Here is a 144,179-nt window from a genome sequence, read left to right as displayed (position 1 = left end):
CGGCCCAGTGTTTCTTTGGTTCGAATCCTGGGCACGGACATGGCACTGCTCATCAAACCACACTGAGGCAGCGTCCCACAGGCCACAACTAGAAGGACCCACAACGAAGAATATACAACTATGTACTGGGGGGCTTTGGGGAGAAAAAGGAATAAAATAAAAAATCTTTAAAAAAAAAGAAATTAATGACAAAAAAGCCCACAAGAAACAAAATATCAAACTTTTACACAAAGATGGGAACTTGCCCTGAATTTCAACGACCCCGCCTCACTTGCCTCACCCTAATACCAGCCTTGACCCTGAGTCTTCTTCTAGGAATCTGCGCTCACTAGTAAGGTGCCATTGACCAAATCACTTAACTCCTTGATCTTTTAGCTGCCTCATTACAAAGTGAATATTAATAATAGTATTTTCCTTAAAGTTCACTGTATGTTTGAACAAAATAAATGAGATGCTTTCAAAGACCTTGGCACAACATCCAGAACATAGAGAGTGCTAGATAAATGTTAGTTATTAGAATAATTAGTTCAAGTTTAGCATTTCTTGCATATTTTTAAATTCAACACTGTGTTAAAACAACTTTGATGCACTAGACTCATGACTGGCCCCTGGAAGTACAGTCTAAGTCAAACATATGTGGTCCCTGGCCTTAGAGAATTCAGAGGCAGATATCATTTAAATATTTATGAAAATTAATTTAAAAATAATGGTGACTCCTCTGTAATTCCTCAAAATGTGATGCTTGCTTGTTTTTTAACATCGAAGAAAATGTCTTTTAATAATCATCTCTGATAAACATAAATTGATCATTTATTGTGTTTCATTTGACCACTGTTCAAACACGTTTCACTTGACCACTGTTAAAACATTTAGAAAATTTGACATTTCGGCATCTGCTAATTTTAGCAAGTATGAATTAATTAATCCACATAATTAAAAATCCAGAATTTATAATTTTTATTATGAATTAATGACATATCACCTACACACATATTGGGCTTATAACCCTTGCTGCATCTGTTTTTCTCTCAGATCAATCTTCTGATTTTAGTCCATCTAGCTCTGTCTTCTGTATGTGTCCCTGCTGTTTCCTAGGTGGGTCTCTGCCCTGATTACCTGTACGTCTTGTTCCAGATCTCTTAGGGTCTGCTCTCTAGCTAAATATGAAAGCTGGTTACTTTCCTGCTTAAAATGTTTTAATGAATATCTAATACCAACAAAATTAATTCCCACTCCTTAAGGTGGCCTAAAAGATTTTATGATTTGGCAGTCTCCTACTTTTCGGCCTTATCTCTGCCTTTCTCCCTCATTTTTTTTTTTTTTTTTTAGGAAGATTAGCCACGAGCTAACTGCTGCCAATCCTCCTCTTTTTGCTGAGGAAGGCTGGGCCTGAGCTAACATCCGTGCCTATCTCCCTTTACTTTATACGTGGGACGCCTACCACTTCATGGCTTGTCAAGCGGTGCCGTGTCCGCACCTGGGATACAAACCAGCGAACCCTGGGCCTCCGAAGCAGAACGTGCGCACTTAACCTCTGCTCCACAGGGCCGGCCCTGCCTCTTTTTTTTTATTGCTATATAATTCACATACCACAAGATCATCCCTTTGAAATGTACAGTTCAGTAGTTTTCACACAGTCCCAGAGTTGTGCATTTAATTCCAATCCCCAAATATTTTACCAATCCCCAAATATTTTACAACCCATGACTTGTCGGCAGTCACTCCCAATTTCTTCCCCACTCCCTTAGCCCCTGGCAACCACTAATCTACTTTGTATCCCTATGGCTTTACATAATCGGCACATATAACATTAATAGAATCCTACAATATGTGGCCTTTTATGCCTGGCTTCTTTCATTTAGAATGCTTTCAAGGTTCATCCATGTCGTAGCATGTATTAATACTTCATCCCTTTGTATAGCTGCATATACTTCATTTAGTGATTTTCACATTTTATTTAACCATTCATCAGCTGATGAACATTTAGGTTGTTTCCATCTTTAAGCTGTTATGAATAATGTTGCTATCAACATTCAGGTACAAGTTTTTGCATAAACACATGTTTTCAATTGTCTTCAGTGTACACTTACAATTGGAACCACTAAACTTTTTTGAGGAATGACCAAATTGTTTTTCACAGTGACTGCACCATTTTCTGTTCTCACCAGCAATATAGGAGGGTTCCAATTTCTCCACATCTTGGCCGACACTTGTTCTTTTCTGTTGGTTGGATTTTTTTGGTTTTTGTGTTTTATAATTATTGCTATTTTAATGAGTGGGAAGTGATATCTCATTGTGGTCTTGCTTTGTATTTCCCTAATGACTAATGACGTTGAGCACCCTGTCATGTGCTTATTTAATGTATGTATATCTGCTTTGGAGAAACGTTTATTCAAATCCTTTGCCCAGTTTCTGATTGGGTTATTTGTTTTTTAATTGTTGAGTTGTAAGTGTTCTTTATATATTGTAGATACTACACTCTTACTGGATATAATGTAAATTTTTCTCTGATTCTGTGGGTTGTCTTTTCATGTTTTTGATAGCATTCATTGACACATAAATCATTTTTAATTTTAATTTATCTGCATTTACATCTAAGTTTTCTTCATATACTTTTGTAGTCTTATTTCTTATTTTTAGGTCTTTGATCCACTTTGAGTTAATTTTTGCATAATGGTGTGTGGTAAGTTTTCAAATTCCTCATTTTGCATGTATATCCAGTTATCCCAGCACTATTTATTGAAAAGGCTATTCTTTCCCCATTGAATGGTCTTGGAACACTTATCAAAAATTAATTAACAATAACTGTATGAGTTTATTTCTGGACTCTCAAATCAATCTCATTGATCCATATGTGTCTCTTTATGACTGTACAACATTGTCTTGATTACTGTAGCTTTGTAGTATATTTTTAAATTGATAAATGTGGTTCTTCCATCTTTGTATTTTTTTTCAAGATGTTTTTGTTTATTCTTATTCACTTGAATTTCCATATCAATTTTAGGATTAGTTTGTCCATCTCCACAAACAAGGAAGAGGGGATTTTCGTAGGGATTGAAACAAATCTGCAGATCAATTAGGGAATTACTGTCATCCTAACAATACTGAGTCTTCCAATTCGTTAGGATAGATGACTTTCCATTTACTCAGGCAGTCTTTTCTAACATCTTTGAACACTATTTTATAATTTTCAGTATATAAGTCTAGTACCTCTCTGGTTAAAATTATTTCTAAATATTTTGTTCTTTTTGATGCTATTATAAAAAGAAATATTTTCTTAATTTCATTTTTGGGGTGTTTGTTGCTAACGTATAGAAATGCAATTGATCCTTATGTATTGATCTTGTATGCTACAGCCTTGCTGAGCTCTTTCGTTAGCTCTAATAGTTTGAGTGTGTGAGTATGTGTGAATTCTTCAGTATTTTTTTCTAGATTATATCATCTGCAAATAGTTTTACTTCTTTCTTTCCAATCTAGTTATCTTTTCTTTTATTTTCTTGACTAATTATTCTGACCAGAACATTCAGTAAAATGTTGCATAAAAATGGTAAGAGTAAAGATTCTTGTCTTGTTACTAATCTTAGGGCAGAAATTTTAATCTTTCACCATTAAGTACAAGAGTGGCTACACGGTTTTCTTACATGCCCTCAAACACGCTGAGAAACTTTCCTTCTATTCCTAGTTTCCTAGTTTGTAGGGTGTTTTTATCATGAAAGGATATTAGATTTTGTCAAATGCTTTTTCTGTATCTATCGAGATGCCATGTGTGGTTTTTCCTCCCCTTTATTTTATTAATATGGTATGTTACATTGATTGATTTTTATATGTTGAACCAGCCTTGCCTTCCTGGAATAAATATCATTAGATTATGGTATATAATCTTTTTAATATGCAGTTGGTTTTGGTTTGCTAGTATTTGATTAAGGATTTTTACATCTATAATCATAAGAGATATTGGTCTGTAGTTTTCTTTTCTTGTGATGTCTTTGGTATCAGAGGTCATAGGATGAGTTAGGAAATGATCTTTCCTCTTCTATTTAATGGAACATTTTGTCAAAGATTGATGTTAATTCTTCTGTAAATGTTTGGTAGAATTCATTAGTGTAGCCGTCTGGTCCTGGCGGCTTTGTGTGTGTGTCTGTGTGAAATGATTTTGATGACTTTAACTCAGTTTTCACTTGTAATACATCTACAATATTTTTCTTTATTTCTTCTTGGGTAAATTTTAGTCTATGTCTTCCTAGGAATTTGTCAATTTCATCTAGGTTATCTAATTTGTAAGCACACAATTCATCATATTATTCCTTTAATTTTTAAAACACTTCTGCAAAGTTGCTAGTAATATTCTCTCTTTCCTTCTAGATTTTAATAATTGCATTTTCTTTCTTTTTTGAGTCGTCAGTCTGAATATAATTTGTCAATTTTGTTGATCTTTTCAAAGAACTAATTTTGGGTTTTGTTGATTTTCTATTCCTTTTTAAATTTATTTTCCCTTTAATGTTTACTATTTGCTTTTTCTTGCTATAGATTTAGTTTACTCTTCCTTTTATAGTTTCTTAGGATGCAAAGTTAAGTTACTGCTTTGAGATATTTCTTCTTCTATAATATGGGTATTTACACTCTGAAATTCCCTCTGAGGATAATTTTAACTGAATTTCGTTAGTGTTGATATGTTGTGTTTTCCTTTTCATACATCTCAAAGTAAGTTTTTAAATTTTCCATTGTGATCTCTTCTTTGACCCATTGATTATTTCAGTGTGTTGTTTAATTATACATATGTGTGAAGTGTGTGAAGTTCTCAAATTTCTTTCTGCTGTTGATATCCAATTTCATTCCATTGTAGTCAAAGAACATACTTTGTGTGTTTTAACTTTGTTGAGGTTTGTTTTATGATCTAACATATGGCCTATTATTAAAAATATCCCATGTATTCTTGGGAAGAATATGTATTCTGCTATTGTTAGTGGAATGTTCTATTGATATCTGTCATGTCTAGCTCTTTTATACTGCTGTCAAATCTTTTATTTCCATCCTGATCTTCTGCCTAGCTAACTAGCCCATTACTGAGAGTGGGAAATTAAAGTTCCAAACAATTATTGTTAAGTTATCTTTTTCTCCCCTTTGCATTTTGTTTTATGTCAGCATTTGCATTTTGCATTTTGTCAGCTTTTGCATTTTGAGGCTCCCTCAGTCAATGCATATAAATTTATATTGCTATATCTTATTGATGGGTTGAGTCTTTCATCATTATAAAATGTTCTTCTTTATCTGTAGTATCAATTTTTCTTAAAGTGTATTTTGTCTGATATAGGTAGAGACACTCCAGCTCTCTTTTGGTGGCTGTTTTCATGGTATATGTTTTTCTGTCCTTATACTTTTAGTCTTTTTTTGTCTTTATATTTAAAATGACTTTCTTATATACAGCATATAGTTTCATCATGGTTTTTTATCCATTCTCCCAATCACTGCCTTGTAGTTAGAGTTTAATCTATTTACATTTAATGTAATTATTAATAAGGCATATGTATTAGTTTGCTAGGGCTCCTACAACAGGTTACCACAAACCAAGCCTTAAAACAACAGAAATGTATTCTCTCACAATACTGGAGACCAGATGTCCAAAATCAAGGTGTTGGGAGGGTTGATGCACTCTTGAGGCTCTCTGAGGGAGAATCCATTCCATACCTCTCTCCTGGCTTCTGGTGGCTATACGCAGTCCTTGGCATTCCTTGGCTTCTGGCAGCATAATTTCAGTTTCCTACTCTGTCTTTACATTAGCCTTCCTCCCTTTGTCTCTGTGTGTCTTCTTTCTTTCTCTTATAAGGACATCACCCGTCATTGGATTTCGGGCCCATCTTAATGCAGGATGAGCTCGTTTAGGGATTCTTACCTTAATTACATCTGCAAAGACCTTTATTCCAAGTAAGGTTACACTTTGACCTTCCATGTGGCCATATCTTTGGGAGACACTATTCAACCCGCTACAGTAGAACTTAATTACGTCTACATTTATTTACATTTTGCTCTTTTTTATGTCTTATGCCTTTTTTGTTTCTTGATTCTTCCATTACTACCTTCTTTTGTGTTAAATATTTTCTAGCATACCATTTTAATTCCCTTTTGTTTCCTTTATTATATGTCTTTGAGTTGCTTTCTTAGTGGTTGCCTTAGGGATTACCACTAGCACCTTAATTTACAGCAATTTAGCGCATATTAATATTAACTTACTTTCAACAGTATATACAATCCTACTCCTAAATAGTGCTATTTTCTACTCTCCTCTAAGCTGTTGTCACAACTTATAACTTTATGCTTTAAATTTCCATCAACATAGGTTTATAGTTACTGCTTAGTGGTTGTATTTTAAATCAGATAAGGGAAAAATTACTATGAACAAAAACAAAAAACATATATTTATTGTCTTTTAAATTTTTCTACTTTATCATCCTTATTATTGCTCTTTATTGCTTCATTTGAATTACTGCCTAGTGTCCTTTCATTTCAACCCTTTAGTTTTTCTTGTAGAGCTGATTTGCTAGTGGCAAACCATCAGATTTTAATTATCTGCTAATGAGTTGCGTCTCTTTCATTTGTGAAAGATAGTTTTGCTGATATACTGTTTCTGGTTGAAAAGATCAATGATTTTTTGGATGTGGCACCTAAAGCACAAGCAACAAAATCAAAAGTAAACAAGTGATACTACATCAAACTAAAAAGCTTCTGCAAGACAAAAGAAATTATCAACAAAATGAAAAGGCAACCTACAGAATGGGAGAAAATATTCGCAAACCACATGTCTGATAAGAGTTTAATATAAAAAATATATAAGAACTCATACAACTCAATAGCATAAAAAAAAGAAACCCTAATAATCCAGTTTAAAAATGGGCAAAGGACATGAATAGAAATTTTTCCAAAGAAGACATTCAAATGGTCAACAGGTACTTGAAAAGGTGCTCAATATCACTAATTATTAGGAAAATACAAATTGGAATCACAATATGATATCACCTCATATCTTTTAGGATGACTATTGTCAAAAAGACAAGAGAGAGCAAATGCTGGTGAGCATGTGGAGAAGAGGGAATCCTTGTACACTGTTGGTGAGAATGCAAATTGGTACAGCCACTGTGGCAAACATTGTGAAGATTCTTCAAAGAATTAAAAATAGAGCTACCATGTGATCCAGCAATTCCATTTCTGAGGGAAATGAAACTATTATCCTAAAGAGATATCGGCACCCGCATGATCATTGCAGCACTATTTACAATAGCTAAGACAACAACCTCAGTGTCCATCAATGAATGAATGGATAAAGAAGATGTGATATATATATAGTGTATGATCTCATTTATATGTGGAATCTAAAAAAAACCAAACTTATAAAAACAGAGATCAAATTTGTGATTTCCAGAGCCTAGGAGTGGGAGGAGGGAGAATTGGGTGGAGTTGGTCAAAAGGTATAGTCTTCCAGTTCTAAGATAAATAAGTACTAGGGATGTAATGTATTACATGATAACTATAGTTAACAATACTCTATTGCATATTTGAAAATTGCTAAGAGGGTAGACTTTAAAAGTTCTCATAACAAGGAATATTGGTCATTATATGAGGTGATGGATGTTAACTAAAGTTATTACAGTAATTATTTTACAATATATACATATATCAAATCATTATGTTGTACACCTTAAACTTATATAATGTTATATGTCATATCTCAATAAAATTGGAAAAAAATTGGGTAGAAACAACAAAAAACACTTTAATATGTCATCCCATTGCCTTTTGACCTTCATGAATTTCGACAAGAAAATGTCTGTTATTCTAATTAAGGATCCTTTTAATATAATGAGTTCCTTCTCTTTTGCTATTTTCAAGAGTCTTGTTTTGGTTTTGCCACTTGATAATTTGATTATGATATTTCTAGTCATTGTTCTCTTTTATTTTATCCTCTTGAAGTTCATTGAGTTTCCTGGGTGGGTTGATTAATATTTTTCATCAAATTAGGAAGGTTTGGGCCCATTAGTTCCTCAAATATTCTCGCTGACCTTTTCTCTCTCATCTCCTCAGATGTCCATTACGTGTGTGTTGATATGCTAAGGGCTGTTCCACAGGTCTCTGGGGCTCTGTTCATTTTTCTGTGTCCTTTTTTCTGTGTGTTCCTTAGACTAGATAACCTCAATTGATCAATTTTCAAGTTCAAAGATTCTTTCTTCTTCATATTCAAATCTGCTGTTGAGCCTTCTAGTGAATTATTCATTTCTGTAATTGTACTTTCAACTCCCGAATTTCTATTTGGATCTTTTTCATAATTTCTATCTCTTTATTGATATTTTCTTTGGTGATACGTTGTTCTCATACTACCTTTTAATCCTTTACATATGATTTTATTTAGTTTTTTAATGTGTTTAAAATAGCTGATATAATGTCTTTTCTAGTAAGTCCAACTTCTAGACTTCTTCAAAGACACTTTCCATTGACTTCTTCTTTTCCACTTTCTTGTTTTTGCATGCCTTATAAATTTTTATTGAAAACTGGGCACTTAAAAGAATATAATGTGACGGCTGTGAAAATGAGATCTCCCTCCGCTAAGCAGAATTTGCTCTTGTTGCTGCTTGTGGTAGTTGTCATTTGTTTGCTCAGTGACTTTTCTGAACTAATTCTGTAAAATCTGTTTTCTTTGTCATTTGTGGCTACAGAAGTCTCTACGCTGCTTAGTTAGTTTAGTTAGCTTAGTTGTTGAACTGGATAGAGATTTCTTTAGATCCTTCCTTAAATAAATCTCTGATTCTTTGCTGAAGGGACTGTGCACATGCATTGGACCATTTTTTCAGTACTCAGCCAGACAGTTTAAAACTCTGCCTCTGCCTTTCCTTTCTGGTTGCATGGAGTCTGAAGTTCAGTCAGAGATGAGAGCTTAGAGCCTTTTCAAGTCTTTCCTGAGCATCCACACAGCTAATACATGTGCATGGCCTTCTATATTCTGAGCTTTTCAAAGGCCCTATGGACATCTTTTTCCTCAATTTTTATTTTTAAGCTTTTGGGCTAGTCTATTTCGGGCCTCAATTGTTATCCATTTCCTCAGGCAGTTGGGGCATTAAAATATTTATCTGTTAAATTCTCCCTGGCAAAAGGTTTTAAGTCCTGGATGCAGGTCAAATAAAGACAAATCTTTTTAGTGGGATCTTTCAGTGAAGAGCTATAGGTCAAATAAGAATAATTCTTTGGGATTAAGGCCCCATTCTGCTTCCTCCAATGCCAGGAATATGCACTATTTTTCAAGGCTCCACTGAGCTGGGGAGAAGGAGATGGGACTCGAACAAATTGAGATGCCACAAAGCTCATTGTTATTAATGAAAATCAGCCTTTTTTCTTGAATAAATGCTCAAGGATTTTGGCAAGACTTTAGTTGATTTTTGGAGTTCAGAAAAAATTGATTCTGACAATTTTTATCAGGTTTTTAAAATTGTTTTTATGGAGGTACAGCTTTTCAGAGGTCTTTACTCTGCCATTTTTGCTGACATCACCCCAGTCTTACCTCTTTACTGTGGTTACAAACTTCCTTCACCTCATCCCTGTCATACTTGAATGTTACGCCCCAACCACATGAAATTACTTACATTTTCTAAATTGTTCTGTGGGTTTTCAAATAGCATCAGCCTTCATCCTGCCTCTACTATTGGAAGGCCTTTTTAATGTTCTTCTCTTCAGCTTTCTAGTCAATCTTACTTATCATTAAAGGTTCCACTCAGATTTCACCTTCTTTCTTAGGTATTTCTTAAAATTTCTCTTACTTCAAGGTAAAATGAAAACTACCCTCATATTATCCTCACTGTTTTACACAGGCTTTGGTCATAATGCCTGTAACACTTGATTTATCTGGTCAGTGCCTAGTTTGTTCACATTTTGCATCCTTTGCACTAGTCATTCTCTCTGACTGGAACGGTCAACTTCTTGATAATTTGTGAGGCTGGCTTCTTCATAACCATCTGGGTCACCTCATCAGAGACACCATCTCTGGCCATGCAATCAAAAGTAGCCATTCATCACTCCTTATTACTTTATGCTATTTTATTCCTTTACTTAGTACTTGTCATTATTTGACATTTTCTTGTGTATTTATTTATTCTGTATCCTTCTACTAGTATTTAATCTCCTAAAAAAACAAAAACAAAATTCTACTTTGTTGTCTTCTCTGTCAGCTGTACCTAGATAAGTAATAAACAGAAATAGAATAGATAGAAAGCAGTAGAAGAAAATGCTGCATGAATTGAGTGAATCATCACATATCTTCACTTAACAATGTAGAGTTTCATTAATCCTGCAAATTAATTAGGGGTATATATCTGAAAAATCCATTATGATTCCCCATCCTTTACTCACTCTAACTTCTCCATCTTTAACTGTACCACCTGTTATCACTACTATCCTTTATTTACAACTTCTGGTAGTGGAACACCAGCATGAGGTCTAGCTCAGCCTTGAGCAACAAGTGCACGAGTGGGCAAATTTTTGGAAATGTCTCCTCACATCACACTCTCATTTGAGTACAATGGGAAAAATGCCCCACAAGGAATAACAATAATAATATGGATATTATTTAATAAATAATTACTAAAGACTTTAGTGATTTACATAGGCTATTTCTAATCCACATAACAATATAGAAAGCTAGGTATTACTAACCTCAATTTTCCAAATGAAGAAATTGAGGTTGAGAACGGTTAGGAACTTTCTTATGGGTTATAGGCTAGTTTTGTACAGAGACAGTGTTAAAATGCAGTATTGCATGGGTACATAAATTTTAAAGTGATGAACCTTTTAGAACTGGTACAACACAGATATTGGCACTGAGAATAGACCTGTGTGCACAGGCAGAAAAATCAGTCCTCAATATTCATCTAGATAAAATAATTGCAGTAGAAATAACAAGATGGCAAATTTAGCAAAAAGACAATTTATTGGATCAGAGTTAAATGCATCTATAATTAAATATATATGTTCATGTATATATATATCTATACATGTTCTTAATATGTACAAACATGTAGAATAAATACAGAGGTGTGTGTGTGGTAGAATTATGAATTGTCTTTATTTTCTTCTTTATGTACATTTTACAGTAAAATGCATTGCTTTTATAAACAAAAGAAAAAACAATAAACACAAAGCAATTTCAGTCCTCCAATTTAAGCAAGTAGTAGAAATAGAATTTTATAAACACAGCAATGGTTTAGTTCATGGAATATTTCTTAACATTTCACAGGGAAAATAAAACATTTAAATTATACATACATTTTATCTTCTAAGAAATTTCCATTTTAAAACAAAGAAACTAAAACTCCCTAAAGAAAATAGAATACCCAGAGTCACACAGTTAGACAAAGGCCTAGAGGTGTTAATTTTCCACTTACTCAGCTCCAAAATTTAAGCTCTTTCTATTAGATCCTATTGATATAAAAATTCTTAGTATATTATAAGTTTAGCCACAGGTATTCAATGAAAGTTACTGCATCCTTCCAATGCAGCTTTTCCTTTAAACTGTCTAGTAAGGAAGATAGCACAGAGACTTAAAAGTCTTTATTTACGACATGTAGGGTAATAAATGAGACTTAAAGTTTGGATTTAAAGAAAATTTTTACAAGAGAAATGATAGATAATGAATTGTACTGCAATAACATGGTAGAAAGAACATTTTCCTTAGAGCCAGAAGATCTCAGGTTTCGTAAATATGGCATTAATACATTATTTTAAAGTAAACCCATGTAAGTGATCACTACCTATCTTCTACTGTTCATGTTAAAAAGCCAACTGTTAATCTTTGAAACCGGTTTGCCTTTATTTATTTGTGCTTTTAAAATATTCTCTTTGCCTTTTGTTTCTAGACTTTTGCTATTATGTAAATAGATTTAGTTTTTGTTTTGTATTTGTTCTACTTGAGGCTCATAGAGTTTCTTGAACCTGTGGCTTCATATTATCAGTTTTTGAAAATATCTGAGGGGGACGGCCACATGGTCTAGTGGTTAAGTTCGGTGTACTCTGCTTTGGTGTCCCTGGTTCGGTTCCCAGGTGTGGACCTAAATCACTCATTGGTGGCCATGCTGTGGTGGCCCCCATACAAGATAGAGGACGACTGGCACAGCTGTTAGCCCAGGGCGAATCTTCCCCAAGCAAAAAGAGAGAGATTGGCAACAGATGTTAGCTCAGGGAGAATCTTCCTCAGCCAAAAAAAAAAAAAAAGAAAGAAAGTATCTCAGCCATTATCACTTCAAATATTGGTTCTTCTATACTTAATCTTTTCTCTTCCTTGGATTCCAATTATGCTTCTGATTTTCCTTGTCAGCATGTTCCTAATATAGCTTACCCTTGTAATTTTCCATCAATTTACCTCTCTGCTTTGATCAGGCAGTTTTCTTCTGACCTATATTATAGTTCAACAATTTTTCCATTAGCTATTTCTTATATGCTGTTAAACCCTTTAATTCTTTTTTTTCTTTTTTTGAGGAAGATTAGCCCTGAGCTAACATCTGCTGCCAATCTTCCTCTTTTTGCTGAGGAAGGCTGGCCCTGAGCTAACATCCGTGCCCATGTTCCTCTACTTTATATGTGGGACACTTGCCACAGCATGGCTTGCCAAGCAGTGCCATGTCTGCACCCAGGATCCGAACTGGCGAACCCCGGGCCGCCAAAGCAGAACATGCGCACTTAACTGCTACGCCACAGGGCTGGCCCCAAAACCTTTAATTCTTAATTTCAGTTATTGTATTTCTTAGCTTTAGTATTTCCATATAATTCTTTTTCATATTTTCTAGTCATCTGCCATTTTTAATCTTATCATTAATCACACATTTTTAGAAGTCATTATCTGATTGCTCTAATATCTGAATCTATTGTAGGTCTGTTTTTGTTGTCTCTTTTTCTTTTTCTATTGATATTTGATCAGTCCTTGCTTTCTTGTATGCCTCATTACTATATTTTTAAATTGAATGATGGACATCAGAGTTGAAATAATGTAGAGAAAACTGGATTCTTTAGATGATGTTACTTCCTCCAAAAGTGTTTATCTTTTCTTCCTATAAGATAAACAGGCTGGAATTGAGTCACATTAATACAATCAGGGACTGCACAAACTCAAAGGATGGCCTCCTTATTCCTAGGATTTTGCCTAAAGGGTTCTATCCAAAGGCCTAGAACTTTTTTATCAGGGCCTTTCCTCCTTATCGAGTCTTTCATTCCAACCTTTTCTACTGCCTGGTGAAACTGTCAAAGTTCTTCTTAACTTAGCCTTTTAACCGCACTATCAACTGGCAAATTCCATGGGTAAAAAATGATGTCAAATATCAGGCTCAGTTCCTGTGTTTTTCGTCTCTTAGAGTCTTAGACCCCCACAGATTCTTGCTGCCTTGGTAGTTTGACAATGCTTTTAAACAGACTTTGAAAAATATTTTTCCAGATTTTCTGGTTGTTCTCAATGGAAGATTTGATTGAGAGCAATTACTGTGCCATTGCTGGAAGCTGTTTTGCTGTTGTTATTGTATTTGAATATATAGAAGAGATACACCTTCATTCACCGACTTATGCATTGGGGCTTCACGTAAATATGTAACTTTTCTAAAGTCATTTGAGTTTATTATCCTTGAAAGAGCAAAATCATGAAATTAAATATGTTGGACACTTAAATGTAGCTTTGTGAAATAGCTGTACAAAAACTAATCCTGGGAGCAAGAAGAAAATAAAAGAAGGCATGCAGAAGCTGTACGCTATGACGGCTATGTTGTGATTTTAAAGTTTCTTCTTAAGGAAAAATGGCTTTTATAGATCATATATAAGGCAGGCATTTTCATGGTAAGGACATGGGCACTTCTTAGGAGGAAAACCTGGGGCTTCTCACCAGCATGCAAGGAATGAATCAGATATGGGGATCAGAAAGTCTCAAGCCATGGTGGGCAATGTCAGATATGATTCTGAAAACCATAAATAACCAGGGAACCAGGGATGAGCAGAGAAGAGAAGCTGAATATTTCAAGCAATAGTTGACATTGAGAGTCAAGTGGACTGTGGCAGAAAGAGTAACTCTTCTGGGATACAGGGTAGGAAGAACAGCCATAGTGAACAGGGCTGAGAGAAACTAGGTCAAATGCTGGAAATTTATTTAAGATTGAGTATTTAGGTAGGTAACATCAGTGCTTCTGACATAGAGGATTTAAGAGACGGGAGAGACAGTGAAAGAATTGAGTCTGAACATTAACAACCAGTATTTTAAGATAAAGTAAAACCTAATAAAAGCCCTAGAAAGGTGGTAATTTACCCCGGCCTGAAGCAGAGTAAAGTGGAAAAATGTGTAAAGCTGGCTAGCCAAGCATTAGGTAAACATGTTGTTGACATAAAGAAGTCGCTGCTTGACAGAGAAACTGCTGGGAAAGGGCAGGGACAAAGACTAGGAATCTAACATCCAGATTCCAGGGTGACAGGAGCTGCTCTATCTTGGATGGTTACATAGCTTTTAGCTTCTTTCTCTATGTCTTCACTATCCAGTCACATTTTAAACTCTATCTGTGTCATGTTCACATCACACTCTTATTAACATGCCTTCAGGAACCTTTATGGTCCATAACTAAAACCAGTCTTCAAATACGACAATGCTCCGGCCCATCTCACTTCCACTTTCCTACTTCTTCTACAGTCCACTTTGTGCTGTAGATTGTCTTATCCTTAACAGAAGGAAGCAACCCTGTCTTCTTCATTTCGAGATACCCACATCTCCTTTCACAGCACTGAGTACAGGGGCAGTGCTCAAGAACTGTTTATGAATAAGCAATTCAGTTGTGGGTATCAATTCACCTGTGGGCAGGCTTAAATAGATCTCTAACCCAAGATGGAACAAGAGCAATAAGACAGACCATTACTCCAAACACAACTTAAATGTAGCAATAAATTATGAGCTTCTAAAGAAGAAAAACACTGTTCTATGTATACTCTTGTCCATGGAATGATCCTCTTCTGGTGAGAACAATTCTTCTTGGGGGCCAGCCCTGTGGCTGAGCAGTTAAGTTCGCGCACTCTGCTTCAGCTGTCCACTGTTTCGCCAGTTCCGATCCTGGTGCAGACATGGCACCGCTCATCAGGCCATGCTGAGGTGGCCCCCACATAGCACAGCCAGAGGCACTCACAACTACAATATACAGCTATGTACTGAGGGGCTCTGGGGAGAAGAAGAAGAAAGAAAGAAAAAAAGAAAAAAAAGAAGATTGGCAACAGATGTTAGCTCGGGTGCCAATCTTTAAAAAAAAAGGCCAAGTACATTAAAGTAAGTGTTTAAAAAAAAATTCTTCTTTACCCCACCTAGCAAACGAACACTGGCGATCAACGGGCAACAGATGTTGCAGCCAGATGGCCAATAACTTGGAAGTTGTTAACTTGTACTCAGGTGGTTATATTTCTTTAAAAGTGTTCTATAGTCAGTCCCTTTCTTGTTTTACTCCATAGTGAGTGGGCAGTTAAATACTTTATGCTATTATTTTAATTAAGGATGTACTTTAATGAAAAATAAAGAGATAAATGATTGGATTTCTAATGCCTTGGTGTAATTAAAACAACTTGGTCCAAGCCTTCAAACCTTAAATCCTATTGCTGACCTTGCAAAACCAAATTTACTAAGAAATAGTAAATATTGATTACTGAGTATCTCAGCAAAATACTTTTATTTGATACCAGAAAAAGTTTAACGTTGAAATGCACAGGTAAATTTGGGGATGAAAGTTTCAAGGTTATGTGAAAAAGAGATTGCAGTGATATTAAGAGTGGATGCTGCTGCAATATAAACCCTCCAAGGTTACTTTCCCAACGTGTTTCTTGCTTTCCCTGTGTCTTTTCCATAAGACACTTAGAAGTAACACTTCTAGAGCACCCTCAAGCACTTTTTCAGCAAACAACATCATCAGTAGAGAAGAAGCAATAGCAGGCCAAAAGTATAGTAATTGGAGATGGTCTCTCATTTTGAAGAAACAGTAGGCTGAACCTAAGGCTGAAAGGAAAGGCAGCCCTACTGGCTACAGCTACCAACTTTTTGTACCTTTTATTGAAATAACTGCCACTCACGCTTCGGTACAATCATCTATATTTCAAACATGTGAGGTAATGCCTCAAACAATGGCACCTGTGAATACATTCTGTGGGTGTATCAATCTATAAAGTAATCTCTATGGAGTTTTATAAAAATTCAGTCCTCAAAGACATCATGTTATTATCACTTCAAAGAAATATAAATTCAATAAATAGTTCCCAAAGGATAGCAGGCTTATTTCATTTTTGATTACTTTATTTGGCCAAGTCTTAGCTTTACCTCTGCAAAAATATAAACAGTAGCACAGTGGTATGGTAGAAGAGCAATGGCCTTCAAATTAAGATTCCAGACAAGCTTCTGCAATTATCAACCAGGTAATATTATGCCTATTTTATAAGTGAGGAGAAAGGATTCTGATGCCCTTTTCTGAAAAGAAGAAAAATGATGGTCTGACCCAGTGGTGTAGTGGTTAGGTTTGCTCTCTCCACTTTGGCATCCTGGGATTCACGAGTTTGGATCCTGAATGCAGATCTACATGCCACTTGTGAAGCCAAGTTATGGCAGCATCCCACATACAAAATAGAGGGAGATTGGCACAGATGTTAGCTCAATGATAATCTTCCTCAAGTAAAAAGAGGAAGATTGGCAACAGATGTTAGCTCAGGGCCAATTTCCTCACCAAAAAAAAAAAGGAAAAGAAAGAAAGAAAGAAAAGAAGAGAAAAGAAAAACGAGCACGAGGTAGGTGGAAAGGAGATGATCTTTGAATTTCTGGGTCTTTTTGATTGCCTCACATTACTCACTTGTATATATCCCCTGACGTAAACACAAAAGATCCTGCACACCCTGGCTTTCTCACCTACCAAACCAAATCAACCATTCTTGCCAAGATCACAGACAAGCTCTTTGCTACTAAACTAAATTGATCCACTTAGTCCTTATTTTACATAAACTTCTAGTTTCTTCTTCACTTTCAATTCTTTACTAATTTTTTTAAAAATTATCTTCTGGCAAAATTTTTCTGACACCTCACATTATTGATTTTTTTTCCTTTTACCCCTAACTGCTTCTTTTTAGGCAAATTGCTGTGTGGTTATCAATATAGGCTTCACCGAGAAGATGAAATTTGAGCAAAGCCATCAATAAGGTAAGGATGCTAGCTAAGCAGGTATTTGTAGGGAAAAGATTTCAAGAAGAAGAAATAATTAGAGCAAAGTCTGTAAGAAAGTAGTACATCTATATTTTCTAGGAATATCAAATATATAAGTGTTGTTGATAGTGAGTCAAGGAGGGGAAGAATTGTAGAAGATGGTCCTAGGGTTACCATATTATGTACAACTTTGCTATGTAAGTTCTTTGACTTTACTCTGAGTCAAATAAGAAGCCATTGAAGAATTCTGATCAGAGGAGTTTCATGACTGACTTAATTTTCTGAAAGGTTTATTTTGGCTTCTTCCTTAAGAAGAGGTTTTACAGGGACAGAGTAAAAGTAGAGATTACAGTCGGGTTGCCATTGCAAAAATGCAGATAAGAGATGAAGATCTTCCCACTATAAATGTAGCAGTAGAGAGGGTAAGAAATAACAGGATTCTAGAAATCCCCTGGAGATAGAACTAATGGGATTTCCTGATGACTTGGATGTGAGATATGAGAGCCAGAAAAGATTTAAGAATGACTTCAAGGTTTTTAGTCTGAGCCACTGGGAAATTTAATTGACATCAACTGAGATGGGGAAGGCTGTAGCTGAAGCAGATTGAAGTGGTAGTGGGTGGTTGAGAAAAGGGAAGAGTAGGAATTACATTTTGAATATTTTGAATAAAAAATATCTATTAAACATCCATGTGGAGACATTAAGGAGGCAGTTGAATATGTGTCTGGATTTCAGAAAAGGAGTTTGGATTAGAGATATTAATTGGGAATAAATTGCATATGAATGAGACTTCAAGCCAGGAGCCTAGATGAAGTAATCAGGAATGTGAATATAAATTGAGAAAAGGATAAAAAAAAACAGAGCTTTGAGCAACACCAGCATTAGGAGGTGGAAAAGAGAAGAAACCAATAAAAGAGATGAGAGAGTAATCAACGAGATGAGAGAAAACCAAGAGAACATAGGTTCCTGGAATCCAAATGGCGAAGTATTGCTGAAATAGAAGCATTAAGCTACGTCATATGCTGTTGATGGGCCAAGGCAAATGAAGACTGAGACTTGACCATTGAATTCAGCAACTTGGAAATCATTAATCCCATTGGTGAGCATAGTTTCAGTAGTGTTGTTTCATGAAAATTTGATTAGATGGTTTAAGGTAGAACGGGAGAAGAGGAATTGAGACAGAAAGCATAGATAATTCACTTCAGGATTTTGCTGCAAAGGGGAGCAGTGAAAAGTGGTAGCTGTTTAGGGAATTTGTGTTTAGAATTTCACTGTTTGTTTGCAGTGTGAAAGAGATTGCGTGAAACAATCTTGTCATATTAATTCCCAAGCTTCCCCTACCTCCATTATTTTGTCTTTGCCTACCTCCTCACCATTTTACAGATTCTATCAGTTACTAAACCTTACTGTTTCTACCTCCTTAATACAATGCAAGTCAAAAGATTTCTCTCGAACTCCCTAGTCCACTACGTTTTCTTTTTCCTGGAATTACTCTAACACTATGAATATAATATAATATATATATAATATAATACAATATAAACTTCCAGTTCAATCTCCAAACCACCCCTGAGTAAAATTGTTTCATTGCAATACAAATCTGCTTATGTTGTTCTCCTGTTTAAAATATTTTAATGACTGTTTATGACCTATAAGATAGGTACAAGATTTCATCTTTCTCTACGGAAAGTCTAATTATGTTACTCCTTGCTTAAAAGCCTACAACACTATTCATATCTGTTGATCAGATCTAATCCCTTCAATTCAGCATGATAGGCCTTTTAAAATCTGGCTCCTGTTTATGCTCAGTTCACCCTCTACTTACTCTTATAAGCAATTTGAGGGCAGAGATTTTTCTGCTTTGTTCCGGGTGGTATTTTGAGAACGTCAAACAATGTCTGGTTTGAACTAATTAACTTGAAGATACCTAACCGGATATCTCGATGAATGAACTCTATCTCTTTGCTTTTGACAATGTCTAACACACATATGCAATTGTGGCTGACTTTATGAAATGGAAAGGACTCTTTCTCATATGCCCGTGTTCTTCAGTTTTCTGCTGGAATTCAGAAAGCATTAAGGGCACTAGTTTTTTTCTCTCTCAATTCCACATCTCCTCCAATACCGCCGACACACTGAGGGATTGTATTTGTGTTCCCTTTATTGGATGTGTGATCTAAATTGGTCAATAGAAAATTATTTAAGGAAGAAATAGAAATGAGTTGTAGTGTCTTTGCCTCCTATGCCCTTGGCTGTAAGTATGAATATGCGCTGCCTATGTACTGTTACACATTGAAGACAAGGTCAGGTTTATTGGCTCTAAACCTTTGAAATCATGTCATGAGTTAATCCATACAATAAAAATCAGAACAGAGATTCACCTCAGTTTCATACTCAATTAAACAGTTTATGGTAGCACAAACCTTCATTATCACCATATTTTTTTCATCAACTCTATATTTTACTGGGTGCAAAGTTTTGTATGGTATGATATTCAAATGAATATCATTATTAAGGAAAGGACAATTATGAAGAAAGGAGCAGGTGTTGCCGTCACACTTAATGCCTAAGGAGTTACAGGTCTGCTGGTAGGGAAAGGGGCCTGGGGCTCAAATACTCTGTGTGTCTGAGAGTAGTTGTCTGCTTCCACAAATGAGTCAGTCTGCTGAAGTATGCACACTGCTTTAACTAACATGTAAGATAGAAATGGTGGATTTGAAAAGCAGGCTCATTCTTTACTTAATAAATACAACCTATTACTTTCCAAAATGTGTTTACGTAGTCACACAGCATTCTCTAAACCACCACAGCTTGTTTTCTTCTCAAATAATACAGTCCTTTGTTAAGGGACAATGACAAAAAACTTCTCAATAGATTTCAGGGCCCTGAGGATAGAAATGTATAGTTACTACAACAATATATTAATATGGATTGTAAATGGTACTTTATAATAACATTCTTAGTGGCCAATTGTGAAAATCAATCCCCCAAAAGAAATACAAATCCTTTCTTGTACAACTTAAGAATTAATCACTTGTGCTTTACATGGCATACGGTTGTAACCCACAACCAGAGCAAATGGTTCCATTTAATTTTCAGAGCAGTGGTGGTTCAGCCGGCTGCCAGGGCAGAAGCTCAGCAGGCAATTAATTGACATCCCAGGAAATTGGAAAACTTGTGCTTTCATAGCATTAAAATCTAGTAATATAAAGTATAAGAAGTACAGAATATTTTATTGAATAAAACTTGTTTATGAAGATGCAGGCCTGCAGAGACAAATGCATGCAAATAATATATTTGTCGTTTAAAGGAAATGAGACACGTGGAGTAAACAAAAGGTAAAAATTGTAGAAACTGTTTACCTAAACAGTTGATACAGCTTCCATCATTTACATTTCTTTGCTTTGGCATTGAAATTTTGGCATATTTTCAGCCTTTTTTTTCTTGAAAGAAAAACAAGGTAAGAAAAGAAGACCGTGTTTTGCAAATAAAGTTGGGTGAATGTAAAAAAATAAAGTAGTAGTCTGAAATTTCAAGTTTTGTAAAGATTCAAATTTGTGATAAAAATATTGATACATTAAGACTGTAATTTGTGTGTGTGGTGGGGGATGATATGTGAGGAAGATTGTCCCTGAGCTAACATCTGTGCCAGTCTTCCTGTATTTTGTATGTGGGATGCTGCCACAGCATGGCTTGATGAGCAGTGAATAGGTCTGTGCTCAGGATCCAAACCTGCAAACCCCAGGCCACTGAACTGGAGCACGCCAGCTTAACCATTATGCCACCAGCCCAGCTCTAAGACCATAACTTTTGATTCAGATATGCCAAAAAGAGGAATGCGTACAAATATTGTGTTCTTGTGGAATTATTTTTGGTTTTGAATGCCTTCTTACTGGACAAGGAGTTACACATGAGCTAGTGCCTTATTTTCTCAGTATCTCCATAACTTAATATTGTACATGTCAATAAATATCTATTGGATGGATGGATATAAGAGAAATAAACTCTCTAATAAAATTTTAGGTATTCTGAGAATAAATATTACAGAATGCAAAATTGTTCAAATACTCAGTGTTCCCAACATCTCCATCTTTTATAGTGGCCATTAATTGAAGGCATTTTTTTTTTAATTTTTCCCGTTTCTCCCCAAAGTCCCCCAGTACATAGTTGTATATTTTTATTTGTGGGTCCTTCTCGCTGCGGCATGTGGGACGCTGCCTTAGCATGGCTTGATGAGCGGCGCCATGTCCACGCCCAGGATCCAAACTGGCAAAACCCTGGGCCGCCGAAGTGGAGCACACGAATTTAACCACTCTACCACAAGGCCAGCCCCAATTGAAGGCATTTTTTACTGAAGCGTTAATTCATCATTTTAAATTACTATAAATCTCACTTTGGCAAGTTATCATCATAACTGTCATTGTCAGGCCCACTTTAAAATCCTTGAGTTTTATGCTATTGTTAGTTTCTATAAAATCATTGCCTTTGCTTTGTCCTTTCAATATATACTTCACCAGTATTTCTCAAGAGATCACAGGCATATTAAGTGTACTTAGAAAAATGTTTATTTTGCTATATTACTGACAAACTAAAAATCCCACTTAAATGAGTAATGTCCAAGAATACCTAATATAAAGTTTACATGGGCTTTTCTCATTGTAACATGAACTTGGTGGAGGAACGCCATTCCCAGGGCATACACAGCTTAACCTCAGCTTGATTTGGCCCCACCCCATCTCCTGTTATTAGCACCCTCACTTTTGGGCAACTAGAATGACAAATTCTGCACTCTCTTTCTCTCTTTTCTTATGTTGTCTGCATCTCCATGATGACTTTTGACCTCTGGACATTCTCTGAGTCACTGATTTTATGACACTTATGTCTCCCAAGTAGCCCCAATAAATTTCTATCTTGCAATAATAATGATTGCCCTTCTAAATGGCCTTGCTGACTGTGTAGATATGTTTAACTATCAGCTCATGTAAGTTAGTATTTTATCTTAATTTGCTGAATATGTCATGTTATTATGTAAAATAATATATGTAATATAACGTTGCAAGTATTATGTACTGTACTATGTACTTATATCACACATACGTATTTTATTCTAGTAATTTTATAATAAGATGAAATACTTGTGTAGACTTTTATGGTTTATAAAGTTTTATTATGTATCAAAATGTCTTATTTTCCAACACTTTAAAGTATTGAGGGCACAGATTATCACCATCTGAAGAACTGAGATTCAAACTGGCTTTATAATTATCTGATTTATCAAAACTACGTAAGCAGTAGATTTAAAGTTTTAACTTACTGTTTCTGGAAGGTGTATCTCACTTATTTTCCACTGCTATAGTATACCACGCTATAGTATCTTTGATGGTTGAAGAATGACAGGAGGTGAGGGCCATGGTATAGACTAGTGTTAAATTTTGCTTACTTCATTAATGATGGTGCAAAACCCAGATTCAAATAAAATTTTATTGTCAGATGAAAGAGTGTTAAGATTTTCTCCCCTGGAAAATATTTTAGTACTCCTGGATATATTAGGTATGAGAGACTAGTTGGAAAATTAGTCGCATTACCTTATAATTAATTGTATTTTTCATCATTGTCATATCTTCTGTTCTGATTAAAAACAAGATGTTAAATTTGACTATTATTATTTTTATTGTTCTTAAACGTAATCTAGGTAAAGCCTCTTTAACGCAAATTGTGACAAACAGAAGGGGTTAAGAAAAATATCACTATTATTAAATATTAAATTGAAGAGTTTTAAAACCAAGGTTACTTAAATAGCTTATTTTATGTAGTTATTGAGTGCTTTCTCAGTGTCAGGACATGGACAATGAACAAAAAGAAAACAGAAGCAGGCTACAGAGTGCTGGTGGGGGGAGAGAGGTAGATTAAATAGGAATTTCATGGAAAGCCTCACTGAGATGGTGATATTTGAGACAAAAAATTGAAAAAGGATTAAGAAAATGTTATATTCCCTGACACATTTAATTGTAGTATAATATAATGATTTATACATATCTGCAATTAAATATTAACTAGCATAAAGAAAGAATATATACCTCTAAGTTTAAATGAAATTATAGAAAAATACACAGTAGAGATTTATTCTTATTTTGACTTGCTCTTTCTATTCTCAATCTTAAGATGGTAGAGTAGTAGTAATAATATCCACACATTCATGAATGTCTACTATACCAGGCAGAGTTCTTGGGTTTCAAGCTGTAGGGACTGACAAACAAAAAACTTTAAAGTATACCAAGGCTCACATAGTTTTTCTTCTCTTTTATAGCACCAATCACTGACATGTTACATGTGTATTTAGCTCCATATTATGTTTCTGGTCCAGTAGAAGGTATGAGCTTGGAGACAAGAATTCTCCTGTCTTGCTCAGTGCTTCACCTCCTGTCTCCACAACTGTGCCTGAGGCATGTAGGCACTCAATATATATTTATTTAACAAATACACCAATAGACAAAACTAACAGAAGGCTGGATAATCACACTTGACAATGGATAAGAATCCAGTGGTTCTGGAAGCTGGGAAGATGGAATAGTCTGGTCACGGCATCACCAAAGGAAGGAACATTTTCCCAAATGTTTATAGATTCCATGTCCCTCTAGTCAACCTTCAAATTCAAAGAAGAAAGAATCCAGTGTGGATGGCTGTATGAGGAGACTGGCAGATCCTTTCTCCAGTAAGACAACCATTTAACTGATCAAATTTATTAAAAAAAAAATGACTATTTGAACCATCTGGAAATTTGCCTAAGGGTAGACAGCAAATCAAGAAGCATTTATTAAGAATATATACTAAATATCCATAAGAACAGTGGAAGTCTGAGGCATTTGAAACAGAATCTGCTGTCACCAAGCCCCTCAACCTTGATTCCGTGTTTCAGAAACTGTACTCTGATGGGGCACAGCCAAGAAAATGGAGGCTCCCTTTCCCCAAAGTTGATAGTTTTAGGGCTATAGTTTCACCTCAGGAAGGTCAGGCTGCTGGGTTTTCAATTCAAACCCTTCCATATAGCACTATGTTCTGGATGCTTTATTTGGGGCAAGTGTGTTTGAAAAGACTGGTGCTCCTCTCCTCCCCTCAGCTCCCACTCATAAGGCATCATCAACAACTCCTGGTGGGCAAAGGGGACAGGGGATCAGAATCCAGCATTGCTACAAAATGCTATCGAAAAGGTCCAGTTTTCAATAAAAAATTATGAAATAGACAAAGAAACAGGATAACATGTAACTTATACAGGAAAAAATAAAACCTAGAAATAAAAACTGCCTTTGAGGGGACCCAGATGTTAGACTTAGCAGGCAAAGACTTCAAAGCATCTATTATTATCATAAGGCACAGTCTCTACCCAAGAGTGTCCAAGAATACCGGGTTCCTGATCGCTCTCATTCCCCAGTAACCACTAGTGGGACAGAGATTCTATGCTGGGAGAGGCAAGCTGAGAAGTTAGGGGCTACAATCCTTCCTCAGCTCCTGGTTACAGGGTGGAAGGATTACTCGAGGAGAAACTAGCTACCACCCTCACCTCCAGGGCAATAGTGCAGAGGTTCTGCCCAGCTAAGAAGTAAGACAGGACTGGAAGCTCTCCAACTCTACTGAGGTGGACAACTTTATTTGGAACAGAGTATGGAGGATACATACCTTAAGGCAGAACAACCAATAGAAATCTGAGTAGTGAGCAATTAAGAGAAGGCTAATAGCTTCATGAAACTAATCGTAACAGAAAAATAACACATAACCACAGCCTCTGACCAATCATTGGATGAATGTTAAGCTATGCTGATTCAAGATGCTTTCTAGGCAGCCAAGCTTAAAAGTAAAAATTAGGGGGAAAAGAAAAGTAGTGGCATCTGAGGCTTTATATTACAAAGGAAATAGACTTCATAGAAGCCAGCTCCCGTGGTCTAATGATTAAGATTCAAAGTTTTCACTGCTGTGGCCCAGGTTTGTTTCCTGCTCAGGGAACCACACCACCGTCTGTTGGTTGTCATACTGAGGCAGCTGCATGTTGCTGTGATGGTGAAAGCTATGCCACCAGTAATAAAATACCAGCAGAGTCACCCATGGTGGACAGGCTTCAGCAGAGTTTCCAGAATAAGAGACACTAGGAAGAAGGACCTGGCCTCCCACTTCCAAAAAAACAGGCCATATAAACCCTGTGAATAGCACTGGAGATTGTGTGATGATAGTGCCAGAAGGTAAGAGGATGGCACAAAAAGACCGGGAAAGGTTCTGCTCTGCTGTACACAGGGCTGCTAGGAGTTGGAATCAACTCTATGGCACTAACAACAAAGATTTCATAGAATTAGTCCTGCCAAGTCACTAAACAAATTAAGACAAAATAGCAACATCAAGAACTCTTGCTGGGCAGAGGGGAAAGGGGATCAGAATCCAGCATTGCTACAAAATGCTTACCTAAAAGGTCCAGTTTTCAACAAAAAAATTATGAAATAGACAAAGAAACAGGATAACATGTACTTTATACAGGAAAAAATAAAACCTAGAAATAAAAAGTGCCTTTGGGGGGACCCAGATGTTAGACTTAGCAGGCAAAGACTTCAAAGCATTGATTATAAATATCTTCAAAGAACTAAAGGGAATTGTATCTTAAAAAGTGAAGAAAAATATGATGGCAGTGACTTCTCAAATCGAGATTATCAATAAAGAGGTGGAAATAAAAAATTGAACCACATGAATATTCTAGAGTTCAAATTACAAAAACGAAAATGGAGAGTTCACTGAAAGGGCAAATTTGAGCTGGCAGAAGAAAGAATAAGCAAACTTGAAGATAGATTATCAGAAGGTATGCAATGAGGAACTGAAAGAATAACAAAGAATTCAGGAAAACGAGTAGAACCTAAGAGACCCTTAGGACACCATGGAGAATATCAAAATATGCCCAATGGGAATACCAGAAGGAAAGGAGAAAGAGAAAGAAGCATAAAAATTATCAAAAAATAATGGCTGACAACCTCTCAAATATAACGAAAAACATTAATCTTTACATCCATGAAGCTCAACAAATTCCAAGTAGGAGAAATTTTAAAAGATCCATACCTAGACATATCATAGTCAAAATATTGAAAGCTGGTGACAGAGAAAATCTTAAAAGCAGCAAGAGAAAAACAATTCATCATGTACGAGGGAATACCAATAATATTAATCATTGATTTTCATCAGAAACAATAAGGCCAGAAGGCAGTGGGATGACATATTCAAGGTGCTTAAAGAAAAAAGCTGTCAATCAAGAATCCTATGTGCAGCAAAACTGTCCCAAAATGAAGGCAAAATGAAATGGACTGAAAGAATTTGTTGCTGGTAGACGAGCCTTATAAGAAATACTAAAGGAAGTTATTCAGGCCAAAAGGGAGGGTCACCGGACAGTAATTCTAATTGATATAAAGACTACCAATAAAGGTAATTATATAGTAACTATAAAAGATAGTATAATTACATATTTCTTCTCCTTTCCTATCAATTTTTAAAAATAATATCATAAACTATATGAAATTGAGTTATTAGTCCAATAGCATATAGAGATATATCATCTTTGACAATAACAGCACAAAGGAGGGAAGTGGGGAATAAACTATAGTGAATTTTCCATCAGACATTAACTCTACTCCACAGGAAAAAGTGAAGAGTGCCAGAAACGGTAAATAAGAAGGGACATTAAAAAAAAACGGCTATAAATATGTTTTTCTCTTTTCTTCTCTTAGTTTCTTTAAGAGGCCTAAAATTATACAAAGCAAGGATTATAACACTGTAATGTTGGATTAGTAACATATAGACATAATATATTTGACAACAATGATAAAAGAAGGAAGGGAGTGAAGGAAACTATAGTGAAGCAAGTTATCTATACCTCACTGCAATTGTTTTTATAAATCTGAAGCGATTTTAATAAATTGAGATGTTGACTGTAATCCATAGATCAACCACTAAGAAAATAACTCCAAAAACATATAGTTAAAAACAAGATAGTATCTGCTTGGCCAACATTGGTTCGAGGGCTGACATTTGACCTAGGGTATGGCTCAATGACTTCTGCTAACATGACTAGTGATCCACTAAAATTCTTTTTCCATTATCACAGAATATAAAATTATAGCTGTGAAATGGATAACTAGCTGAGGACTCTATTTTTCAGCTTCCCTTTGCTATTAGATGTGACCATATGACTAGTTTTTGTCAATGGACTGTAAGCAGAAAGGCTTAGTATCTTAAGAAGTAGACATAATTTCTCCATGTTCTATTTACCCTTCTGCTGGCTGAATACAGATTTCCATCAAGCTTTAGGAGTTGATAGCATCACACAATGGGAAATATCATGAATCTCCAGACCACTCTTTAGAGGAGGACTTGCTCCCATCCTGTACACCTACCCTTGGTTCACATGTGAGTTACAAGTAACACTTCTTCTGTGTTGGAGCTATTAATAGTTTCGTGTTTATTTATTTATTTTTTTTATTAATGTTATGATAGATTACAACCTTGTGAGATTTCAGTTGTACATTTTTGTTAGTCATGTTGTGGGTACACCACTTCCCCCTTTGTACCCTCCCCCCACCCCCCCTTTTCCCTGGTAACCACCGATCGGATCTCCTTATCAATATACTAACTTCCACCTATGAGTGGAGTCATATAGAGTTCGTCTTTCTCTGACTGGCTTATTTCGCTTAACATAATACCCTCGAGGTCCATCCACGTTGCTGTGAGTGGGCCAATTTTGTCTTTTTTTATGGCTGAGTAGTATTCCATTGTGTACATATACCACATCTTCTTTATCCTATCATCAGTTTCTGGGCATGTAGGCTGGTTCCACGTCTTGGCTATTGTAAATAATGCTGCGATGAACATAGGGGTGCAACGGACTCTTGAGATTTCTGATTTCAGGTTCTTAGGATAGATACCCAGTAATGGGATGGCTGGGTCATAGGGTATTTCTATTTTTAACTTTTTGAGAAATCTCCATACTGTTTTCCATAGTGGCTGTACCAGTTTGCATTCCCACCAACAGTGTATGAGGGTTCCTTTTTCTCCACCACCTCTCCAACATTTGTCACTCTTGGTTTTGGATGTTTTTGCCAATCTAACGGGTGTAAGGTGATATCTTAGTGTAGTTTTGATTTGCATTTCCCTGATGATTAGCAATGATGAACATCTTTTCATGTGTCTCTTGGCCATATTCATATCTTCTTTTGAGAAATGTCTGTTCATGTCCTCTGCCCATTTTTTGATCAGGTTGTTTGTTTTTTTGTTGTTAAGCAGCGTGAGTTCTTTGTATATTATGGAGATTAACCCTTTGTCGGATAAGTGGCTTGTAAATATTTTTTCCCAATTAGTGAGCTGTTTTTTTGTTTCAATCCTGTTTTCCCTTGCCTTGAAGAAGCTCTTTAGTCTGATGAAGTCCCATTTGTTTATTCTTTCTATTGTTTCCCTCAACTGAGGAGTTATAGTGTCCGAAAATATTCTTTTGAAACTGATGTCAAAGAGTGTACTGCCTATATTCTCTTCCAAAAGACTTATTGTCTCAGGCCTGATCTTTAGGTCTTTGATCCATTGTGAGCTTATTTTGGTGTGTGGTGAAAAAGACTGGTCAATTTTCAATCTTTTGCATGTGGCTGTCCAGTTTTCCCAGCACCATTTGTTGAAGAGACTTTCTTTTCTCCATTGTAGGCCCTCTGCTCCTTTGTCGAAGATTAGCTGTCCATAGATGTGTGGTTTTATCTCTGGGCTTTTAATTCTGTTCCATTGATCTGTGGACCTGTTTTTGTACCAGTACCATGCTGTTTTGATCACTGTAGCTTTGTAGTATGTTTTGAAATTGGGGATTGTGATTCCACCGGCTTTGTTTTTCTTGCTCAGGATTGCTTTAGCAATTCGCGGTCTTTTGTTGCCCCATATGAATTTTAGGATTGTTTGTTCAATTTCTGTGAAGAATGTTCCTGGGATTCTGATTGGGATAGCATTGAATCTGTAGATTGCTTTAGGTAGTATGGACATTTTAACTATGTTTATTCTTCCAATCCATGTGCATGGAATGTCTTTCCATCTCTTTATGTCATCGTCAATTTCTTTCAAGAAAGTCTTGTAGTTTTCATTGTATAGATCCTTCACTTCCTTGGTTAAGTTTATCCCAAGGTATTTTATTCTTTTCGTTGCGATTGTGAATGGGATTGAGTTCTTGAGTTCTTTTTCTGTTAGTTCATTGTTAGTGTATAGAAATGCTACTGATTTATGCACGTTAATTTTATATCCTGCAACTTTGCTGTAGTTGTTGATCATTTCTAATAGTTTTTCTATGGATTCTTTGGGGTTTTCTATATATAAGATCATGTCGTCTGCAAACAGCGAGAGTTTTACTTCTTCGTTACCTATTTGGATTCCTTTTATTTCTTTTTCCTGCCGAATTGCTCTGGCCAGCACCTCCAGTACTATGTTGAATAGGAGTGGTGAAAGTGGGCACCCTTGTCTTGTCCCTGTCCTCAGAGGGATGGCTTTCAGTTTTTGTCCATTGAGTATGATGTTGGCTGTGGGTCTGTCATATATGGCCTTTATTATGTTGAGGTACTTTCCTTCTATACCCATTTTATTGAGGGTTTTTATCATAAATGGGTGTTGGATCCATAGTTTCGTGTTTATTTCTTACAGCAGTTTAGTCAGCCCTAACTGACATAGTTTCTGACTATGGTCTCAGCAGATTGTATTCAATGGCAAACAGGTTTTCTTTCCAAAAGAAAATCAGAATTTAATTTTATAAGGAAAAGTAGTGCTGGCTGTGGGAGTGTCCACATTCTAGATATTAAGTTCTGTGCTAAGTAATTTATATATATCTTACACATAATTACAATCAATTTTATTGAAATTATTTGCATACATCATCATATATCAAATTCTCTAAAGCGATTATCATCTCATTTGTTGAGAAGAAGCTAAAAGTAGTTAAATACATTAAATATTTGAGTTTTCACTAAAATCTTTCTAGCTCTAAAAACACTTTTTAACCACTACTTTATCCACTATGAACTGAATTGACTTTGATAATCTTAAGCTTCTGGTTTTAGTATTAACTGACTTTTAAAGTTAGTACTTGTTTTGACATTTTATTTCACACATTCTATACAATACGTTCCAAAAGACAATTTTCATTATATTAAAATAGACTAAAACTTCACTCTCGTGGCAAGCAATTCACTTTTTCCCAATACATTTAATTCTTTCTCTAAAACCTATGCATTTCATTAAAAACCAACCATTAAGACTAACAAAAGAAAAAAATCTGGGATAATATTTTCTTTAAATTTGCCTGGCAGAATTTCATTCAATATGAGCTATCAGAAACTATACTTTGTACCAAGTTATATGAGAAGATATTCGTCCCCCTAAGCTTTTCATTGCAGGTTTATTAATAGTCTGTGATCCCAGAAATGTAATGCTGCGACATGGGCTGGACCAAATCACGAGAAGGAGAACGAATGACTGCCCAACCTAAGTTAGTACCAACATGTCTGTCTTTTAAATATAGTTACGTTATGTCGTAACGGAAAAAGAAAACTTTACGGGGCATCTGTGACTCCTCGCTTCCTCTCATCCCCCACATACAACCCACGTGGAAATCCTGTTGGCTCTGCTTTCAGAATCAAATCCGAACATGACTGCTGTCCCCTCACTGCACTGCGAGCGCCCTGCCCTCGTGGGAGCCGCTTTCTTCCCTCACTCTGGCCAAAGCAGCAGCCTCTCACTGCACTGCCTCTCCCCACTCCCGTCCCCATCCTGTGTAGTCTTCACACGGCGGTCAGAGCGGTGCTTTTAAAATATGAACCCAAACAATTCAGTTTCCTCCACAAATAACGTCTACGGCTCTTGCTAATTCACTCCCAGTATAAACAGAAGTTCTTAAAATAGCTTTATTGGCCCTACATAAGTAGCCCCGCTGTCTCATCTCCTACTGTTCTCCTGCCTGCTTCCGGAAAACCATGCTAATCAACCGTTTGAAGTACACCCCTTAGGGCCGCAGGGCCTTCATAGTGTTACTGCCTCTGCGTCAAATACACGCCCCCCACTTACTCACAGGGCTTGCCTTCTCAGCTTCAAGTCTGCGCTCAACTGTTACAGGCTCACTAAGGCCTACCCTACTAATTTATGTAAAATTCCAAAATTCCACTCCTGTTCGAGGGACGCCCCCCGCTGCTGATCACCTAACTCTGCCTTGCGTTTTCTTTGTTTCTATAGCACTTCCTCCTGTTGTATAATTCACTTTCTCTTCTTTTTCTTTTTATTGCCTCTCCTCACGCTCTAAAATACTAGCTTCACAAGGACAGGGGTATTTGTTTCCTTTATTTTTGACAAGAATACTACCTAAAACAGAATTGACTTTCAACGTCTATTTGATAAAAAGTGGGTCTGGTCATTTCATTAAATAACAAGTGTCTGCTCTCAAGTGGTATGGTAAGGCTTAATGTCATTCTTGTAATAGCTTTTGATGTGTTTGAAGAAGGCTCAAAAACAGCATTTTAATATAATAGCATCTTATTCGAACACAACTGGGTGAAAGTGTTGCCCATATATTCATCACTTTGAGTGATTAATCAAAGTAACTCAGTCTAGACATTCATGGTCTTGAAAATTTTCAGTGTTTCATGAAAAAAAGAGAAATTAACTATCAAATGCTTTAAATTTACTGTAGTTGAATGCTAAACACTTCTATGTATATTGTTTCTTTCTTAAAAAGTTTGTAATATAGATTTTTTAAATTAATTTTTGAATGCAATTTACTCAAGGACACATAACTGAAGTCTTCATGAAGCTTCTATGATTTTAAATTCTATGCTTCTCCCAAAAGTCCTTCATGTAAGAAAAAAGTAAAGTAAAAATCCCATATAAAGTAAATGCATCAGACTTCTATGGAATAAAATAAGTATGAAGAAAATTTTGGAATGGGATAGTAATGATACTATAGTATTATATTTTAGATATATAAAAAAGATGAATATTCACAAAATAAGAAACCTCACAAACTACTTTAGAAACCAAGTTAGTTAAAATGTTCAGGTCGCATTCTCATTTCTTTTTGCAATATCTGGCCTCACCAGGATATCCTCTACAACAGAGTGAGCTTTGAAGTTCACAAAATTTGATTCAACACTGGCATATCAACCTGACTTCAAAGCGATTTACACAGCAGAAGAATTTCACTGAGTTCAAGAAAGAAAGGAGAATCTCAACTTCCTGTGAAATCTAACTTCTGAGTCCCGGTACCTTCAACAAAATTAGGTACATCTGGGTATCAGAAACAGAGATTTGAAAGTACAGTTCAATTCACACAGAACATTTCTTTTTAATTTCCTATTTTGTGAATATTCATTGTGATGTGACAATAGAAAACTAAAAGTTGGAAGTTTAGCAGTTTGGAGATAAGGCTTGGCTGAAACACACATTTAATTCTAGGTAAGAAATAACATTGGTGCAAACTCACTTTTTCCTGCCCTTTCATATATGCAGCACTGGTTTAGCAATCTCATTTTTACTTTCCCCGAAAAGGTTTTCCCTAAGACTCCACTTATTTTTCATAATCATGAGTTTGGGAATTTCATTTCATTTCATTTAACACTTCAATTTTCCAGCCTGACAATTACATTCAGAAGTTTCCTTCTGGGTGTCTTGTACTTTTAGTTTTCATTTTGTTGTGGTCGTGGCGTCCTCCCCCTCTCCACTGCCTCTTCCTTCCTCCACCTCACTCCATTAGGGCATTGTCAAAATTAATAGTTATGGAAGTGCTACTTATCGTGAAAGACCTACTCAATTTTCCACTATTTTGCAGGGTTCCTTGTGATTTCCAAGTTTATATATTTGTGACATCTAAACATTCACCTGAATAAGTGAAAGATGATAATTCACTTGCATCTCCCAATTAACCCTTGCCTCTGATTCTAATGAAGAAAAAAAATATATTTAATTGAGTCAAACGGTAAGATTGGATCATTCCAAAACCTTTCCCATCATATGCAACATATATCTGAGATAAGCAGAAAGTGATAACTAAATTTATAATTACTAAGTAAGGCCATTTTCTTGAGGGGTAAATACTCTGCAATTAAAAACAACGCATATACTTTATTTTATACAGAATCATTTTCGTATGCATTATCTCCTTTAACTCATAACAATTCTATGGATTTTCAGATTTTACATAAATGAGGTATTTAAAAAAGCATTACTTTATGAGAAGTTTGAGAGATTGATATCCAGTAATAGAAATTTTAATAACTAAATTTTCTTCAGCTATTTTTATAGTTAAGGCAGTATGCTAACTTCTAAGGAATGTGCTATTATTAGCCCCATTTTGTTAATGAGGACATTAAGATCTAGAGAGATTGACTCACTCACCCGTGCTCACAGAGTCAGAGCCAATCTTCAAATTCAGGTCTTCTCTCTTCACAGCAAAAGCTCTTAACTACTACACTTGTTAGAATTTAGACTGAAAGCTACCTTAGAAATCATTTAGTCCAAACTTCTCATCCCACAGATGAAGAAATTGCGATAAAGAGTTTTCTGCCCAAATTCACAAAGTTCCTAGAGAAAATCCATCCTTCAAGCCTCTGTAGGTTACCTTTACCCCCTCAGCTGCAATGGCTACTCCGCACCGTCACTCCCAGGAGAAGTCACTAATCTACACCTCCTTCAGAAGTCGGAGGCTGCTGGGGGCTAATTCCTGGCAGCTCACTCACTCACCTTCACTGGGAGTCCAGATCCCCTTTTGACTCTAGAAAGGGAGGGTAAAGGTGAAGTCTTAGAAACAGTGAGTTTACTCTTAATCCCCATTTGGAACGGAACAAACCTACTGGGTATGTTGATTCCTCCTTCACCTCTGCTAATGAAGTTTATAAGTTTTAGTGAAGCCTTTTGGAACTCCCGAGAGCTGACACTTCACACCAAGGATGGATGTATTAGTCAGGGTTTTCTAAAGCAACAGGACCTATAGGCTGAATATATGTATATATATGTGGAGAGAGAGAGAGAGATAGATAGATAGATAGATAGACAGAGAGATAGACAGATAGATAAACTTATTCTAAGAATCAGCTCACATGATCATGGAAGCCAATAAATCCCATGATCTACCATCTCTAAGCTGGGGAACCATGAAAGCCAATAGTGAGTAATTCAGTCTGAGTCTGAAGACCTGAGAACCAGGAGCTCCGCTGTCCCCAGGCAAGAGAAGATGGATGTCCCAGATCAAAAATAGAGAGAAAATTGCCCTCTGTCTGCCTTTTTGTTTGATGCAGGCCCTCAGAGGATGGATGATGCCCACCCACATTGAGGAGGGGAATCTGCTTTACTCAGTTTGTCAATTCAAATTCTAGTCTCTTCTGGAAAAATCCACAGATACACCCAGAAATAATGTTTTACCACCTCTCTGGGCATCCCTCAGCCCAGTTAAACTGACACATAAAATTAAGCACAACAATGGGGTATGAGACCTGGGGGAGGTAGTATATTAACTCTGGTGCTGGGTTCAGACTTTGGGGAAAGAACAAATTTCCTAGAAGTGTACTTACAGTCCTTTTGTCTTCCATATTGTTTCTGAGACTGTCCCTAATTTTAACCTGCTCACTTTCTTAAAAAAATACTTTTTAAAGCACAATCTTGACACTGTTCAATAAAATGTAGAAACGAGGAGATTTAAAACATTTGCTTCATTTGAGGTCATTTTTTTTTTTTAACAATTTAAATAGTTTTACTGTGCACTTTTTGATGCTAAGTATATATAAGATAAAGAAGATATAATCCCTGCCCAGAATGGCTGAAGCTTCAGTGGGAAAGATAAATATGTAAAGAGAATATTTCAATATAATATGGTCACTTGACACTAAAAAGTTATTTCACCTTGGAATAAAAACAAGATGAAATTAATTATGCATAGCACTTTATTTTTAAGTAAAATATTGACTTATAAGTCAATTGATTAAAAAATTAAATAAGTTGGATATGTTTTTTAAAAAAAGAAAAACCAAAGCAACAAGGCTAATTAAGCAGCTTAATTTAGAGATTTTAGACACCAAAATGTTTCTTTAGACTTTTTAATAAAGCTAGCAGTAGAAGGATATAGCTGATTACCAATCATGTTTCTTTTCCTATGGAGAACATAGCTAGACTAAATTTTTCTGCCTTTCTCTGTTAGACTTTCCAGCAATTGAGTTCTCACCAATAGAATGTGAGTGGAAATAACGAGCACCGCTTCAAGACTGGACCATAAAAACTTCTCATGTCTAAATCCTATGAGTTCTTTCTCCTCTGAGTTTGACACAGATGAGTATAGTGATGGGAGGAATAGGGGAACCATAGACGGGACAGCTGGTTCCCTAAGTCACTGAGTGGGGGAGAATCTCTCAATAATCAGGGACATCTTTTTTATGGCTTTTAAGTGAGCAAGAAATAAGCTTCAATAAAGGTTGCACTCTCATAATTTGGAGATTACTTCATACATCAGATAGCACTATCCTAATATGCCAGATCTTATTTTTTTTAACTGAAATATAGGCACACCCTAGCTTTTTTTGTCATACCAGGATTAATTGAGCATGATTTATGGGATCACAGAATTTTAAAGCACAGATTGTGGAGAATATTAACCATAGGACATTAGACACAATGTAGTCCAACGGCCTCATTTTAAAGATGAGAAAATTGATATAAACTACGAAGAGTAATTCCAACCCCTTCTCTTTGTTCCCTCAGCTCTATGGTTGATAACTGCTTCCACACTTGCTACCTTTCTTTTATTTTTTTACACTTTTATTTACCTCATTAGCAATTCTATATCTTTATACAACTCTTTTTTACTATTTTTATACAACTCTTTATATTGAATTTCCATTGTTCAAATAACTGGTGTGGCCTCCACTTTCTTTCTGGACCCTGGTATGGACACAGGAGGGCTTCTTCCTTTGATGGTGACTGAATTAAACAAGGATATGAAGGAAATGATGACTTGTCCTGATAGTCTCTTCTGAAATCGGCTAGGAGGGGTGGCTATATATTTCAGTGGTCCCAAATGCTTTTTTCCATATGGTAGGATATATTCAGCACAGGGGCCATTCCAGAATGGCTTTGACTCTCTTAATTAGCTTGGTTTATGTCAAGACATACATGGGTGCTTTGGTGTAGTTGAGAGTGACTGGCTCATGCTATAGTCATTATATGATTCATTTAAACAAATAGGTTTTCAAAAATAGTCAATTAAAACCTGAAATTCTTATATTCTTCTATCTTTGATTTCCTCCTCCTAGGAATTGTTTAAAACTTTTAGCAGGGCAAACTTAAATAATTTATTTATTTACAAAATCTTAATTTCTCATTTATGTTGTCTACATATTCTAGGTCTCTTTTTTTCATTCTACTATTGTTCTCTTCTCGGGAAGTGAGGTAAGAATATCTATGCATCATGATTCTTCTACTAAACTAAAAGTTCTTAACTCCCTTTAAACGTTTGTTCAAAATAGAGTCAGACTATTTATTACTTGTGTTTTCAGAGAGATTCATTCACCCCACATCCACTATGAGATGTACTGCCCATTTCATTTTATTCAGACATGACCTTTCTCCCTGTATGCTTGACTCTGAAGATTCATTGTATGTCAATGTTCCCCATGGAGCTGATTTTTCTTCCCACAGTGGTGACAACAAAAATCTTACCCCACTTCCTTTGTGATTGGAAGAGTATCTCTAACTGGTTCAGAAAGTCAAACTCTTTCTCCACATTACAGAAAACATAGACAATATCCCATTTTTTAAGTAAAATAATCAAGCATATGCCTTTGCTATAAGCCCTCAGGAGTTGTACTGTTTAACTCTTCAATTTCCAGGAGCTGTCTTCCCCTTCCAGTAGACTTATCCATTTCATGCTTGACACACGACTGAACGCATTCTGAAGGAGACTTCAGGAGAGTGATGGCCAACATGCTTGCCTCTCAGAGTTCTCCCTCCTGTGTAACTCGGTCTAACTGTCACAGAACTCCAAGATTATCTTCTGATGTCCCACCTATTTCCTTCTTTCTCTAGAAAATTCCTAGGAATTTTTAAAGATCACTTTGCCTTTTATATCAGCTATAGCTAATTGCCCTAATGCTAAGATTTATTTCACAAGTTAGGAAGAATGAGTCACTCTTTGCAGCCCAGCAGATGTCATCAGGGGCTCAGGCTTATCAAAGCAAGGTTTGCTAAGAGCTCCACCCAATATGAGGTGCCTTTTAATCCCAATGTCAATTAGTAGCACTAAACAAAACTGAAATTTGAGTCCCTTTGAAAGCAAAGTTTTCTCAGTCTGGCAGCAGAAGAGGAAGTCAGAGAGGTTCCAAGTATGAGAAGGACTCAATGAGCTATTGCTACTTTGAAGATGGAAGGGGTGCGTGAGTCGAAATGGAAGTGCTTTGAGGAGAGAGAGTGTACCTGGCTGACAGCTAACAAGGGAGTAGGATCTCAGTTCTACAACAACAAGGAAATGAATCCTGCCAACAATCTGTGTGAGCTTAGAAGCAGATTCTTCACCTGGGCCTCCAGATAAGCGCCCAGCCCAGTGGACACTGATTTCAGTCTTACAACATGCACAACAGAGTCCACTTGGACTTCTGACAAAGAGAACTATGTGGTAATAAATTAGTGTTGTTTCAGACTGCTAAGTTTTGGTAACTTGTTACATAACTTTAGAAAAATGATACAGTATTCTTACCTGAATTTCTCTATTTGTATGAAAAGAATTAAGAAATGAGATTTCTTATCCTTATGTTTATATTTGACATATATTTATTTTTTGGAAAGAATCATTAACTTTTTCTTGAAACCTAGTATTTCAACTGTAATAGTTCCATTTTTTCCTTATAAATGCACTATTTTTCACTTGAAAATTAATTTTATATGATTGACATTTCTTTCTATTTTATGTTTTGGTGATTTTCTTCCATAATTCGGCTTACAATAATGATAATGACAATAAACTCGGTAGATGTGACATATCTTATAGTTTCCGATTGCTAAAATACGTAGCATATATCTACACTATGAAATATTACTCAGCAATAAAAAATAATAAACTACTGATGCACAATACAAGTTGGATGAATCTCAAGGGGATTATGCTGAGTACATTTTTTTTAAAAAGTTACGTACTGTACTATTTAATTTATATACTCTTGAAGTGACAAAATTATAGAAATGGAAAATTGATCAATGGTTGCTAGGGCTTTGGACAGGCAAACAGAGAAAGGTAGGAGGTATGTGAGGTATAAAAGAGCAACAGGTGTCCTTTTGGCACCAGAGTTGTTCTGTATTTTGCCTGGATTGGTAGGTATATCAACCTACACATGAAATAAAATTGTATAAAAGCAAATAGACACACACATAATGACATTCTCAGATGAATAGAATACAGGATACTGAAAAACAATGAGTCAGCCTTGAAAATATATACTAGATAAAATATAAATCAAGAAATGAATTAAAATAAGAAACTTAAGAATGCTGTATGAATGGCTTGATTTAGAGTGATAAATTTATTTAATGTAATGAGTCTAACCAAAACTTAAAAATACATTAAGACATTGAAAGAAAAACTACCTAGTGTAAAAATATTTCTACGAGTATAAAGGGCCAAGTCATGACATCCAGAGCCAGTAAAATTCATAGATTGATGAATGCAAGCATAAATCCACCAATGTTCCCATTATTTAGAGAACGTACTCAGTAGAGTCACCTTTATGGTGAAGGACAAACCCAAGAATAGTCAAACAAGACTCAGAGAATAGAAGAGAACTCCTTATAATAGTTAGTGGAAAAATTATTGTTCACCTTGGTTAAAACAGTTTCAGTTTAATGACTGGGACTTGAGATGGGAGTAGGAGTCTTAGGGAGACAGATGATTGTTTTCAGTTGAAGATGGAGTTGGAGGTGAGAAGTGATGACAGTAAATGGGAACTGTATTTGAGAATGTTTCCTATTAGCAGTAGAAAAAAGGGCCATGCAGGATCTAAGGAGGTAAATTTTAAACGTAGGAGTGACTGAAACAATTATACATTGATTATGGGGAAGTGGCTATAAATGAAGAGAAATTATGACTATGAGAGAGAGAGAAGCAAAATTACAATGGAGCATGGCTCTGTCCCTAAACACGTAAAAGTGAATGTGATCCAATTTATAATTTTACATATGCTTTTATTTCTGGAAATGGAATTAAAAGATATACTGCTGACTTTAATTCACTTTTTCAGTGTCCTGTGATGCATATAAGACTTCAGAATTGAAATGTAGTTCAAATAAAATAATTCAAAATAATTACACAATTGATGGGATTAATGGGCTGTGACTACAGCGCAGCATAATTTATTTAGCTCAACACATTTAAACCTTGTCATTGATGTGACAGCATATACTTGTTCTTTCCAAATAATATTTGATTAAGGCATTTTACAATCCCCCTCACCATCACTGTGTGACATTCCATGGCCAGGAGTGTGTTATACTGTATTAATTCACACATATATGCATTGATGGCACTTAGCCTTCAACGTGAATGGATATTGCACATTTCATGCTCTGTCATGTCTCATTGCATTAATAGCCATATGTGTGACGAGGTCTGTAATCTATGGCTCTTTCACAGCACTTTGAAATGCACTTGTCACAAATGGAGTAGCCAAGTACTTCATTAAGCAATGCTGTTTCCAGAAAGCATGTGTCTCCAGAAGCAGGTCGGCATTTGAAATAATAGAAGTTGCTTTTATCTGCGTAAGGTTGAAAAGGCTCATGTAATTTTAGTACCTCTTGACTTACATCACATCTTTCCTTCAGAAGTCAAATAGTGTTCTGACAAGGCCTCTCATTTACCATTGTCAGTTTTCTTTCTACTGGGTGAATATGCTTATCTCTACCACCAGCTATTTGTAACCTTAGGGCTAGCACTTACTTCCTGCAAGCTTCCATTTCACGTCTGTAAAATAAACCTACATGGTAGGCTTACTACGAATCTGACATTAGATAAGATAATTCATATGAAGCCCCTAGAACCTGGAAAATAATACACTTTGAAACCTATATTATATTTCCATATTTTAAATGAGAAGTAGGATAGTGGTAGTGTTTTGAAACCACAAGGAACTGGATACAAAACTCTAAATAGTCTACTTATCCTAGGCATAAATATCTAGGTATTCTGGGCTCCTATTTGAACATGTATTATATTTTCTTTGGACCGCGATTTTAGAGAGATGTGTGGAAAGCTGTCAAGGTTTTAGAGATTCCTGTTTTATTCATGATTGAATTTACTAAGGAGTTCTTCCTAAACCCGTGGTTACAACAGTGCCTAGAACATGTGATGAAGAGGGTAACGCACAGCAACAGCCCTGACAATGGATACTCTCTGTCTATCTTTTCTCAGTGGCTTTGAAACTTTTTTCTAAGGATATGAAGCTACATGATTGCTAAAATTTCATGTGAGAAATCACTTTATTAAGAGAATCCAAAGTGTTCTTGTTATACTTGCTCTAAAGCAAAAATTTTAAAGCTTTAAAATGCCTAGTATTGGAGACATAAGGAACCAACTTCTGGATTCTTCAGGCAGATGTATTTTTGAATGAGGCCAGGAATTCTGTATAGTCCCAACACAGAGAACAAGAGAATTGGCACTAAACTTTCTCCTTCAGAAACTGGCCAAGTAATAGAGAACAAGACCCAGAATACAGTGTCAACACTAAGGTGTGAAGAACAGGAAACATTTGAGCTATAGAAAATCTTAGCAGAGACTAGAAACTTGCTAGGAAAAAGTTGATACCAGTTTCCACAGAGTGGGCTTGCTCTCACTGTGCCCCAAAAGATGAAGGGCAGACTTTTCCTGCCCTTCAGGCCTGATGAGTTCAGGGGATCAAAGCATAAGAAGACTTTCTCCAGGTGCTTTGTCAGGTCACTGACAGCCTCCTTGTTTGTATAACGTAAATTCCCTAGATAGAATCCCCTTACCCTTCTTCTATCTGAGGGATTTTTTTTTACTTAATATTCCAATAACTACCCTCAAGTCAATTAAATCAAAACAGCAACAAATATGACAGCTCTTCCAAGGCACCCAAGTAGCTAGCTCAAGGAAAGGTTGGCAAAACAATAACACACATCCACTGAACAGTTGAAGACCTGGCTATCAAAATAAGAGAGTTTAAGGATATTCAAGTGCATCACACACACATATGCACACACACACACACACATAGAGAGATTTAGTGATTAAAGAACCCATGATTTTTTCACTTAAAATCTCAGCAGATAAATTGAAGGCAAGGATAGTCACTGTTGAGACATGGATTAGCAGCCTAGAAAATCCAGTGCAAGAAGTATCTCCAAGCACAGTACAAAAATAGAGAAATCTAAGACAAAAATACAGAGATTTGAGGATAGAGTCAGGAGATGTAATACATGAACTATAAGCTTCCAAAGGAGAATAAATGAAAAAAAGACGAGTAAAAGTGAGGCAATAATTAACCAAGTAACAGAAGTAAAACTATCAACCGAAGAAACATTAAAGATTGAAAAGGCTCCCTGGGTTCCAGGCTGGATACACAACAATGCAAATCCTTATAAAATGTGTTAGGTGGAAGAGAAAATATCACAGTCTTCTAGTCGGAAAAAACAACTTACCTAGGAAGGAAATATAGAAAGATATTTGAGGGCTTGAAAGAATTCTGAACATACATATCACTATCATTCTCCAAGTTTGAGAAAAATCTTTAAAAAAAGATTCTAATCAAACATCAAATGAAAATAATAAAGATTTCAAGATGAGGAAATAAGAAGAAAAGACAGGGGCTGGCCTGGTGGCGCAGCAGTTAAGTGCACATGTTCTGCTTCAGAGGCCCAGGGTTCGCTGGTTCAGATCCTCGGTGTGGACATGGCACCGCTTGGCAAGCCATCCTGTGGTAGGCGTCCCACGTATAAAGTAGAAGAAGATGGGCGCGGATGTTAGCTCAGGGCCAGTCTTCCTCAGCAAAAAGAGGAGGATTGGCAGCAGATGTTAGCTCAGGGCTAATCTTCCTCAAAAAAAAAAAAAAAAAGAAAAGAAAGGACAGAAGTGAGCAAGGAACCTTGCAAGATATCCTATAGATAAGGAGAGACTGCATAGAAATGGGGAAGACAAAAGCTCAAAAAGAAATTTTGAAATAAGAGGGCACTATGGTAAGGGAAATTCCAGTGAGTATTAGACTATCTCCATAACAGCAAAATATTGAGAGTGAATGAAGAGAGGGAGAGAAATAAAATAATTATGACAGTATCTCCAGAACGGAGAAAGGGAGTGGTAAAAACAAAAGAGAGGGGATGAGAGTACTGGAAATAGGACTATTGGAAAGATCTATCTTGTTTGTGTTCACAGAAATAGAGGGGAATTTGAGCATCTTCATGGACACATGATTGGTACGTAATGCCTGACTACAAGATCAGAGAAAGAAAACGTAACCATTAAAAGATGGAAATTGACAGTAAAAATTCCTTATTAGCAAGGGAAAGAAACTGGAATAAAGAACACCTTGAACAAAGAAGCAAAGACAAATGAAGTGAAAATGAGGAAACAATACAGCAAAATAAGTAATACACATGAAATAAAATGAAATAAAATTTAGCATGTCATTCTTTACATAGAATATTAAAAGACTAAATTTTTTCATTAAAATATGGAAACAGATCAAGGTTAAAAAAAATAGCCTAGATGATGTTTACAATAAACAATCCCTAGGCCTGGTGAAAATTAAAGTTTAAAATTAAGAGATGAACAAATAGATGGCGGGCAATGCAAAAAAAAAAAAAAAGCAAGAGTGGCAATATTAATATTACACAAGATGGAGTTTAAGATTAACAGCGATAAACAGGATAAAGGAGGACAGTGGGTAATAAAAAGGCATGCTTATGAAGGAGATATGAGTCATAACCTTATACACACAAAATGAAATAGCAGATAAAAACCAAAATATTGTAATTACAAAAGAATGAACTTGATAAAAGTACAGTTATATTGGGAATCATCACTATAACTCTTTCAAGTTGGATAGATCTAATAATGACGTAGATGATTATAAATCAGTTCTAGAACTCAGATGTTACTTATTTTCAAGAGGAGGTCAAATAAAACAAAGAAAGATCAAGCACAATTAACTCAAGAAAATTCCTGTGATTTGATTCTGTTTATAGTCTTGCATTATATTACTGCAGAAAGGTTAACTTTAGTCTACTTTGAAACTTACAATTATTAAATTTAGAAAATATTTGTTCCAGAAGCAATCTTGAGATGTTTTCCCGCTTATCTTTCTTGCTTATATTTAAGCAAGCCATGAACCAAGAAAAAGCAAACAATAAGAATTGGTCTATCATAATTACATATTTACCATATTCATGTCACTGATTTAGTATTAAAGACAAAGTGTACTATAAGAAGGGCACAGTGTAGCCATATTCTTTAATGAAAGAAACTAAGAGAAGAGAGTTAGAAAGTTGTTTACTGCTCTTTCGACTTTGCCTTTAGTTTGTAGAGGATGTATTTCCCCTGTTGAGAGAAAACTTGCAAAAGCTCCAGTGTTTTGATGTATGGTATCTGCACTCCAAAGAGAATGTAATCTTTGTAGCAAGCGATCCAAAAGAAGTCCTCATGGAATTTGAGCAAGCTCTGAAAAAGATAACCACAGCTGTGGGATGCTTCTCCAGAAATGAAACGCTTCTAAGAACAAACAGTAAACAGTGCAGTCCTAGTGTATTCAGCTCTCATGCCTAGTGTGCACTAATAATTTCTATATTTCTGACAACCTCAGGATGATCAGAGTAATTTCCTCCCCAAAATACGTAAAAACACAATTAGACAAATGTTTAACTCCAACTCCTGGAGTCAAATTATCTCCTTTACATATTTGAATTTATGAAATCTAACACCTAAGGGATTTTTATCATTTCTGTATTAGAAAAACTCAGAATTGTCACTTCAGAAAAAACTATACTTAGTATAAAGATACATACACACTATTTTAATATCTAGCAAAAAATTACAATAATAATACTAACATAGCTGTTAAATTAATATACTTGAATATAATGTTCTATTTCAAATTTCTTCTAGTGGTGTTCCTTAAAGGAAGTGAGTATTAATAGACAAGAGATTTAAAATAACAGATATTTAGATATAACATGAAATATTCAGTATATTCAAAGCTATACTCAATTATTTACACCTTTGATGACTAGAAATTAAATGCCTGATTAATTGACAGAAGTTTTAGTTTTATATGACTTCATGTGGTCCTATTAAAAAACCGAAAAACACTGACAAGGAAATACTGATTCAGTTTTCTTCTAATAAATCAATTATCTTAATTCAACTCAAATACAAAAGATCAAATATCAAAGATAATTCAACCAGGTGAAAAATTCATTATGCACCATCCAGAAATTTGTGTAAATTTTGAAACAATTTATATTTTCACAGCAGATTACGTCATCTTAGGTTGAATTCCCTCAGAAGCCGACCTTGAGATATGGATTTGAGTCCACATAGTTTATGTGGAAGATGATCTGGGCCCAGGAAGTACCAGCGGGACAATGGGAAAATCAACAGGGATAGAAAGAAAGGCAATAAAGAGTATGCTAACTAATGTTAATGAGTGAATTGTCACTCCTATCTGGGGCTCAGGTCTCTTGGTGACCTCGAGAGATTACAAAGATCATCCTTTACTGTTTTCACACTTGAAAGGGAAAATATGCAGTGGCTGATGGCTGCTCCCAGGGAAACTAACTCTTCAGAACTGCCCTGGGTAAGGACCTATCTGCCAGAGAAAGTCCTCAGGCAATGAACAGGTCACTGGAGCTTGCAATAGGAAGGTGCTGAGTTGGCCTGCATGAGACAGGATATGGGTGGGGCTCCCACACGCTTCTGTACATTTTTAGGACATAATGAAGTCTGCAATATCTGTTTGTTTTCTACTAGAGATAATGTGGAAAATGGTAAAATAAAATTACAAGATTATGTCAGCTGACTAAAGATAAGTTTTTATGTTTATGACTAAAGATAAGTTTTACCCAAACTATTACCATAAATGTTTGTGTAATATAGTGAAAAGAACATGGGTTTTATCTTTTACCAGATCTAAGTTAGAAATCCAGTTCCACACATACACTCTTATAGCTGTGTGACTTTCAGAAAGTTTCTTGGTCTTTCTAAACATCAGTTTCCTCAGTGAGGGACAAAAGGCTGTGTCACATGAATTATATTACAATGAAACAAGATTAAATTATTTAAAATAGCCAAAGAGGACTTGGCCTGTGGTCTAGTGGTTAAAGTTCCGTGTGCTCCACTTCAGTGGCCCTGGGTTTCCTGGTTCAGATCCCAGGCACAGACCTACTCCACTGATCAGCCATCCTGTGGAGGCATCCCACATACAAAATAGAGGAAGACTGGCATGGATGTTAGCTCAGGGCAAATCTTCTTCACCATAAATAAATAAATAAATAAAAATAAAAAATCCAAAAAGCCTGATTTAGACCAGGTATACCTCAGGTACTCAAAAAATTAATTTTCTTTCTAGTGAGATCTGAAATTCTGGCTGAAGTTAAACTACTCTTTTATTATATGTTATTGTAGGTCCCAGTTTTAGATAAAGAATGATTCTCTAAAGCAAAACCTTAGTATTTGCCTAGATTATTCTCCTTTAGGCATTTATTTTATACCGGGTCCTGTTCCATCTATCCCTCTATCTGGAAAGCAATTTGTTATATTCTTAACTATGAATCCATGTGGTATGTATTACTGTTATTATTATTGTAGGTATTATTATGATTCTCATTTTATAGATAGAAAAATTGAGACACTGAGTAGTTGAATAGGTGATGGTCTGGAGTCTTAAGCCAGAAAGCACAAGTAACACAAAAAGATAAAAATTTGTGATAATATCTACTTATAAGCTAAGTAAGATGAAAAATAATCATAACTGAGTGTCATAAGAAGACAACAGGATGAGCTGAAAGTAGAAGTATTAAAAGGAGCTAAATTAAATAAGAAAAAAACCCCAAAATGATTAGTAGACTAAAATTCACCTTGAAGACATTGAAGACAGTAAGGAACAGAATTTTTGGTGTGAAAAGTAGAAATGGTAATAGGAAAGAAAACAGAGAAACTTTCCCAGAAGACAATAGAAGGATGCAATACAAAAAATTATGAAAAGTGAATAAAAATATGAAAAATAAAAAAGAAATTTAAATTTATAATTAAGCCCTAAGGAGAGATACAGAAAAGTAGATAAAGAATCAGTAATTCCATTTTATATATTGCATTTTATCTCACAATAATCATATGAACAGTAAACAAGCATACTTACATTTTGATGTCAAATTGATGACTCTCTAGGGAGAGTCAGCTCAGCCAGGCTGTGATTTAACGGGAAGAGTCAAGCAAGCATGGACCATGTAATCTGCCACATCAAGACTGATGTCAAAATGCTAAATCTTACATATCTACACAAAGACATGCACATAAATGTTCTTACTAGCATTGTTCATAAGTCAAAAATTGGAAACCACCTAAATGTCCATCAACTGGTGAATTGATATATCAATGGGATCTCCTCACAATGGAATACTATTCAGTGGCAAAAAAGAATGAACTATTGATGTATGTTAAGTGAAAGAAGCCAGATGAAAGAGATGAAAAGAGACCACAGATTTCATGATTCCAATTTGTATGAAATAGCCAGAAATGGCAAATCTATAAACAGAAAGTAGTTTAGTGATTGTCTACGGTAGGGGGTGATGGGCAGCGGGGTGAGATTGGCAGTTAATGGACGTTAGGGATCTTACTGGAGTAATGAAAACATTCTAATATCGATTCCTGGTGATGTTTGTACAAGTTGGTAAATTTATTTAAAAAACTATTGACTTGTACATAATATAACATGTAAAATATGCTTCAATAAAGTTATAAAAATATTAAATTTTATACAAAATAATTTAAAAAATACTAAAGCTCCACAGGATAAAAGTGAGCAAAAGCTATGTACAGACAAAGCAACAAAGAGGAAATTCGGATACATTTGAACATTTGAAAAATATATGTGTTTTTAAAATATATTAATAATGAGAAATGCAGATTAAAATCACTTACAGAAGATTGCCTTCCAATCCTCCAGGGGCCGTATTAGGAAAGAAAAAGCTCCTGAGTCAAAGAAGAGAGGAAAGAATCACTGATTTTCATTAGTCCAGGCAAGATATATGACATCCAGCTGGCTGAGAAGGAGCCAAGCTGTCCTCTCTTGGCCAGAGGGATAGCAGCTCTATCTGTAGACAGCAGCATCTATTTGCCTCAGGATTCTAGGGAGAATGAGAATGAGAATGACTCTCTAGGGAGAGTCAGCTCAGCCAGGCTGTGATTTAACGGGAAGAGTCAAGCAAGCATGGACCATGTAATCTGCCACATCAAGACTGAGAAGGTGCTGTCGTGATTGATCTACTGCAACATTTCAAGGGTAAGAAGACATTTTAAAACAAATAACTATAGCTGAAAGTTATGACATCTTCACATTTTAGACATAGTTCTCACGCCTAAATTTGGCCATCTACTTTATAGCTAAGTTGCATGAGCTGTTTTATATCTAAGACATAGAGGCTTAAATCACGCTGGAAGAGTGCCTGCTGACAAAAGAAGGACAACTTTACATAAAATGATTTATGCATAAAAGTGCCTTAGCCCCAGGCTGAGTATTATCGCAGGCACCTCTCTTGCTATGGAAAGACGTCCTGAACATATTCTTATTATAGCACTTAAAAGTTGATCATGAAATGTGCTGTTTGTGTATCTGTCTTGAGCATTAAACTCACTACACTATAAGATCAGTCCTTGAGGACAGCTGTGTCTTATTCAATTTTGTCATTCCAGCAACTAGCACAGTGACATAGTAGGTGTTCAGTAAATATTTGTTAAAACTAACTAATCCTTAACTAACTAGTGTAGGTATCAACCACCAAACTTTACTGTGAATGTGCATCTCGGGTTTGGAGTGTGTTGATAAACAGCCTGAACTCCTTTTTGTGTTTTTTTTCCTTGCAGGATTATCTGTCCTTTCCAGATATCCAATTACCAGTAATAATGGAGCACGGTTACACAGCTTGCTTCCAGGCAAATATTTGTTTGCTAAATCTGTGAACCAGACGATATTTAGCCCCTGCCAGCATGTGATCAGTCTTTTAAACAAGGAAAACATAAATGTGCTTGGATATTTTCACCACACATTTATAAATTTGGTCCATCCAGATAAAGTCAGTCATCAATTTATAAAGGTAAGATCATCTGTTTTGCACTCAGATTTTTGTACATTTATAAGACGTTGTACCCATTATATGTTTTTCTTGAGCTAGTCCATGGTCAACGTTTTTTTGAAAATTTTCAAGGTACTACAAGAGGTTTCCCTTATCATAAGTAGAAGTTACCCATTTATTCATTGACAATTTAGTATGAAAGTAAACACATTTTATTGATATCAAAGTTTAAGTTAAATTTTGTACTTTGGCTAATCAAAGTTAAAAATTTTTCCTAATATAATATTGTAAAAGTTGGGTAGACCAAAAGTAACTAATATCACAATCTTACTTTTATATGATACAAAATAATTGTCATTTTGCCCCATTTATGATGTATTATTTAAATTTTTGAAAAGTTTTGTTAATCCTAGAAGTAAATAAATTAATGTGAAAGCTTTGATATTTCAAATTTCTTATATTTTTAAGAATTTTTTTTGATATTTTGAGATGTCAAATAAAGAGATTTAAATGGCTTATAATTTTCACAGCAATAGTAATATTTTCAGTGATGCTCTTTGCATTTTTATACATTGTTCAAAAACGATGCGATAATGTTAAGCACTGGAACATGAAAACTGAAACAGGAGGCTGATTTAAGTTGTGAAGTAAAAGAGGGAGAGTAAAAGCGAGATGACAGCGCTTTGCAGAAAATGGGGAGAGGAAATATAGACTTTAAAAACTGTGTAAAAATGAAGTGAAGAAGAATGATGAAGGTATGACATGAGGAGGAGGAGGCAGCGTGGAGACAGGTATTTTAGGTTAAAGGACAGGAGAGCTAGTGTAAATGAAACCCCTGATGGCAATGAGCACACATAGTACCCACACGCTGGATTTTAAATATCACCATCCACTAAAAGGAATGAAGGCTCCTTAGAGAAATGGCACAATTCAAGGAGAGAGCAAGGAGATTGCAAGATGTCCCTGGGACAGTCACTGTGCCAGAAAGCAAGGAAGTGCTTAAAGAATGGAGACATGTCAAAACGGCAAAGCAGCCAGTGAAGGGGCTCTCTCTCACTGGCCAACTCTGAGATAATGTCAGCATCAAAATAAAAATGAAAAGTAGATCATTATACATTGAATAAAATGAGGCTACAGGCATCCACACTGAAATAAATAAATATATTGAGTTAATGCGTAATGAATTATTTCAAAGTACCTCTCCACAAAATACATTATAATTACAAAGGCCAAAAGAATACTTTCTCAATGGAGAAAGCCACCGTACTGTTAATGAAAGGATCAGAGTAAATGGCATGGTAATAAGAAGATAACCTGAACCTATATACAACTGATAGGATTCAATGAGAAAAATATACATCACTTGCCCAATATTCCTGCCAACGAAGCATAATTTAAATCTAGTTATGAGAAAAATGAGACAAATCAAATTGAGAGACATCATACAAAATAACTGATCTGTGTCTTCAAATTTCGAAGTCATAGAAGTCAAAGTAAGACTGAAGAACCATTTCTCCCTGAAATATAAAGACCTGTTAACTAAATAGCATGATTCTCAACTCTATCCTTTTGCTATAAAGAACATTATTGGGGTAATTGACAAAATTTGAGCGAGGTCTGAAGGTTAGATGTAGTAATGTATTAGGGTTAATTTTCTGATTTTGATAGTTGTAGTGTGATTTTGTAAGAAAAAAATCTTGCTTTTAGGAATTACTCATAACTTATTCAGGGTGGTGGGGCATCTGTTCGGCAGCTTATTTTCAAATGGTTTAGGAAAGAAAGTTATTTGTACTATACTTGCAACTTTTCTATAAGTTTAAAATTGTTTCAAAAATTATATTAAAAATGAAAACGGACATGAGGGAATTTTATGCGACCACGGAGCTTCTATATATCTTGATTGTGTACACGTTTGTCAAAATTCAATGAACTGTACATTTAAAGATGGGTACGTTTCATAGTACACAAACTACACCTGTACAAAAAATACTATTGTTTAAAAGAATACATAGCTGTGCTTGAAAATAAGGAAGAAACATTTTGATTGAAAATAAAAGTGAAACTCACTATGGTAAGAAGGCCTGGGTTCTGTGATTTGATGTGAGACATATGGCATAAGAACTCAATGGCCAGCTGAGGACAGAAGACAAACATCTTGAATTTGTCAGGAAATTATAATCGACATCCACTCATGAAGTCTAACGCTGGAATTGTGCAGTCCTTATACAAAGGGTGACTCAAAGAGCTTCAGTGAGCTGTCCAAGTTGTGAGCATATGGCACCAAAATCTAAAAGTGTACCACGCACAGCCACAGTCAAAGCTTCCCACTAAAGACCTACACACCCAGCAGGACCAGGGTTTAGGCAAACAGCATATCACCATACAGGGGGGACTTGCTCAGGAGATTAGATTTTAAACACAAAATAGTAAACTTGAAAGAACATCCACTTTCATGAAAGGCATTCAACAGGTTGAACAAAATGTCAAAAAAGAGAGAAGATAATAGAGCAATGTGAAAAAGACTATAAAGTAACTCTGTAATCCTTACATAGATAAAGACAGAAATAATGTTCATGAAAAACAAGAATTTATTAAACACTGAAGGGAAGTTATGAAACTATAAACAAGACAAATTTCTATTGGAACTTTGGAAATTTAAAAATACAGTAAAAATGCCAACATAGGGGATAAACTTGATACAACTAAAAGAGAATTTAACAACTGCAGATAGGTGAAAAAGAATTCATTGATACAATATAGTGGAGAACATCTTTAAGAATGCATTACAGAAAGGTTAAACAATGAATGGTAATTAAGAGAAACTAAGAAACGTGGAAGATAAAGCAAGAAGTTCCAACATATTATAATAAAGAGGCCAAGACAAGTGATACTTGATGAGATAAGGACAGTGTGTGTGTGTAATGTCTGTGCCTTTCCCAGAATCTACCAGGAAAATTTCACATGTTGAAAAATTTCATGAATTGAAAAATTCACAGAACATAGAGCAGATTTTTTTCCAATTAGTATCTAGACACATCATAGAGACATTGTCGAATATGAAGAAAATACCCCAAATTACCAGAAAATAAAGGTAGATGCCATGAGAAAATTGCTGAGAGAATACAACTATAAATACAAAATTATATGTACTACAAAATTATCTTTAAGAGTACACGCAAAGTAAAGACATTTAAAGACATTCAGACTCAGAAATCATCCCGTCAACAAGAAAAATGAAGCCAGAAGGAAGAAATGGTATTCAAGAATCAACAGTGAGAAAATAATTTATTAAAACATGGTGAAGAACAAAATAATAGGGTCAAATCAAGCATTAAGTTGAGCAAAGAATAAACATAGATTTTGAAAAGATGGATAAATTGGCAAACTACTTACAAGACTAAAATTAAGCAGACAGAGAGAAATGCTTAACGAAGCAATATTATTAATGGAAAAAGATGTATCAACAGATATAGTTGCATTTAAAATATAATAGTTATATAAGTTTAAGCATTTTAAACTATAGATTAAAGAGAAGTTTTTGCTCAAAAAGTAAACAATATCACAATATACACAAGAAGAAATAGTAAATCTGGATAGGTTAAAAATCATTAAAGAAACCGCAGCAGTATTAAAATGTATCTCACCAAATAAGGCACCAGAATTAGACTTTTATTCAACTCCTCACCGATTATCAATTACATTGTGTTCCCTTTTCCTCTAGTGAATGTGAGAAAAGGTATTGGGAAAATGTGTCCTTAACTTACAAAATGAGAGAGGTAAAACCTATGTCTTGTTTTCCTTTTGAATCTTTAAATATACTCCAATTATTAGAAATTTAAAATGTCAGTTAGCTGAAGCAAAAGTAAAAATAGTTTTTGAAATGACACTTATAATTAGATTCATAAGGGAAAATTATTAGTCTCTACCTGAAGTTCAAAATTAAGCTCTATTCTAGTGTACCAGAAATAATTTGTGTGCTTTATCATTCATGAATAAATAACTATTCTCCTTGGGAAATCGTTCAGTTCATCAATCAATATTTGGTTTCATCTAATATTTTTCTGGAAAAAAAGAGAAAATTGGTAACTATTTACTTGCACATAAAAAACAAAATGTAACTCACAAGCAAAGATTTACATTTTAAAGTATAGATTTACGTTTTAAAAAATATAGATTTATGTTTTAAAAACTTTTTACACTTTTTCAAGTATGCTTTTCATACAAAAACACAAACCTTTAGGATTACGTGTTTAATATAGTTAATCTGACCTATAATTTTAAAATGCATTGACTTTCAAAGATTTCAATTATTAAATGTATTTCATAAAATGGTGTTCTAAACATCTGGAAAAAATTAACAAATAAAACTTGGTATTTTATTTTGTACTTATGTTTCATATCTTCCTCCTTAAACATGTTTCTAATGGCACTACAGTTGCTGGGTTATTTTTGATAGTAGATGTAAGCATAACTCTCTTCTTTAGTCCAAAAAGAAGCATCTAGTCCAGTTCGGACAGATTGATTGTGTGCTTATCTCAGGCTTGTCTCTAATCTAGTGCTTTGTGGAATTGAGTACCGATTTCATCTTCTAACTGGAATTTCTCTTTCCTCTCAAAATAAAAAGCCTCTTCAGGCCACAAGTTCCAATGGTCTTCCGTGGACTGTGGTTTTGATGTCCCTTTAGTGTTCAAAGTCTTTGAGGGACTATTTGAGTCTCTCTGACAGGGGCTCGACCTTTGGCCAGTCCAAGGCCTGTTAGTCCAGTTCTCCAGGTCTTTGATATTCTAATGAGGGCCAGATCTAGGCACTTGCAGCCCAGGAGTGAGCCCAGGAGTCATACACAACCATGTGGGGTCTGCTTTCCCCAAGCAACCCTCTCTCTACAATCTCTCCAGTACTTTCTGGTTTTCTAGGGCTCCCTGTTTCATTATTCCAGTCATAAAGATGGAGCTTTAGGACCCCACTCAGCCATACTGTTGCATGACTGCATTTGCATTTCGGACCAAGCAGCAGGAGGCGGAGAAGAGAAGCACTAACACCCTTTGGGGCCACAGTTCCACTAATCAGAGAGGCAGTTTCCCTCCCTCAGAATTTTGGCTCCTCAGGACTCCTGTTGACAGGCTTGCCACTGCCACCACGGGATAAGAGAGTTGAGAAAAGGAGAGAATGAAAAAGTGCTCCTCCAGCCAGAATCAGAGTGCTTCTCTGGCTCTCCCTGTCTATGCCCTAGTGGCCACCTCTGTGCTTTGGTCTGCACTGAGTCTAGGCTGGAAGATACCAAAGTAAAATAAAAGCAAAGGTATACTTACCTCAGGTTTCAAATTTTGATATTCTTCTCCAATTTACCTGCTACTTTTACTTTTCAGATTCTCAAATTGCTGCTCCGTGCCTTTTGTCCAGGTTTTGTAGCTGTGGTCAGTAGTAGAGCCAGGTGACGTGGGCTTTCTCCATCTTACCCAGGAGAACTGCTGGAGGAAACTTAGAAAAGTAAGTAGAACAAACAATGGCTCCCACCACTGTAACTGGTCTCAAGGCCACAAATAACATTCATCATCTTCCTCCTGTAACACCCAGTCCAGATATCCCTCATCCTCAGCACCCTCCTGGTCTCAGTTGTCTTTCTGCTGGCCTGACATGAGGAATGTGAGCACTTTGTCCCCAAGCTCTTTTCACACTGCAGTTGCTACGCTTGTTCATTTCCCATCCAAAGAAGGCAAATGGAAGCCAAGAAGTGCCCACATGGATTACGAGGATGCCAAACAAATTTCTCCCTTATCCTAAAGTGTAACAGTAGCTCTAACTCCTCTACATGATGAGGTTCAACTACACCTGTCAAGATGTTACTGATTTTGTTTGAGGATGTTATTTTGAGGGACAGTTACTCCTTTATCAGCAATTCAGAAAAAGAAGACAATATTGTAATAATTGGGGGAATGTGCTTGCTGATCAGAAAGGCCAATGTTCAGTAAGTTACTGGTTTGTCCCTTTTAGAAAGTTTTTAGCCTATCTGACCTCAGTTGTACCATCTGTAAACTGGTAATAAGAATAGAATCTAATTATATGAGATGGACATTTGGATTATGCGATAAGACCTTTGGAAAATACTTACTGCAGGACCTGACTCATACATGCTCTTGTACCATGTTTTCTATTATTATTTTCCGTGATACTTCATTAGGATGTCCATAGGTCCCAGTTTTCCTCAGGACACAAAGTTTATCTGTGTTTACCCAGTATAATTAAGAATAGTGGCCTCTTTCATTTTGAAAATTATCCCAGTCCTCACACCAATATTCTATGCTTCCATTTGTTGTTATTGCCCTTTGTTGGCCTCCTGTACACTTGAGTCTACTTCCTTAACAATTCTAAAATCCATCACCTTCTCTCTATCCTCCTTTTCTTTGCTTCTGTAAAATTTCTCAGGATTTTTTGCATAGATTACTGCTAGAGCATTTTAGCTAGTCCGATTGCCTCCAGTATCACCCCTTTGGTCCTGTTTCAACACTGACAGCACAATTAACTTTCTAAGTTCAAATAAATTCATATCACTAAGGTTGTTCAAAAGACTTTCCAGAGCCATCTCTATAGAATTTTTTTATCCTGGTAGATACAATTCATTATGATCTAAAATCTTCCTCCATCTTCTCTCAACAAGCCACTAACTTGGAGCTCTGTGTTCTGGGCTTGATGAAGTAAAGGCATTGTCTTTTTCAAGTAACAACAGTAATCCTTTTCCCTAAATTAGACAATGTATGAAAATGCCAACTGGAACCCCATTTCCCAATGGAAAAAATATATATATCAAGGTTTTCTTATCAAGCTAAAACCTCTAACCGGTTTCCGAAAAATATAATTAAAACAGATTTAAAAGCTTAGGTTCATAATAATTGATAGTGTTAAGATGCTCAATGCTTAAAATACCTCTATCCCGTCTCTAAACAACAAGTCTGTTAACAAACAGTTGAATTTTATGCAGTAACATATACTGTTTGTAGTTCAGGCCATAAATGTTAACATTTGAAATATAACAGGGAAAATACAAACACAAATGCATAAATTTTATTAGATCAAAGTACATTAAAAATGTTCAACAAAAAAGCAAAGTGATCCCACAAAAAGGACTTTTACTCCCAAGTGAGAAAGAGAATTGAAGTCTAAAAAGAAATTGAAGAAGGATAAGGGAGTTTTCCTGAAGTGGGCACAGTTTGCCACTAGTGGAAGTTTATGGTACTAGTTTTGTATCAATATATGTTTTCAATTATCCCGGGTATACTATTTCTATAGGTGGAGTTGCAAGGTCATGTGGTAACTCTTCACCTTTTTGAGGAGCTACCAAACTGTTTTCCACAGTGGCTGTGCCATTTTATACTCCCACCAGCAGTGTGTGAGTGTTCCAATTTCTCCCCATCCTTGTTAAAACTTGTTAATTTCCTTTTGTTCTTTCTTCTTCTTCTATTTTTCTTTTTTGACCTAGCCATCCTAGTAGATATAAAGCGGTATTTCATTGTGGTTTTAATGTGCATTTACCTGATAACTAATGATGTTGAATATCTTTTCATGTGTTTGTTGGCTATTTGTAGATCTTCTTTGGAGAAATGTATGTTTAAGTCCTTTGCTCATTTTTAAATTTGGTTATTTGTCTTCTTGTTGTTGAGCTATAAGAATTGTTTATGTACTCTGGATAATAGACCATTATCAATGATATGATTTGCAAATATTATCTTTCCTTCTGTGGACTACCATTTCACTTTTTTTGATGGTGTCCTTTGAGGCAGAAAGTTTTAATTTCAACAAAATCCAACGTATCTATATTTTCTTTTGTTGCTTGTGCTTTTGATAATATATTTAAGAAACTCTTGTCTAATCCAAGGTCATGAAGATTTATACCTATTTTTCCTTCTAAGAGTTTTCTAGTTTTAGTTCTTACATTTGGGTCTTTGATCCATTTTGAGTTAATTTTTACATTTTGTGTGAGGTACAAGTCCAAATTCATTATGTTGAATGTGAATATACAGTTGCCTCATCACCATTTGCAGAAAAGGCTATTCTTTCGCCATTGTATAGTCTTGGCACCCTTGTCAAAAATTGACCACAGATATATAGACTTATAACAGCATTATTCACAATAGCCAAAAGGTGGAAACAACCCAAATGTTCATGAACCAATGAATGGATAAAGTAAATGTGGTATATCCATACAATGGGATATTATATAGACATGAAATATTATTCAGCCTGAGAAAAGAAGAAAGTTCTGACATTTGTGACAACGTAGACGAAACTGGAGGACATAATGCTAAGTGAAATAAGCCTGACACAGAAAGACAAATATTGCATGATTTAATTTTTATGTGGAATGTGAAATAGTCAAACTCATTGAAGCAAATAATAGAATGGTACTTGTCAGGTGCTGGGAAAATGGAGAAGTAAGGAGATGTTCAAAGAATACAAAGTTCAGTTATGCAAGAGAAGTTTTGGAGATCTAATGTGTAGCATGTAAATATAGCTAACAGTACTATATTGTATACTTGAAATTTGCTAAAAGGGTAAAGCTTAAGTGCTCTCAACACACAGACACAAAGAAAATGGTAATAACGCGAGGTGATGGATATGTTAATTGGCTTGATTGTGGGGATCATTTCATAACGTACACATATATCAAAACATCAAATTGTACACGTCAAATATATACAATTTTTATTTGTCAATTATTCCTCAATAAAGATGGAAAAAATCTATGTAAAGAACTTAGACCTGACATTGGCACATAATACAAGCTCAATAAGCATTTGCTTTTTGTTTTTCTGCTAAAAGTCAATTCATGCAATGAGAAGTTTGCTGCAAATCCTCTTTTGCCCATTTTCAAGTTGCAATGCACTATGATGCCGTTGGGTCCTTTCTCAGAATAACATTTTTAACTACGTAAAATTAAACTCATGAAATAAGTCAGACACAAAAGGTCACACACATTGTATGATTCTATTTTTATGAAATATCCAGAATAGGCAAATCCATCGAGACAGAAAGCAAATTCATGGTTTTCAGGGACTGTAGGGGGAGGGCATGGGGAGTGACTGCTTAATGGGTTTTCATTTAGGGTGATGAAAAAGTTCTGGAGCTAGATAGTTGCACAATATTGTGAATGTACTTAATGCCACTGAGTTGTACACTTTAAAATGGTTAAATTAGGGGCCGACCCGGCGGCGCAGCAGTTAAGTGCGCACATTCCTTCAGCCACCTGGAGTTCACCAGTTCGGATCCCGTATGTGGACATGGCACCACTTGGCAAGCCATGCTGTGGTAAGCATCCCACATGTAAAGTAGAGGAAGATAAGCGTGGATGTTAGCTCAGGGCCAGCCTTCCTCAGCAAAAAGAGGAGGATTGGCAGCAGTTAGCTCAGGGCTAATCTTTCTCACATAAATAAATAAATAAATAAATAAAATGGTTAAAATGCTGCATCTTATGTGTGTTTTACCACAAAAAATGATTAAATTCATTGGATTCCCATGGAAATCAATTTTATTGAAACAGTTATGAGATCACTAAAAATAAAACAAATTTTTGATAGGAAAAAAAGGAATGCAGTACTAATGAGTGCTAAAACATGTGTGAGACTTGAAAACATTACGCTAAGTAAAAGAATCCAGTCACAAAGGACCACATATCTCATGATTCCATTTATATGAAATGTCTAGAAGAGGCAAATCTACAGAGACAGAAAGTAAATTAGTGGTTGCCTAGGGTGGGGGAGATGAGGTCTTAGGGGTTGGGGGCTAAATGATATGGATTCTTTGGGGGGTAATAAAATTGCTCAAAAATTGTGGTGATAGACGCACATCTCTGTGAACATTCTAAAAATAATTCCATTGTACAGTATAAAAGGGTTAATTGTATGATATGTGAATTAAAATTCGATAAAGTTTTAAAAAATGTTTATGGCGCTGGATAGATGTGTTGAAGGGAAAATTTCAGGCCAATTAGCAGACTCAGAGGAACAGATAGTTTTCATCATTTGGGTGCATCTGCAATGACTCTATGACAAGAAGGATTGGTAAGTCTTCAGAGCAGGTGCTCGATGCTCCGGCATAAAAGAATTGTCAGATGGCACTCTGCTCATATCCCTGTTAGTCGTTTTCCTTGTGTGATGCTGTAGTGCTTCCATTGGAATTCCTTTCATCATGCCCCTTGCAGCCTTCTTTATGAATGTTCTTTCAACATTTTTGTCCTAAATTTGTGTGACTCATTACACAACTCTTGGGTAAAACAAAATCTAAATATGGAAGAAATAGCTGAAATATATTTGGGACAATGACAAAGTGCATAGTGACAGAGAAAGGCACAGACTGGGTGTGAGGGCATGATGGCATTCTCAGGACCGGTAACAGTAGAGATATATGTCCTCATTGCTGATATTCAATGTGGTTTTTAAAACGTACACATGAGTCTGACATTCTGCCAATCATATTTTGGAATATAACTGTCAACTTCTCACATATCATTTGCATATGAGGGCATGAAAATAAATTTTTATTATATAAATGTTAACCAAAACCCTTTAGCTGATAGATACGTTTGTTCTATGAAGTTTAGATATAAAAATAGCCAGAGGTATTTTACTGGGAGATCGTTAATAGGAAAAAGTTCTGCAGAAGACTGTATATGTACTGCCCCAAATGTATCCTAGCTTTCTTTGTCCCTATTTCTGTGAAGAAACCTCTCTCTCCCCATATCACCATTTTCTTTGATACATGGGAAATGTACTTCCATTTTTCAAGTCATATTTTAGCTTTTATGCATACTTGAGATACTATTCCTGAAAATTCTGTGTCTGCCTAATCTGGGTTACGTGTATGTCTTATGTTTTCTCTTCTTACCTCTGTCTTGGCTATAAAATCATATTATTTAGTTGTCTATTTATTTGTCTTTATTCCATGTTTTCCTCAAATACCCTGAGGGCAAGAACTATAACCAGCTCATTTCTGAATCTCCGTGTCTAACAGAGTGCCTAGCACATGGTAGCCCTCAAAAATGTTCAATGAGTGAAGGAAAGAAGGAATCCAAACTGAGCAATTATCTATAATAATCCTGTGGCTCAGGAGAGAAGCTACTGCTGCTGATACATATTTATAAATCTTCTGTGGCAGAAGAGGGAGTTGAAGCTTAACAAGTGGATGAGATCACTCCAGGAGAATGTAAATAGCGCGGGTTCTCAAATCTGGCTACACTTTAAAATTACTTTGGGAGCTTTTACAGAAGTAAAAATGCCTAGAATATACCCCCAAAATTTTGAAACGTCTCTGTGGGTAAGGACAAGTGATCCCGTTCTGTAAAATCTCTCTAAGAGACTGTAAGTTGAAGTCAGAGTTAAGAAATACAGGTAGAGTTAAAAAAAAAACAAAAAACTACATTAGCAGAATGCAAAAGACTTGACAACAAATATATCTAACGGTCAGGTTATATGAGGAAGCTGGAGTGTCACATAAGCCAGGAGAAGAGAGACTTAGAGAAGGAAAAGCTGTACAGTGAATTGTAAAATGCCAGACAGATTCCCTGGACATTAAAAACGAAAATAAAAGCAGAAAGAAAGAGAGACAGACTTAGAAAGTAATTGCCAAGTTTTATTAAAAGCCATTTAGGTGGTGGGATGCTAAAAAAGGAATCCAAATTATAGTGAGTTAAAGAATCAATTAAATGTAGGAACTACTAATTTCCCTACAAATCATAAGAAATACTTGTTATAAAGTATTTCCAAGGAATTAAGTCAATGCTTATTTCATTTCTTTCTTTAAGATATAGTCATTCTTTATTATTTCATAAGATTCCTGTATAAATTTTCACAATAAAAATCTAATAAGATATAATCTTAAAAATATAATGTAATCTCCAAATTAACATAAATCACCTTCTATATAATCAGAAAGTAATCTGCTATATACTATATGTAGATAAACAGTTATAAAGCTGTGAGAACAAAGAGAAGGGAGGTAATTTATTCCTTACGCTCCTGGGTGAGACAAAAGCTGATTTGCATGTAGTTTTATCAGATAAGAAATGTTCGTCACCTTAATTTGTTACCTCAGTAGTAAATACTAGGATTTTCCTGATCAGGGTATCTTGTTGCTATTATTGACTCCAAAATCAAGATAATGCAGATGAGAAAGTGCAGTAAATTGTCAACTTCTCCTAACTGATGAAAAAGCAATTGCTGTATAAATCAAGACAGGCTCTCAACTAATTTGTCTCCTGCAGAAAATAGATATTATCAGATTCCAATAAAACTCTATTCAAATAATCTTGATAGCCTATTTGAAGCCACTACATGCAAATTATAATTGCTTAAGGTTAATATATTTCTTATTTGTGTACATTGCTTTGTATAAAATACAAACTCAAACAGTATGGTTGAATGAATTTATAAATTAATCAGGTACCCATGAATGGGAAAGATAGTTGTATTTTAGGCCCTAAATTGTGGTTCTCAATCTTTCCAATTTGGAGGATATCTTTATATCTTTACTCATATTGTACATTAAAGATACAATGCCGTCGTTTATTACTCTGCAGACAACAGAATGCTTATACGAGATTTTGTGGACTCTTTAACAAACACCCAGACCTGGTGGTCCAAAGATTGGGAAAGTGCCCCAGAGTGGATGGGATTTGTTTCATTTTCTAATTATTGGTCCCTGAAAGAATATTTTTATTTGAAAACTATATGAATAAAACTTTGAAACCTTTAAGACTTACATTTAAATTAAAATGGTTTAACTAGATACTATGCATTTCTGAATTTTCTAAGAGAGTATAGCTACGGATTTCTTATGATTTTTCAACAATATAAATCTTTATCTTCTATTCTGTCTCAGCGGCTTGGAATGAAAATTAAGTTATATGTAAACTATCCCTCTATGAAAACTAGGGAAGGAATAAATAAGTAGTAAATAAGAAGTCTCAACTCCACAAACTAATTAGGTACCAGACACTTCTACATGGCCTCTGGGTGCAAAGATTCTCTCTCTTGGAAAAAAAAATTATATATATGTATCTCAATCCCATATCCCTCTGTAGACACCATTCCTTTCTTTACCCTCCTTCACATCATAGCTCTTTGCTACTTCTTGTTCGTCTCTTCCCATTTTCTTTGATCTCACTTCAGCAGGATTTCAGTCTCTGCTCATCTAAAACAGAGCTTGTCAAGGTAGTTAATGACAACAATGTGACTAAACCCAGCACTCACTGTTCAGTTCTCACTATACTCAACTCATTAGTACAATTTGATCGTTCCCTTATCTTGATTTGCTTTCTACAATTGGCTTCTAAGATACCACGCTGTCTGAGTTCGCCTACCTTACGTATCACTCTTTCCCAGACTCCTTTCTGAATCTTCCTTCTCTTCCAGACCTCTAAACCTCAGAACACTCAGATCTGATATATGAAATTATCTAATCAACATTTCCCTAAATGTTTAGCTTGTCTTAAAAATTTAACAAATTCAAACCAGTCTCTTGATTCTCACTGCCATTGATAAAAGATAGTTTTTCCTAAAAATTGTTCCCTTACTTTGGAAGCTTAAGCCAAATATCCTGATGTCATCCATCTCTTATCTCTTTCTCTGATACCTCACATCCAATTCAGAAGCAAATTCTGTTATCTCTACCATCAAAATATATCCAGTGTCTGATCATTCCTCACTAACTTCAAGATATTATTACAATTTAAGGAATCATCATTTCTTGCCTCTATTATTGCATTAACCTCTATGCTATTTCTCTTATTCTATTTCTCTCCATTTACCCTTATTCCATAAAATATCTTATTTTATTTATTGATTTATTTATTTTTAAAGATTGGCCCTGGCTTAATATCTGTTCCCAATATTCTTTTTTTTTTTTTCTTTTTCTTCTTCTCCCCAAAGCCCCCAAGTACATAGTTGTATATTCTAGTGGGTCCTTCTAGTTCTGCTATGTGGGATGCCACCTCAGCATGGCTTGATGAGCACTGCTGTGTCTGTGCCCAGAATCTGAACGGCAAAACCCTGGGCTGCTGAAGCAGAGTGTGCAAACTTAACCACTCACCCACAGGGCCGGCCCTCCCTAAAGTATTTTAAAAATGTTTTGCATTTACTCAAATCCCTTCAATATCTTCTCATACCTAAGTAAAATTACGTGTGTTTACAATTGCCTATAAAACCCTACGTGATCTGGTCCCCCTTCCCTTTCATGCCTTGTAGCCTTCCATACTTTCCCTTGTCCATTCTGCTCCAACCACATATTCTTTCCTTTACTGGCATTTTCTCAATATACACACACTTTCCTTCAAGCAAGGGCAAGTAAGTAATCACCTGGTTCTGAATGTCCATCATTTCTTTCGGATACTCAGTATGTTTCTATATTTTCCCTCCTTCAGCCATTGGCATCTAAGTAATATTCTTAAACTGTCATCCACACAACCGAACAGCATCAACTTCTCATCTCATCTCTTTGTTCTTATTAGCCCATGTGTTTGGTACTTTCTTGGGAATGTGAAGGTATAGAAATGATCAACAATGCTGTTGGCAGTCATTTATATGAGTTGAAAACAAGCTATCCTCCCCCGCCCCAAAATGGACTGGAATCCTAGAAACTGATAGAGATATTAATGAAAGAGTTAAACTCAGGGTGATATTTGGTACTACCTGCATCAATAAAATAACCTTCTCTCATTTGAAACTTACAGAATCCATGATTAAAATTCTGTAGTAGAAATTTAGATGTATAGTGGCAAAATAAATCCCACTCTCCTTTTGGTGGCCACTCTCCAAAATGGCCCCCAATTATCGCCACATCCTTATATTCACACATTGTGTAGTCCTCTCCCACTTTGTATCATGATTGGTCTGTGTGATGTATAAAATACGACAGAAGGGGCTGGCTCCGTGGCCTAGTGGTTAAATTGAGCATGCTCTGCTTCAGCAGCCTGGGTTTGTAGGTTCAGATCCCAGGCGTGGACCTACACCACTCGTCAGCCATGCTGTGCTGGCAATCCTTATATAAATTGAAGAATATTGGCACAGTTTTTAGCTCAGGGCTTATCTTCCTCAAGGAAAAAAAATAGTGTATGACATGAGGCTAAATCATAATGGAAATTGTGGCTTCTGCCTATTTTGCTCTTTCTTGGATCATTCACTCAGGGGGTAACCAACTGCCACGTCATGAAGACACACAAGTAGTCCTGTGAAGAGGCCCACATGGCAGGAAATTGATACTTCCTATAAAGAGCCATGTGTATGAATCATTTTGCAGGCAGATCCTCTGGCTCCTGTCAAGCTAGCAGATGCCTGTAGCCTGTATGAGGTCTCTCATGAGAGCCCCTGAGATACAACCATTCAGCTAAGTAGTTCATGAATTCCTGACCCATAGAAACCAACACTTAGTGTTACAGCTTTCGTAACTATATGTGACATAAGATCATCCAATTTCATTCGGGACTGAGTTAGAAGTTAGTTGTACAATAAATCAATAGTCACAGCAAACAAATATTAACTGTTTTAGTCATCCATATTTGGGATCAATTTGTTGAACAGTAATAGGTAACTACTATATTTCTCAAATTAATGTGTTAAATGCTAGTTTAATGTATATCTAGATAATCTTCTAATAATCAGATGACTTCCCAGCATAGGAGTCTAGGTGATTGCTTCCCACAATAAAGACCAAAAAGGGCAAACACTCATTTTTTCAGCACCTTCCAACACCTAATGTTACAGCTTTGGTAACTATATGTGACATAAGATCATCCAATTTCATCCGGGACTTTGAGTTAGAAGTTAGTTGTACAATAAATCAGTAGTCATGGAAAACAAATTCTAGTAGTAGCCACAGAAAATGTAGCAAATTCAAGTATCCTGGCGTGCCAGTGGTAGCAGAGCCAGCAGCAATACCAATTGTCCAATGCCAGTGGCAATCAAAGTTACAATTTCCAGTGTTCAGCTGTGAAAACAGAAGTATCTTCACCCAACTGATTCAGTAGTGAGGTTTGGCTGTGGTTTTTACTTTTACTTTTCCATTATTTCTGCCAGTTTTCCAAGCCTGATCATCCAGAATTCCAGCAAAACCAGGCATGTATCAGTTAAGGTAACTGTGGCTGCTTTAATAAATCTCTCAAAAATTCAGTGGCTTAAAACATAGCAGTTCATTTCTCAAAAACTCGATGACCTCCAATGGTGTTTTGGTCAGTGGATGCTTCAGGCTGTTTCCATCTTAATGCTCTACCACCCTGTAGGACCTCGTCAGCATCTGCAGTAAAAGCAAGAGAAAATGAGAATGGAGAAGTCACCTCATTTTTAAAGCCTGTCCATGAAAGTGACACACATCACTTATGCTCACGTTCCTTGATGAGACCCAGACACCAGGCCCACGTGGATTCACAGGTGAGGAGAGATATAGCCCATAGTTTGCAGCAATTTCTCAGCAACACTTCTATTCAAATAGATTAGGAAGTACAAAATCTGTTCAGTAACTATCCATCTCTGTCACGCTGAGCTGTGAATATGTTACAGTAAGTTTATTTGTTTGTTTTGCTTAAATCAGCCAGAGCTTGCTTTCTTGCAACTGGAAATCCTGTCTAATATAGCTGCATTCCCAGTTACTTGTTCAAAATCAACCTATAATTTGGCTAGTTAGTATAAATTAAGTTGAATTAATTTTTTTGCACTATTAAATTTGTTATTTTTTAAATAATAAATAGGCCTTTTATCAATAAATAGTTCATGAAGCCCACTATTATCCATAACACTGACTATGAAAAATTTGCAAGCCTCTGCTTACTGTGTACATATTTAGAAACAAGGAAGGATTTATAGTTATAAATCGTTTGTCAATTTGGCAACATTGTGTTCTAATAAAACCTAGAAATCTCTTACTTCTTTTACCTCAATTAATTAATGACACCAATAGCCAACACTACCACTAAGCACATATTTTTTCAGGAATTATTTCAAATAATGGGAGATAATTTTTCAAGAAAGAGTTGAGAATTATTTAATATTATACTATTTATTAAATTTCTTTAGTTATCTAAATAATTATAGTCACACAATGTTTTATTGCCATGCAGAATCTCTACAACCTATGAATACAGCTTAAAATTTTTGTATCATTGGTCTTCTAATTTATTTTCTTCAAAAACAAATCATTGTTAAGAGAACAAAAAGCCAAGACACAGATCAGGAGCAAATATTTGCAAATGCGTAGTTGATAATGTACTGGTATCCAAAAAATATAAAGATCTCTTAAAACTGAAGAATAAGAAAACTAACAACCCAACTAAGAAGGGGTCAAAAATTCTGACTAGACAACTCACCAAAGATGACATACAGATGGCAAACAGGCATATGAAAAGATGCTCAACATAAAATGGCATCAGGGAATTACAAATGAAAACAATAAGGAGATACCACCACAAATCTATTAGAATGGCTAAAATCCAAAACACTGACCATACCAAGTGCTGGAGAGGATATGGAACAAAAGGAACTCTCATTTACTGCTGGTGAGAATGCAAAATGATACAGCCACTTGGAAGACATTTTACCGCTTCTCGCAAAACTAAATATACTTTTACCATATGATCTAGCAATTGCACTCTTCAGTATTTATCCAAAGAAATTGAAAACATATATCCACACAAAAACCTGCACATGATGATTTTATTCATAATTCTCTAAACTTGGAAGCAACCAAGATGTCCTTCAGGGGGTGAATGGATAAACTGTGGTACATCCAGACAATGGAATATTATTCAGTGCTAAAAAGAAATGAGCTGTCAAATCATGAAAAGACATGGAGGAAATTTAAATGCATACTTGCTAATTGAAAGAAGCCAACTAAAAAGCCTATATACTGTATGATTCCAACTATATGACATTCTTAAAAAGGCAAAACTATAGAGACTGTAAAAAGATCAGGGGTTGCCAAGGTTTCAGAGGGATAGCGGGAGAGGAATGCATAGGTGGAGCCCAGAGGACTTGGTATGATAAAGTAATCGTGAATACATGTCATTCTACATTTGTGAAAACTCATAGAAGATACAACACAAAAAGTGAACCCTAGTATAAATGTTGAAGTTTAGTTGATAATAATGTATCATACTGGTTCATCAATTGTAATAAATTACCATACTAAGGCAAGATGTTAATAATAGGGGAAACTGTGCCTGGAGCGCTGAGGAGTTATATGAGAACTCTGTATTTTTTGCTTACTTTTTTCTGCAAACCTAAAATTGCTCTAAAAAATAAAGTCTATTAATTAAGAAAATCATTAAATTTAAGAAATGGGATGACAGATTCTGTGAAGGATCTTCATTGTGCTTTATTTTTATGCAATTCATTTATTTAAGAGGAGAAAGGAAAGCTGTTACATTCACTCAAAATGCAACTAGATGGTTCTAAATATCCTTTAAAGATCAAAAGTGATAGAAGAAAATGTCCCATCAATCAGTTCAAATGCTATTTCTGTCCACCACCAACTCCTGGAACTTTCTTCTTGACCTCTTGGTGGCTCGTATTTCCTGTGTTCTTACTTTTTACAATTGTTTGTTCCCTGGCTCATTTGTTTGGCTCATGTTCTTAGCCTCCCCATATGCTCCTACAGTTTGGCTTTACTAGCATTGACTAACAATCAGAGTGATATTGACATTGTTCTAAGTTCCAGTATCATCCCTACTCAGTTCTTAGCTCCTGTTTCTCAGGAATAAAAAGAACAATCTTGACCTAGTGGGAACTTTGTATTACCCAGCCTCCTAAAAGCCCTATGACTTTCTTGTTGACTTACTGACCTTGGAAAAAGTCAAAAGCATTTCCTACAATAAATGTATTTTGAAAGAATAAGAGAATAATTAACTAATGATGGATATTCCTTCTGGCATTTTACTTTCTGTTGCTTCTTCTGTTACCCAATGCATCTCAATGTCAATGTCTGTCACAGATCTTCCCATATCTGCTTCCCATGTTTGCTTCATCTCTTTACATCTCAGGTACCAAGCTTTTCTGTAATGAATATGACAAAGGAGAAGCTTCTCCAGTCACCCTTAAGAAGCAGAATATTTAATAACCCTAGATGGTTTGGGCTTTTACGAGAGTCTTGGATTAAGACATAAAGTCAAGTATAGTTTATTACTAGTTTAGAGATGATGAGAGGATTCACTGTATTTGCTGAGAACAGTTCAAATCAGACTATATAATTATCAATTAATCAAGAAATAAGTGGTAGACACTTGGCAAGCCTCAAGGTCGTGTGTAGAAAAAATAGAAAACAGGTATCACTTTTGATTAATTTTTGAATTTTTCATTGATACCTGAAAAGTCCATTATCTATTTTTTATTATTTGTTTTTTTTCTGAGTAAGAATGGCCATCTCAAAAAGAGAATACTTCAATTTAAAGTAAGCTATGCCTAGGAATTAAAGAACTCATTCATTTATACATTTATTAAGCAAATATTTATAGGCTCCCTAATTTGTGTGAGGCCCTCTACTAGTCACCAGAAAGTTAATATAAGATAAAGATAAACATTGTACCTACTTTACAGAATTTAAAATGCCATTAATAAAGAGTAATAGCTTCTCTTCCACATTACTTATGAACTTCGTATCCATGTGGAATGAATCAGGCTTTTAAGTAACACAAAGCACAGATATAGTGGCAAAAACGTATAGGACTCATTTATCTCACATACAAAGAATCCAGATGTAGGCAATTGCCGTCATTTCTTCTGCAGCACAATAAAGGTAGGCCTATAATTTTGAGATTTTTGGCTTTAGCTTTCCCAGTGAGTGCCATGCATGATCATAAGGTGCCTACTGCAACAGCTCATTATAAAGGAGTAATAATGTACTCATTTCAATGGAAAGATGAAAGAAGGAAAAAAATACCATCTATAGGGAAAGAGCAAAGGCTCTACAGGAATCCCACAGTATCCTTCCATTTACATTTAATTGGTCTAAATCTGGACTATATTGTCACCGTTGGCTGAAAGATGACTAAGAGGATTGTGTGACTCAAATAAAAGACCCTTCAGTATTAAGACTAGACAATTTTCCAGTGACTGACCAACATAGAACTTCAAGCCAGGCTCTTAAGAACAGATTCGAAGATAAGTGTCAATTCTGTTGAAAAACAAAGTATTAAACAATATAGAGTGTTTATAAGGCATTTGGCAAGTATTGATCCTTACCAAAAATTTAATTTTTGTTTGAAAGTTGTTTTTAAATGTATAATGGATAGATATAGAGATAGATAGATAGTTATCTTCTGAGTGAGACAGATATATCTTCATTATCCTATATATGTGTGTGTATGTATATATAAAATGTATACTGACGATCAACTATATATTGGCATGGTATTGGATACCATAAACGTAAGCATGAATAAGAGATGACCAATTTTCCTAAGTACTTCACAATGTAGGGAAGTCAGACATATAAACAGATAATTAAAGGACAATGTGATCTTTACAGTGTTGGATCTGCTACCATAATGTGTCATCTCTAAAGTTCTCATATATCTCCAAATAGTATTAAAATATTACAAAGCCTTTGGTTAAGATACCACTAGTGGTAGCCTTCAAACTGGACATCTGGGCAAGACTGAAAGAAATTCTGCCAAATAGAAAAGAACTCTGTTGTCATCTAGTGGCCAAACGCACGTCCTTGAAAAGGTTGAGGTATCTGGGATATCATCTACCTATAGGACGTTATTTTGGGGAGAAAAAAAGCAATTGAGCACCATTTCACAAGTTTTCTCAGATTCTAATATCTGAAAGGAAATTAATGCTCTAAAAGTGATGATAATGTCTCATGTCTCTTTAGGGACAATTTTTTTTACTCTCATAGATAGAAATGCCTTTAAGAACCTTCCCAGATTAAAGGAGGCTAAATAGACATGATAACTAAATGTAGTTTCTGATCTTCTGTTGGATACTGGGACAATTAACGATATTTTAATAAGGCCTGTGGATTATTTAATAGCATTGTATCAGTATTAATTTCCTGGTGTAGATAATCATACCGTAGTTATGTAAGACATTAACATTTTGGGAAGCTGAGTGTCTGTTATATAAGATGATGACTTTTTGCAACTTTTTATAAGTCTGAATTTATTTCAAAATGAAGAATTTTTAGAAAAATGAAATGATAAAAATGTGGTGCATTACAAAACATGTTTAATATAACATATTTTAATATAAATATAACAAATATAACATTTTTCTGTTTCCTTAAGCTAATAATATATACTATAATTATATAAGCATTATAGTTTACCTATTCACATGTTTCTCTCAAAATTCTACATTATATAAATCATAAGGTCAATGTGAAAGAACATTGAAGATAATCTTTATAGGTTTTTGGTTTGTCATTTCAGATGGAAAAATACTATTCTTCTAAGTCTGGCCACCATGGCAGTCTTTCTACAAGAAACCACAATTAATTTGCCATTTTCTTCGGATTGTTGACTCCAAGAAGATATGACAGACTCCCAGTCAGCAATGATAACTTCTCATGGTGTTTTCGGTTTTCTGTGGTTTCTATACTAAGAGGATATCCTGACATTCAAGGAATTCATAAAACTATTAACATTACTAAATTACCTTGATAGACTCCTCAAGAATCTCAGAAAAAAAAGACGTCAACTAGGTCTAGACAATTAGACACAAAAACATAGGCAATGAGCTGAAGCCATTCTAGCTTTTAATGGTATGTGTGATGATTGCCATGTTGTCTGGGATCACCATTTGGGATGCACAATCTGGGAAAGATCTCTGACTTTCATCTTCTTCAGTGGGGAGGTGAGAAGATGAAGAAAAATTTAAAAATTATGAAGAAAAATTAAAAGTTGTAGACATAATAGTACACTTAAACCATTTATTTCCACAGAAAGTGAGGTATCATACTTGCTTTATTCAAATCCAATAAGGCATGTAAATATCACAAAAGATTCCCCACTAAAAGTAATGTTTTAGCCATCTGAGGGCAATTTAACATTGCAAGATTGACAATCCAGTTCGGTCATTTACATTAACTTTAAAAGTGGAGAAGCATTAGCTAATTATGTAGCCATTTGTTGCTGGTCACTATTGAAAATCAAAGAGATGATGCTTTGATTAAAGATGACAGCAAATTCTTTGCCGTTCCTCCTATCAAGAAATGGCATCTAGCTCCCTATTTCTCCTTGGCTGGCTTTATTATTTGCTTTCACAGAATCTGGTGGAAGTGATGCATGTAACTTCTGAAGCTGTGCCTACAGAGATTTGTGGTTTCTACTTGACACACTTGGAACACTCCACTTTGGAATCCAACTGTCATTCTGTGAAAAATCCAGGCTATAGGGAGGGGTCCCCTCTACTAATAGGGAGAGAGACACTGCTGCCCCTAAAGCTGTAAGGAGAAGCCACACAATGAGAACTTCGGCACCTTGATCAACAACCATTAGTAAACTGTCAGACACGCGAGTCAGTCATCTTGGATATGTCAGCTCAGTGTAGTTTCCTAGTGATTGTAGCTCCAGTCAATACCACAAGGAACAGAAGATCCACACAAATATGCTCAGACAAACCAAAGAACCGTGAAAGACAATAAGTGGCTTTTGTCGGTCTAAGTTTTAAGATTTGCTATACAGCAATAGATAACCAAAACAGAATGTGTTCTACATTAACTTCCTCATCACAGTGTACAATTTCTGGGATCACAATAGCAGCTCCCTCTACTATACTACAATGTCAGTTCTATCCTACCTCAGTCTTGAAGCATTTCTCATAAAGCTTTTGGTAACGGTTTTTGCAACATAAAATGCATTTTTCAAGTTTTATTTATTTCAGTTCAAAAAATATTTGTTGACTTCTGTGCTTACCATTTAGTTTGGTGAAATTGGAAACAATGAAAAAAATAAGTCATAGCCCTTATCATTAAGAGTCTCATTACTATTATAGAGACAAAAGATATATATTTATTTAAAACAATTAAGCAGCAGCAAGAAAAAGACTGTCAGTAGGTGCAAAAAGGAACTCAGAAATTTATGGGACTGAAGTGTTTCTGGAAGGCTTTTGGGAAGAAGACAATAAGTATTCAATCTTAAAAATATGGAGATCTTAAACAGTAAAGAGTAGAGAGGTGAGGGTGCTCAGATTATGAGAACCACATGCAAAGATTAAAAGATTATCATGGCTCACGGGAAGCAGTGAGGACACTAAGTTCACTAAAGCAGAGTATAAGCATCAGGAAATACTAGGAGAAAATAACCAAAAGGCAACTGATTTATGTTTAAAAAAGTATGCAATTTGATTCGTTTAAATATTATTTTTCTTTATTCATAATTAAATATCTTTTGAATATCATTGACAAGAAATGTGGCTGTTGGCCATAACCATAAATTTCCTTGCATGCAAATGAGCATGCTAGATTTTGCATTTAAAATGCAGGAAGTAAAATTTCATCATTTCATAGAAGTCTGAGTTTGCAATGGCGAAGATTCCTGACGGCAGAAATTTAGATTGGTATTTAGAAGTGTATAGAAAGTGAAGCACATAAATGATGATGAAATGCAAATATGCTGAAATAGTATTACAAAGTTTTCTCCTTCCTTTTTAACTTCATTTTCTGCGTCCTTGACTGAAGAACATTTATCCTTCATGTGGAGAAGTCATCCTATGGTATTGCTTGGTAAAGCAAAAGGAACACTCCTGAGCACTGAGCAAGGACACAGACACTCATTAGCCAATCAGATTACCATCAGGGATCAGAAATACGGAAGATGTTTCAGTTAAATTGCCCTTATATGAATTTAGTTGTGACACTGCTGTCCCTCTGAATCCTGGTAAAGAATTTTAACTACTGCAGAAAAATACAATTAGTATCTAAACAGGTGCATTCTTTTTCTTTCACCATATACACTGAACGTACCAAGAGTGAAAGGTAAGCAAACTGGTTTGTCTCATAATCAGAGATTTCATTTAAAAAATCAATTGACTACACACTCTCTATTTGCTATTTAATACTTTTATCAATTTCAAAAATATTTATTGGGTCCATATCATCTTAGTCAAAGCTGCAAGTGTTATTTTCTCAGTAATAAATGAACACGTTAATCATCTTTTTATCCATTATACATTTATATCTGCTGCTACTGTGGTAGGCCCTGGGGCACAAAAATGAGGTATGGTCCATATGCAGTATACTCACTAGCATTATTTCTAAGAGTCCAGCTCCATCTCTTAACAGTTAAGAGGCATTAACACACTTCACTTTTCGATGCCAAAAGGTAAGCACATAATTTCTTAGGCTGTCCGAACCCAGCAAAAACCATATTCAAATGGCTCTTATGTCTAGGGACTTTGCTTCACATGCATGTATTCTTTAATTCAAGGCACATTAATTTCATTTGCCAAATATGGTGCTAAATACTGAAGATATAAATAAGTTCTTATACTCAAGAAGATTTTATGGTCTAGTGTAAAAATGCAGTCATGCAAGTAAACCAGACAATGGAATATCACATGTGAGACAGAGCTTTACAAAGAAAGTGGTCATTGCTACTCAAGGAGAGTCAGAAGATGCTTTATAAAAAGGTGATGCTTGATCTGAGTTTTGAAAGCTGATCTCATATTTAGCAGGTAAACAAGCATGGTAGATGGTTCAAAACCAGGTTATGTTACAATTAGAGTGATTTGCAATTATTTTTATAAGATACAGATTTTAAAAATTGTCATTCATGTGTGTCTGAATGTATAAACATGCACACATGCCTGTTTATCATTGGATGTCAAGTTATCTTTCCTATTTAACAAGAAATCAGAAGGGGGCCAGCCTGGTGGTGTAGTGGTTAAGTTTTGTTCACTCTGCTTCAGCTGCCTGGGTTCGTTGTTCGGATCCCTGGCACAGACCTACACCTCTCATTACCATGCTGTGGTAGTGTCCCACATACAAAATAGAGGACTGGCATAGATATTAGCTCAGGACTAATCTTCCTCATCAAAAATAAAAAGAAAGAGGAAAGAAACCAGAAGATGCTGGTATTCTTGTTTATGGGTGTCACTAAAAATATCGAGTTTAATAATTTTAAAAATATCTTTATAGATTCACAAATATGACCAACTGAGTCAGATGTGCCTTACTGACATTATTATTTTTTTTTTTAAGATTGCCACTTGAGCTAACAACTGTTGCCAATCTTTTTTTTTTTTCCAGCTTTTTTCTCCCCAAATCCCCCCTGTACATAGTTGTATATTTTTTTAGTTGTAGATCCTTCTAGTTTTGGCATGTGGGACGCTGCCTCAACATGGCCTAATGAGCGGTGCCATGTCCGCACCCAGGATCCGAACCCTGGGCCACCAAAGTGGAGCATGCGAACTTAACCACTCGGTCACGGGGCCAGCCCCTATTTTTCTTTAGGATTCAACCCATTATCTTCAACACATTTTCATATCTGTAAAATAAGGATAAGGACATTCACTTTCCAAAGTTATCGAGAAAATTTTTAGGAAAAACACATTTTTTAATCTGAATACTTGTAGATCTTGTTTTAAAGGGAGAAATAGATCTAGATGAATGCATAAAAATATAACTAGATGTATGCATAAAAATTGTACTGTATAGAACTCTAATAATGACATGGGAAAGTGAGGAAGGGGCTGCAAGAAAATAATTAAACCTAGTGATGAGCAAGGTTCTTATTAATTCATTTAAAAGTATAATTAGAGAATCAAAAATAGCAACCATATCATGCGACATCTGTATACCAATGCACAGACTACAGATAGTAAACATGAAATTATACAAAATATAAAAATAGCATCATAGGTGCTTTAGGAGTTTTCAAACCAAAAGCAACAAAGAGTAACGCCTAATTCGAAAGAAGGTATTCATTAGCAAGAATTAGTTCTAGTATTGTATAAAAAGAAAGTATACTCAGTGAAAATTATGAACAAGATAATTAAAGTACAATGGAACACATTTGGATGAAATGAAAGAGAAATTAAGTAGGGATTATTTTTGTAAATCTGTGCTATGCAATGAGGTAGAGGAAAGAGATCATGCTTTGCTAGTTCATAATACACAATAGGCAAAGAGACGAAATAACTATTAATAAGAGACTCCGACAATAAAAACATCTGCTGATAAGTCATTCAGTTAAAAACAAAGCTTTTTACAAATGCTTGCCTTGAGTTCATGACAATTTTACCTCCAAAAATGTAGTAGTAGGGGGAAAAAAGGGCAGAATTTATAAACCTATTTAAAAATGGAGTGATCTGTCAGTTAACATCTCTGCATTTTAAACTGGTGTGTTGAACTATATTCTTCACTATATTACTTTGCTAGGGCTACCATAAAAAATACCACAATTCTGGAGGCTAGAATTCTAAGATCAAGGCGTCAGGAGGTTTGTTATCTTCTGAGGCCTAAGATATCTGCCCTCTTCCTGTGTCCTCAGCTGGTTGTCCCTATTCTGTCTTGTCTGTAAAGACTCCAGTTCTTGTAAAGCCTCTGGTGATATTAGATTAAAGCCCACCCTAATCACCCCATTTTAACTTACCTCTTTGAAGACCCTGTCTCCGGATACAGTCACATTCTGATGTAGCGAGGGTAAGGGCTTCCATATATGAATTTGGGAAGGACACAATTCGACCTATAACACTCATCTTAGGGAGTGGATTTAGAACACAGTAAAAGAGCATCACAATGCCCAAAAGTTGGACCTGAGGATTTTCCCTGACTTTTAAAAGCTCCCAGTGGTTCTGTTTTCAGCTATGTTGTAGATCAAAATTTCAGAAGGTTCTAATTCAAAGAGTCAACCATTATGGGCAGGAGTTGAACTCAATGTTATTTGATGCCTTTCTAGCCATATTATTTGATTATATTATGTGACTTTGATTAGTATCTTAAAGGTTCATCATAGATAAGGGAAATAGATTTTGATCATGTGCCAACTTTTGTTGGCAGTGGCCATCTGAAGCATTGCATTGAGAAGCATTGTGAGACCATGTCTAGGTGCCTTAGGGAAAAGGATCACAATGTATTGCTTATGTTTGCCATGGAAAAGGGAGGGAGGAGTATATATGTGGCTTTCTTCTAATAAGTCTCTTAGTTGCCAAGGAAAGTATAGTTTTCAACCATATGACTTCCTGGAGCACTCAATTTTGGCTACATGTAGAAATTCTTATCTTAACATCTTAACTAGAATAATGCCCACGTTAAAAATGTGACCAATATTTCTCTTCATTTCAGAGAAGCAGGCTCTTCCACTTCTTCATGGTGTGGAATCACACTATAGCGGCACTTTCTATTTGTTTCCAACCTTCCCCAGGCTCAAATCTGTCCTACTGTTTCTGTGTCTTCCTCCTGTCCTTACTGTCATTTCTTTTCTCATGATGCTTTCTCTACCTCCCTTTTCTAAACCAACTCACTTGGCTTTCTGCGCCTTCTCTTTCTCTCTCCCATCTGATTCTTCCTTTTCCGAAATGCCTTTTTAGCTCGATACAACAGCCCATCAACCATCTATCAGCTTCATTATCAGAACCACAATGGATTCAGCTTATAAATTCCATTCCTTTTAAAGAATAAATCACTACATCCTCTTTCCACAGATTCTTGTTTTTTGCAAATGTGCATTATTTATTATTTGAGTGTTCAGTTGCCTGTTTTGCCCCGCAGGTTTATTGAGATATAATTGACATATAATATTGTATAAGTTTAAGGTGTACAATGTGATGATTTGATATACATATCTATTGGGAAATGATTACCACAGTAAGATTAATTAACACATTCAGGTGGACATTTAACATCATTTTTCAGGGTGTCTATTATTTTTTCATAGGAATGATCAAAGAGATTTTTAAGAGAGTGTGATATGGGCACGAGAAAAATTAGGAAGAATGTTTAAGTACTTGCATTTTTAAAATTTTTAGGTGATTTGTGAAATTCTAACAAAATGTGTTGAGTTTTTTTGTGGTAAGTACTATGTTGGAAAATAGCAGAAGCATTTATAAAACTATGAAGTAAATAGCTGTTGAAATTTAAGAATACATCCCGAAGTGAGTTATGGATTTGAAGGAGAAATAAATTTCTTTTCAAGATATTCTGGTTTAATTGGTTATTTTTCTCCCATGGAATGTATATACATGATATAGGAGGAAATCTGACAAAGAAAATATTTTTAATTCAATCCAGGAGAAAAGATATATAATTTGTAAAATTAATGTGCTACTTTTTATATTCTGTGGAAGACGTTCAGGATGGAATGTGAAAAGGGTAAATGAAAGTAAGAAAATCAGGATCATTTACATTAGAGCTGTTAATTTAATAAAATAATAAAGGAATATTTCCTAAATTGTCCTGAAATCTTATGGTGACTATGCATTCCGTACTTCCAGAAAATGCATTTTTTCAAATTTTTGTTCCTTTGTTCACATAAATCATGAAAATTCCAGAAATTGTAATATTTTACTATCTGTAGTCTACTTCATTTTCTGCTTTTTGTGTTAAGAAGTATCACAAAACAATTTTATAAGCCAAACATCTATGTTTTGGTTTAGAAAATACGTTCACTGCACATATATTTTATTTCATATACAAAAATAGCTACTGACCACCACCATTAGGATTTTAGTTTGTGAGGGTTTTTTTCCCCAAGAACTGTAATAGGCTGGTGCTAATCGATGTACATATTCCAACCCAAGATCCCTTATGCCTAACTGTGTACATTTACAGGGTAGTTGGTTAGGGTTAAGGAAGCAGTCAGTAGAGAAAGAATACAGCAAAGCAGACAGTTCCACTTTGGAACCAAATCTCTTATTTAGAATGCTAAACCACTATCTAGTCAACATAGGCAAATTAATTACACTATGCAGGAATATTTGATGAGATTAATATGATTATTTACAATTGGATATAGCACAAACCCTTCAAACTCTACATATCCTAAAATAGTTTATTTTCTCCCTCAAACTCATTTCTACTTCTGTAATCTTACTCTTGATAAAAAAAAAATTATCTAATGATCAAAGTGAGATGCTTGAGAGTGAAGGTGGTCATTAATGAATTTCTATGCATGTAAATTTCAACAGTTTCAGGCAAACTGGGACGGACTGTCACACTATTTGTGAATAATATAATCATTTACTCATTTGGCCAAACCAAAATCAAGTGTCCTATTTGACTTACGTTTTCCTTCAAATAAAATAAGCTTGAAGGACTTGTTGATTTTACTTTCTATTTCCCTTCTTATTACCGCTAGCTGAAGCTTTCTCATCATTCCTCACCAAACAGGACTTTCTGCCTCTCACCCATCCAATAACCACTGCCAAAAGGATTGCTTTGCAAAATGCAAAATGCAGTCTGACAATGTTGCTGTCCTAGATAAGACAGAAATAAACATAAATAGATCTTGCCAACTCTAGGATAAAGTTTAAATTTCTAAGCACTTCATGTAAGACTGGTTATGAACTTGTGTCCTGTGAAACACTCCGTATTCTTACTACACACACCTCGTTTCCCAGACATAGCGTGTACCACTTATATTCTACCCTCTAGCCTCCTCCGATACATCATGTTTTCTTGTGTCTCCTTGACTTCCCAGGTTCCAATTTCATTTGCACAGAATATTCCCTAACACACACAATGAATTCTTATTTATCTTTTAGATCATTGCCTAAGACTAGAGACTCTTTGTTTTTTATTCTGAGTACTCATCCTCTGAGATTAAATTCCATCTTTTGGGGAATTATTTCTTCTACACTTCTACCATATGATTCTAGTGAGGGATCCTAATTACAGATTTACATCTCCTGGTCACTGTTGATTTGTTCAGTGATAGGCATGCAGTCCAAGCCATACCAAATAGTACATCTTCATGATTTCGTTTGTTGATTTGTCTGAATAATGAGATTCAGCCTCTGTTTGATGACTAGTCATGCTATGTGAAGCCTGGGAGCTGCCAAAAGCCAAGTTCCCAAAGTAAAGCAATTTAAAACTGCTTCCAACACCACAGAATGAGCCTGCAGTGTTGGATAGAGCAGCAGCCCTGAACGCGTCCATACCAACGCACAGTCTTTTTAATTGAAAGTCAATTAGTTGATATAAAGTCACTGACTTACATTTTCTTTCCTAGAGTATGAAATATGATATTTCATTGTCATCTGGCATAAGATTATTATTATTTAAATGTCTAATAATAATTTGAATTCCCTCATTTATAAATGACTTTTCCTAGAAGCCCAAAGAATACTTTCTTTTTGTTATAATCTAGTAGTTTTATCACAATGTCTGTGTTTACTGTTAGATGTACATTTTCCCAGATATACAGTATGCTCTTTCAATATTTCATTCTGGAACTATTTTTCATGAGAAATTTTTAAATTTGAAAATTTTCAGGAATTTATTTTAAATGTAAACTTAAATGTAGTGATTTGTCTGTGCTATTTATTTCATTTACTTCTTCGAGGACTCCTAACAGAGGTAATTTTTGCACCTGTAATTATAAATCAGTGTAAACTGATCTAGCAAGTAATGTGAAATTGCAGGATGAATCAAAACAATAAGGCCTAGAAATTGCCGATCAAATCTGACTTCTCTTCCTACCTTTCTACTGAAACTTTGCAAAACTCCCTGATGACATTCTCACCCCGATATCTAGTGGTTTCTTTTGAACTATCCTTTTACATTATTTCACCTCTGATGAGTTTGCTTTTGTTGACTACTTCTTTCTCAGGCTCTGTTTTAATTTGGATTTTTCATTGCTCTTTCCTTATTTTTGTTATATATTTCTCAGTTATTCTTTTTACTTTCTTTCTCTAGCTCAAAGATTGATTTCCTAGGGTTCAGTCTTAATTCATTTTTCTTTTTTGTTATCTGCTCCTAAGTCTTTAACTGGATTCTGTCTGTTGAAGATTTTCTAACTTCTATTTCATGCTCCAATATGTATTTTCCACTGCTTACTGAGTATTATTTTTCTGATAATAGCTCAAACCTAACATGTTCATAATGAGTCTCATTATCTTCCTCAAATTCCAAACCTGCTTTTCTTATTCTATCTGCTTCAGAGTACATTTTGCAATTATCTTACGAATAATCATCTGGCTCCACTTTCCCATTTTTATTCACATCCAGTTTCTTTCTGCATTACCTTAAAAATGCTTCCTAAATGTATTTATTAAAATCTACACTACTCTGCCTTTAATTGAGTCTTTTTCAAATTGCCAGCCTCCTAACTGGTGTCACTGCTTTACATGTCTACTTTCTCCCAACTGCATATCCTCCCAAGATCATCAGAACAGCACTTTAAAACACATAATTCAGCATGTCACTCCCTTTTTTTAAAACACTTGATGGCTCCCCATTGCTTATAGCAGTGATTATCAATTTATCATTATTTTAGCAATGGCTCTTTTTTACTTTTTCTGCAATGAAGTCCATAATAAAAAGAGAATTTCTCTAGCCGAAGCAGATATAGATGTGGTAGAAGTGGAGGGCCCAGAGCTTTGCCCATTGAATCTTCTTATTCCCTACATCCTAGGGCACATCTGATGAATCCTAAGAATTCAAGATAAAGGGTCTGAAAACTCCTGGTCAAAAGCCTCAGACTTTCAAACATATTATTAAAAAACTCTTCACAAACTGGTTCTATCTATCCATTTTTTTTTTTTTTACCATTCTCACACCATTTATCCTAAACTTTTGCAATCCCAATTTACTCACAGTTCACTGAATATAGTATGCATTTTCATAACTGTTTTATTATGCATTTTCCTCTTTCTTTTTTCCCTTTGTATGCTTAATGACTAGGTTCATTCTCCAAACACCAAATATCCCCTCTTCTTTGAAGCCGTATCATTCTTTGAAGCAAAACAAATTTTCCTTCTCTGTACTAATCTCCAAGAGTAATTTGCATAAACGTTTCTTACAGCCCTGATATGCTATGCTATCATATATCTATGTGCTTGTTCCTCTAACGGAATTTAAACTCTTCAGATAGAGGGCTCATGTCTTAGTCTTAACTATGTATTCCCAATGCCTCATATAGCTCCCAGAATTCAGAAGCTTTTGAAGGAATGTAGGCCTAAGAACTGACATTGAGTGTGTAGAATAAAATATAAAACCACTGCTAAATATTCACGGTCTATTGTACTTTACACTGAGTCTAACTTTCTACTCTATTTCATACACTCTGATATCCAGCCTCAGTGGTCATCTTGTCATATGCCTAAGGGTCCCTTTCTTATTCATTTTTGCAGCATACTGTATTCTCTAAGGAGGGCTGCAGCAACAATATCCTTCATCCTATACGTTCTTCTAGAACAGAAGTTGGCAAACTACAGTCTATGAACCACATTAGCTTAGATTTATACTGCCTTGCTTTTTATCTTTTGCTCGTTTTTCGTTTTTACTGCCCATGAGCTAGGAAGTTTTTTACATTTTTCAACAATTATAAAACAATGAAGAATATGTGACAGAGATTGTAGGTAGCCTGTAAAACCAAAAATGTTTACTATTTGACTTTTTGCAGAAAGTTCCCTAAACTCTGTCCTAGAAATTTGACACCTCCTTCAAAGGTGTAATCTAATTTCCTCCTCCTTAAACCTGAGTGGATTTATGACTTACTTGTAGCCAATAGAATGTGAAGGATATGATGCTGCATGATCTCAAAGGCTAAGTAAGAAAAAACAATGCATTGCTTGCTGTGCTCACTGGTACACTCATGCTGAAGTCCTGAAGCTGCCACATTGAGAGGAAGCCCAAACTACCCTCCATGGAGAAAACACATGGAGAGTCCTTGTGACTACGTGAAGAGAGAGAAATGCCTGACCAGCTCCCAACCACTCTAGGTCAGCTGTAGCCTTTGTCTGACTATAACTGCATGAGAGACTCAAACAAGAACCATCATCCAGGCTCTTCCCAAATTTCTGATTCATAGAATTTGCGTGTTAATAGACTTTGAGGGTGGTTTGTTACTCAGGAATACTAGCTGTAATAGATTTTGGCCCTGGGAACCAGGGTGCTGCCCTAAAAATCCTCAAACATGCGGCCATTAGCTTCAGGACTGAATGGCAGGCAGAAGCTGGAAGGACCTTGACTCGAAGGGACTATTAGTAACTCTAAGACCCTGTGGACTTTAAGGAGGCTCTTGGTGAGGACTTTTTAAAAAGTATGAAAAATGAGGGCCGGCCCGGTGGTGCAACTGTTAAGTTTGCACGTTCCGCTTCAGCGGCCCAGGGTTCGCTGGTTCAGATCCCGGGTGCGGACATGGCACTGCTTGGCCAACCATGCTGTGGCAGGCATCCCACATATAAAGTGGAGGAAGATGGGCACAGATGTTAGCTCAGGGCCAGTTTTCCTCAGCAAAAAGAGGAGGACTGGCAGCAGATGTTAGTTAGCTCAGGGCTAATCTTCCTCAAAAAAAAAAAAGTAAGAAGAATGATATTGAAAATTGAAAGGAAGGAAATCTATATTTTGGTATGGCAGAAAGTTTGGCAACTCTGTCCCCTGCAGGAAAGTGGAAAATAGGAAATGTGCTTAATGATTGTGATGATATAACTAAGCACATTTCCTGGCAAAATATTAAAAGTTACACCTATTTTTCTCACTGCTTCTGACAAAATGTAAAGAGGTTAGAGATGAGATAAAGAAAAACTACTAAATATAAAGGAGCCAAGATATGCCAGATTAAAAAATGCAATTGTTTCTCATTCTTAGACAGTCTTGACAAATGATTTGCATATTAAGAAAGGGCCTCAGACAAAAGATCAAATCCTGAATGGGAATCTAAGATCCTTTTTCAAGGCCTCAGAAAGATAAAAGACTGTGACACATAGAACCTTTCAGACAAATGGGCCTCTAAAGATTGTAAGGGAATGACTCACAGATTCTCTCCATTAAACAACAGAGCTTCTAAGGATCTTAGTGGCATTGCCTCACCATAGCCTCATAAGGTTGTGGCTTTTGTCTATTGGAGACAGTGGACCACAATAACCACAACAAGATTCGTAGAAAAATCTCCGACACTTTAAGAGAAATGTGTTGGTAGAAGTACTGCCAGCTTGTTCTAACAGGGACAGACACAGTATAAAACAAATAAAGATCTTTGAACGTCCATCATTTTACGGTCATGAAGCAAGATGAGAAGGGGACTCAATTTCAGTTTCGGTTTTTATTGATTTTTGTTTGTTTGTTTGTTTTTATGGAAAAGAAAAGATCAAATACGATCTTGGACAGTGGATCCAAGAGCCCAGAGAACAACTCTCAGAGTAGTAATTACGCCTAATCAAGAAACTGTGTGTCCAGTTGGGTTTTAGGATTGACGTGGACCAGTGACTGTACTACCTCCTCTTTCCCTTTGTTTTGAGCAAGAGTGTCTTATGCATTGATTCTCCTATGCCTGTCCTAACATTGTATGCTGGGTATGTGGAGAGGCCATAATTCATCTCTTTAGTTCACTGTTTTTTTAACTAAAAAAAGTGGTACTCATGGTAACATACACAAGGAGCTATACCTGAAAAGCCTCATCCACACATGGAATTAACATACCTCAAGTCTGAGTGTGAGCCTTATCCCATAAGACAATGAGAATGTGCAGGGTTTTGGAGAAGGAGGTGAATATATTTTGCAAATGGGGAGAGAGGATATTTATTGTGGCCAAAGGACAGACAGTGGCATCAATGGCATATTGCACTTTCAAAGATGAACACAAAGATATCTCCTGTCCTACATGTTTTCTATTTCTTCTTTTCAGCTTTATTGAAGAATAATTGACAAATAAAATTGCAATATATTTAATGTGTACAACGTGATGATTTGAGATACGTATATGTTGTAAAAGGATTTTCACAATCCAGTTAACTATACCCATCACCTCACATATTCACTTTTTTTTTCAGTGAGAGTGCTTAAGATCTACTTCTTAGTCAATTTTAATTATACAAGGTAGTGTTATCAACTATAATCACCATGCTATTAGATCCTCAGAACCTACTCATCTTCTAACTGAACATTTCTAACCTTTTACCAACCCTCTCCTCATTTCCTTTACTCGCCAGTCCTGGCAACTACCATTCTCTACTCTCTGCCATGTGTTTTCTAGAAATTTGAAACTCACCCATCAAAAGGTAGAGTCTATGTACTCGCTCCTCGAAATTGTGTGGGCTTTTGTGACTGCCCCAACTGTTAGAACATGGTGAAAGTGACGCTATATGACTTCCAAGGCTGCACCATAAAAATACCCTGCATTTTTTCCTGTTCTCCTGAAATATTCATTCTCAGATCACTTCTACAAAACAGAGATGACTCTGACCCACAGCCCCAACTGACCTTCCAGCAGACCATAAGAACTTACATTCCAACCGTCAAAGTGAGCCATACTAAAAGTGAATTTACCTGAGTTGAAACCTCATGGAGCAAAGGCAAGCCACCCCAGATAAGCCCTACCCAAATTGCAAATATATAAGTGAAATAAGCTCCTGCTGTGGTCTTAAGCCACTAAAGTTTGGAGTGGTTTTTTTGTTTTCTTTTCTTTTGTTTTGTTATTGTTTTTAGAAGTAACAATCAAGACTTACACACTCACTGAGCTAATGTAAGCAAGAAGCAAAAATAAGTGCCAGCTCCTAGTGTTCCATTTTTCCACTGGAATAGTACCAGGGGAGGGTCAAGCACATCAGGTATATAGATAAATATATTATAAGTAATTATGCATATATATGTGAATGTATGTACACACATATACATCTCTATATATACATATATAAAATGACTTATTTCAAAGAATTGGCTCTTGTGATTGTAGAGGTTGGCAGGTCTGAAATTTGTTGGGCAGGGCTGTAGGCTGGAAATTCTTAGGCAGAAGCTGATGTGTAGTTCTCAGGTGGAATTTCTTATTCCTTGGAGTGTTTTGTTATGAAGCAATAAATAATTGTTAAAGTTTCTTTGCTTAACTTGTCTCCTTTGACTGGAAAGCCTAATCCTATGTTTTAGCTACCCTGTTCTCTACTTTGATTTTTTTTTTTTTTTTGAGGAAGACTAGCCCTGAGCTAACACCTGCCAATCCTCTTTTTGCTGAGGAAGATTGGCCCTGAGCTAACATCCGTGCCCATCTTCCTCTACTTTATGTGTGGGATGCCTACCACAGCATGGCTTGCCAAGTGGTGCCATGTCGGCACCCAGGATTTGAACCAGTGAAGCCCAGGCTGCCAAAGCGGAACACGCGCACTTAACAGCTGCGCCACGGGGCCCGCCCCTCCACCTTTTTAAATCCATTACAATCTCCAATTTCTAGCTCCGGGGGCACCTCTCTAGAGTCCCCTGAATCTTCCAATTTGTTTAAAACTATTTCTCTGTATTCCCCAGCAGATTATCAAATATCTTTCCTATTTTGTTTATTAATCCTTCAACTTTTACCAAAACATGTAACTCTATTGACATTTCATATATTCTACTTATACAAAAAGAATTTGTCTTAAAATATCTTGTAAGGTTACATTGAGTAGAAATCATATATTCTTCACCTTGCTGCTCACTCCTGCTTCCCAATATTATACATGCCATATGGCAAAACCATAATGAATGCTTGTTGAATTGAGTAAAATTTAATTTTGAATAGTTTCAGCAGACATTTTAAATTAATAAACCTGTGACTTTGCTTATACAAATTGGGAGACTGGACTAAATTGTTCGGTTCAGCGATTAGATTAGCTTAGTTTCCATTTGTTTTACCTGAGGTTAATTCCTATAATGTGAGAAAATAGTTACCACAGGATGGTACTTTTTTAGAATATATATTTAACAATGCAGTTAAGCATCCATTCATCTGTCTATGCCATCTCAACTAAAGTATTACCTGTTTGTTGTTTTAAATATCCCTGTTAAAATCTGATGGCTATAATATCAAGTGAAGGAAGCCAGACAGAGTAACAGACAAGCTGTATGATTCCCTATTTATAAAGTTCAAGAACAGGCAAAAATAATTTCTGCTGCTGGAACACAGGATGGTAGTTATCCTTGGGTAGTGCCTCAAAGGGGATATAAGAGGAACATTCAGGTTGCTGGTAATATTCTGTTTCTTGATTCCAGTGATGGTTACACTGTTCTGCACTTAGGAAAATCCATTGAGTTGCTTTCATATGACTTATAAACTGTATTTAATATTAGACTTCAATTTTGGAAGTGCCTATTTTTAGGCGCCAATTATCTGTAGTTATATACTAAAGTTAAGCAAAACATACCTCTGTATCAAGGTGTAAAGAAATTAAAGAATATAAAAAGGTTAGTAAGTGAAGGAACATAACAGATGATATAATGCAAACATGATTTCATATAAATGAAGCATCTGACATCCCAAGATGGCAAGCATCACATACAAAGTCATGGTGCCATTTAAGAGCCAAATTAAACAATTTATGACTCCTTGTTTAGCATTCTGTTCATAGTGCCTAGTATATGCTGTCATCAATAAAAACATGTTGCTTGTTCTTGAATAAATTGCATTATGAAAATAATCTATGAAGATTAATGTCTAGTTCTTACCAAAATCTCTAGGTTCTGAACATACTTATAACTTATATTTATGCTTCTAGTTCTTGTAAAAACAGCCTAGGGTTCTTTAATTCACTGCGGACCCAGCAAGTTTGTGGCAGCTTTGACCTCGGTGGACTCTTTTGATGTTAGAGACCTTGTAAGTATCTATACTTAAGAGATACTGTAACTTTGCTGAAAAGTCACAGTCTCGGGGTTGTTTCTATTAAAGAAGTGTAAAAGCTTAGATTTCAGCCTGTTCCCTCTCTGCAGGCATCAAGTCTTTATTAGGTATTTTTCCTAGCACATAAGCCAGGCCCTCATCAAACTGCATCCCACTGGGTACAAAGAATGTTCTTAAGTTTCCAGAGAGAAGTATCTTTTTCAATGACTCCTCTGTCCTTTTTCTCATTTCTAGGTCACTTTCAACTTAATCTTTACAATACGTGGAGATTAATCAGTCAGCTTCTCTGATGACCATATACTGTTAATCAGAACAGCTCCAGCATGCTTCTTCTCTGTAGTTGGCTGCTTGCTGCTCCCTATTCCTTTTGATGAGGTGCCATTCCTTATCATCAAGAGGCTATTTAGCATTTTATGATGTTTTTATATTAGAGCTTGGCAGTTTAATTTTTATACCTTTATGATTTTGATATTTTTCTGAGAGTAGCATATACCCAGTATTTAAAAAGTCAAGAAATACAGGAAATTATCATAAAGGCAATATCAAAATAAGAATCATAATAATAGTGAACATTTATTTACAGCTTACTCTAAAGTACTGTGTTAATTTTACACATATTCATATCTATAGATTCATATTCTACCTAATCCCACAATGTCCCAATGAGGTAGATACAGATATGGTTAAAGGGAGACTAATTAAATTGTGTATCTCAGACTTACATGGCTAGTAAGTGGCTGGACAGGAAATTGAATTTAAATCTTCTGAATACAAAGCTCAAAATCTCTATAAAATCCACTATTTAAAAATAGCTATTGTTTACATTCTAGTGTTTTTTTCCTTCAAGTAATAAACACATATAGCTCAAAAAATATTTTTCTATATAATCGGGGTCATCCTGTACATACAAATTTATACACTGCTGTTAGCACTCAGCATTACATAATAACAACTTTATCATTTAATTAAAGTTTAAAAGTTTAAATTATTAAAGTTTAAAATATTTCAAATCTGTACTTTCTGGGTTAGACAGTGTTAAGAACAATTTTTAAAAGCTCAGAATTTAGAAACTATTTATTCCTCATATACTTTATGAGGCTTGCAGCTCAATTGCGGTTCTACTGGATTCCACTATGGATGAGCTAGACTTGGCTTTATACGTCTTCTCAATCCAGAATCCTAGCTGAATGAGGAGCTCCTATCTGGGAAAAGTTCTCACTGGGGAACATCAGAACAAGAGGACCACAGTCAAGCCATTCAGTTGCAGTTAAACCTGCGTTCAGATGTGTCAAAAGTCAGAAATGTTCATATCAAATTGGCAAAAGTGTGCCACATGGCCAAGACCAAAGTCAGAGGTAACAGGAGGCATGTCCAATGGGAATGAATGATTGTAAACCCTTAATACAACCTACCATAGTAGTCATTTCCCTACTGCAGGCAAAATATAAACACCCTCCCCCCGCAAAGCACTCAAACGTCTTTTCTTCTAGAAGTAAAAATAGGCTCAAAGCCCAAGACCTTGTGATCCAAATTAGATGCTGTGAGAGCTTCTCTTGAAATGAAGAACTTCTGATTAAAAAGACAAGTTATTTGCTCCTCTACATGCCTAAAGTACAGTGAGGGAACAGGGACACGATAATCACCAAGAATATTCACATAGAAACAGGAAAAAATAAATATTCTCAGTAATTACTGGCTCTTAGAAATTCTGAAATCCCTCTGGGCACATGTGCGATTGCCCCTAACCCAGAGAAGCTTTCTTGATCAGGTCCCAGTTCTGTCCCATAGAATTAACAACTCTGCCCATGTTCTCCAGGGCATTGGGCTCTGTCTTTGCAGGCCTTCTCCTTGGCCATAGTTTAAGAAGGCATTGGGTGAGCCCCTGTTGAAATTAAACAAATTCCTACCTGGAGAGAGCTGAAGGTCTCAGGGAAATTTTATGACTAGAATATTTACAGTCTTTTTATTCAAGATATGTGGCACTTTTGGCAATACATTTCTCTCAACAACCTTGCTAGTTTTTCTCTCTTTGATTGCAGTCAGCTCTCTGTGACAATAACCAAATTCACAGTTCTTTTTGAGATATACCACTCTCCTCTTTCTAGACTTAATTTAGGTTCTCTGAGTTTATCAGACTTCTGTGATGCCACTACAATGCATTACTATCTTTAAGAAATTTAATCCAAATGAAATGGTTTACTGAGGGCTGCAATATAATCAGACTTAAGGACATTTTGACATTTATGTCTTTGGTTTAGTCTCTGTCCCCAGGTTATGTTTCCATGACCACACCCTTGGTTTGATTTTTACCTTTAGACCTGACCTTAATTTGACAATCTTTTAGCAGCTGGAGATGAAGAACAAATGCATCTCCCAATTCTGTAAGTCCTAAGTTTTTGTGTTCTCCCTTCTTTCTCTACTTGAAAGCCATTTTTTTTTCCTGGACTTATTTCTTCAAGGACCTTTTCAAATGGAGTAAATAATGACTAACTCAGGCTGCCAACATTTTGCTCAAAATCTTTTTACCTAAAGTTCAAAGGTACATATTCTGCCTGCCCAGTGATCATTTTACCAAATATTTCACAACAGAATCCTGTGGTCTCCCTTTTCTCAGCCTCTTATAACAATGTTCTCATTGCTTTCCCCCTAACCCTATAGTCGGTGCCACAAATTTTGGTGTTTTCTTATGGTAGCACCCCATTCATAGACATCAAATTCTATATTCGGTTTTCTCTAGATTAAGCTGTGGGGGTAAAAAACCCTCAAACTATCAGTGGTTTAAAATTATAAATAATTATTTCTTATTAACATCACATGAGGAGTCCACGACTCCTCTGGGCTCTGCTGGGTAGAGGAAGGGAACAGATGCTTCAAGTTGTGCCTGAAGCGAGACACTTTCCTAGAATTTTAATACATGCGATTGAAAAATCCTCTTTCTGCTTAAGCCAGTTTGGGCTACCTTTCCATTACTTGTTCATAAGAGAAATCAACTGATCTGCTTTACTAAGAAATTTGATCTTTATCCTAAGAGCATGACAGACATCGAAAGATTTCCTTTAGAGAGATAACATACGAACTGCATTTTGGGGACCAAAAAGATCATTCTGCCTGCAGTGTGCATAAAGAATGGAAAACAGCCCAAAGTGGATGGGAAAAGACCAGTTTCTAGGCCAATGGAGGGATCTAAATGATGGAAAACTATAGCTTGGAATAGAGTGGTGACAGTGAAGAGGAGGCATACTCAGATTTAAGATATTTAACAGTAGAAGAGACACAAACTGGTAGTGAATTAGACATGTGGGTGAGGAGAAGAGAAATGTCATAGCTGATTCGAAGAAAAACAGGATTTTTGCTTTTTGCAACTGGATGTATTGTAGGATCAGTTAGTGTGATAGGAAACATTGAAACAGGAGCTGTTTTTGTTAGAAGACATTTAGTCCTTAAAAATGTTGAGTATTTTGCGCCCTTGAAACATCCAAGTGGAGATGTTGAGTATACAGTTGGATATTTGAAACAGAAAATAAATCTTGGTTGGAAATATAAATTTGTGGGCCTTTAAGTTAAATTTGAACATAGATAAATTCTTAAAGGCACTTAACCTGTTTTGTGAGCATTTTAGAATCTCCTTTCTTTTAACAATAAAATAACATCATAGTTTTCAGCTGTTTCACATATATAGAACTTTTCTCTTCCCCGCAAAATTTGAAACCTCTTGGAGGAGAGGAAATTTATTTCCAGTACCCAGCACAGTGGCCTGCAATTGGTAAGAGTTTAGTAAGATTTACTTAGTGAGTAAATGACGATTGCAAATAGTATCAGCTACCTAATAATTCAACTTGAGAATTTTTTCTTTTCCTATGATTTCAAATGTGACTTTTAAAGTCTCTTTGTTCCAACTCTCACCCATCTGTCTCCAACCATTTTGCTTTGCTTTTCCCTTGTTCATCTACTCACATACAAAAGACCATTTACAAGCAGCTCTGCCCTCATCTCTCTGTTAATGAAATTAATCCCCTCACTTAATGAAAGAGCAAAAGAGTGTACTTTCATAAATATTTTCTATGCATTTTTTTTACTCCATGTGGTTATACTGAAGTGGGAGATGGGCAAGAGTCCATCTGCACACCTGATCAATATAGAGCACTTTAAAAAAAAACTATTTTATCCTTCATCGTACAGTACAGACTTTTGGAAAAGTATTAGGGATGGCTTAAATATGTGCAAAACTTGATCAGTTCCATGGAGGTTTGTATGTCAATTTTCATGAATACTTCACAAGAACTGGAGGAATATTAAGATGTGTCGTTACTGACCCACTTTCAGTTTTTCATAAATAGTCTGTTCCATTTATACAGCAGAAGTGTCTGCTGGATGACTAACATGAAAGTAGATTTCACTCAAAGAGTAGCGGGAACTTCTTAGCTTACAGTTGATTGCCACAGCTGCAATGTGAACCGATACAGTCAGGGCCTCTACCCTACAGATACAAGGAGAGGTCCAAAAGGAGCTAGCCAAGCGGATAAGAGTTACATTAAACTGGCCTCAGCTGCAGGTCCCTTTCTTCATATCTTCCCACAACAGAATGGCCCTTCACTGCCAAAACCGGTGCAGTCATTTGTCATGCAAATGCTACATTTCTGAATGCCAGAGAATGGAAAGACAATGACACCTGGAACCTCGGTATACTCACCAAATGCTCATTATAAAATGAGATCGTGTTGGAAAATATGCAGGTGTTGATCTCCAACAGCTTTATTCAGGGAAATAAAACATTTGGGCGCTGAGCCACAGGTGCTTGTTTTAGCCTTTTTCTTTTTCTTTTTTTTTTTAAACTATCTAGTGGCATATTAGGCTGAGATAGACTGTATTTTCGGGGTTTCATTGCCTTATATATCCTCTTTTGTGGAACAAGAAATTGTAATAGAATGGAATTTTGACCATGCTAATATTTTAGAAGGATGGCTCTTACAAATGACTAATTTATTCACTTCACGTGGCTAAAATAAATCCTCATATGGTCAACTCAGCTGCAGTGATTCCCGACTTCTTCAAGAGAGTTGAAAAAAATTAGACTAACTTTAATAAATGAGCTTATTCTCTGTAACTAGCATTCTGTTCCTTCCTCAGCATTTTCTATGGGGGTATGTGTAAGTCCACTTTAGGTATCCATATTATGCCAGTCCTTTCACCAGTCTGCTATCTTCGGCCCTCTGCCAAGTCCCTAGAAATCCTTCAAGCCATGACCATACCCAACATTCCACCTTTCAAATGGAATACTCCAGTGTCTCTGAAGATTCTGCTAGGCACCAAGGAAATGACTCTGTTTTCTGTCTAATGCACAGTTTCCAGGAGCATGGATGCTCATCCATTCGGGGCTGTTCATCAGTCCACCTGTCGCAGGACCAGTATCTCTCCCTTGGGCACCTCTCTGAGCCTTCAGACTACTGAAGCTTCATGTTGGCCCATGTCATCCCAGAGCAAGGACAGAAGAGATGAGAGAGTGGTGTCACGAAGAAGAATGATTCCTTTTGGTATTGTACTCTTTTAGAGGACATCAAATGCATTTCAGATCTAGGTAAAACTTTCAATTTTTATTTATAGTCTCCCTCTCCCTGGGACCCAGATATAGGTCCAAGATAGCTAGAATGGCCTCTAATAGCAACTAGCATTCTTTCAAAGATTCTTGTCTGAGGATTTTGATTTTATTATAAGGTTAATATCTTCATCCTCAGCTCCTTCTTCCCTTAGGACACATTCCTTCATGAAATGCTCCTTAATCCCCTGAAAATATGCTTCTCTTGGGACATCCTACCAGTTTGCCAGTTCTGTCTAGAATCCAGCATCAATTCATAAATCAACAAATATTTACTGAATCTCTGTCATTGGCCAGACACTTCAAATAGGTTTTGAGTACTCATGATAATTTATACACTGATTTTTACTTACTGAAAAAGTATTGTACTACATGATTGTTAGAAAAAGAATTCTAAAGAAGAATTTAATTACTTTTTAGCAAAAGATTAGACATAATACTGAAATAACATTTGCTCCAAATATTATGTCTTAGTTCACATGCAATGTTTTTTCCATGTGGCAGTACATGTTGTTAATATTTCCTAAGTGTTAGCTGAGTGTTAGCTGGTCAAAGCTTCTCTTGATCTCCCTCATCTGCCAACTTGCCCTTCTCCAAGGAATGGGGAACCACACAGTACCCTTACTATACTGTCTAAAAAGATTCTCTCAACAGCCTCATCAAACCTCCAATACTTTCCATACCATCTCCTTTATTGCAAGTGTTGAGTGACACACTTTGACTTACAGAACTGGTTTCAAAATTTCTTTGAACATCCTTCATAGGTGACCTGGAATTTCACTTCAGTATGTGAGGGTACTTCACACCTACCCCACTGACTTTTGGAGGATCCGCTAAAAATCTTAGATGAGAGGAAAAATTGTGTGTTACGTGAAATTAGAGTCACTTTTTTTATCCTGTACTCTACTAGGGTGATTCAGTTTAGGCAGTTGCCTACAAATGCTAAGCCAATGTGGGGGAAAGCTGAGACTTCTTTTTGGAGCACATGCACTTGGAATCCACTGAGGAAAGAATAGAGATTGGCTACGTCTCTCACCAACTTCTTTCTCACCACTTCTCTCTATTGCAATACTATCACAGAATAATATTAAGATGCCATTTGCTCATCAACCAAATTAAATTTCCACTTCTTAGGTCTCCGCTCTCCTGTTTTTTAAATCCATGATGAGAAACAATATAGATGTTGATACACAGGGCAAAGGAGAGGAGCAAAGCCTGAGATCCACAGCATTAAAATACTATGACCTGGAAGTAAACTTGTGAACCAATCAAACAGTGGTTTAGTGCTTGTTATTCACCAACTTTTTTCTATTTTATCTTCTTTGAATTTTTTTTCACATCAACTCCCCTTTTCCAACTCATCCCCTCACTAAGAAAGGATTGTTGGAGATGAAAGACTTCAAACTCATCTCATCCAGATATGGCATGGGTCTTCTGCTTCAGGAGCCTTCAAATTTTTATTTAAAATCTTTAAAATATCATCGAGTCCACACCTTTCACATTACTAACTAGTCAAAAAATAAAACTGTACAGCAGAGAAAATGGAGCATTTCACAGAAGCCAGCAGGTATATCACAGATCAAAAACCTATTTCCTTCTTTAAACAAAGTGATTGGCATAAAGAAGAAATCTATGAAAATGATTCTCTTCACTAAAATATTTTCAAAAGAACGAAAATCATATCCCTGTGCTTCCTATTTAGAGGAAAATATTCCATTGAGCTAGAGACCTAGACATCTTTAAATGTATTGCTCATAGCATGAAATCTTCTGTAAAAAGAAAAAAAAGATAAATCTCTAAACCTTTAATTCAGGTATTTGGGTTGGATAAACTTCCAAAAGAGCAAATAGCTATTCTCAGATTATTATGGAGTTAAAAATAGGTTTAAATGCAGGTGCATTTGTTAGATTTTTTTCTTCCCAGAGAGATATCATTCTCACAGCAATCTAATTAATAGTACGCTAGTAAATAAAAAAAAAAAAAAAAAAGAAAAGAAAAGAAAAATAGAAGCAACGTATATCCACAGAGAAAATCTGGTAGTATATATCATAAAAACAGCAATTCACTTTTAGATAGCACTTTGCAATTTAGGAAACATTTTCAAATTTTTAATCTTGTATTCTCAAAGTAAGTTTTCAGACTTCATGTTATCATCCTTACTTTACAGACGAAAAGAATACAGCTCAAAGAAAGTAATACTTGCCCAATATTGTATAACTACTTAATGACAGAACTGGGATTCCAACCCAGATTTCTAACTCTTTTTGTACCAGCTCAAAGGCTCTTTTTGCTACAGTCTAGTTGCTTTAGGTAGAATTCTCATTGCCTGATCAGGAAAGAGAATAAACAAGCATAATACATTTATTCAACAATGAAGTTATCAATTGTCTACCACACAAGTGTAACAAAGATATATGTATCATTGTAAAGACCTTTGAAACCCTTGAAATGGGCAAAAAGATTAATGAGTGGCCTTTGAACAGAAAGCAGAGCATTTTCTAGCAGAGCCTTCTAGACCCTTCTAAAGTTACCTAATTCCATAGCTGTCTGAGCCTTCTCTTGAATTGGGTCTTACAACTCTGTAAGTTATAAAAAAAAACTGTGATAGTAATGAAAATAATTCTTGTCCATAGAGACAAGATTTGACCCATGGAGGTTAAGTTAATTTCCATCCTGTAGAGCTTGACTAGTTTTGCATCTATTAGCAAATTCATTTTCAAATTCCCAGTGGCTTATATGTATGTCTGTTCTTTGGAGTCGCCTTTGAATCAATTTTAACTTTTACTGTTCCCTTCATTAACCAATAAAGTAAATAAAAATATTTGATATACGTTTATTTTTTATTTGTTTGAGAGTCATAATTTTACTTTTTGAAAATATTCTTATCAAATGAAACTAAATACATGTCCTACAAAAAATTACTATCTATTAAGGACAGATATGTAAATAGAGTGAGAAATGTCAAATAATGCAGACTTATGTACAAAGCAATTTATAGAGAAAAATGAACTGTACAGTGGGTTTGGGGAATAATGGCTTAGCTGAGTCTTGAAAAATGAAGAAGAGAAAGAGAAAAAACACAGAAGTTAAAGAAACATACCACAATGAGCTATCTTTAAGAAAACAAATTGAACTATAAATAGAGATAATGCAAACAGTGTTTTGGGTAATACATCACCATTCTTTAGCATTACCGTAGCCCGAAATAATTTTCATTATAAAATATCCTACCTAGGCAGCAATATGATAGACAAATGAAGTGGGAAATTGCATTACCATTTGATGAATTCAATTTTTTTTGGCCAAACTGGGTATAAATCCAGTCCCTAAAAAATTCTTTCCTCAATTATAATTATTTCAGCTAATGTTTATATTTGTAAAGACTACATATTTATTAAGAGTAAGTTCTTTTTCTAATTCATGTCAGTAGCTACTTCAACACTAAGCAAAGATTATTGCCCATAAAATCCATTTCATAGATATTTGATGAATTTTATAAATACTTGAGTTCATGCTAGTGCCTCCTCCTGAAGTGTTCCCCCCTCTAGAAATTCCATTCATCCTGCAAAGACCTTCAAAGTTTCCTCCTACTTGAAGCCTCTGCCTTAATCAGACAACCACTTCTTCTGTCTCATTTATGGCACCTTGTATCTCTATACAGCGTTGGTTTCATTCTGCCTTATAGGGAGCAGCTGTTAATAGTTTGTATCATTTTACTCTCCCCTCTTAGAATCTAATCTCCTTGAAGTCAAGGCTCTGATTTATGTATCTGTGTAACTCTCAAATGCTTGCCACGGTGCTGGTACATTTGTTGGATGAATTTATTTAAAAAAAATAGTTCCCTTGACACTAAAAATGCTTGACAGACCAAAAATATACTTTGAACATTAGAAGGAAGAAATTGTTTTCACTAATTAGTTTATTTTCATAAGACAATAATCTTCAGTTACTCCAGAATTAGTTTTTAAATTTACTTTTTTTGGTATAAAAAATATCTGAGGCACTGATTATTCATCTGTACTAAAGTTATATAAATATGACAAATTAATAGGAGCTGTGGATAGATATACATCTATTGAGCAACATATACAAAGAGTGAATAAGAAAATGATACCGAAGAAGAGAGGACAGCAGAACACTTTATAGACACAGGCACTGCTTTATAGCATCACTGTGACTTACTGAGCTCTAGTTTTACCAATAATATCCCTACAGTATGCACATGAGTGCATAAAAATTCCAAACCTAATAAAGAGGAGTATGTTAAAGTATCTTATATATTTCGGAAAACTGGTCAATTTTTGTATGACCTGAGGATCTGTAAATTATTATTTTGATGATGAATAAAAATCTCTACATAAATAGTCTATACTCAGACATTGGCAAATGGCACAACATGATAACTACGTTAGTGATTCTTACAAATAAGTAAATAATTTGGACAAAAATATCCTAGTACATGCCAAACAAAGGAATCATCCAGGGAATGTGTGATGCAAGGTATGATTGGAAGAATATAAGGTCTGAGGGAAGCCCACAGTGGTGATAACGACAAGCCAGGGACCCTGGGGGTGAGAATTAGGTGAAAATGGAAGGAAGGATTGCTTTCGTATTAGGTTGACTCAAGGACAGTATGACTAGGGAGAATGCTAGATTCATTGAAAGAGCCATTAATGTGACAATTTTTAAAAATTACTTACATTCCTTAAGTATTGTTATAGGTTGAAATGTGTTCCCCAAAATGATATGATGAGGTCCTACCTCCTGGCACCTGTGAATATGACCTTATATGGAAATAGAGTCATACGGATGTCGTTAGTGAAGATGAGGTCATACTAAAGTAGGATGGGCTCTTAATCCTATTTGACTAATGTTTTTCTAAAAAGAGGGAAATTTGGACACAGATGTAGAAGAAGATAGCCATGTGACGTTGAAGGCAGAGACTGGAGTGATGCATCTATCAGCCAACCAAAAGGGGCAGGCAAGGATCCTCCACAAGAGTCTCTGGAGGCAGCATGGTTCTGCCACACCTTCATTTCAGACTTCTGGCCTCCAGAACTAGGAGAGAATAAAGGTCTGTTCTTTTAAGCCCCCTCGTCTGTGGTACTTGTATGGCAACACCAGGACACTCACACAAATGCCTTCTTAGGCACTAAATTAACAAAGACTATTTTAAGTAGTTACTTTAATCTACTTACCTTGATGATCATGATGATTGGATTCTGTGTGGCATAATGTTATGTACAGGAAAACAAAACACAGAACTCTTATAGTATGATTATCATAAAGTCTATACAAAAATCTGTCTAATAGTGATGGTAGCAATGATTATCATGTACTGGATCCATGACTTTTAATCTTCCCCATAACCATAAGTGGTAGGCAATGCTATCCTCATTTTATAGGAGAGGAAAATGAGGCACAAGTAGGTTAGGAATTATCTCAAGATAGAAAGCCACAATTCAAATCCAGGTCTATCCGATTCCACACAATGTTCTTTGCATACTGCCTTTAGTCTTTCTTATGAATACACAATAACAAACAAGTTGACTGATTTTTCCTCATTGAATTGACCGCATGTTTGGACATTTAAAGTTGCATCCTATAACAAATCAATGGAAAGAAACTTGCCCAAACATCGCAAGCACTTATCTGAATTCTTTTAGGCCTGTCAATCAGCATAAGCTAATTCCCAGAGAACGTATTTCTTCTCTTACTCACTACTTCTCCCACGTGTCTACTGCATGTCTTACATTTCCCCAAAACTGAATGATTCTGACTTCCCTCTTCAGGGAAATGATTAAAATGAGGATGGGCTTTGATGTGTTATTGTCCCTGTGTTCCAGTTTCAGTGCTGCTGTGTGAATGTGGTTGTTTCCTTGCATCCTCAGGGTCCCAGTTTCCTCATTGTAAGATGAGGGTCTGAATACTAACCTCACGGCATGACTCTACAGGCTACGGCTTAGCCTAATGGCAGGAACATATACTAAGTCAATTATATAATTACAATTATACCTTCAATAATACACTTTACTTAGAACTAGGAAAATGGGTTGATTACATGAAATTGACCACAAATGTATGGTGAGTTATATAATTTAAACCATCAGCGTTCTAGTTTCTATCATCAAAAGGAATTTTTTAAAAGCCTCAGAAATCAAAGCAGGCATTTTCTTTCCAGTATGATTTAAAGAGTTTCCTACAAATCAAAATACAAAATAGTTCTGGAAAGATAATCTTCACAATAAGAAGAAATCTGTAAAGGTTCAAATTCTATATAGAAAAAAATTGACATATAAGCAGATTTAGCACCAAGCTGCTTCCAAATTTCTGCTGATAAAACATAATAGTCACATATTTCCCATCCAAACTAGCTTTGCATCACAATAGGAACAAAATGGTAAAAATAAAATGTATTTACTGGGATTTTTTTTCCTGCAAATGTAGTCTAGCCAAATAATTGAATACTCCCCAAAAAAGTGTTGAAAGGATAATGATGATGGTATTAAGAGAGACATAATATTTATATTTTCTTTTAAAAAGTGCTATTTCAAGTTAGTTACTTCTTAAATTTCATTTTTGTCCTTATTAAGATTAATGACAGTGAGCCAGCACCATGTGACAGTTGAGAGTGTGGGGTCTGGAATCTGAGTTTTGGGTTATTATCTCATCTTCACTGCTCACCAGTTATGAGAAAATGGGCAAGCCATTTATCCATTCATTCCTCAGTTTCCTCATATGCAAAATATAAATATGAATGGTACCAATTTCTTAGAGTAACTGAAAGGATTACACGGATGCACATAAAATGCTTTAAGACAGCGCCTAGGACATAGGTAAGCATTCATTTAATGGTTGTAATTATTATTAATATTAAATCTTTTTTTTTAACTTCAGCTCCAATCCCCATCTCTGCTGTCCTGAGGGATGGTAAACTTTTTTTTTTGTTTATTTTGTTTTGTTTTGGAGAGGAAGTTTGGCCCAGAGCTAACATCTATTGCCAATCTTCCTCTTTTCTTTTTCTTTTTTCTTTTCCTCCCCAAAGCCCCAGTACATAGTTGTATATGCTAGTTGTATGTCATTCTATTTCCTCTATGTGGGACGCCACTACAGCATGGCCTGATGAGCAGTGTGTAGGTCCACACTCAGGATCCGAACGGCAAACCCCGGGCTGCCAAAATGGAGCACATGATCTTAACCACTCAGCCAAGGGGCTGGCCCCTAATATTAAATCCTGTGGTGTGTCTTATGAAGAAATACCTAGCGGCTACGACAAAACAAATAATAAATAACCTCCATGTATTGAACACTTATTCTGAGCCGGGCCCTGTAATGAGTATTTTTTCATGGATATACTATGCCATATATGCTATTATTATCCCAATTTTACAGATGATGGAACTAAGGTTTATGTAGAGGGGCTCTCATTTGCATACTCTAGCAAATGAGAGAACCAGGATTGTTTTTGCAGTCCCTCAACTGTGTACCAAACTCGAGGGGCACTTAGGATACAAAATCTCCCATCAGGCTTCTTCTGCCTCCAGATACATATAGGATTTTCACTTTGAGTATGGTTCCAAAGTCAAGTTCTCTAAAAGAAGAGCCAAAATAGTGACTTTAGTGAAATTGTTTGTGGAAGTGATTCAGCAAGGGAGTACTTTTAGGAGAAGTGGGGAGAGGGAAGCAAGATAGGGCTGGGAAAGAAAGCTAAGCAAGGATGTGGTCTCAGCTGGAGATTAGCTTCATCCTGGAGCATCAGTTGCACCACACAATTGGTCCCAGTTGAGGCAAGGAGGACCTTTGTACCCTGTGTCAGTAGCCTCTAACAGCCCCAAGAGCTGGGGATCAGGGAGCACATGATCTCCTGAGCAAGGCAGCACCCATTTCTCCAAAGTCAATACTCTGTACAAAGGGCAGCTATAAGCCCTCAGAAAGCACCACTCCTGACATCTGGGGAAAGGGCACAGTGGGCCAATAAAGTGGCGCCAACAGCATATACTGTCTTCCACCTCTTGTTGCAAGGTCTTTCTTCATGGAGACCGAACCTCTCCTTTAGTCAAATGGTTCTCTATCTAAGCGCAGGCTCAATTTTTGAAACTAGGTGAAGGATTTTGACTCTTCATTGGGCGGCTGATTTCAGCATTTTGCTCCTTCATTGTCATATATATATTCGTCCTTTTGCAGCTGCCTGTCTATTTTGACCTGCGAATATCATGTTCTACTAGCATTTCCATAAATCATGGTGAGCCAGGTGCCCCTGGCTGCAGTTCTTATCTCGCTGTCCATTTTGGTATTTACACCCACTCTACCTCTGGCACTGAAGTGCTGTCACCTGGGTTTTTCTATGCTGGTTTCCTATCATCCCACTGATACAAAGGAGCATGCGTCTGTATTGGCATCTCCTGTCATCAGCACTGTGGAGAAAAAACAACCACGATTGAGTTCTCAGTGGTGCTGGTGTCCTCCTTACAAGCGCATTTCTTTTCATCTTGGAAAATAGTCATCTTGCAGCTTTCCAATCTTTTATAGTGGACCCAGTCTCATGTGCCCAATTCTTTGAGATTTTTATCCTTTACTCTGGTCCCTCACAGATTTCTAGCTTCTCTACATCATTTAGTGTGGGCCATATAATTTTCCAAGATTATAAGAACCAACCAAACAGTGTATTAGGAATACTTTCCAAGCCCCTTGCTGGGGTGTTAAATCTTGTGTCATGAAAGAATGTTCTCATATCAAAAAGCTCCGCTTTTCAACTTATACTCTGTCCTCTTTGATCCTGTACTCTCAGAATACACTCGCTGGCATATTCTCCTTTTTCCTGCTGATGCATTAGCCAGCTCTTGCAGCTCCTTTGGCATGTAATCCATCTCCTCCCTTAGAAGGCCAACCTCTTTCACAGTCAGGTTTTCTTACCGCTGGCCTGATTAACGTGGCTCCCACTAAGTATAATAGAGACGGGTCAGCTTTCCTATCGTGATTTTTTGCATTTTAAACATAAATGCTATTTACTCAAATGATTATTTTTACCCAAATGTTTCTCTAGCTAGAAAATGGTTTTACTTGAAAATGTTTCGCATTTTTCTCTAATCATGGATGGCGAGGAGGGTAGCTGGGGCCAGTTCCTGAGGAAGGCAAGTGTCGTTTTGTAAGATGTTTGCCTCGTTTGAGGCCTCTATAGAGCAGGAAGGTGAGTGGGCAAGTGTTAAGACTAAGAGGTGAATCTGAGGGTTCCGGGTTCTCAAGTGCATCAACCAAGATATTCCCATCTGAAATCTCAGGAGCCTGCTTCTTTCTTATTAAGGCTCTGTTTTATAAATTCCACCTTCATTACAGATCTCGAGTCCTACAATTTGTCCTGTGCCTGGTTTTCAGCTCTGTCCGCCCTCTGGCTGTGGGCAATAAGAGTCTCTAAAAGAGCTGCCCAGGAAGCTTTCCAATATGCCCATGAGGCTGGACATAGATGAGAGTCTCTAATTTTCTCTCTTCAATACATCAATGACACTTAGCAACAGCCATCAAATTCTACAGTCCTTATAATTACTGTTTACATTATACCTCTGAAACATTAGAAATATTGCACCAGCTAGAGATTCCCCTTCCATAGACAGCCTGTTCTAGTTAATTGATGAAAGTCCGAGCAGTCGCTGTTACAGTCTCCCAGCCATATTGATAATTTACTTACTTCATTGAAGCTTTTATTGCCATCCTGCTGGCAGGTGACTCACCTTCAGAATTTCAGAACCCCATTCTTTTTTCTTTTTTTCTTTTTTTTGGTGAGGAAGATTGGCCCTGAGCTAACATCCGTTGCCAAGTTGTCAATCTTCCTCTTTTTTAATTTTTTCCTTGAGGAAGCTTAGCCCCCAGCCAACATCTGTGCCAGTTGTCCTCTAGTTTGTATGTGGGATGCCTCCACAGCATGGCTGCTCAGCAGAGTAAGTCCGTCCAGGATCCAAATCCATGAACTTGGGCTGCTGAAGCAGAGCACATGGAACTTTAACCACTCGGTCACAGGCAGGCCCCTGAAGAACCTCTTTCTTATAGTCTGCTTCCAAGAGTAATTTTGGCATCATCTTAGGTCAGGATTCCAAAAAGCAGAGCCTTGGATGGCCATTATTTTAAAAGTGATGTATTAAAGAAATTCTCTTAGGAGGAGAGTGAGGGTTCCACCATAAGGCAAGAGGGGCTGGGGGGCCTGTCTTTGTATCCCAGCATTCATCTGTCATTGAGATCTTGCTGTGGTGTCAACTCCTCCAAGAGGCAGTTCCAGTCCAGGTTAGGGCAAAGGCAGGAGTTTCTCTGGCAATTCTCTGGCAAAAGCTCCTGTAGTGCAAAGGATTATGTCTTCTTTATTTTTACATTTAAAAAATTAAGAAATTAAATTATCTGCCTGGGGGAATCTACAACTTCCAGAATGGATGTTGACACCCCTAAATTTCTCTTTATTTGGCTGTCAGAGGCAGGGCTGAGGCCAGCCTTTATGCTCTCAGCCCACACCACCAAAAGTGAAGCCTTCCATGTGTTGTTCTCTGCTCACAGATGAAGAGTTCTCAGTCAATATCTTCATTCTTGAGTAGGCCTTCTGGGGACATAAAATAAAATAAAATACATAGCCAAAATATTCCTGGCTAAATTATCATTAATACTTAACTTAATCTTTCATTCATAAATATAACTTTTCCAGTCTTATTTTTAAGAGTGCCAAGAATACAACAGGTATGAAAGAGCAAAGGTACTATTGCATCAATAGTGGAAGCAGTGCGAACAGACAGATCTGCCCAGACACATCGCTGAAAACTTGTAGATTTTCCGAAGGCATTAATAGTTTAAAGTGAGCAGTATAAAGGGAAATCTCTTTAGACACTGATGCTTCAACAATGATCCCAGACCTCCTTCTTTTGAATGTGCAACAGCAACAAAGAATCTGTTAGGGAGGATAGCACATCCAGTTTCATAGCCCACCACCATCAAGGCAACACAGTTGAATACTGACACCCACCCCAACTCCTAGAAACTTGGACATACCAGGGAAAAGTCTGGGAGTTGGAGGAAAAAGACAAATTTTTACCTGTTAATCATGGTAGTTGAGGGCCTTAATACTATACTTCAAGAAACTATATTATTTTTCCCCCCAAACTGAAAACAACTCAGTTACATATATGTGTTATGATTGAAAATAAACCAGTCATTTGTTAGATTAGTATATCTAAGGGAGAGAGAATATAAAGTACTATGTGAATTTGGTCTGTGAAATTCTAGTAACAAAATGTGTTAGCTCAAATGTGCACAGGTTAATGCAAAGAAATTCTACAACATTTCAGAAGATTATAGTCTGAAACTACCCCGCAATTGCTTTCAATGACATGTTAGAAATGTGATTCTCTGTTGTTGAAGTACGTGATCAGACTATTAAGCCCTGTGCATAAAGAAAATTCTTTTCTAAAGAATCACACAGAAATCATCAGTAAAGTGTTCCACATTATGTAATTGTATTGTTGTTTGCTTAACATGTAATAGGCTTCCGGTAAGTGTAGTGAAGATGTTTCAATAGCCCCACATCTACATTTTCATGGTATGATATTTCAGATTAGGCTGCATAGCAATGTCCATTATAGAAAAATTACATCAAAAGGCCATGTTCGCTTATTAACTTACATTTCTATTGTCAGTCAAGAAGGTACCAGTGTGTGTTTCCTCATTCTCAAATGTCCTTCTCTTTATATCACATCTAGCAAAATCCTTTTGTTTCTTCAAAATTCTACTCAACCTTTATCTTCTTTATGAAACTTTCTGTGCTCCCACCAACTCACTTTTGAGAAGGATTGATCTGATTTTCTTCATTGTCTTCATAGTACTTGCATTATCGATGTTATAGTCCTTATAATATCATGTTGCAAATGTCACTTACTAATCTGGAAACTATATGAATTAGTGATCTCCTTGAGGATGGATATCCTTTCTTATTCTCTTTTACCAGCAACTTGCACAGTGCCAAGAACTTAATAGAGAGCCTCCAACAATTATTTTTTGAATGAATGAATATATGAATAGCTTTTGTCAGAAATGAACAGAGGGATATCTAACGTGCTCTCTATTGCTTGATTTCCAGAGTTCAGGTGTGGGCAGTACTCAGAAAGGCAAAGTCTTGATACTATGGGAGTACACATATGCCATAGCGTACCCTTCTTTTTTGTTATCCTGATTTGGAAAGTCCTAAATTTCCTTTAGCATCTTCTCAGATTGCTCACTAGAACAAAGTTTAATTACAGACCAACTGAAAAACTGCCATGACGCCTCATTACTACTGAGGGAAATAAAGGGAGTGAGTAAATATATTATCTTCCATAGGATTTAAATTGTTCACTAAGCCCTTGGTTAATATTCAGAAGCCTGGTTCTTCCTGAAGTAGACTCCACTCACACCAACTTCTTCTCCTGTCAGTTCTTAACCAAAAGTGTTGGGAAAGTGACTTAGAGCCAACTGGAAAATTTCAAATGGTAAGCTTTTGTCTCCTATTTACAGACCCTTGAAATAATTGTCAACATTTATGTTTCAAAATTTCAATGATTTCAAGCTTCACAGACCTTGCATTTAATTTTCTCATTTTCCTAAAAGCCTGTAGTATCTGAACATGATTGACCAAGGATGTTTCAGAAACTTATCTTTATGAGGCATCATCTGGATGGGAAGTCAGCTTTCTAGCTACTTGGGAAGATTTTTAGCAGCTAGGGAGGAACAGCTAGGCTTTCCACAGGGTTGATCTCTACAACAGCACAGTCGGTTGTAGCTGGTAGGTTTTCGTTGCTCTGCAATTGTCAACACATTTAATTCTTCAAGTGAGAAAAGTCTCTTCCTAAGTCTGTAGTATAAAAATTAGATGCCCTGGAAAGTTTTATTTCTATTTTCAAGGTACAACTTATCATCAAAATCATATTCATTGTAGATGTTTTCTTGGCAATTTACTTGTCATAAATGTGTATTGCACTGACAAACTCAGCTGAAAATAGTGTATGTTTATTCTCATGTACTTATAAATTTGTAAAGAGAGACAATGACAATAAAGGTAAAAAATATTATGACTCACAAACCTCCAGATGGTGAGATTTGTTTTATTGTAATTCCACATCCCACGGCCTGAACTAGATCCAAACTTCAGAAAGGGAAATACATTATAATTGTATCACACTGTGAGCACATAACTAAGTTGGAATTAACCAACCCATCAAAAGATTTATGGAAAATCTTTGGGGTTTTTTTTTTGTGTGTGTATGTGTGAAATAATTGAGAAAGTATGATTTTGGAAAAATAAGTCACTATAAGATAGTTTTTTTCCTTTAGATAAAATACCTTAAAAAAGATGGAAAGAAATTTTGAAGAGTTTGAATACCTACTGCCTTATATAGTTGTGAGAAGTAAGATGAACACAGAGAAATAGTACATATCTATATCTCATTTCAAAATTTGAAATTCCTTAAAATTGTCATAGTATCTCAGGATGCTTGGCCTTTGTCATTATATCAAAGTAGCCTGTTATGTCGTTCATAGTGTAGATTATGGTCAGAACAATCTGTATTTCAAGAACGTCCATTCTTTTGTGCGTGTATCAATTCATTCGCTGTGTATTAAACGTGTTCCTATTTTGTGCAAATAGCCGTGATAGGGATTTCTCCTCTCATTTAAGATCTTCGACTGGGGCTAATATTCTAGAATCGTTTTTCTTCTTTTTTTTTTTTTTACAGTTTTTATTTGATGGCTACAAATGGCTCATCACAAAAAAAAAATTGTCTATATCAAGTATCATCAATCAACCTTTCATTTGCTTAATGTTTATTCAAGAATATCATTCATATGAAATTTATTTATCTTAAAGAGGCTAGAGATATTTAGCATATTTATACCCTCAGTAATACACTCAGTTATCAAAATAATGCCTGCTATTTTGATATTGTAGATCTCAGATTTTTTAAACCTATATAAAATTGGGTGAACCATACGGCACACGTAACACATCATACACATACTTGGAATTTAAGTTTTTTCATATTTAAACATCTTTGCTGTGTGATACTGGCATAAAGAAAGCCAAATAGATCAATAAAACAGAACAGAAAGGCCAGAAATAGGTCCACATTTATGAGATCATGTGTTATCTATTTATTTATTTATAAAAGTTGAAAGCAATTCAATGAAGAAAGTGAAGTGCCTGGCAAAAAAAAAAAAAAAACCTGAATAACTCAATATTCATGAGGAATAAAAAATGAACCTTGACCCCTATGTCACACTGTACATAGAAGGTAGTTTGAGATTGGCATAGAACTAAATATAAACCTGCAAGTAATCTCAACCTTTCTTACTGAATTTTTCTCTATCTGATATGCTATTATTTTACTCATGTATTGAATTGTATTTTCATAATCTGCTTATTATCTGTTTCTTCCTGTATCTAAAGGAGAATAAAGTTTGTCTAAATTTGTTCTCTTATGTATATGCCACATATAAGATGCTCAATAGTATTTATTAAATAAATGAATTTCTTAGGATATTTTCCTCTGTATAAAGAGGTAACATGGACCACAATATGGTACAAAGATTTTGATCAAATTTTCTAAAGAATTACAAACCTTCCAGTTTCATCAGAAAATCAAACTTTTACATACTATAATATATAAATTATATAATAAATATAATAATAATTACATAATAATAATCAAATTTTTACATATTATGTACCACCTAGTGTCAGGGACCATGTGAGACATTTTACGTTGATCGCCTTATTTTCCTTTATAATACTCCATAAGATAGTATCAGATTAAGAAATTAGGGCTCCTGGTAGCTAAATAACTTGCATCCAGTCACACAAGTAAGTGATTGAGCATGGATTTAATCTAGATTTGTCTAAAAAAAAAATCTTTAATTTCTAATATATATGTATATAATGTACTTAAATATACCATGTAACACATTAAGTCATATGAAATCACAAGACATTTTATTCTTAATTCAAATGTACATCCAAGATAGCATAAAAGTCATAGAATTAGCTAGACTTGTTTCTACCTGTAAAGAAGCCATTCCCTGTTTTTGACAGATTAAGTCAACAAGGTTCTTGATAATGCTGAATCAAAGAAATTAAAGAAGTTTCTCAAAAGCAGAGCTTGTTTTATCCCAATAACAGAAAAATATGAAACATACTGGATCAGAAAATATTTCTTCATTTTATGAAAAGCTAAAATAGATAATTCTACAATAAACATGGCTCAGTTTACTCAATTTAGTTGAAAAATTTGAGTCAGTATTTACTTAATCAGTTCACAATAGTCATTTTAGCAAATATGCTGTTTTGGGAAAAAGACAATGAACTCCTGTAAAAAAATGTCTATGTCAGTAATGAAATAAACAAATAACATCATAGAAAGAGAAATGGTTACCCTGGGTTCCCAGTGTCTCCAGAACTAGGTAAGTGGTCTCTCATTTAGCACATTTTCAGGAATAGTAGCAGAAAGTAAGGTGAAGGCGCAGTTACTTCCAGTTTGTAGGAGTCAGAGACAACAGGTCTGACAGCTGTTTGCAGCTTCGAGATCATCAACAGAGCGTAATAAACTTGATGTTTTAAAGGAGTGTCAAAATTCTTCCATGTTCTAACCTAAAGAAAAACTCAAAATTACAGTCCCACCTGTATGACACAGTTTCTTATCGTTGGCACTACTAACATTGTGGGCCAGATAGTTTCTGTGGAGGCTACCCAGTATATTTGGGATATATTTATATATTTAGCAGCACTCTTGGCCTCTACCCAAAAAGGTGCCAGTGGCACTCTCCCCCAAGTTGTGACAACCAAAAGTGTCTGCAGACATTACTGATGTCTCCTGGTGGGCAAAGTCACCTCCAGTTTAGAACCACTGATCTAATATGTTAGTTTACGTTTCTAAAATTCAGATTGTTTGAAACTAAATCTCATATGCTAGTTATCAAGGAACACTTAAATGTATCCCTCTCAGGTACCTCTGGTGAGAAGTTGAGTCTTCTTTGCCTGCTGATACAAATGTTACTGGATGTGTACTGCAGAACTTGTCATATTTATATCCTAAGACTTTATATTTACCAGATAATGAAACTAATTTATTAATGTTATTTACCCAGCATTGTCATCTCTAGAACATTATTCATCCTCTCAGCTAACCTAAAATGAACCATTCTCTTACTGATTATTATTTTTGATTGAAAGGATAAGATACAAAATGTGTTTTATTAAATGAATATTAATATGTTAGCCCTAAGCCTGAAATTAAAGATGAGACATGCAGTTTAACATGTAATGAAATTCTTTACTGTCATCCAAGGAAGTTTTGCTATGTGATACTCAAAGACTGTTGGCCTGGAGACGTGGTGATGCATTAGAGAGGGAACGCCCATTACAGTTTATTCATTAGCATAGTTATTCAATAATATCTAATGAGCATCTATTCTGGGTAATGCACTATTTCTGGGAAAGCAAAGAAGGATCCACTACCCAAAATCTTTTATGGATTTTATGTCCTAGTTGAGGGAGCTTATAATAAGCAATCAACAAATACAGAAAAATACAATGCTAAGTTGATAAGTTATTTGTAGGAAAGAAAGCAGGGCAAGGACTAGAGAACTTACATGGTACGATCAAGAAAATCCTCTCTCCATAGAGGATACTATGAACAGAACTCTGAATAAAATAAGGGGATGAGTTTCATGGAGAATTGAGAGAAGAGAATCCTAAGGAAAGATGAAATAAAGTGCAATGAAGACGAGATTGGAGGGGTGGGGCTGAGTCGAGTCCTGTAGAGCCTTTTAGAGGAGGTGACATTTGGCTTTGACTCTGAGAGGATAAGAAGACACAGCAGGATCTGAGTGGAGGAGTGTGGCATCTGATTTACATGTATAAATGATCAGTCTGGCTGCTGTACAGAAAAGAGTTTGTAGGTGGAAAAGAATCAAAACAGAATTATTAGGAAGACATTGCAGTTGCGTGGTCTGGGAAAAATGGGGTAGTTTGGCTAAGGACAGAAGCACTGGAGGTGAAGAGAAATGAGCAGATTCAGGAACTATTTTGAAGATAGAACCAACAGGACTTGCTGAAGGACTGAATAGGCAGTGTGTTTGAAAGTATTCAAGAACAACTTAAAACATTTGAGCTTGAACAACAGAGTGAACTTTAGTGTCATTTTCCAAGATGGGGAAGACTGGAGAAGGAACAGATTTGGGGTGGGAGTGCAAGAGGTGGATCAAGTGGTTTTCAGACATGTTTAGTCTGAGATGACTTTTAAATGTTAAAATAGTATTCCTTTATCTAAAGAGCAAGTCGGTGTTTTTTTCCTTTTCAGTTACCTTTTAGTTACTTGTTTTTGTTATCTTTTTCCTGTAATAATAAGGTGTTACATCAGCTTTCCTATGTATTCCCAATTTATTTATTTTTTATCTTCTAGCTGTGCCTTAGAAAATATAGGAATTTTATAGGCATTTATCACAGTTAGCGATTCTTTTCTTTAAGTACAGCATTAGCTATCTGAGCCCGGGTAGCTCAAAAAGTAAAGCCCATGAAAAACAGTAAGCTATGAGTAAATCAAATTTCAGAGGTCTGCCTTTCTCAGGCAACTGGTAAATACTGACAAATATTATCTTAAAACACAAATGTTTAATGTTAAAGTAGAACTTTTCAAACTTTAAAATTTCACTTAATTCTAACACTTTGTATATATGTCCAGTGTGGGATTTCTTCCTAAAAGTATATATTTTGACATGGTAAGTCTTCCAGATTGTTCCCTGAGTGTTTAAAGATGCAGTCAATCTAAGTTTGAGGATATTTGGTATGTAAATTCTTTGGGAAGAAAAATCTGCAACAAATGACTTCATAGTAAAAATGTCAGCTATAATTTTTTTACTGTTATTTACTGGTATTCCACATTAGTACCTCTTGATCCTTTAATTGACAATTGAACCAAAATCAAAGAGCAAGTCCATATTTATAAAGTTTGTCTTGAAGTATTTACCACAAATTCATGTAAAACTCTCTTTGTGGGTCACCTTTTTTTTTGAGAAAAATTAGCCCTGAGCTAACTGCTGCCAATCCTCCTCTTTTTGCTGAAGAAGACTGGCCCTGAGCTAACATCTGCGCCCATCTTCTTCTACTTTATATGTGGGATGCCTACTACAGCATGGCTTGCCAAGTGGTGCCATGTCCGCACCTGGGATCCGAACCGGTGAACCCCAGGCCGCCGAAGCAATGTGTGCACTTAAACACTACACCACCAGGCCAGCCCCGTGGGTCACCCTTTTTAAGACGACACATGAATTGCAAACATCTCAGCAAAGAAAGGCAGTATTCTTTTTTCTAATCATCCTTTGATATCTTAAGAATAATGATCTCTTTCTGAGCAGACCCAGAAGACACGTTAAGTAAAATAAATTGAGGAAAGGGAAAGAGCAGAACAATGGGATATTCCTGAGTCAGAAGCTATCGTAGTGGGAAGTCTGAAGGCAGTCTCATGATCCATAAGATTTAGGGAGAGAAGGATAGGAGGAGCACAGAGAGGTAAGGAGAATAGGAAAACGTGGGCCTGCTGCACCCTTTGGTCTGGGATCAATCCTTGTCTTCTCCATCGCTCTGGCTTCCTATGAAAGGAACATTATATATAGTTTAAAAACACTGATTTCCACGCCAGTTGTTGCCCTTTGGAATTCACTTTCATACTCATAAAACAAAGAAAATAAAAATGTAAATGAGGCAAAGTTCTTAATAAGTCAGATAAGTTAATTTCCTTGTATTCTAAGCAAGAAAAGTAAATTCTATTGCTTCCTTATGCTAACAGAAGCATTAGCGACTCCTGGGGTTTGGTAATAGGACATAGTCTGCTTTACCTCGAGGTCATTTGATGATTCTAAGTGACCTGTGGAGACTGAAAATGTTTTATGCTGTTTTCTATCTCTGTGACAGCAGGATTGAGGGAAAGATGATTAAGAACAGCCTTTATGTATGAAAATAACCATAAATGAATATAAAAAAGCAATTTATATTCATATCTCAAGAAACAGCTAACAAAAATGTTTTGATTATAACATTTAAAATTACGAAAATTGACTAAATCCTTAGGAACTTGGTAAATTTTTAATTTGGCCTTTTATATTGGACTCTGAAAATAGGTAATACCTAAACTGTGATCAAATAACATTTGGAAAAATAGTATACTTACTAAATCTTATGTTAAAGCATACCAATGAATTTAAATTTATGGAAAGTACAAGGAAAACCTGTAAAGAAATACAAAAAAATTCAGTACACTTTATTTTTCTGTAACTTAATGTAAATTCTAACTTTAGTTCTTACTTAACCTAGAGGTGGAAATGTAGCATAATTCAGGTGAGGGGAAAGTCAGCCAATCTACTTTTTATTCAGTTATATGCAGGATTTTTTGCATTGAGTTTCAGGGTTCTTTTTTGATTTGATCTGAGCTCTGGAGGGTTAAATAGCATCTGTGGAGTTCTGGTGGTGATGGTAGCGGTGGTGGTGGGACTTCTAGTCCTTAACATTACCATCCACTATCTTTTATTTTATTTTTTTTAAAGATTTTATTTTTCCTTTTTCTCCCCAAAGCCCCCCAGTACATAGTTGTGGGTCCTTCCAGTTGGGGCATGTGGGATGCCGCCCCAGCATGGCCCAACAAGCGGTGCCATGTCCATGCCCAGGATCTGAACCGGTGAAACCCTGGGTCACCGAAGTAGAGCGCATGAACCCAACCACTCGGCCACTGGGCCAGCCCCCACCATCTACTATCTTTTAAATATGTACCATTCCTGCTGGCCTTGAATATCAGCATCTACCTCCTTGGAGAACATTAAGACACTCGTGTCCAACATCTTTTCTCTCGTTCGTCAAGTCTTCGCCTGTGTGACTTCTTTACCAAGTCAGTGACGCTCACAATCCAGATAGGCCAACTTTTCTTCAGGCACATCTTAGCCCCTGAGGGTTGGACAAAAGAAACTCACACATACTTCCCCTCCTTTCCAGTGCACTTAGACTCAGCAACTGAAGAATGAGTAGGAGTCTTTCAGAAGTCCAATGAAAATGTCAAGGCTCCTGGAAAATTCCTCATGCCCAGTGACTTTCTACTTACTCAGCTAAAACTCAGGTATAGTGTAAATGCCTGACAAGAGGCTTTTTTGGTTGTAATGTAAGTGGCTGACATTAAGCTTTTGATTGCTGAGGCATTGGTTTCAAAGGCGTAGATCTAGAATAAGCAAATTGCCAACTGTGTGACACAGTTACTAGCTAAACAACTAGAAAAGGAACCAGGCTGCCCCCACCCATGAAGTTCTCCTTTAAGAAAGCCCTGGATAACCTAGATAACTGACCACTTGAGTGATCCCACGCTCTAATTCCTGTTCTTGTGTCTTAAATTTGCCAACAAAGAGTGAACCTGTGAAACCCTAGGTCCCCACCCTCTACTCCAATAAAGGCAGAACCCCAGGTACACACTTTCTTTCTCTCTCTCTCTACCAGTGACCTCACTGTGTGGCCCCAGGCATGCCCATGTGTACTCTCCAGGACTTGTCAGTAATACACTTGATTTTTCAAAGTTCCCTGATGCTGATTTATGTCTTACAATCAGAATAAGAACTGCTAGGACCAGTCTAGTCACAACATTAGCTCCAGTCAGGGAAATTTCTGTGGGGGCTCCCACAAGTTGTCCTGACTGAAATGAGTGCCTCAAGCATTCCTAGCTGATAGTGTCACTATGAAAGCCTGAGAACCACATGAAACACCAGGCCTAGCTGGTCATTAGCCGCAGAGACTACCTCCTGCTCCTGCTGTTTTGCTCTCCCACCCCAGGCATGTGAAAATACACTTACACTGTGAGCCTCCATAGTTTCCAAAATGCTCGTAAAAATCTCTTGGCATCAGCAGGAAATGGAACAGTTCCTTCTGCACACTTTTCCCATGCTGAAGCACTTTGCAAATAACGGTTGAACTTGGATTTTAGTCTCATAATAAAATTTTATTTTTCTAGATGGCAGTTTTAGCAGTTTCAGCAAACCAAGCAGGTGTCTTAGTGGCTGGAAACATTTCATTATATATTAGGATTTTGTGAGTCAGGAATTCAAACAGAATTTGGTTGGCAATTTTTCTACTCAACATACCATCAACCGACTAGGGTCCCTCATTATTTTCACCTTGTGCCGGGGCTTGTGTGGAGGGTTCAGAAAGGCTTCACTTGAATGCCCAATACTCTTGACAAGGACAGCTGGAAAGCTGGGCTCAGCTGGGCCCCTTTCCTTCACATGTAGACTCAAGGCCACTCGATGTGTTTTTTTCTGTAGGGAAGATGGAGTTCCTACATGGAGGCTATCTTTGTGTCCATTGTGGATTCTTTTTTGACCCGGGAGTTATTTTGAAGGGCTTAAGTTCCAAACATTTGGGGGACTTAAAACTATATTCTGTTAAATTTATCACGTTGCTTAATTTTGTTTTCTTTCTTCTGTGCTCAAGATACTATCTGTAAGATTTTGATATTTTGAAGTTTATTGAGGTTTGCTTTATTACCCAGCATATGGTCTATCTATAGTTAAAAACTGATTAAATAAAGTCTATATGTACTTAAAAAGATCATGTATTCTAACATTGTTCAGTGCAATGTTCTATATATCTTAATTAATTATGTAGTTAATTGTTACTTATACCAAGCTGTGTTAAAATTGGCAATTATAATATTTGCTTATTTTTTCTTTTAGTTCATTTATTTTTCATTATATACTTTGAAGCTTTGTTATTAGTGGTGTGTAAAATAAATATTGTTATATCTTCCTCTTCTGATGATGTTTTTTATCATTATGAAACTTTCCTCTATCTCTCAACACATTCCTTGTCATAAAGTCTCCTGTGTCGCCATACCAAATCCTTGTTAAGGAGACAGTAATTTAACTCTCACCTGTGTAACTTCTGGCTAAACAGCATCAATCAAGAGACGTCTTTCTAGACATTCCATGTACATGGATTGGAAGAATAAACATAGTTAAAATGTCCATTCTACCTAAAGCAATCTACAGATTCAACACCATCCCAATCAGAATCCCAATGACATTCTTTACAGAATTAGAACAAAGAATCCTAAAATTCATATGGGGCAACAAAAGACCCCAAATTTCTAAAGCAATCCTGAGAAAAAAGAACAAGATGGGAGGCATCACAATCCCTGACTTCAAAACATACTACAAAGCTACAGTAATCAAAACAGCATGGTACTGGTACAAAAACAGGTGCACAGATCAATGGAACAGAACTGAAAGCCCAGAAGTAAAACCACACATCTATGGACAGCTTATCTTCGACAAAGGAGCTGAGGGCATACAATGGAGAAAAGAAGGTCTTTTCAACAAATGGTGCTGGGAAAAGTGGAAAACCACATGTAAAAGAATGAAAATTGACCATTCTTTTTCACCATTCACCAAAATAAACTCAAAATAGATCAAAGACCTAAAGGTGAGACCTGAAACCATAAGGCTTCTTGAAGAAAATGTAGGCAGTACATTTTGACATCAGTATTAAAAGGATCTTTTCGGACACCATGTCTTCTCAGAGAAGGGAAACAATAGAAAGAATAAATAAATGGGACTTCATCAGACTAAAGAGCTTCTTCAAGGCAAATGAAAACAGGATTGAAACAAAAAAACAACCCACTAACTGGGAAAAAATATTTGCAAGTCATATATCTGACAAAGGCTTAATATCCATAATACATAAAGAACTCTCACAACTCAACAACAAAAAATCAAACAACCCAATCAAAAAATGGGCTGGAGACATGAACAGACATTTCTCCAAAGAAGATATACGGATGGCCAATAGGCACATGAAAAGATGCTCATCATCGCTGATCATCAGGGAAATGCAAATCAAAACTACACTAAGATATCACCTTACACCCATTAGAATGACAAAAATATCTAAAACTAATAGTAACAAATGTTGGAGAGGTTGTGGAGAAAAAGGAACCCTCATACACTGCTGGTGGGAATGCAAACTGGTGCAGCCACTGTGGAAAATAGTATGGAGATTCCTCAAAAAATTAAAAATAGAACTATCATACGATCCAGCCATCCCACTACTGGGTATTTATCCAAAGAGCTTGAAGTCAGCAATCCAAAAAGTCCTATGCACCCCAATGTTCATTGCAGCATTATTTACAATAGCCAAGACATGGAAGCAACCTAAGTGCCCATCAACAGATGAATGGATAAAGAAGATGCGGTACATATATACAATGGAATACTACTCAGCTGCAAAACAGAACAAAATCATTCCATTTGCAATAACGTGGATGGATCTTGAGGGAATTATGTTAAGTGAAATAAGCCAGCTAGAGAAGGATAATCTGTGTATGACTCCACTCATATGAGGAATTTAAAAATGTGGACTAAGAGAACAGTTTAGTGGCTACCAGGGGAAAGGTGGGGTGGGGGGGTGGGCACAAAGGGTGAAGTGGTGCACCTACAACACGAATGACAAACATTAATGTACAACTGAAATTTCACAAGATTGTAACCTATCATTAACTCAATAAAAAAAAAGAGGTCTTTCTATAAATAACTTTAGTATGTGAATAGTTATGATTAATATTAAAATATATTTTTATTAACCAAGAGAGAGAATCTTATACCAGGTCAGATTATCTTGATGGCTGCTAACGGACTCTCTCTTTTGCAAAAATATAGCACATATTTATATCTAAGTTTATTGGTGATCACACTAGTGCAAATCATTGACTCTTTAAAGCGACTGTGTATTTTGTTTTAAGGAGTGAAAATTTGAGCATTCTATTGGAATAGGAAAAATTTTTTAAAAATACAAAATGAAAGGAAAGTGCTTTCTGCCCCCTAAAGCAGCTATTTGAATGTGAGGCAAAACTTTATATGGTATTTATTACTTGATTTTTACTTTTTTTGTTTGTTTGTTATTGTTTCTGCTTGAGTTACCCACAATTAGAGAACAATTAAATTTTGGCAAAAGGACTAAGAAGATGTTGTAAATAAAGGGAACCCGCTGTTTCTTTGGACATGGTGCTCCTGAAGGTAAAATTAATAGTCTGAAATGACTGGGCAGTTACAAGGTTTGGTTCGCCAAACACTGTTTTAGCCTGAATACATGTATGCCCCATATGTATCCTTATTATAAGTGTTTAAATACTGCTGTCTTGAAATAACTTATAAATTCTGTTAAAAGAATTAGTTAATTTATAGTAGCTTTCAATAATCGCATATTTTCTTGAAGAAAAAATGAATACTAAAAGTGAAATTGCTATCATGTAAAGAGTCATGATTTTTATTTTTCTTTTGAAATTACTTCTTCAAATCTAAAAGGTGAGAATTGTTGAAATAAGTGAACTATTCTTGTCCTCCTGCCACAGCCTAATATTTTAAAATATAACAATTTTGTAGCCTTAAATCATTAGACTGTACTCACGTATAAATATCTACATTGGCGTAATTCTTTAAGCTTTTGGGAAGTATGGTTTGCCACTTATTTGTGCACTTCACATAAAAACAAACATAGCAAAGCATGTCTATTTAATGAAAAATATTTGGTGATGATGCTAGAAAAAATTACTAAAGAAAAACAGACTCAGGTTAAATGTTTGGTTTATTTGAATATTAAAATCTATGAAAGTACAGGTTATAATTTGAAAACATAGCAAATAGAAAAATTTAAGACAATAAATTCATTGAAATTATGTAAACTTTATAACACCATCAACAACAATTTCAAGAACAATAATAATAACTAATATTTACTGAGTCCATTTACATATCACATACGGTGCTAAGCTTCATACAAATATGATCTCTTTAAACCATCATAACAAATGGATAAACTCAATAATGTTTTCAGTCTCATTTTTACATGAGGAAACTGAGGCGCAAAAAGTTTTACAAAGGCCATATAGCTAATGATTGATACAGATGGTATTTGAACGTGGGAAGTCTGTCTCCAGAACCTGTGTTCTTATTCTCTCTATTTTATTAAACAATATAAATAGGAAATCGTGGAAGATTGGGAAGGAGGAGAGAAGGCACACAGGGTGTGAGGCTGGCAGGCCAACTCGTGGGCAAAATAAAGGGATATTATGACTTGGGAAGGAAAAATCAACTTCTTAAATTTGTAATTCAAGAAAAAATAAAGTGCCAAGGAAAACTTTAAACTTCAGAATATAATTGGTATAATTTGTTTCACCAGGACTGTCCATGAAAGATGGTAGGTGAACACTGTTAAAAGCTAAATTCATAATTTGGCCTGAGTGTTTCAGCTTGATAGGAATTGGCTAGAAGATTATCATCAGCAGTTTACAGCCAATTAAACAATAGAAGTAAAACATGACTATTAAGCTTTTATGTAATCAGGATTTTGGTGCAACTTTATGCTGTAAACTTGATTTCAGAGCTCACTCTCACCCCATGCATGGAAGTTAAGGCGAAGTAGAACTTATCAATAAACCTCATTTTCAACAAGCTCCGTATTTTAGGGGATCACTGAGCAAATTCATACTGGAGAAGTTGCTCCTAGGGGGATGTAAAAAAATAGGTTTGCATCTGCAATACTGAGGCCTAGACGGTTCTGTGATTGTGGAAGGGACAGGCATACCCTTTTATGGAGTTTCGTTACGCTGAGAAACAGGCAAAAGTGGCTCAGGAACCTATAATTAGGTCCATTCTCCCTTTGCTGACTTCTTGGCAATTCTTAATTCCCTCCCACACATGTACCCCCACACATGCAAACAAGATGCACTCGTTCTTTCTTAGTGAATTAATATAAAACACTGTAAGGTGAATGTACTGGATTTGCAGCATATTTAAGCAAAGGAATACTACATTATCCTCTTCAAATGCAACTCAAACTCTGCAATTCTTCATGCATTCAATCAAATATATTAGCATTCTATGAGTAAAGAAATATCTTCTCTCTACTCTGACCTCTATTTTCAATCAATTTCAAAGCTTTAAATGATTAAGGCTTGAAATAAATGATTAAATATGCCTGTGACAAAATGGATGTGGAATGAATAGATGACAGGCACATAGTTTTCCACTGAAAGTTGAAGCAGAATTATCTTGCTAAGAGGGATAACCCCAGTAAAGTGGAATAATCTATGGAGGGCCTATTTTGCACAGCTATCCTTGTACAACTTCAGAGAACAACGCAAAATACAAAATTAATATTGAACACTGGAATTGTGCGACATGGCAGCTCCTGATCCTGCTAAAAAGATTCTTCCATTAGAGGACAAAGTTCACATTTAACATATTTACCTAGTTAGCCCCAGAAACCCAATGGATAAGGCATTGACTTCCTAAAACATCTTTTTAGATTTTGCCATTTATCTGGATTGGGGTATGTTTTCATGATTCAATATAACAAAAATGGGCCTAAATTTTTTTTGATACTCTCTTTCCAGTTTTTTAATAATCCCCTCCTTCCTCTTGTCATTTCCTTTCTGCCATCTATTCTGCCTAATCAAATGCTATAAAATCTTCTAATACCGACTCGTCTCAATTCCTCCATGAAGCTGTCCCTGATGATTCTATACAATGTGAATCTTATCTGATCCTTATGAACGTCAGAGCTGAGGTTTTCCTTTGGGATTTTTCTGTTCCCAGTAATAAGTAGATTACCATTCAATATTGCTGGTACCTACAAATTGTCATACATCCAGTCTCTATTATGCTTGGATTAAGTCATTGGTACATGCATGCTCACTGAATTTCAGTCTACACTTTTCCACAAACTGTGTCCATGTGTTGGAGTTAATCATAAAAAGTCAATTTTTCTACCCAGCATGCCAGATTCCAGGTGAGATTAGAGCCCTAACCTGAATAATTAATATTGCTGAGTCTCTATTGCTTTGTACAAGTGACATGATTTTCCAAAATGGTTAATAATTTTAAAATTCCAAATAAAGTGCACTCCTGTTGATTTACACAACCGTTACCTACCTGGAAAAATTGGCAAATCTTCATAGAATACTAATAACTAGTTTTTTCATATGTGAAAGTCATTTACATCATTGGTTCAAATAATTAAAATGTTATCTGTCTACATGATATCTAGTTGAAAATGTAAGAGCCACGTGGGAGTTTTCAGTATGTGACACTTCCTATGCAATGAAGGATATCAAACATCCCAGTTCCTATCCAATAAATGGCAATTGTGCCCCTCCCCCACAGTTTGTATGACAAAGAATAACACCCCATATGAACTTCAATATTTCTGTCTAAGTTCCCACTGAGAACCACATCTGTTAGGCTGGAAATGAAGGCAAGAGCCACATCATGGAGAGCACGTAATATACGAAAAGAACTTCAGGTTTATCTTTAGGATAATGGGAAACCATTGAAAAATTTTAAGCCAAAGAGTAAAGTGATATTTATAGTTTAGAAAATGTATTTGGTCTACCACTGACAGAGTGAATTGGAGGGAGTTTCCACGGCAAATTGAAGACCCTAAATAGTCCAAGTGAGAGACAATCATGACTCTGACCAGAATGGCCTGTAATAAGCTGTCTAGAAATTGGATTCAAGAGAATATGAAGATTGGTTTTAAGCGGGTAGAAAAGGAGAGGAAGACATAAAGGAAAAATGACCAACATAGAAAAAATCTCTCCAGAAGAATCCAGTTTTGAGATTAGGCTTATATACCTCTTTTTTCCCTCTGAATTTAAGCTATGTTATCTCTGAAGATATTTCTACCTTTAAAGATGTTTCTTTGTAATTTTCTAATTCTCCTTGAAGTTAGTTTATAAGTCACTGGAACAAAAGAAATTCCATATGTAAAAATTATCTATACACAGAAATTTTTATTAATAAACTTACCACTTAAAACTTTGAAGTATTCTAACAATGATCTGTAGGTAGATTTAACATTTTCCATAAATTCTATATTAATGGAGATTAGCAAGGTCATGACTTTGTTTTCTCCAAGTATTTGACACTGGATTTTCTTAGAGCCAACCAATTTATAATACTTAACATATTTAACCTCTTTTTAATCAAATATTCATATTGTCCTCCTCAGGTTCAGATTACTACACGCTTTACTTTTACACATATAATGAGATATACAAATTCAATTTAGAAGAGAGCAATATAAATGCTTAGATAGGACAGAGTTCTTATGCTAATATATTTCAAACTTCAGTGTATACTGGAATCATTTAGATTGTTTCTTAAGAACATACATTTCTGGGCCCCATATTCAGAATTTCTGATTCAGTAAGTCTGGAGAAGAGGTCAGGAATGCAATTTATTTATTCCTTTGTTCATTGCTTTATTTATTAAGAGCAATGTGGTTGATGCAAGTAGTACTAAGATTAAACTCTGAGAAACAGTGCTATACTACATCCAAGGAATGGTTGACCATGCTCTATTCAGTCTCAGATGTGTAGAATAGAGTTAGTTGTTTCCAGGCCTACAAATATACTAATTATCTTAATTGTGCAGTAATCTACATTTTTCCATGAAAAAATTAAATAATGTTACGAGAAAAAAGTTCCCATGTGTTAAATATTAAATAAAGTAGCCCAGATTATTTCAATAAGATGGGAATATTTCCAGGGTTCAGTTGGGGGCCAGGGGTGCTTAGCTATGGAATACAAACATCTAATTTAATCATTTTCTGCCTTGGTTGCATATAAAAATCACCTGAGTAATTTTAAAACATCTTCATACTCAAGTCACATCCCAGACTAATTAAATAAGAATATCTGTGGGTGAGACAGGTATTTTTTAAAATCTTCCAGGTAATTGCAATATGTGGCCAAGGTTGAGAACTACTCATTGAATGTATTGGTTAACGGTCAGCCGAAACAGAGTTCCAGTACAGCTAAGAGGTAAAAGGAAAGTGCTTTTCAGGTACCCTATTGTGATGGTTAATTTTATATGTCAACTTAATGGGTTGAAGACATAAAACGTTATTTCTGGGCGTGTCTGTGAGGGTGTTGCTGGAAGAGATAAGCATTTGAATCAGTAGACTGAGTAAAGGAGATTGCTGTCACCAATGTGGGTAGGCATCATCTGATCTTTTGAGGACCAGAATAGAACAAAAATGCAAAGGAAGGGCAAATTTGCTTTCTCTGCCTGAGCTGGGATGCCCATTTTCTCTTGCTCTTAGACATTGGCACTCCTGGTTCTCAGGCCTTCAGATTTGGACTGAATTATACCACTGGCTTTCCTGGGTCTTCAGCTTACAGATGGTAAATGATACATCTTTTCCTCCATAATTATGTGAGACAATTCCTATATTTAATTGATAAATATCCTATTGGTTCTATTTCTCTGGAGAAGCCTGACTAATACAACTATGAATCTACATGTGACCTTCTAAACCAGTGTCTAGTGGGCTGGATATAATTTCTGTTACTTTTTTTTGTGGTGAGGATGATTGGGCCTGAGCTGGCATCTGTTGCCAATCTTCCTCTTTCTGCTTGAGGAAGACTGTCACTGAGCTAACATCTGGGCCAATCTTCCTGTATTTTGTATTTGGGATGCCTCCACAGCATACCTTAATGAGTGATGTGTAGGTCCGTGCCTGGGATCCAAACCCAGGGACCCTCGAAAGCCAAAGCAGAGTATGCAAATTTAAGCACTATGCCACCCAGCCAGCCACTCTGTGTCACCTCTTTGATAGCAGTAACCACCTGGCATAATTTTTAAAATTTTCCAAGTAAAAAACCCCTTTTTAAGAAGTAGCTTTATGGGGCCGGCCTGGTGGCGCAGCGGTTAAGTTCGCACGTTCTGCTCCCTGGCGGCCCAGGGTTTGCTGGTTCGGATCCTGGGTGCGGACATGGCACTGTTTGGCAGCCATGCTGTGGTAGGCATCCCAAGTATAAACTAGAGGAAGATGGGCACAGATGTTAGCTCAGAGCCAGGCTTCCTCAGCAAAAAGAGGAGGACTGGCAGTAGTTAGCTGAGAGCTAATCTTCCTCAAAAAAAAAAAAAAAGAACTAGCTTTATGAAACTTACAGGCAAAAAACTTCCTTTCAATATTTATCACTGAATCAATTTAGTCACAATTTGCAATGCACACAAGTCGTTCCGTTTCTCTCTGGGCCACTATAATCCTCTTAAAATTTTCATTTTTATGGTTCTTGCTGGAAAAGAAAAATCTGCATTTCACTTTTGGCCTTATGCAATCCACCATTTTACAAATAAATGCAAACAAAAATAGCTTTAAGTGGGACCATTTAGAATCAACATAAACCCATGGAGTTTTTTTATTTAAAAACAGCAATTTAAACTGCTTATAAAGGGAAGTCTTTTTACTGGAGAAATGTACTTGCAAGTGTTTCTTTGTTATATATTTTTTCCTGATTTTTTAATGCCAATTTAAATAGTAAAAACTGTTTCTGGAACTGAGGCAGTTGAAAAGAATATTTACACAAATATTGTCTGTTTCCTTAAAAAAGAACAGTGGCTTTATAAAACCAGTTTTTCAATGTCTGACAAATCAATAGTAATTAGATACCTAAAATGAACTAATACCGACAGAAAATACACCTGTGACTCCTCATTTATGTGTCTTTGTAGTTTTGTTAGTTTGCCGGGGCTCCGGTAGCAAATTATCATAAACTGCGTGGCTTAAAATAACAGACATTTATTCTCTTGCAGTTTTTGAATCTAGCTGTCTGAAATCAAGATGTAGGAAGAATGGGCTCCTTCTGGAGCCTCTGAGGGAGAATCCATTTCATGCTTCTCTCCTAGCTGTTGGTGGCTTTGGTAACCCTTGGCATTCCTAGGTTTGTGGATGCACCATTCCAATCTCTACATCCGTCTTCACAAGGCTAGCCCCTGTCTCCCTGTGTCCTTTGCTTTTTCTGTCTCTTATAAGGACCCCTGTTATTGGAATAGTTGTAATCCAGATGGTATCATCTTGGGATCCTTTCCTTAATAATACCTGCAAATATAGTCACATTCTCAGGTTCCAGATGGACAAAAATTTTGGGGGAGACACCATTCAACCCACTAGAATAGTGATATTTTATCTCTTACTCTTGTTCATATCTATACATTTCACATTCACATCACTCATTTATTCCATGATAGGAAATGAATTCTTTCTTCCAAAATGTTCTACTTCAAAAGAGGTAGGAACAATTATTGGACTCAACTTTAAACAACATTGGTGAAAGTTCCATCTTGGTCACATTCTAGCTGTATGGTCTTTGGGAAATCATAACTTACATGAAGCTTAAATTTTCATCTGCAAAAGCTGGATGATAAGACCTACTCCATGTGTTACACAGAATTGTTAGATTCAAATGAAAAGTGTGAAAGTGATTTGAATTAGCAGAGTGCAGCTGACAAATGCCTTTAATATTTTCTTTGTACTTTAAATGTATAAAATGAATATTGATTTTCCAATCTTTAATTTATTCACCATACTCAGAATGCAACTATTTCAATATTATTTTCCTTGAAATGGAGCAAAAACAAAAATGTTTGTGAAGTGATTTGAGATATATTTTTTCAAATAGTTTAAAATATTTATCCTATTTCTAACCTAAAAACAATTTTTTAGGAAGTCGTTTTATTAAAATTTTGCAGAGATTTAACTTGATTTTTATAAATACAGTTTTTTCAATACTACTTCATTATAAATTATGTGATAATAAATACTATTGGCAAAACAGAGTTTTAACTCTTGGTAAGCATTCAGTTCAAGTGCCAGATGCACATCGGTATGGCTGCATTCAAGAGCAGCTTAGTTACTAGTTCTCAGAATATTTGCGACGTTAATCAGTATGATTCCTAGAGGGAATAGACAGCTTTAGTGAATGAGACTATTTGGTTACCTGAGGGTTAGTTAAGAGAGCGTTTTTACTCTATAATTTCACGTCCACCAGGAAGTAATTCTTCCTCTTCGCCCCAACTTCTGAATTCTATAACAATTTATCACGCCACCAAGTATTACTTTTTGCCTTCATTTTGCTTTTTGTGAGCATCCCTTTATATTGTCTGCTAGATTAGATGCCCCATAGGAGAGAAACTCTATGTTGTCCAGCTTTATATTTTCCTCAGCTTCTCCTGACATAGTCTTTGCACACACTGAGTTTTGCTGAATAAATGAACTCTGCCTTAAAAGAAACAGGAATAGTTTCTTTTTAAATAAAAACATATCTATGTTTTGGTCTTTTCTGTACTTAGAAATCCCTTTGGAGAAATTAGGAAATGTGCTTGAAACTAATTACAAGTAATATGTAGCCTAATTATTTTTTCACCAGGAAAATGTGAGGCAAATAAAATTCTGTTTTAGAAAATGTAATGCTGAGATATTTATGAAAATTATAAATTTATCATTTGTATTTAGGCAGCATATGTTTTTATAACTTCAGTATTTAAATTCTCTACACATTAGATAATTATTTTCTACAAAAAGTCTATGTTTATTCCCAAAGAAGATTTGCATTTTTGTTTTTAAATACATGTATATTTACAGAGAGAGGTCTTTATTGTTGACTAATTTCAACATCAACACAAAGCAATTATCGTGCTAAAATAACATTCAAGTTCATTATCAAGAACAATGAATCATGGATTTAAATCGTGATGGTTGTTTCAATGCCAAGGAAATATGAAAATTATATAAAAATTTTGTCTGCCCTCTGAGAGAACCACTAAAGCTGGATTCAAATTATCCAGATGCTCTATAACAGCTGTCTTAGAGACCACCATATACTAGGGGTGTTCAATAGAAGCTTCTAAACTGATTGATTGATTGACTTGAACCTTGGAAGCTTTGGATAAACACAAATTGAATTCAAAACTCTCTTCTTGTCTGAATCAAAACCCATACTATGGGGCTTTCCAGAAAGACATGTTGTTTGTTTAAAACTTCTCAAACCTGAAAATATCAGTTAAATTCGAGCTAGACTATGTACAGGAGAGCAAGGAGTGCTGTGCGCCTGCTGCCTTGGGTCAGCTCCACTTCAGGGACGAGCATGGAGGCGACAATCCCCACAGGATCAGCTTGGTTCAGTTTTCACACGGCGTTTTCAGAGATAAGCAAGATTACTGCTAGCAGTAGAATGCCAATACTCTAAATACTACCTACGTGTGTGTATAGATAGGTGACAGATGATAGATAGATAGACAGATAGATGTAAATAGATGTAAATTTAAATACTGATATATGAATTTAGAATTACTTAAAATTATTAGTAGAGCTTATAAGGGAAATAAGGATATATTTTTCAAGAATGGCAGAGAATGAAGATACAAATCACTGAATAATAGTTTACTTTCTAGAAATTCCATTTTCTATATTTTATTTCTTTTAAAAGGTTCTGCAGGGTGGCGCAGCAGTTAAGTTGGCACATTCTGCTTTGGCAGCCTGGGGTCCGCTGGTTCCGATCCTGGGTGCAGACATGGCACCACTTGGCAAGCCATGCTGTGGTAGGCGTCCCACATATAAAGTAGAGGAAGATGGGCACGGATGTTAGCTCAGGGCCAGTCTTCCTCAGCAAAGAGTGGAGGATTGGCAGCAGATGTTAACTCAGGGCTAATCTTCCTCAAAAAAAAGGTTCTGTGGTTCTCACATCAGAAGCCAGAGACTTCCTTGCTTAACACTCTGTTCTTTCTTACTCTGTGACAATGAATATTCTTATACCACATTTCAAAAAACATGAGCACTTAATTAAAAAAAAAGCAATAAATTGCCAGTTACTACCCTCAGAAAAAACAAACAATAGCAAAAATTATGTGGTGACCATTGACAATTAAAGACAAATTTATGAATGCAAAATACGTGCCCCTATTTTACCTTGTACATTCCTTTACCTTGGACATCCATATCACTCTTCACACTACATTTTAAATTAGCTTCTGTCTCACTGTTCTCGCCACTGTGTGCCAGGACCTAATCTAATTGTCTTTTTTCCACCTTTGTATACTTAGAACCAAGCACATTTCCAGGCAGATAGTGGGCATGAAGTAAACATTAGGTTAATTATAAGTGACAAATGAAAATCAGCAAATATTACATGAATTACAAGTGACAAATGAGTGACTGAATATCCCTGTGCATTGTTAAGAATTCAAAGATAAATTATACATCCACACTGAAGTAATATATCCATTATGTTTTAAAGAAGATAAGCAGATAGGCAATTCATCAATACTGAAGGTAAGGCTGTTCGTAAATCCAGCCAGATTATTTATAAAAGTTCTAGAGGAAGATATGGAAGAAGACGAATTCTGTCAGGGGACAATAGGGTATTGGGATCAGAAAAGCTTGGCAGAAAAATTGATAGTTTAGTCAGGTTTGGAAGGATGTATAGTAATTCTACATCAGGTAGAAAAGGAAAGGGATGGAGAGAAATTTCAGACAGAGGAAAAGCACCATCATAAAAAACAAACACAGGGGCCAGCCTGGTGGCATAGTGGTTACATTTATATACTCAGCTTCAGCGGCCCAGGGTTCGCGGGTTCAGATCCTGGGCACAGACCTACATACCGTTCATCAAGCCATGCTGTGGCTGCATCCCACATTCCAAATAGGGGAAGATTGGCATAGACGTTAGCTCGGTAACAGTCTTCCTCAAGCAAAAAGAGGAAGACTGGCAATAGATGTTCACTCAGGGCCAAACTTCCTCAACAAAACAACAAAAAACAAAGACCCACCAAGGTACAAAGTACAAGTAGTCTTAGTACTTTGAGTTATCATTATATCATTCTCTATCTAGATTTTAACAACTAAGAGCATTTTATTTTCCCTCTTGAGGAACCATTACGTTATTCAGCATCCTTAAAATGCATTGTGGATAATCCTTGTCTTAATTTACCCATAAATATCAAATTCACTGTTACGGGAAACTCCACTAAAGTTCACATCTTGTATCTGAAAAAAATTCTGAAAAAGCAGTGCTTCACACTCCCAAAAGAACTTAAAAATGTATCATAAAAAGTAATTTGGGGGCTGGCCCCATGGCTGAGTGGTTAAGTTCACGCGCTCCGCTGCAGGGGGCCCAGTGTTTCGTTGGTTCAAATCCTGGGCACGGACATGGCACTGCTCATCAAACCACGCTGAGGCGGCGTCCCACATGCCACAACTAGAAGGACCCACAACGAAGAATATACAACTATGTACCAGGGGTCTTTGGGGAGAAAAAGGAAAAAAATAAAATCTTTAAAAAAAAAAAAAGTAATTTGGCCACCATAAGAAACAAACAGCATATCTACAGCTTCATCACAGCTCCCAGGAGCTCATTTCTCTTGAATGATATTAAAATTATTTTCTTTTTTTTTTAAGATATTTAAAAAAAATTTATTTTGGGATAATTGTAGGTGTAGTTGTAAGAAATACCCGTAGTTGTAAGAAATAATAAAGAGAAATCCCTTATACTCTTCACCAAGCGTCCCCCAATGGTAATATCTTTCATAACTTTAGTACAATATCGCAAATAAGAAACTGATATTCATACAAACTACCTACCTTATTCAAATTTTACCAGTTGTACAAGCACTCATTGATGCATATGTGTGTGTGTGTGCATTTAGTTCTATGCAATTTTAACAGGCGTAGATTTGTGACCATTGCCACGACACAGAAAAGTTCCATCACAAGGATCTCCCATGCTACCCTTTTATACCTCCCTCTGGTCTACTGACCTAAGCCCTGGGGAGCACTAATGTGTTCTCCCTATCTGCAACTTTGTCATTTCAAGAATGTTATATAAAAGGAATTGTACAGTATGTAACCTCTTGAGGTTGGATTTTTTTCACTCAGGATAATTGCCTTGAGATCCATCCAAATTGTGTGTATTGAAACTTTATTTCGTTTTTAGTGTTGAGTAGCATTCCATAGTATATATCACTTTATTTAACCATTCTCTCTTTTTTATTATTATTATTTTATTGAGGTCATAATAGTTTATAACATTGTGAAATTTCAGGTGTGCATTATTATTTGTCAGTCATCATATATATGTGCCCCTTTACTCTTTACACCCACTCCTGACCCCCTATCCCTCTGGTAACCACTAATCAGTTCTCCTTGTCCATGTATTTGTTTATCTTCCACATATGAGTGAACTCATGTGGTGTTTGTCTTTCTCTGTGTGGCTTATTTCGCTTAACGTAATACACTCAAGGTCCATTCATGTTGTTGCAAATGGGACGATTTTGTCTTTCTTTATGGCTGCATAGTATTGCACTGCATGCATATATGCCACATCTTCTTTAGCCATTCATCAGTTGATGGGCATTTGGGTTGCTCTCACGTCTTAGCTATTGTGAATAATGCTGCTAAAATGATTCTTTCTTTTTAATGTAGCAAAGGCAGAAAAGTAGTAAACTTTCTATTCTGTCTTTGCATTAGATTCTGACCTGGCTCTCTACCAAGTAGATATCTTCTCCTAGAAGGCTCATCTTTTATTTTCTCAGAAGGCAACAGCCTATTTGGGCCCCATGTTACCAGATATCCACCAAATATCAGACATCACCAGATATCCAGACATCTCAGATATCCACTAAAAAAGCCTCTCTAATACTTCTCAGTGCTGCTGTCATCATCCATAAGCACAGCTCTTCCATACCTGTGGCAGATTCTCTTGGTTGAATGACCAAATCTCCATTTCCATTTTTTTTTTTCTTGACAACTTCCAGCCAGGGGTGTTCATATAACACAGTTCTAGACAATGAGGCACAAATGAAGATCTGCTGTGGAGTGTCTGGGAAAGTTTTCATTCTGTCTGGCACAAATATTGCCTTTCCCTCTAGCTTTCCATCCTTATCCTGCTTCAATTGCTAATGTGGTGGCTGCAGCTCCAACAGTCATCTTGTGACCATGAGGGAAAGAACCTGAGAACTGCAGAACAACAGCTCTGATATTGTTAAGCTACTAACTCAATGTCAGGAGCTACCTACTTCCAGACTTTTCTCATTGTGTAAAATAAACCCCGATTATTAACGCCATTGTAATTGGGTGTATTCTACTGCTTCTAATCAAAGACGTTCTAAATTTCTCTAATACGATCAACTCTCCATATTCCTTCTATTCATTAAATCAGCCATAACAATTCCTGTAATGGAGAGCTGAGGCACAAACACAGCTAACACTCTGCAAAGTGTGTGCCAATTTATATTTTCCTATTTAAAACCCAATAAATAGCAATGGTGATTCTTTATAAGAATTTGTATAACTTGATCATTGTTGAGTAAAATGGGACTATTACATTCTAGTTGTCAGGAGATCAATTCAATGAATACAGCCTAAGAATACTTGAGCCAGTTTAGTAGCTTTGTTTATTTCTATGACATTCAAAAATTTTTAGTAAGTACCTATTAAGTGATCATTTATGAGTCTGTCCATTCAGAAATATTTATTAGGTGCCACTATATTAGAGGCTTGCTTCTGGATACTTCAATCATATATATATTTGCATATGAAGTGCTGCCAAATCAAATAAACCATAATTTGTTTTTGCACAATTATTTTTTTAACCTAAGTTTAAGACTTTATCACATTTATGTTTTTTAACTAAACTTTTTATTTTAAGATAATTGTAGATTGACATGCAGCTGTAAGAAACAATAGAGAGAGATGCCTTGTTATCTTTACCAATTTCCCTAATGGTAACATCTTGAAAAACTGTAGTATAATATTACATCCAGGATTTTGACATTGATGCAGTCAAGATACAGAACATTTCCATCACTGCTAGAATCCCTTCTGTTATCCTTTTATAGCCATAACCACTTCCCTCTTACCCTGTCCCCTCCTTAGCCCCTGGAAACTACTAATCTGTTGTCCATTTCTATGATATTGTCATTTCAAAATTATTGCATGAATGGAATCATACTGATGCGGGGTCGGTGAGCCGAGGAGTCGAAAGAAAGATTTCTTAGACTCTCAAGATCTGGCAGTAGTGCTCTTTTATTTAGAGAATAGTGTGGAATAGCATGGGGACAGGACCCATGGGCAGTCAGAGCTTCTGCTGCCGCCGCTTCTGCTGCCCCCGCTGGCATGGGGACAGAGCCCATGGGCAGGCAGAGCTGGTGCGTGGGGACAGGACCCACGGGCAGTCAGAGCTCCTGCTGCTGCCCCGAGTTGAGGGTTAGGGCTAAATTTAAGGCATAGGTATGTGAGTTATCTCTTTACAAGGCAAAGAATATGTAAAAAAGTTAAAATGGTATCAGTGGCCGTATGGTCTGGCCATTTGGCGGTCCCACAACTTTTAGATAAGAATCAAACCGGATTGAGTAAATGGCAGAAGTCACGCTTGAATTTTATCCTTGGCTAAAGACAAAGGAGGATTTGTGGGGGGGAGGGTCAGTTACATGAGGTTGCCAGACAGCAACCAACTTAAGTTCTTGCCTCTGGCATTGATTAAGAGCTTCTAGAGATAAGGCAATCCCCCCTTCTTCCTGGCACAGAGAGGGAGGCATCTTCACAGATAGAGGTTTCCCTTAGAAATGTAAATGTTTCCCAACAAAGGGGCAAAACAAATTCCACTCCTTGGAGCCTGAATCTCATCTGTAGTTTTAAAACTAACCAGCCTAAAAATCCTCATCATAAGCCATTTTAAAAATTAAGCAGCCTAAAAGTCCTCATCAATACCATATGCAATCTTTTGGGCCTCATTTTTTTCGCACAACATAACTCTCTGGAGATACAGCTGAGTTGTGTATATGCATAGTTCTTTTTATTACCAAGCAGTGTTCCATGGTATGGCTATACCACAATTTGTTTAACTATTCACTTGTTGGATGACATCCGGATTGTTTCTAGTTTTTGCCACTATAAATAAAGCTGCTATAAACATTTGTGTACAAATTTTTGTGTAAACATAAATTTTAATTACTCTAGGATAAATGCCCAGGAGAATAATTGATGGGTGGTAGGGTAAATTAATTTTCAGGTTTTTTGAGAAACTGCCAAATTGTTTTTCCTTAATGGCTATACCAAATCACATCCCCACTTGCAATGTATGAGTGATCCAGTTTATCTGCCTGGTCACAAGCATTGGTGGTGTCACTATCTTTTTTTTAACTTTAGTGATTCTGACAGATGCGTAATGATATCCCATTGTAGTTTTAATTAGCTTTTTCCTAACAACTAATGATGGTGAATCTCTTTTAATCTGCTTATTTGCCACATGTATATCTTCTTTGGTAAAATGTCTCTTTATGTTTTTTGCCCATTTTCTAATTGGATTGATAGTTTTCTTACTGTTGAGCTTTAAGAGGCCTTTATATATTCTAGATATTAGTACTTTGTTGTGTGGTTTGTAAATATTTTCTCCCACTCTCTAGTTTGTCTTTTCTTCCTTTTAAAAGGGTCTTTCCCAGAGAACAAAAGCTTTTAATTTTGATAAAATCCAATGTAGGGGAGGAAGACGTTTCCTCTACCTTCTCTGGGTTCATCTGGCTGGAGAAGGAATTAAATCCGCATGAGACAGAATAGTAGGAGAAAATTAAACAATGCTTTATGAGGACCATGGCCCTGGGCCTTTCTTCCTGAAGGAAGAAAGGGCACTGAAGAAGTGGGGTGCACAGAGTGGTTATATACCCCCAAACAGGATGTTTCACATATGATTGAAATGTCCCTCCCACAATAGTCACAAGATTGCCCTGTTGGCACAGCGCTCGCTCGATGGACACAACAGGTAGTGGGTCTGCTATCTCGGAGGGCATAGAAGGAGGCAAGTCTGTTGCCTCAAGCTGGGTGGTCACAGGTGAGCGCAGCAATCAGTTCCTAGCCTAAGGAAAGATGCTTAATCCTTAAAGAAATGCCAACGTTGGGAGGGGGAGGGAAGTCAGTTACAGGAGGTTACCAGACAAGCACAATAAACAAATGCAGATTTAACTCCTTGCCTTCCCCATTGATTAAGAGTTTCTAGAGATAAGATCATCTCTCCTTCTTCTTCCTGGTACTCAGGGAGATATCTTTATAGATGGAGAGTTCCTTTACAATGTAAATGTCTCTTACAAAGGGTAAGTAAATTCTACTTTTCAGTTGCTTTCCTGTCTGCAAAATAACCAGCCTCAAATAATCATGCCAAAGAGACATATCTTGGGGTAGCCAATTCCAGGCCCCCACACCAATTTATCATTATATGCATTAGTTTTTGCTGTTAAGTCTAAGAATTCTTTGCCTAGCCTAAGTATTTGAATATTTTTTCTAGCAGTTTTTTAGTCTTGTTTACGTTTATAATTTATGTTTTACATTTAACTCTATGATTCATCTTGATTTAATTTTTGTATAAGATGTGGTAATCAGATCAAAAGTCTTCTTTTTTTTTTGCTTATCCAATTGCTCCAGCATCATTTGTTGAAAAGCTATCTTTCCTCTACTGAATTGCTTTCAGACCTTTGTGAAAAACCATCTGAGTATATTTGTATGTGTGTATTTTGTGTGGGTTCTCTATTTTGTTCCATTGATCCTTGTGTCAGTCCTGGCTCCAATATCACAGAGACTTGATTATTGTAGCCATGTAATGTCTTGAAGTCTGGTGGGATTCCTCCCACTTTGTACTATTTGAAAATCGTTTTAACCATTATAGTTTCTTTGCTTTTCTATATAAATTTTAAAGTAATCTTATAAATATCTACAACAAATCTTGCTGGCATTTTGATAGGAATTGAGTTAAACCTATATAACAATACGAGGAGAATTGACACCTTTACTATGATGAGTCTTCAATCAATGAACATGATATTGTCTCTCCATTTATTCACATCTTTGAATTCTTTCACCAGAGTTTTTAGTTTTACCATACAAATCCTGTATGTTTTGCTATATTTACATCTAAGCATTTCATTTTTAATGATTATAAATGCTGTTACATTTTTAATTTGAATTATATTCTACGTATTTCAAATATAATTATGTATTTTTATTATATACTTATTATATTATATATTAATTAATAATATGACATATCATATATATTTTCATATATATAATTTCATTTTCAATTTCAGCGTCTACCTTTTCATGGTTAATATATAGAAATACAGTTGAATGCTGTGTGTTCATCTTGTATCCTATGACCTTAATAAAGTCTAGACCTATTAGTTCTAAAAGTGTTCTTCTGTTTGAGTTTTTTTGGTAGAGTCCTTAAGATTACCACATAGATAGTTACATGATCTGCAAATAGGGACAATTTTCTTTCTTTTTTTCTAATTTGTGCCATAAAATGTCTGACTCCATTTTTTGGTTTGCTGAGAACCTTTAAGCCTCACCACTCCCTTTTCCCTTTTTGTTCCATATGTGGACAAGCTGATAAGAAAGTCTGAGCGTTCATTCCTTTGGAGGCCCTGGGAGGTTCAGATAATACAAGTCCCTGACTGTGCAGGAACACTCATGCTGGCCCCACTAACCTCAATAAGAACCAGGAAGTGTCCTTTCCTTTTTCTCTCAAGCCATTTTGGACCTTCTTGAGAGGCCTTCCCTACTATTATCAGAGGCCCCAATTATATAAATAATAAACCTTCTCATACCCTCTCGTGTGTGTCTATGCATGTGTCATCATCGGGACAAGCCTGAGAACCAACTTTTGGTTTGGGTGTCAGTTGCTCCTGACTTTGCAGGGGGCTACAATAATCTATATGCCTTTTCTTTTCTTCCTTTCCTTCTTTTGTTCTTTTTTTCTTTTGCTTATTTCACTGGCTAGAACTTACAGCACCATACTAAATAAGAGTGGTGAGAACAGACATACATCCTTGCTTTGTTTCTCATCCTAGAGTGAAAGCATTCAGTTTTTCACCATTAAGTATATTGTTAGCTGTAGGTTTTCATAGATGTTATTGATCAAGTTGAATAAGGTCCACCTATTTCAATTTTTCTGAGCGTTTTTATCATAGTAGGTTTTGAATTTTGTTACATACTTTTTCTGCATCAGTTTATATGTTCATGTGATTTTTTTTTTCTTTAACCTATTAATTCATGGTTTACATTGATCAGTTTTCAAATTTTGAAAGCCTTGCATCTCTGGTATAAACTCTACTTGGTCATGGCATAAAATTCTTTTAATATATTACTGAATTCTATTTGCTAATATTTTGTTAAGAATTTTTTTTGTTTACATTTGTATTAGTTGCTTAGGGCAGGTATAACTAATTATAACAATCTTGGTGACCTGAAACAACAGAAATTTATTTTTTACAGTTCTGGGGTTCATAGCCGCAAACTCAGTTATCGACCAAGCCATGGTCCCCTCAGAAGCTCTGAAAGGGAATCTATACTTTGCCTTTTCTACTTTCTAGTGACTGCCAACATATGTTGGCCTTCCTTGACTTTTAGTTGCATGACTCTAATCTCTATCACCATCTTCACATCACCTTCTCTGATGTGTGTGCCTAAAATCCCTTAGCCTTCTTTTTATAAAGATAGTTGTGATGGAATTTAGGGCCTACCCAAATAATCCAGGATAAGCATCTCCTCTCAAGCTTATTAACTTAATCACACTTTTTGTCCTATAAGTTAATATTCTTCCCTTGCCAAATAAGGCAATATTTGGAGTTTCTGGGGGTTAGGAAGGAAATATATATTTGGGGGTCATTTTTTTCAGCCTACCACAGTCAATTCTCTGGCTCCCAAAGATTCATGTTCGTCTCACATACAAAATACATTCACTCTATTCCAACTCCCCCCAAATCTTCACACACTACAGAATCATGTCCAAAACCTTGAGTCCAAAACCTCCTCTAAGTATCATAAACTCAAAAGTCCCAAATCTCATCATCTAAATCAAGTTTGTATGAGAATCCAAGTACATATAATTCATCCTGGGATAAACTTGTTCTCTATCTGTAGACCTGTGAAACCAGAAAACAAGTTATCTGCTTCCACAATACAGTGATGGTACCTGCATAGAATCACAGTTGTAGACTGCTTATTCCCATTATTATTCCCATTCCAAAAGAGATAATTAAAGAAATAAAGGATCACTGGTCCCACCCAAGTTCAAAATCCAGCAGGGCAAATTTCATTAGGTTTCAAGGCCTAAGAAAAATTCTCCTTGGTTGAAACCACACTCTCTGGGCTCAAGGCTCCACCTTGGCACCTGCAGCTCTATTGTCTGCACCAACAGCTTGGGTCTCTCACTGTACTCATAGCTCTGCTCTCTAGGACCAATGTCCAGCCCTCAGAGAGATCCTTTATTTTTCTTGAAATGTACCACATGTTTCCCACTGAATAGCTTTATTAGTCTGCTTCCTGTCTGTAGAATTTTGGAAGCACAAGAAGTTTCTTTCATTCTGTACAGTTTCTTTTCCTTGCAGTCCAAGCTGGCTGTATTTCTGTTAATATACCATTCTCAGAAGGCAGGTGAGTCTCCAATCTATGTCATGGGGACTCACACCATTGGACAAGATGGTCACCCACAGATCTTTCTAAGAGTACCCCATCTGTATTCCAGGCTTTTGCTAAAATGGTTGAGTGTTTCCATGAATGGTTTGCCTAATCTCTTTTGGTTGTCCAGCCATACCTTAGCCTTCTCTCCAAAGCAGCTTTTAATAGTGACTCTCATAATTTTATCATCTTTTGAAATCTGGATGGGCTGAAAATTTCTTAAATCATCAAGTGCTGGTCCTTTTTGGCTTTTTTTTTCCTTTTGCTCATTTAACTTTTTTGCTCATCTCTTTCCTCTACGGTTTTACAGTAAGTGACAAAAAGAAACCAGGCTGCACCTTAAACATTTTGCTTGAAATCTTCTCAGCCAAATATCCAAGTTCATTGCTTACAATTTCTGCTTTCCACTCAATTATAGGATACAATTCAGCCAAGTGTTCTGCCACTATATGACAAGGATCTTCTTTCCTTCAGTTTCCAGTAACATGTTTCTTATTTTTTTCTGAGCTCTCACCAGAGTCACCTTTATGATTCATATTTCCACCAACATTCTGTTTATGGCTATGAATGTATTCTTTAAGATGAAAGAAGCTTTCTCTGCCATGCTCCTCGCCTCCTTCTGAGCCTTCGCCAGAAGCACCTTTGATGTCCATATTCCTACCAACAATCTCTCCATGACAATCTAGACTTTTTCTATCATGTGTCTCAAAAGTCTTCCAGCCTCTACTCATTACCAGTTACAAACCCACTTCCACATTTTTAGGTTATTTGTTAAAGGAGCATTCCAATTCCCAGGATCAAATTCAGTACTACTTTCTTAAGGCTACCGTAATAAATTACCACAAACCTAATGGCTTAAAATAACAAAAATTTATTCTCTCAAAGTTCTGGAGGACAGAAATCTGGAATCAAGGTGTTGGCAGGGCTGCACTCACTCCAGATGTTCTGGAAAAGAAAACATTATTTGACTCTTCTAGCTTCTGATGGCTGCCCAGCATTCCTTGGCATGTGGCTGCATCACTCCAATCTCTGCTGCAGTAGTCACATCGCCTTTTCCTCTGTGTGTGTCTGATCTCCCTCTGCCTCTCTTTTATAAGTATACTGGTAATGGCATTTAGGGCCTATCCAGATAATACAGGATTATCTCCCCGTTGCAAGATCCTTAACTTCAGCACGTCTGCAAAGACACTTTGTAAATAAGCTAACATTCACATGTTCCTGACATTTGACTGTAGTATTCCTTCTATGAGACTATTTTTTCACTCTCTCATCACATTCATGAGGGATATTGGTCTGTCATCATTTTTTGTACTACTTTTGTCTAGTTTGAGTATCAGGGTAAGACTAGCTTCATAAAATGAGTTAAAACTTTTTTCTCTTCTATTTTATGGAAGAGATTATATTGAATTCGTGTCTATCCTTCTTTAAATGTTTGTTAAAATTCTCCAGTGAAATTATCTGAGCTGGGAGATTTCTTTTTAGAAGTTTATAAATTACGAATACAGTTTTGAATTAGGCAAGTTATAGTGGTTTATGTTTTCCAGGAATTGATTCATTTCATCTCAGTGTCAAATTCATGTGTGAGAGTTTTTTCGTAGCATTTCCTTATGGTCTTTTTGAGGTCTGCCTGGTCTGTAGTGATATCCACTGTTTTATTCTTATACTAGAAATTTCTACTTTGTCTTTTTTTCTTTATGGTCGTGCTGGAGGTCTGCAAATTTTATTGATCTTTTTGAAAAAGCAAATCTTTGTTTCATTAATCTTTTCTATTGTTTTCTGTTTTAAATTTCTTTGATCTTTGTCTCTTATCTTTACTATTCCCTTCCTTCTGATTGCTTTGGGCTTACTTTGTTCTTTTTCTAAGTGATTAAGGTGGGAGCTTAGGTAGTATGCTTGATATTTTTCCTCTTTTCTAATGTATTCATCCAGTACTATAATTTTCCCTCTCAGTAGTGCGTTAGAACTTTACCACAAATCTTTATGATGTATTTTCATTCAGTTCAGTGTATAGTGTTATGTCCCTTGAAATGTCCTCAAAGACCCATGAATCATTTAGAAATGTGTTACTTTGCTTCCAAGTGTCTGGTGATTTTCCTGTTATCTTGCCATTAGTGACCTCTAGTATTATTCCACAGTGGTCAGAGAATAGGTTCTATATGATTTCAAATCTTTTAAGTCTGTTGAAGTTTCTTTTATGGCACAGGCATAAAATATATGGCATGTATATTCATGGGCACTTGAAAAGAATATGTATTCTGCTGTTCTTATTCTGTGTTCTATACATGGCAATTGAATTGGTTGGTTGGTTGATGATGTCATTGAAATCTTCTATGTCTTTGCTTATTTAATGGCCCTAGCTTCTGACAGGGATGAAAATGCTGGCTCTCTACTTGACCTTCTCTGATAGCACTCTGACAGAGAGGAGGGAGGCTGTCTTGTTAAAGGTTGGTGAGAGTGGAAGTCTAGCTTTTTTGCTTGGCCTTTCCTTATGTGAGCGATGGTGGGGCTGTATTTTTTCCGTTTGGCTGCAATACAGCAGTAATGTTTTAAAAGTTTTCTGTCTTGCTGGGCTTCTATTTTCCTTGTTCTCTGGCTGGAGAGAGCAGGCTTTTGCTAGGGCTTTTGTTTTTTTTTTTCAATCTTGGTGTTTCTGGGTTACTGTCTTCTCTAACACCCTGTCTGGGACATATGATGCAAAAAGAAAACCCAGGGAACTCACCATCATGTCATTCTTTGGTCCTGAGATCCCCAACCAGTCTCCCTTCTTCTGTACACTTTTCAGAGTCCTCTTACATGTGTTTTGTATATAACTTCCACAGTTTTTATTTCTTAGATTTAGCTGGATCACTCACTTTGGCAAATGAAATAGCAGAAATGGTACATGCCAGTTCAAAGATAAAGCTTTTAGAGCAATCAAATGATCTCACCACCACACTTTTCTTTTTGCCCTGAGAAGGCAATGTTCAGATAGAGGCTATGTTTTCCCGCACCCAGAGAGAAGATAACGTAGAGCAGGGCTGCAGTTCATCTACAGCTGTCTTGTGATCTGAATGAGGAAGAAAGCTTTTCCTTTTTGCTGTAAGACACTTATACCTTGAGATTGTTTGTTATCACAGCAAAATCTAGCAAAACTGACTACTATACTCGTGTTAAATAGGCATGACTATATGATTGTTTTCACATTCTCCAAAACTCTCTTTACAATAATTCATTCTAGAATTTTGTTGGGGTTTAATGTGAAGCTTAAAAATATATACTTTCTGAAAAGCAATATTTTATATATTGTGGCAAAAACAAGATGTTCATTTTCTAGTTTCTACTTTTCCAGTACAAATCCCATTTTCCAGTATTTCTCAAACATTGACAATAGTACTTTTAAATGCAGTTTATTTCATACAAGAAGAGAAAAGGAGAAAAGAGTAGGAAAGACAGAATGGCATTTTGTTTGGTGCTTCCACATCTAGAGATATAGCTAATTTGTACTAAAGAATTGAATTAAACATTTCCTAGATGAGTATATATTGATTTATATTTGAGTGTCTGGTAAAGGAAATGGCTCCCATAGTCTCTCAAAATAAAAGTAATAAAAACAACTCAAATAAAATTTTCATATGATGTAGCTATGTTGTTGTATTGTAAATGGATGCCTTTTATCAGTATGAGATAGGAAAATAATCTTTGTTATTTTAGTTTTACGCAAAATGTCCACTTCCTAAAAATAAATAAAATTAATATAAATTGTAAAACTAAAACATCAAGTCAACTTTTAATAGAAAGGATAATGTTATAGGAAATGAATAAAATTTTGAGATTGTAAATTGTTGTTGACATGACCAAAGTGTCAGTTTTGCAATTCAATCACTCAGCATTTTTATCTTATTTTTATTTGAACACTTTCAGTGAAACTTGGCTCCCAAAGATACATACAAAGAAGTAGAATTTGAGCTCCCATAGATTATCATATAAGATGAGAACATATTTGTGTTCAAGAAACACTGGAATTATCTAAGACCCTTTAAACTGTGTTTATGTTACATCGCTTTCTCTGTCTACAAGTCAATGAAGCTGTATTTGGCAAAGTCTCCATTCTTTATATCATCTATGAGAAAAAAAAGTAATCCACATTTCAAAGTAACACTCTGAAAGTATCATTCCAAAAATGTGTGTAGTTTCCTCAGTGTCTACAGATTTATTTGTAGAGATAAGATAAGACTTTGTCACTTTTTTTTTTTGGTTGGGAAGATTGGCCCTGAGCTAACATCTGTTGCCAATCCTCCTCTTTTTGCTTGAGGAAGATTGTCGTTGAGTTAACATCTGTGCAAATCTTCCTCTATTTTGTATGTGGGATGCTGCCACAGTATGGCTTGATGAACAGTATGTAGGTCTGTGCCTGGGAACTGAACCCGCAAACCCCAGGCTGCCGAAGCAGAGCGCATGAACTTAACCACTATGACACTGGTCTGGCCCCAAGACTTTGTCACTGCTAACTAATGACTTTGTCACTTTTAACTAGATTCTTTCACAATAAAGTGTTCAAATATTTTATTGCTTATGATGTCTCCTTCCAAAAGAGCAAACTGGTCAAGAGACTTCATCTTTTTCTGGAAGAATCTAAAGTAATGATCCAAGAACCTTAAAACAAAAGATTTATCTCATTTTCCGTCCAATTAGATGTACAAGTAAATTCAAGATTATTCATAAATTAGGCCTTCTTTGTTGTTGTTCTAAACAAACTAAAATTCCTAACCAAGGGCCAAGTAAATGTACTGAGATGATTTCTGGAAATGCAGTGAATTTTTTTATTTAAGAAAGATCTTGATTCATTTTTTTCTGGATTGGCCCTGAGCTAACATCTGTTGCCGATCTTTGCTTTGTTTTTCTCCTTCTCCCCAAATTCCCCCAGTACATAGTTGTATATTCTAATTGTAGGTCCTTATAGTTCTGCTATGTGGGACGCTGCCTCAGCATGGCCTGATGAGCGGTGCTAGGTCCGTGCCCAGGATTCGAACCAGTGAAACCCAGGACTGCTGAAGCAGAGGAGGGGAACCTAATCACTTAGTCACAGGGCCAGCCCAGATGTGGATATTCTGCCCCCAATTTTTACCAAAACCTTTGGAAGAGGACCTGATTGTAGTGAAAAAGGTAACTTGTGTGGATAAATAAGACCTCAGGACCAGCAGCAATCTCTCATACTACCACTCGCCGAAACCAAACTTAAAAGAAAAGCATCACAATAAGTTGTGAATCATCTGCATCAAAGTATAGAAACAAAACATTTGTGAAATACTGGAATTTTCTAACTTGTACAAAGAGTACCAAAATTTTCTAATCACTGTTTTTTTTTTTTTTAACACAGAAACATAAAATTTGAAGCTATTCACCATAGTTAATACAGAAAGAAGCTCACAAAATGAGAATTATTTTTTGAAAGATGCAGCACATAGTAACAGATGACAAACATGACCTACTTTTCTAAGACATCAGTAGGTTCATCCAATTTTACATTGAAGGGATAAGTTATATGATTTCATAGATGCTTCAAAATTTCTGACAAATTTTAAAGATTTGAGAGTAGATGATTTCTTCACAGAGACATCAGTTCAAATCTCATTTTCTGTGCTAAGCCAGATGTGGCCATTTTGAACCATATCAGTCTGACCATTTTCAATTACAGGAGTTCAGCAGCCACTGTCTAGAGGAGTGTTAGGAAAATAAATAAATAAAATACAACAAAATAAAAGATTAAAACTCAAACAAAATATAAGGAGAAAGTGTCTCCTCCTGGACTCTGCCTTTCGAAACTTGGACCCCAATAGGAAAATGGAAAGTATCCATAACACAAATGAAAGATTTAGGGAAATCATGAGCTGAAGTTGAATAAGAGAAAATTTCCCCCTTTCTCAGAGTGTTTTACAAGATTGTCTCTCTCTCTCTTTTTTTTAAAAATTATTTTATTGAGGTCATATTGTCTTATAACATTTTGTAAATTTCCAGTGTACATTATTATATTTCAATTCCTGTATAGACTGCATCATGTTCATAACCAATAGTCCAGCTTTTATCCATCGCCATACATATGTGCCCCTTTATCCCTTTTACCCTCCCCCCACCTCCTTCTCCTCTGGTAACCACCAGTGTGTTCCCTTCATCTATATGTTTGTTTATCTTCCACATTTGAATGATATCATATGGTATTTGTCCTTCTCTGTCTGACTTATTTCACTTGGCATAACATCCTCAAAGTCCATTGATGTTGTCACAAATGGCACAATTTTGTCCTCTTTTTACAGCTGAGTGGTATTCCATTGTGTATATATATATATATATATATATATATATACCACATCTTCTTTACCCATTCTTCCATTGATGGGCACTTGGTTTTCTTCCGTGTCTTGTCTATTGTGAACAATGCTGTGATGAACATAGAGATGCATAAATCTCTTTGAGTTGTTGATTTCATGTTCTTTGGATAAATATCCTGTAGAGAGATAGCTGGATCATGCGGTATTTCTATTTTTAATTTTTTTTAGAAATCTCCATACTGTTTTCCATAGTGGCTGCACTGGTTCACATTCCCACCAGCAGTGTATGAGGATTCCCTTTTCTCTACAACCTCTCCAACATTTGTTGATTCTTATTTTGTTATTCATGGTCATTCTGATGGATATAAGGTGATGTCTCATTGCCGTTTTGATTTGCATTTCCCTAAAGATTAGTGATGTTGAACATCTTTTCATATGACTGTTGGCTATCTGTATCTCTTCTTTAGAAAAATGTCTGTTCATATGTTCCACTCATTTTTTGATCAGATTGTTCATTTTCTTGTTGTTGAATTATATGAGTTCTTTATATACTTTCGAAATTAACTGTTTGTCAGATATATGATTTGCAAATATTTTCTCCCAATGTGTTGTCTTTTCCTTTTGTGGATTGTTTCCTTTGCTGTGCAACATTGTCTCTCTTCATATAGAGATGAGCTACGTGAGAAACCAGCAGAGAAACAAAGGTGTGACCAGTGAGATAAGAAGAAAAGCATTGGTAAAATGTAAATTCAAACTACACTAGGATACCACTACACACCATGTGAATTAATGTTCATAGCACCTTTGTTTGTAATAGCCAAAAACTAGAAAGAACCCAAAGAGCTATTAACAAGTAAGTGGAAAGATTGCTATATAGCCAAACAATGTAATATTAATCAGCAATGAAACAAAATAAACTATTAATACACACAGTAATATGGATAAATCTCAGAAAATTACACTGACAGAGGCGAGACAAGAAAGAGTATGTACACCTTGTATGATTCTATGTGTATATTATTTTAGAAAATGCAAACTAATCTATAATTGCACAAAGCAGAACAATGATTTCTTGAGGCTAGAGGATGAGGTATGGAGAGGTCCAAGAGAGTGATTATAATAGATTACAAGGAAACTTTTGGGGTTAATGGCTATGTTATCTTGAATGTGGTGATGGATAAATATAGACATAAGTGAAAATTTATCAAATTATATGCTTTATATATGTGCAGTTTATTGTATGGCAATTACATCTCAATAAAGTTGATGAAAAAAATAAACCAAATAAAAGAGTTAAGACATAAGTCATCAAAATTGCAAATAGCAAATTCTTTTGAAGGCCTGAATTTTTTATTGTACCATTTAAATCTTTTCCATCACTTTGGATCTTGGGTTTGTGCTCATTTTTTAATTGCCTAAAAACGTTCCTTACAATCTCTATTCATATGAGCTTGCAGCACACTTAAAATAATGTGCAAACAAATTACAGCAAGAACTTTATCATTTTGTCAATATCACAACATAAAATATAAAATGCAAGCAGGTGGAATAGGTGTTAATGGGTTTTTAGAAAGTACGTGTACAAAAATAACCTCAAAGCTTTATTATTGTCAAGATTATAGAAGTACAAACATTTATACAGCTGTATCAGAATGTAGTGTGTTGTTCATTTACATCTTAACAGTATTGAATATGTTTATGCCTTAATTTAACAAGCCTGAGAGAATTTTCTGGCATTGTTTCTTTTTTTTTTTCCACATGAATGTATGGAAATGTACATTTAGAATTTTATGTTAAAATCTAAAAATTTTGCACATAAAGCAGACTACAGTAGCAATTGTCTGAATGAAGCTATAAAGAATATGTCACATGACTCTCCTGAAATGCATGACCAAATAGCTAAGAGCTACTGGAACATACTAGCGAAAATCTTTCTGATCATCAATCTGTGTGATTTTTTAAAAATATGTTCTTTGTCTTCTCACTACATTTTGTTCTAATTTTAATATTATTAACATTATTGATTGAAGATGACTTTTAAGTTCATGGAGATGACAAAAAGAATGCTCAAGGTAAAGTCATAAGACTTTGGATCTAAGTTCTGACTTACCTATACACTAATGATATGATCTCTACACTTTACAAAGTAGGCAATTGTCTAAAAGATGAACTGATTTTTGCCTAAGTCTGTGTGGTTTCTTAACCCCAGGTGACTGTTATATTTCAGGAGCTATAAGTGGCCCTTATTAGTGGTTTTTCACTAATGCCATTTCACTTGGAATGTAAAAAATAAAAAACAAAAAACTCTGCTTGTTGAAAGCAAATATAAGCTCTGGTGGATGTGAGTAAAAAACATTTCCTTGAATACCTTTTTTTTTTCTTTTTTTTGCTGAGGAAGATTAGCCCTGAGCTAACATCTGTGCCAGTCTTCCTCCACTTTATATGTGGGTCACCACCACAGCATGGCCCGTGAGTGGTGTAGGTTCACACCAAGGATCTGAACCCACGAACTCGGGCCACCGAAGTGGAGAGTGCTGAACTTAACCACTACACCATGGGGCCACCCCTCCTTGAACATCTTTATTAGAATATTTTAATATCAGAACTACAACATGTTTACTCATTGTCAGTAGTGC

The sequence above is a fragment of the Equus quagga genome, chromosome 18 (genome assembly GCF_021613505.1).
Source record: "Equus quagga isolate Etosha38 chromosome 18, UCLA_HA_Equagga_1.0, whole genome shotgun sequence".
In the NCBI taxonomy this organism is placed as follows: domain Eukaryota; kingdom Metazoa; phylum Chordata; class Mammalia; order Perissodactyla; family Equidae; genus Equus; species Equus quagga.
This window is presented reverse-complemented; position numbering follows the sequence as displayed.